Here is a 144,179-nt window from a genome sequence, read left to right on the forward strand (position 1 = left end):
CCAGACTTAGCAGGCCTTCGCGTAGCGGCAAATACAGTATTAATGGCAGCAACGTCACCAGTAGCTGTAATAGCAACATCCCTTCTACCAACAACACCTTAAGTAACAACAGCAAAAATCATGATAACAACGGCATCAGAAGGAACAAAACATTAAGCACCATCTCCAGCAGCAACAGCATTGGCAGCATCCGCAGCTTCTATTGTAATGACAGCACACCGGTGGAGGTTTCCTCCTTCACCTCCTCCACCTCATCCCAGAGTTTCGTCTCCTACTCCTCGGGCTACCTAAGCGCCCCCTCCAGCCCCGCCACAGCCCCACGGCAGATGACCTCGCCGATGAACTCCCGCCGAGCCCTGGGCAACACCGATTTGGCTAAGCGCGTCACCTTTCATGATATCTTCATTGAGGAGCCTCAACTTGCTGAAAAGTTTGTACGTATACCTGCACCGTCTGTCTATTGTCTTGCACATGTCATAGATGAGTGTGTCTTTCAGCCAAGTATAGAATTGGGTTTGACGAACCATACGGTGATGATGAGAGAGAGAGGGGAGGGGGGGGGGGCAGTTGTAGGTCACCACTCCCTCCCATTGCCATGGATTCATTCTGCCTGGCTTGACGCGGCGCCGAGGCCGGTGGAGGGCCTCACAAAGCCACAGTCACATCAGGTGTCACCAACACTGTCCATCCCATTGCTGCATTGACGTAATACAAAATCTAACATTTTCCATCGCAATCGACCGGTTTTGTAAATAGAGCATCCAAGGAGGCTCCTAAACGTTACCTGGAGCCTGTAATAACCGGTAACAGGTTGGTGTTCCCTCTCTTCACCTGTTCTCCGCCTGACAAACATAGGCACCAGTGAGGGCGTATGAAGTTCCAGTCAGGAGTGTCGTGTCTCAGTTCCTGGAAACACAAGGTTGAACGTCAGGGTTGGCGGGTAGGAGGAGGCCACGGGGAAACAAGGCTGCCTCCCTACCTCCCTACACTTCCCTTTCCCTTTCCTCTTCTTCCTGCTACTTCCTTCCGTCCTCCCAAACAGCCTTCATATGGTTGAGCAATGCCGTCTCCGCCAGTGTCGAGAACCCTTGCAACCCTTAAAAAAATATATATATATATATATATATATATATATATATATATATATATATATATATATATATATATATATATATATATATATATATATGATGATGATGAAATGATAATGATAATAATAATAATAATAATAATAATAATAATAATAATAATAATAATAATGTAATAGCTAAGTTTTCACTAGCTCCAATTAGTGCAATAAAGCGAGCGGTTGAAAGCGAATCTGATTAGGTTACCGCGACCAGCGCACGGTAATGTATTCTGGAGAAAACACGGAGGAGTGGCGTAAGCGAGCGGGAGGTCAGGAAGAAGGCCCCTCATTACAATACCTCCCCCACTCACCAACACACACACACACACACACACACACACACACACACACACACACACACACACACTTTACGTTATGCCTTCACTCGCCTTTTCCTGACAAGCGCAGTTTATCTCGTTATTTTTCTCTAATCAAAAACTCACTGGGGGATTGCGTGTCGGCTCTCGGTACAAGGTAAGCTAGCATCGCCGAGGTTTTTTTACCCTGTCTGATTAAACTTTCGCGTAGTAGTAGTTGCAGTTGTTCCTGTTTCTTGAGGCACCGTCTATGAAGAAGGAAGAAGCCCCTGCATTGTGTGGAGGATTTGTTGGGTAATCAAGTCTTGACACTTCCTCATTTTCCCTATCGAAACAAAATGCCAAGGCCTGCAAGGTTGTAATAGCTCGCAAAACGTGTTGCCATATGCTGCTAGGGTCTTAAATGTCACTTTTTTCAGATATTTCGCCGTACCATTTCGTCAGTGTAAATAATTAGTGACAAAGAGATTGATTGATTGATAGTTTATTGTTGCAAGCAAACAACAGAGGAGAAGGGAGGAGCATGCCATCCCAACCCCCAGGCAGTACAGAGTGTGATTATACAACTAGGGATACATGTGGAAGATAGCACCAGGAAACTAAAAAGATACAATGTAAGAGAATCATATTGGCGCAGCAGTAAGTTTCCGTCAGTTCTGATTTTTCTTAAGGTTTACAAATGATGCCAAGGAGAGAATGGGCCGGCTCACTGTAGCACTTAATTAAAATGTTCCACGATGGTGTTCAGTGTAAAGTGGTAGGAGAGAGAGGCAGGGACGGATCGAGTTAAGGAGTGTTGCAACGCCAGGCCGTCCCGCGAATTATATATGTTGGTGGTGGGTCCAGGTGCCACTTCTGTCTGCCTGTTTGACTGCAGAGTGGCAATGGGGCAGTCTCATCATCTTTTTTTTTTATATAATATCTCTCTCTCTCTCTCTCTCTCTCTCTCTCTCTCTCTCTCTCTCTCTCTCTCTCTCTCTCTCTCTCTCTCTCTCTCTCTCAGTTTCATCATCCTTTTTTTATATAATTCTCTCTCTCTCTCTCTCTCTCTCTCTCTCTCTCTCTCTCTCTCTCTCTCTCTCTCTCTCTCTCTCTCTCTCTCTCTCTCTCTCTCTCTCTCTCTCTCTCTCTCTCTCAGTTTCATCATCCTTTTTTTATATAATTCTCTCTCTCTCTCTCTCTCTCTCTCTCTCTCTCTCTCTCTCTCTCTCTCTCTCTCTCTCTCTCTCTCTCTCTCTCTCTCTCTCTCTCTCTCTCTCTCTCTCTCTCTCTCTCTCTCTCTCTCTCTCTCTCACACACACACACACACACACACACACTTCAATATTAACCTACCTTTTTTTACGTTATCGTGTCCTCTCCTCACCTGTCCATTTTCTCACCATGGCTTCTCTTTCTTCCACAGGCAATCATGTTCCCGACGGAGCCGCGTCCTGAGTGGCATCGTCACCTGCGTCAGGTGCTCAACAAAGCGGGACAAAAGATATTCAAGAAAAGCGAATCCCACGACACCACCATCCCAGAAAACTTGCGCCATCAACTGAAACACATCTACGTCTATTAGCGATACATAGTCGTTCTAGCTCCGTTGTTCTCCCGTTACTCCCCCCCCCCCTCCCCATCGTCGTTTTACTAGCCGTCCATTCCATTGTATTAACTCCCATTGCAGTTTACTAGCCCCATTCTAATTTACTAGCAACACCTTGTCTAATTACCAGTTAGTAAGTCTTACTCACATTTTATTTAATCCGTTTCGTTCAAGTTTATTTCTAATCAGTTCCTCTTTGTATACTCATTCGGCCTTATTTCCTTTCCACCTGATCAGTCTTTCCGGCCGTTCTTGCCTGCCTTACCAGCCAGACCCGCCCAATTTGTTTCCTCCCCTCCATGCAGTCTCAGTCAGCCCCACCTAGTCTTTCATGAGCTGTGGCGAAAGAAAGAGTTCGGCTAAATCGGTTGGTTCAAGTTTCAGTGCTTGAGACCAACCCACCTCTCTAAACGCATGCATTCATCAAACCTCATAGTTTTCCCCTCTCTCTTGTTCTTTTTTCTATTTCTTTTCATCCTTCCTGCAGTGGCTGTCTTGGCGTTGTTTCCGAAGCGCAAAGAGCCAACCTGAGCCGGTACAGTGAGGTCACATTTAACACACTTATTCCCCCGCGGCTGTTCAAGCGGTCGGGTTAGCCAAAGTATTTCCTGTGCATAGGCTGTCTCGGGCATCCTCGCAGTCATTGTACAATCTCCATGTGCAGATTCTACCCCGTCCCTGCATGTGCTTTTATCATCCCCCTTCACTAACTGTTGGCTCTGTTCCATTTCCATACTTAAAGCATGTAACTTTATGTGTCTATCCTGTAGTTTGATAATAACCTGTCGCCTTATGTTTAGCATTTAGTTTCATTGTCTGTATATATATTTTTTTCTACCTGACGGCAACAGACACCAGTAGCTACAGGTTACTGGCAAGTGCTGTTTAAATATCATTAGAAATGTGAGGAAACGGCAGGCCACTGCCTTTGCTTATTGGCAGAGCATTTTTTTGCCTTTAGTTGCATCAGTATTCCTCATATGCTCGACGGTTTAATTGTTCAACCTGCATGTGATAGACATAGCTCGAGGCAACTCGCCTTCCCAATCACGTCCTGTGGCACCATCCTTCACGAAGCCGAGATTCTCCGGCAGATGAAAGCAACCCAATAACTGTTTCGAAACCAGTGAGTGGGCAAAACGGGCACGAGGCGCAACGAACCTCACCATCCCATAAGCGCGGGTTCACGAGCCACGAGTTACCCGTTGATCGCCCATCGAGTCACCTGGCCCGTCGCATGTGTCCCTCAGGACAATGAAAAGGCTAATATAACCACTATAACGACATGTTCTCCTTCCGTCAATTTCGATCATGAGAATTAGTTGTCTTACACCCTTGGAACGTAGTGAAACATATTACTTCTTTTAAATAATTAACAGGAGTCAGACTGCCAGGAATTCTGTTTTTAAGCATGTTACAAGGCCAGATAGGTAGTGTGAAATATTTCGGAGTGAGTACAATGCGCCTGAGGCTGTGCGGTGTGCTGGTGCCAGCGACTTGTCCTGTCGGCACAGCCGCTAGTAGGCACAGCCGCTGTCCGTCCTCTATATTCACCGGTTGCATTTCCTTCTCAGAGACTTTATGCTGTGATAGTGTATGGCGACGCTTTGTTATTCAGTGGGACTTAGTGGTGCCGTGGCGCTGGCTGGCACCCCGCTTCTGAAAGGGTGGTGCCGGAGTCACTGCATCTGACACTATTCTGCTGCCCCTACTCCTCTCTCCTTCCTCATGCATCATTCATTTTATTGTTCATACTCAAGACATCACAGATGCACCGTGTGTAGGCTACATCTGAGAAATTGTAATGTGTGTGTGTGTGTGTGTGTGTGTGTGTGTGTGTGTGTGTGTGTAGGACGTGCTATCCCCTTGTTAGTCTCGCTGTGATGGCGCCATGCCAGCACGAGCCGATTGTTAGGTCGATGGGTGAGGGGCCGCGTCCACTTCCCCTTCCATACTCATGTTATTGTATTTTATTCCTATTTTATTTTATTCAATATGTGTTGTTGAGGTATGTGCTTAGTACGTCTGAGGATGGTGTTGACACAAGGTTAACCGTGTGGTTAAGAGTGTTCGTGGGCGTTTTTTTGTCTTCTTTGTAAATCTTTTTGAGTCCGTTTTGGAGAGAGGTATGCACCGCAGACTGGACTGAGACACCGCAGGCCGATGTCACGGCAGCCAGTGGAATGTGTTGTGTTGAGGGACATTTTGTTTTACCCAAACAGTCATACATAAAAATAACTGCAAGTTTTGACTGTCCAAAAGTCACAAAGTGTCGTGGGCCGATTTTAGGCATAGCTCAGTCTGTGGTGCATATGACGCCTGACGGCAGATCTCAGGGAACTTTATGATAATAATATATAAAGTGAATTATATGATTGATGTATTTGATTTACCTTCATCTAGTGTAAGGAACTTTAGACCTACTACTAACTGCAGGAATTTGAAGTGGAGGGTATTTTCAAGGAGAGAGTGAGACCGATCGAGTGGAAAAAAGAAAATTATAATAATAATAATAATAATAATAATAATAATAATAATAATAATAATAATAATAATAATAATAATAATAATAATAATAATGTGAAGGAGGAGGAAGGAAACACGGGTGTGTTTGAGATGAGTTTATTCCCGACGAATTTCGCTTCTTCAGGGGCTTCTTCCTCCTCCTTCACTCAACTTGTGATGATGACAACAACAACAACAACAACAACAATAATAATAATAATAATAATAATAACAAAAATAATAATGATAAAGATAACAATAATAATAATGATAATGATAACAATAGTCTAAAAATGATAATAATAATAATAAATTATGAATAATAACGGTAACATGTTGCATTGATTTTCTCTTACGTTGGAATAAGAAAACCCCCTTAAATGTTCTCAATTCAAAAATATCCAAAGCGTGATATATATATATAGATATATATATATATATATATATATATATATATATATATATATATATATATATATATATATATATATATATATATATATATATATATATATGGCACGGCACTGAGATGTGTGTGTGGACGTTGAAGAATATCATTGAGTACTACACTTCCGGGGGCTCACCTGTCTACCTTTGCTTCCTTGACGCCAGCAAGACCTTTGACAGGGTGAACTACTGGAAGCTGTTTAATAAACTGCTTGTAAGGGGAGCTCTTGGGTACATTGTCAAACTCTTAATGTACTGGTACACTACCCAGAAAGTTGTTGTAAAATGGGGGGATTCCACTTCGCTGCCCTTTAAGACAGCCAATGGTATTCGCCGGGGAGGGATCCTGTCTCCCTACCTGTACAACGTCTACACAGATGACCTCACTGCCGCTCTGCGTGACACAGGCACAGGCTGCCACTTACATGATAGGTGCATCAACTCCCTGAGTTATGCTGATGACATGGTACTGATGGAGCCCACAGTAGAGGCTCTGCAGGACCTTATTAGAGTGTGTCATGCGTATGCTGCCACGCACGATATTTTCTACAACACCACCAAGACAGAGTGCATGGTAGTTTTTTTTTTTTTTTTTTTACAACAAAGGAGACAGACCTCAAGGGCACACACAAAAAAGGAGCCAATAATAATAAAAAAAAAAAAGCCCGCTACTCGCTGTTCCTAACAAGAATCCAAAGAGAGGAGGAGAGGTGTCCTGATACCCTCCTCTTGAAAGAGTTCAAGTCGTAGGCAGGAGGAAATACAGATGAAGGAAGATTGTTCCAGAGTTTACCAGCGTGAGGGATGAAAGAGTGAAGATGCTGGTTAACTCGTGCGTAAGGGATTTGGACAGTAAAGGGATGAGCTTTAGTAGAAAGTCGTGTGCAGCGTGGCCGCGGGAGGGGGGGAGGCATGCAGTTAGCAAGTTCAGAAGAGCAGTCAGCGTGAAAATAACGATAGAAGATAGAAAGAGAGGCAACATGGCGGCGGAATTTAAGAGGTAGAAGACTATCAGTAAGAGGAGGAGAGCTGATGAGACGAAGAGCCTTAGACTCCACTCTGTCCAAGAGAGCTGTGTGAGTGGAGCCCCCCACACGTGAGAGGCATACTCCATACGAGGGCGGACAAGGCCCCTGTATATGGATAGCAACTGTGCGGGGGAGAAGAACTGGCGGAGACGATACAGAACGCCCAACCTCGAGGAAGCTGATTTAGTGAGAGGAGATGTGAAGTTTCCAGTTAAGATTTTGAGTTAAGGATAGACCGAGGAGGTTTAGTGTTGAAGATGGTGACAGCTGAGTGTTGTCGAAGAATAGGGGATAGGAGTTTGGAAGATTGTATCGAGTTAATAGGTGGAGAAATTGGATTTTTAAGGCATTGAAGGACACAAGGTTCCTTTTACCTTAATCGGAAATGATAGTAAGGTCTGAGGTTAAGCGTTCTGCAGCCTCCAGCCTGGAGTCATGTAATTCCTGTTGAGAGGGTCTTCTGTTGAAATAAGTTGAATAATGCAGAGTGGAATCATCAGCATATGAGTGGATAGGACAGTTTGTTATGGAAAGAAGATCATTGCTGAATAATAAAAAGAGAGTGGGTGATAGAACAGAGCCCTGTGGAACACCACTGTTGATAGGTTTTGGGTAAGAGCAGTGACCGTCTTCCACGGCAGAGATAGAACGGCTAGAAAGGAAACTGGAGATAAAGGAACAGAGAGAGGGATAGAATCCGAAAGAGGGCAGTTTAGAAAGCAAAGACTTGTGCCAAACTCTCTCGAAGGCTTTCGATATGTCTAGCGCAACTGAGAAAGTTTCACCGAAACTGCTAAGAGAAGATGACCAAGAATCAGTTAAGAAAGCAAGAAGATCGCCAGTAGAACGCCCCTTACGGAACCCATAGAGGTTTTGCAGCTGACGTCATTGGTGGGGGTGCGGGGGTAGCGCGGGCCTGCATGGCCATCTTGGTGGTCAGTGGTGGTGGTCACTTATCAAAGCAAACCTTAGTGGCGGATGCACAAGTGCTCTGTGTGTTCGTCATGGGATACGTATGTTGTGCGGTTGGACGTTCTAACCGACACGGGAGAGATGCTGTGTCATTTTATAGATTTCCAGCGAATCCAGAAGAGCGGGGGAAGTGGATAGCAGCTGTGAGGAGGGAAAACTGGCGGCCGGCTGCTTCATCTCGACTCTGCAGTGCTCATTTTGTCAGAGGTAAATATTACAGGCAAGAATGATCAGATTATTACATGAGGTAACACTCATTTAGGTTATTGCCCCGGGTCCCCTAGCTTACTGTGTGGCGGGGGATTACTCTGGAGCGGGATTTACATGAGCTGGCGGAGGTAAACACGCATGGCGGCGCTCAAGCAGGGGAATAAAATAGGAATAGGAAAGGAAAGTCAGTGGAGGCAAAGTGCACAGAGGGACGGAGCTCAGTGCTGGGTGGAGTATATAAGTGTACGCAGGGAAGTGACCAAGAGTGCGTAGTGTAAGGTGACTTGCCGTCACCTGCCCTCACGTACCTGTCGTCACTTGCCCTCACCTGTTTGCCTGCCTGTGCTGCCTACCTAGGCATCACTGATCAGCAACAGGAGATCGGCCAGGCAGAGGGACAGCCAGTCAACCGACCAGCCAGACAGTCAGCCAACCAACCAGTCAGCCAGTCAACCAGCCAGCCAGCCAACCAATCAGCCAGTCAGTCAACCACCCAGTCAGTCATCCAATCAACCAGTCAGTTTGACAGACAGTCAGTTTACCAATCAGCCAGCCAATCAACCCACCAGGCAACCAGTCAACCAGACAGCCAGTCTACCAGTCTCCTCCTCCAAAAGCACTGATTTTTTTCTATGTATCTTAGCTTCGCAGCATTCTCAAGCGATCTCGCGTAATCACTTAACACAAATGATGCTGAAGGTCCTGCCATTTGCCCGCGGGTAGTGACTTGGGGATGGGCACACGTGGTCCGTCTGCTCACTCTGCTAGGGAGGTGACCACCAGCGGGTTTGCAGACGACGCACAAGGTACAGACGACGCTATTTCGTGACGTCACTGCAAAACCTCTATACTGGCGATCAGATAGAAGGTTAGAAGTGGAAAGGTGTTTTGAGTCCTCCGGTTAAGGATTGATTCAAAAGCTTTAGCCAGACAGGAAAGTAAAGCTATAGGGCGGTAGTTTGAGGGATTGGAACGGTCACCCTTCTAAGGCACAGGCTGTACGAAGGCGTACTTCCAGCAGGAAGGAAAGGTAGATGTTGATAGGCAGAGGCGAAAGAGTTTGACCAGGCAGAGTGTCAACACGGAAGCACAGTTTTTAAGGACAATAGGATGCACTCCATCAGCAGGTCCATAAGCCTTCGGAGAGTTGAGGCCAGAGAGGGCATATAGAAAACATCACTCCAGGGTGGACTACCAGACATCAGCATGGTTAGTGGGAGTGCACTTACATTTGTGGATAGATTCACATACCTGGGCCATGTCATCAACAGGGAACGGTCCGATGATGATGACATCAAGAAGCAGACCACCAAGCTCACAGTCATCGGCAATACGCTGCTGAGGAAGTTCTCCTTCTGCAGCACGGAGGTGAAGTTGGAGTTATTCAGGAGCCACTGCTACTCTCTCTACTGCAACTCGCTGTGGTCGCGGTATAGGGCTGCCTCCATGAACCGTCTTAGGGTCTGTCATAACGACATCCTCAAGCGGCTTCTGGGGCTTCCTAGATGGACTAGCTCATCCCTGGCCTTCACCGGGCACGGGATGAACTGTCTGGCTGTGCTGCGTCGCCACGCCGCGTACAGTATGAGGAGTATAGAATGGAACAATCTGGAAACTCTATCACCTTCGTCAAATAGAGCTCGCCTCAGCTCGGCCTGTGTATGTGGATCTATGCGGCGGGAGTGGTTGGGCCTTCTGTTCGTGTAGATTGTGCATAGGTGTGCCGTGCACACGCATTTATAATTATAAGCTGTCAATTATTTAAGTGTACATGTATCTCGGTTGATCTCGTTCTTTAATACACATCCTAAGCCCCCCCACCTCCCCCCAATGATCAGAGGCAGGCATCGACCGCAGTGAGCGTAAAGGCGGCTTTACACCTGGCAATTCCTGGTCGGCAATACAGCCGCGACGATCTAGCTACTAGACCAGCTGGGTGCTCTCGGGAGCAAGTACGGTCACACGTGGGAGGAGAAGCCGCCGGGAGCATCAAGACGTAAACTGCTAGTAAATGCAAGGGCATGAATTCATCCCAGACACCCCAAAAGGCTACTACCATATCTTAAAACCACAGTGAGTTTGGTCCATTAGCCTAATATTGTAGAAATACTTTAAGTAAACGAGTTTTATCATAAGTAGTATTGATTGATTGATTGATTGTTCATTGTTGCATTTAACAACAAAGGAGAAGGGAGGAACATGCCATCGCAACCTCCAGGCATTACATAGTGTGATTATATAATACACGAAAATAATCGTTCCTTACCTCCTTCGATATCTCGCAAATAGATAAACATTTCTCGTAATGTTGCTGCCACTCTCTCAAACGTCGTTTTCCGTAGACTCAGCTTCTTATACAGCTTATCTTGTGGATCCCACAAGTATCTATGCTGCCTCACTTCTTCTAATAATGCCACTTCGGCATCCCAGCTCCAAATCTTGTCTGTATCTGCCATTTCTTGTTTTATTATTGGCGCCGACATGTTGTACTCAGCCGCCAGTCGGCAATACAGGACGGACGCGCTCAGCTGCAGAAAATTTGCCGCGAAAAGGGCTCCCAGACCCAGACCCAGACCAAATATGCAGCCGCGCCTGTATTGCCGACTAGGAATTGCCAGGTGAAAAAGCCGCCTTAAAGGAAGGAAGCAAGCACCTCACACACCCCAGTAATACGTCCAGGGCCTCCACCGTGGGTATACCAGCAGCGCCATGTCATACATCAGTGAGTAACTGTGAGTTCCTACACTTTTCATGTTAGTGGCAGTCAGTAACTACCTGTGTCATGATGGGCGCCACGTAATATGATCATGTGTGTAGACATTACACAGGTGTGGAAGCAATCCCACACTGGTGATTACCTCAGGTTGACTTCAATGGCGGCGAACAGCGCCTCTGTGGTGTAGGTACAATATGGTTAGCACGCCTAGCTACTCATCCACGGGTCTGGACATAGGCATAGGCCTACGAGCCAGGGGGGGCTGGGGGGGGGGCTGCAGCCCCTCCAGATTTGGGCAGACAAAGATTTTTCGAGCAGAGTAGCCATCGTAGCAGCCTAATACAGTACCACTGAACTGGTGACTCGTGGGCCAAATCCGGCCTAATTTTCCTTCTCCTTATAAGAATCGATAAGCCCAAACTGTCTTTTTCTGCTTTTTCTAATAATCCTTAGTTCTTTCTGTTTCTAAATTAACTCTCAGCCAGTGCTGACAGGTTGAGGTGAACATCCCACACGTAATTTTGTACAGGGTCATTAACCGTACGTGTCTTATTATAGTACCGTACCGGTAAACTATAGGCCTATGCGTCGGCAGCATCGCAGAATGGGTCAAATTTAGAAATTAACCTTCATATATATAAAGTACACATGTGATTGCTTTAATTTATAGGCAAAACATTTTTTCGGGCAAACAAAGTTCAGCCCCCTCAGATGAGAAGGGTTATCGTACGCCTATGGGCTCGAATCCGGCTCGGACAGTTGGCGCGCAGCCCAAGCAGCTGTTCATCCTCCTTTTCGGGCTGGGGTACTGGGGTGACCTGAGGTAACCCGGATGTCACAGTGGCCCGCCCTGTGTCCTTGGGTATAATGGCTACTTAATTCCCACCACGTACAGGATCAAGGGCCAGAGATGAGCACCGAGGCCACGCGCAGCTTTAGCATATTCCCCCAGTTTTACCTTCGATCGAAGCGGCAAATGCAACCCCTCCCCCTCCTTCTCTGGGGGTTGTCTGCAGCGGCGATAGTTTATTTTTGTTTTCTTTTGACAAGGTAAAGGTAGCTGTAAATTATTAAGTTGGCCTCGATCAATGACGTTCATTGATTGATTGATAATTTATTGTTGCAGGTAAACAACAAGGGAGAAGGGAGGAACATGCCATCCCAACCCCCAGGCAGGACAGTGTATAGATAACCATCTAGCTGTTATATGTTAAGTTAACCGAGTAAACAACCTCGCAATATTGACTTATTTGCCGAGCTGCTGCTCAGTAAATAACTACATAATATTTTATTTACATGTCAATTTGCTGAGAAGAGCTAGAAGGGGCCGTTACAAAGGCAAACAGTCTAACACTAAAAGAGAAACAAGAAGTGTAACGGCAGAAATGAAACAAAAATAAGTAAATGCAAATAGAAAAGACCAAAGTAAGCGAAAGTGAAGAAACCAAAATAAAATAAAATTTGAGCAGCAGAAGTCAGTGGAAGCAAAGTGTTCAGAAAAACAGAGCTCAGGGCAGGGTAAAGTATTTAAGTGTTCGCAGTGAAGTATTAAGAGTGCGTAGTGAAGTAAGTGTGAAGAAGAACCAAGGAGGACCTTTTAAGCGATACAAAGCGGAACAGCTCAAAGAAGAAGAAGAAGAAGAGCAACAATAATAACAACGTCCCCGAGGAGTGCTCAACAGGTTGCTGTGCCCGCCCCGCCCCCACGACACCGACACCTCAAAGAAAATTCAAGAGGCATCACCTCTCGGCCTGCTGGCTAAGGGCAAGGTAACGTAACACATATTTTAGTGTTTGTTGAGCACGATTAACACTGTCATCACGGTAATACACCTGCCTCAAACTGGTGGTAGGCACTATTTTTCTTCAGTCAAGTTTCATTTTAGTTTTTGATAGGACATTCCTGTCAAGCTACTGGGGTGTCTTGCCACAAGATTTTGCGTTAGAGACCATAAGTTTGTGTATAAAAAACGTATGACTTGACAGGTATGGAGCTTCTGACATCTTACCTAGACATCTTACATAGACGGGTTCCACGAGAAGGGAACGCCACAAGTGCCAACACTCCAGCAGAATGCATATTTGCGTAATTACTCTTAACACTAATACTATTAAGCCGCTGCTGGAATGTGTGTTGATTGCACTAAGTAAAGACTAGTTATAAAACATAATGACATATGTATATAAGTGAAATAAGTATTTATATTTATATTGCTGTAAGTAAAATAAAGTAATTTAGAGTTGATATGTTCTTTGACCAGAGTGTTCAGGAACAATAGTTAAAAATGAGATCATATGAAATTATATATGAGAATACATTGGTATTAGTATGTAGGGGTTAAAATTCGTATAGTCTTTGACCAAGGTACTCTGCTAGTTTTCTCTTAAATACAGTTAAGGATGTTGACAGGATAACTGTGTCTGGCAGGCTATTCCACAAAGCAATCACTCGGACTGAGAAGTATCGCCTATCTACGTATTTCTGTGTTGCTGTGGGGTAGAAATATTGGTTAAGATTCGTTTTAGGTCCGTGCCAGTATCTCATTACCTACCTTATGAAACATCAGTATCTCTTCATATATCTTTTCTACAAACCTTCAACAGTCATGGAAACGCTTTGGAAATCCAATTCAAGGACTTTTTTTTATGAAAGCGCATCGCCTCCTCTGCTGGCCGCGACGGCGCTGCATGGGGTGTTGCGAGAAATACCTCCTCGCTGAAATAAGTCACATATACATGAGGGGGGGGTCCAGGGGGGGGCCCCAGGTTAGAAGGGGGGGTCGAGGGGGGCGCAGCCCCCCGTTAGTAGGTCGTAAAGTTCGGTTGGAGTAGTTTAAATATGCTCCCCGACCCTAAGCCCTCTGCGAGCTATTTTGCGGCTGCGGCGGCTGCAGTGTCACCGCGGCCAGCAGAGGAGGCGACGCGCTTTCGTAAACATTATCCCCTATTTTCAAGAGTAAAAAAAAAGTCCTTGAATTGGATTTTCAAAGCATTTCTATGACTGTTGAAGGTTTGTAGAAAAGATATATGAAGAGATACTGATGTTTCATAAAGTAGATTATGAGATACTGACACGGACCTAATACGAATCTTTACCGAAATATTCTGTGTGAATTTCCATGGGTTCTAGATGATGTCTGGAGGGAAAATAACTCAGAGGGTTGCACAGGAGAGAGGCCATTGAGAATTTTCCAGACCTTGACCATATCAGCCCTAAGCAGTCTGCCATGCACAGAAAAGAGACCCAAGGCATCCAGTCGGGAGGCACAGTCAAGATGTGAAAGTCCAACAATCTCCTTGGTCCATCGTCGTTGGACTCTATCAAGCATGTCAGTATCGCCTACATACCCTGTGTGCCATACAACTGAACAAAATTCCAGCACAGGACGGATATGAGAGGTGAGAAGAGATTTCATAAACTCAGGCTCACGGTTATCTGTGCTCTTAAGTAAATTCGACAAAATTCCTGCAGCTTTATTTGCAAGAGAGCGTATGTGGAGATGAAACTTCAATGAAGTATCAACTTGAACCCCTAAATCTGATGCAGACTGCACAAACTGTAAAGGATTTCCTCTAATATAGTAGTCAGAGTACAGGCCAAGATTTGGAGCAGATCCTCGGCAGAACCTAAGAACACAGGTCTTGTCCGAGTTGAGCCTGATCCCCCATGATTCCGCACGTGACACCAGTAGGTCTACATCTCTCTGCACAGAAGCAATATCTAACAATGTAAGAGAAGGCGTAGTCTTATTTATCTTTTGGTATATTTTCAGATCATCAGCGAAAATTTTGTATTTACAGGTCAGACTGTGAGCCACAAAGTTAATATAAATGAGAAAAAGGGACCCTTGGGGAACTCCACTAGTTACATGTGTAGAATCACTCTCAGAACCCCCAACCACAACCCTCATTACTCTACCATTCAGAAATCTGTGTATCCAAGAGAGTAAAGGATCCCCTTTACCGATGTGGGAGAGCTTACTGATCATAATGTTATGATTAACAAGGTCAAACACTTTACTAAAGTCAAATAGTATAAGGCCGACCATATGCCCCTGATCAAGCCAGCAGGTGGCGTCATCATATGTTAGAAGGAGCTGATCATCAACTGAGTGAGCCTTACGGAAGCCAAACTGATTAGAATTTAATAAGTTATTATTCACGAGAAAAGATGTCAGATTGTTCACAATAATACGCTCGAGACACTTGCAGGATACTGAAGTAAGACTTATTGGTCTGTAATTAAGAGGGGAAGAACGCACACCTTTCTTAAAGATGGGGACTACTTGGGAAGACTTCCAAACTGATGGGAGTTCACCAGTTTGGACTGACTGATGGAAGACCCAGAGAAGGGGGTATGAAAGGGATGAGAAGCAGTGTTTGAGCAAACAAGGGTTGATACCATCAGGCCCCATACTGCTGGAAGGATTTAGTTCACGCAGAGTATTGGCGACATCATGACGGACTCAAGCAGGGTGCATGAGGTTGGAAAGTTTCGTTTAGTTGGTGCAACATCTGTGGTCACATGCCGGAGAGAGACAGAAGGGGAAGGAATTATAGGAGAAGGGAACAGACCCCACAACGCAAACAGTCAGTGTACTCGTAACACACACATCCATAAATACCAAACATGTCACACTAACACTGACGCATACAAGCACTCATACTTTCCACGCACCATACGTGACTGGAACAGCCTCCCTCAACAGATTTTAGACTGCGGTACAATAGATTCACTCAAAAAACAAATACACACTCACTTGGCACCACAACACACCAACACTAACAATTACACTTGATTCACTTCCCTCCCCTGCACACTCAGCTCCCCCATCCCCCCAGCAACCAACAAATATGCGTGTTATGCACCTGTACGGGTGCCCTGCGCATCATGTATCCAGATCCAGATCTAGGAGACGGGACACAACCCCCGATTAATACCTGGTACCCATTCACTGCTGGGTGGACAGGGGCGTAGGGTATCGGAAAAGCCGCCCAAATTTTTCCACTCCGCCTGGGAATCGAATCCGGGCTCTCTTGGTTGTGAGCCGAGTGTGCTAACCACTGCACCACGAAGCCCCCTGGTGCATGAGGTACCTCCTCCTCCCCCCCCCCCCCCCACACACACACACACACTAACCGTAACAGTAACCGTTACTCAGCATGCTCACACGAATTTAAATATGGCGCGTACGATATATTTCAAATTGTTTAAAACAAACATATTAAAAAAAAAACATCGCAAGCGGAGAAAAAAATGTAAGATTTTCAACTTACGCCATAAGACTTGAAAATCACCAACATTACGTAAGACTTACGCAAAAAATGTAAGACTTGACAGGTATGACAGGAGACAATTTCTCTTTATTTTTCAAGCACACGTTAGGGTAATTGTGGAGAATCACTCCACGCCTCCAAAATAAGATATTATGCCTCTATATTATGGTTAAGTGACTAAATACATGTCCCTTAACCATAATATGAAGGTGGAAGTACTTAAAAGTAAAGAAAATGCCGAATTAATCCCCTTCCCCCAACGATCTTGGGAGACCCGTGGGAAGTTGTGGTTTTTGGGTGGGGGAGCATATTTAAACTACTCCACCCAAACTTTATGACCTGCTAATGGGGAGGCTTCGCCCCCTTCGACCCCCCTGCTAACCAAGGGGGGCTATGCCCCCTCTCTGGACCCCCCACCCCCCTTACCTTTACTGGATGGAATGTTGCCACGTCCATCCGCCATTTCTCCTCTCCGAACACTGGCTAGTGGCGACCCGGGCAGGGGCAAGCCAAGAAACAGCTGACCACGACACCTATTAAACTCGTTGCACATATGAAACCAACATAAAAGCCTCTCAAACCAACTACTTGGACTCCGGAATCTCTTACATATAATACTTGATTTTCCTTTAACACTTGATCCCTTACAGCAAGAGATGAGTTACCTGCATCTATAGGACATGCGTAGTCGCCATGAAAATGGCGCTGCCCCACAGGGCGACCATCATGGTGGCTTTATTTACAAAATATATATTTTCCCCATAAGTAGAGCACAGAAACGCTTCATTTCAGGTAGACAACATCATTGCAACAGCTGCTTTTACCCCACAATTTCCCTGGTCTTCATAGCCCTCCCCACTAACAGGTGTTTTGATTTTGTTGAAGGGGACAGGAATATTATCTGTTATTCCTTATCATCACATGTAGACACAGTATATGTTTGATGCGCCGGTAAAACTAGAGTAACACAACAGTATGTGATAGTTTGGAAAGGCTAGTAATGCCGTGGGAGCAATATTGGAAGCGCGTAGTGATTCTCCATATTTACCGATCAAATGATAATGATATAAAAGTTTCAAATTGATCAAGTGAAAACAATGCAGTATTTTTTTCTTGATTTAATAAAAAACTTGATTTGTGTCTGCTCAGTTAGATATGAACCTGCTTCTCTCTTACATGCACATAAGATACTTTATTACTATCCAAACAAATGTTTTTTGTTTTTTTTTCAACTTCATTGACATTCCACTTTTTTTTTTAAACTGAATAGTTATTTTCTTTTTGCATTAAATCTTAAAAATATGACCTTAAAAGCAATAGACATGCACCCCAGTTTTTATCATTACCATTCAAAAACTGAGAATAGATGCATTTTATGTAAGTTACAGTGTGGCAAACCTGATTTTATATGGATGCTACAACTTCAGTAGTCACATACCAATGCATGTACATAATGATCTGGCTCCTGGTTCCCCCTTAGAAAAGATATTAGTTGCTCAATGGCAAGGATGTCAGGACACACCACGCCACTCATTGTAGCCAGGTTCCAGCAGAACTTACCTGGTGCATAATCATCGGTGGTATTGGCACTGTTTTTGGTATTACTTTAGTAGGTATACAATCCACCCGGCCGTTTCTACTTTTGCGTGTGGTCTACCACCATACTATACTTACAATTCATTGTGCAGTCTACCTCACTACAGGAACCTTATACTGCAGGATAATGAAAAACAAGCTGAATAGTGCTAATTAAAGGTTTTATTATCATATGACACCAATAAAAATCATCAAAGCATGACTATAAAAAATGCTAAATAGCATATCAGAGTTAAAAATACATAATCATAAAACAATGTAGGGTAGGTGGTGGCTGAGTGGTTAGCGTGCGGGCAACGCATTCACCATGCCTTGGACAACGTTGGTTTGAATCCCCATGCTACCACCTGGGATTTTTCAGTCACCGCCAAGTGGTCTAAGACTACCCACACGCTGTCCAAAAGACCACCCACCAACCCGGACTCTACAAGAAACGTTCCAGTGAATCAAGAATGAGTTCCGGGGGACAACATGAGCCATGCATAACTGGCGCAGTGGCGCCAGTTATGGCATAACTTGCCTGTGCCATAACAGGCTTGGGCTGACCACCTGGCCCCTGAAGAAAGCCTACCAGCGCTACAGGCAGAGATGTAAAAAAAAAAAAAAAAAAAAAAAAAAAGCTATAAGCAGTACGTACATCAATATAAAAAACATATTTAGACCCTCTAATGGTACTCACTCTGTATATCATTTAGGAATATCACAAACATATCAGCTGCATCTTTCCTGAGTAGTTTCCAACAGATATGATCAATTAAGGTGTAACTGAGAAAGCTCATTACTGACTCCTCTCATTGTCTTTAAAATCTTTGTTTTGGAATACAACTGTGATCGTTCAGTAGCTTTTGTGTGTGCTCCTGTCGCTGGATCTTCATAATGTTGGTGGTTCACTATAATATGGCGGTAACCCATGGCATTTAGATGAGCCTACTATACGCTGGCCATTCATCCGAATGAATTACGGAATTTTTTTCACATTCCCACTCAATGATTGGCAATAGAGTGTTTCTGTCATGCCGTTCCACGTAAAAGTAGCAACAGTCAGAGCCTTGCTTGAGATCGAAGACCCAAGAACCATTAATTTTACGACCATGGTTCCTGTTGTTTTATATAGTTGCGTCACTCTCTTCTGAGAGAGGAGCACTGTTGCCGTTTGACATTCTCCAACAGTTTAATTTCTTTTGACCAGCAAATCTTGCCTCGTCAATCTGAATGGAGTTATCGTTTGTTCCAATTATCGTGCCTCTTTCATGATGAGAAACGATGGCTCCATACACCTCTCGGCACGTGTTATACAAGTCATTTACGGTATACTGGAAGACTTTCCTGTTAGAGTCACTGCAGTATTCATGGGTTTTTCCAGTACAAATAAGAACACCAGTTATAAAATTTCACACAAATTCAGTTGGCAATTGAATTTGTTGTTGATGTCTGTATAATGGAAAAATGGGTTTCCTTGATGAACAGACTGCAAAGTTTGGCACCCCTTTTGAGGACAGGAAAGTACAGGCCGGAATTCCCCACCTCTGTCTCGGTTTTGTTTTTCTTGCATAAAACTACCACATGGATGGCAAGGGTCTGCTGCTTGTGGTGTGTCCAGAAGATGGTTTTCTCATAGTAGTGAAACTGCTGTTTCCTCTGTGAAAATGACACGTCTGTAGAAGTCTTTTAACAGCATCGCAGTAACTGTTAGCTGAAAGAATTGCACTGATACTATCAGCCTCAATGCAAGGAGGCTAATGATGTGGGTGTTCGTTGATTGTCCTTTTATATAGACCTGGTAACATGAAGTAATGACCTGACTGTGGTCAGGTCATTACTCTGGTCAAGCTAAGGTCTCCAGAGATAGGTCACGTCACTCAGGTGGCAGGTGAGGAGCACTCAGGTAACAATACATCAGATGAGGTCTCGGGAGACAGGTCAGACCAGTAGATCGCATGCTAAAGTAGCACCACACTTGGTGCACACTGGGGTAGACTACAAATACTGCAGTAGGCCGCATACTAAATTAGCACCCTGTTTTTCCTCCTCTTCTTTTTCTTGGTGCTGTTTTGTGTTATTCTTTATTTTTCTCAGTTCAAATCCTTTAAATATGTACATACACACAGTAATACCTCGGTTTGCGAGTGTTTTGACTTACAAGCACAAGAAAATCACAAAAAAATGCCCTGGTCTACGAGGGGTGACTTGGTGTACGAGCATCCTGTTTGAACAAATTGGAGATGTGAGTGTGGGTTCCCTTTGTTCGCCGCAAGACGAGAGTGCTCAGAGTGAAAAACAATGGGAATGAGGTCTTGAGCTGGTGTCACACTAGGCCTTTTTCCTTCAGCTGCAATGGCGGTAGGTGCAACTGGTAACTCCAACTTTTCCGGGGGTTCGTCACACATGACCAAGGTCAGTTTCCCATATCCACAACGTAAACAAACCATTTGCCCTGTATCCACATGGCATTAGCTGCAAAAGTAAGGGCTGATGTGGCTTGTGGTGCTGTTTCTCAAATTATGGACTTGTTGCTGCAGTTACATAGTAGGAAGAGGCGGTTGTGGGTACGATCATGGCTTCAAAGAAGGAAGGACAGGAGTGTTTACTCAAACCAACAAATTTCTCCCAGTTGGGCGTATAGGCAACTATGGTTGCTCCTAGCTCCAACGGTTGGAGGTAAACACCCAGTGTGACACCGCCTTCAGTCAGCGTTGACGCTCACAGAGGTAGCACCTGCACACTCGTGTCTGCTTACGTGTGCTGTAGTGTGCAATCTTGTGTTTTCAGCACTATATTATTACTACATTGTTTATATATATATATATATATATATATATATATATATATATATATATATATATATATATATATATATATATATATATATATATATATATATATATATATATATATATATATATATATATATATATATATATATATATATATATATATATATATATATATATATATATATATATATATATATTATTTATATTTATATTATTATTATTACCTGTGTTCTATATTATTCATATATATATATATATATATATATATATATATATATATATATATATATATATATATATATATATATATATTTTTTTATATATATACTATCTAATATATATTACCTATCATAGCTATTTGTAAGTAAAATTACATTAAAATGTAAATTTTTTTTTTTTTAATAGTTTTGGGGGATATATATGGGATTCACATTAATTGAAATAGGGAAATTCATTTTGATTTGCGAGCAAAATTCCAGAACGAATTAAACTCATAAACCGAGGTATGACTGTATTTGTCCCAAACATTGGTGCTACTTTAGCATTCAGTCTACCACAGTATTTGTAGTCTACCTCATGTTTAGTTTAAGGTACATAATGACCAGACCTGTCTCCTGAGACCTCATCTGATGTTGTATTGTTACCTGAGTGCTCATGACCTGAGTAATGACCCGACCACAGTCACCGTTGTGGCTTATTAAGTAACGTAATGACCTGACCTGTCTGCGGAGACCTCAGCTTATGCTGTCTTGTCACCTGAGTGCTCCTGGCCGGTCTATATAAAAGGACAAACAACGAACATCCACATCACTGTCCTTGTATTGAAGCCGATAACATCAGTATAACTCATTTTGTTATAAAACCGGAATGCTGTTAAAAGATTTCTACAGATGTGTCATTTTGACGGAGGAAACATCAGTTGATTTTTTTTACGAGAAAATAGTCTTCTGTATAATAATAAATCAATATTCGGCACTATTCAACGTGTTTTTCATCATTCTGCAGTGTACCGTTCCTGTAGCTGAGGTAGACTGCACCCTGAATTGTAAATATGGTAGTAGACCGCACGCTAAAGTGTAAATGGCCTGGTAAACCACAAGCTAAGGCAGCACCCAAACATCTTTGTTAGCAGGTGGCACTTTCCATATCCAAAATTATGTTTGTAGGTGAGGTTGTGGGATGAGGTGAGCCAGCTGGTGATGTGGGAAGTGGATGACCTAGGATGCACATTGAAGGCAAGGAAGTGTGTGGATGGGATCATTCCCACCATATAACACTGCACACTGCAGTCAAATGCTGGTGAAGCAGCGTAACACACTTTTTGCCTTAGGCATGTTAGGAATAATTAACATGGCGTACTGCAGTTGGAAGCAAGAAAATGGATGAAATAAAGCACAGCAAAGTGTGTACTCCTCCCTCCTAATTCATCACCGCACTGATGCCGTAAAGCCATGATGTTCGGTTCTTTACACCTAGACGTGCCAGTCGGGTTGCGAGATTCACTAAAATGCATTGATAAGTGACTATTTTACATTATTCATTGAAAGAAATGCACAGTATTGACTCCCAGCAAATGCACCGCAGCCACGCCTACGTGGTGGGTATTTAAAACCCTTTGCAAAGGACATTTAAAGTTTATGTAAGATAAAAAAATATTCACTATTCAGTGCCTTAAAGCCAGGGTGAGTAGCCAGAATGTGTCACTCAGTTTATTTTTTTCATTATTTAATGGTGGATTTCCCCCTTAAAACCTAAAAAGGTTTAATCTAGAAATCCAGTCAGCGTACTCGAGGTAGGAGAGGTCATAAATTTGTTTAGTCTATCATCTTTGTTTCCCCAAAACCTGATATTTTAAACTGTTGGTGTAGATTGGAACAAATTTTGGCTAAGGATGAGATCATAAACTGGGAAGATCAGCAGATTGGTATGTTTCAGAATGTTCAAAGCAACACTTCCAACATTGATAACATTTCTAATATCATCATCATCATCATCATTTCGTTTAATGTCCATTTTCACTCTTCCTGAGCGGATGGACGCTTTATGGCTCTCCTCCATTCTACTCTGTCTTCTGCCCAATGCTCATCCAATCCCATCAATGCCAAGTCTTCCTGTATACACCTCCACGTTTTCCTAGGTCTACCAACTGGTCTCCTTCCTTCTACCTCCAATCTCTCCAAAACTCCCAGCACTGTATCCTCCCCTGCTCTCTTCACATGTCTAAACCATCGGAGTCTTTCCCTTCTGAGCACTGTTTCCAGGTCCTACCCTGTCTTGCCACCTGATCCCCGCCATATACCTCAGCATTCTGCGATCACTTGCTCTCAATACCTCCATCAATTTTCTAGTTAGAGCCCATGTTTCTGCTCCATACAACATCACTGATCTAATATACGCTTGGTACACCTTTGCTCTGCTCTTTAGAGGGATGCTACAATTCACGAGCAGACTAGCCACCTCCCTCCACTTTAACCACGCTGCCGCCACTCTCGCTCTCACTGTCCTCTCCACTCCCGCCTCACAGTCCAGAACATCTCCCAAATAACAGAAATGTTCTACCTCATCCAGCTTTCCTCCATTCACCTCTAGTTCATCCCTCTCAGTTTCTTGTCCTTGCTGTCTCCTTATGCAAGCTGGGCAGGTAAAATTCTGCACTCTTACATTTCTGACGCCTGAGCATCTAAGGTGGCACCACTGCCTGCAACATGTGCACAAGACTGTATTTACACCTACTCCCTTCCCACAGCATCCACATGGATATTTTCCTGATTTAATCTTTTCTCTTGCTTCTTTTTCCAGTCACCATGTACTTTGTTTTTTTTCCATATTGATTTTCAAACCTCTCCCCTCCATTCCTTCCTTCCATTTATTAAACTTTTCTTTCACTTCTTCTGCTGTCTCTGCATTTACTACCAAGTCATCTACATACAGCAGCTCCCATGGTGCCTCTCCTCTTGCTTCCTTTGTTGCCTCCTCCATTACTGTTATGAACAAGAGTGGGCTAAGGGCAGATCCCTGGTGAACCCACACTCCAATTTCAAATTCATCTGATGTTCCCACCACTGTTTTCATTCTCGATTTTGTACCTTCATATAGTCCCACCACCAATTCAGCCAATCTTTCTGGTACTCTTTGCCTTCTCAATGCCTATCTTATAATTTTCCTTGGTACGGTACTCTGTCAAATGCCTTCTCTAGATCTACAAAAACATGATGCAATCATTTTCTAATATGTGTTTGGAATCTTGATTTTTTGTGAGTTATCACCAAGATCTCTGTATGAGAATGTACTTGGTTTATGGGATTTCCAAGTGATATAGATAATTTATAGTTACCGTATTGTGTTGAGTATACATTTTTGGCTAATGCACAGAAAGGGCATGTCATATTGTGTACTGCATGGTAAACTTGTGACAGTAAAAATGTTAAATGGGAGAAACTGTGGTGCGGCGACTATGCCTGATGAACGAGCCTCTCATAACCCACTTAGCCAGTGGGGTACCTCTTTGGGCGACTTGGTAAAGAGTGGCTCTCCCGTCACGCTGGTCGTGGGTTCAATCCCAGGCAGCTGGCGAATACCATCTGGTCTTGATTAATTTCTCGTGTGTTTCGATACACTCAGAGGTCGTGTTGGAAAATAGACAAAATAGAAAAAGAAAATCCCGGGGCATGACACGGACTCAGAGGCCCCAAAATGGCTCACTTGAATATGAGACAGCGGCCCGACAACATCCTGCTCCCCAAGTTAATTATACCATCTGCCTTTTCACAACCTTCATGGTTAACTTTTTTATTGTACATATGTATATAGATACAATGCTCAATGTAGCATAAATATACATTGTCTATGGCCCACAAGCATCTGCAGGGAACTCAACCAACCGACTCATCCATCTTCACTACGCTTCACCTCACTCCATAATCTACCAGAGCTAAGTAAATTGTATAGATTTCCTGTGTGGTGTTTGGGCTATTGATATATCACCAAAATCCCTGTATGGACGTAGCTATTACGGATCCGTCATATAGGGAATTGATCTTTGTAACGCTCTGTGCTGGTTCTACAACTAGACCAAGTGAGTATAGTTATATAGTGGTTGTTGGAGTTAGGGAGTGTTTATCTAACTTGGAGCGTGTCATTATTTACGTATCCAAGCAATTCTTAATCCGTTCTTTGAAATCCCATTAAATTTTTCACAGTGCAGGACTACTTGCTCTTATTAATATTTCTTTGCAGTATGGGAACTTGCATTTGACTCAAGATGGACCATGAAAGACAGAGGGTGTGTGAAGCTATTAACAGAAATGTCAAGAGCCTGACCACACACACAGATCCTCCTACTGAGAACTTTCATGAAGAGCTGCATTACGGGAACAAACACACTTTAGAAACAAAACAAGAGGACAGTTTAACAGTGCCACTAGTTTACTCTTCAAATTCAACCCCCCAAAATTTTACCAACTTCATACAAGCAGTGCCCTCATCAGGCACTGTAGGAGTTTATACAAGTAGTGCTTCTTTTCAGCAGGTGAGCAAATAGCCAATTAAATCTTACACTTTCATATAGTTGATACCATTATAGGTGTTAATGACTGGACTAACTGATTGACTCTCATCCCCTTGCACCCAAAACATATGTTTATCCAGGGTTACGAGAGACTATCCCAGGTCATATTGTGAGTGTCCTGGGTTCTGAGGAGAATATCTCAGGGTGAAATAACTCTTAGGTACTTAAAAATATCTATAGTACCAGTTTCAGTTTGACTTGCATTGCAGTCGTCTTGGATAGAGCCTTTGTTGGTGGTAGCGAGTGTTCTAATGCTAATTGGTTCACGGATAGAGAAACTCATATCCACCAGGGTTACTTTATTCATAAAAACATACACAGGTCATCGAGACAAACACAACACATAGAAAAGGTGTTTGTGTGTGTATGCGTGTGTGTGAATGTTGTACTGTGTAGGTTAACATTCAAGTGTTGGTGTATGTGTGGAACAATGTGTAGAAGTGGACAACAAGAGGACATGGACGAACAGTCAGAGATAGACGAGTAACAATAGATAAACAATTGAGGACACGACGCGGACTATGGAGCGCGACAAGAGACAAGGACAGCGACAATGAAATACACAGACGGCACAGGAGACAAGGACAAGGGTAGACATAAACATTTCGTATGAAAACACTTATTAAGTTGGTGCATGCAGCGTAACATTTTCTGTCTCACCGGAGGAGAGTATGCGACCGTTTGAGCGGTGGCTTGCTACACCTTCATGCACTAATGGCAATGTGAGGCAGAAGGAATTCATATATGGTACCGTACCATAAAACTGTAGTCCTAATGTGCCAATGAGTCACTGGGCAGCATTGGTGGGTATCCCTAACGTAATGACCTTTTCATCTGCTTGTGTTACTAAGTGGATATGATGTTTGTCAAATGTTGACTTATTCACATATTACTCAGATAACTCTTCATTTAATTTAGATATGGTAGCTATATCATCTTCACAGTAAAATATTTAGACACTTTTTGCTATTCCATTTAGACTTGGGATATAAAATCAGATTTCAGTTGAGGCTTCATGTATGGAAAATGGAACCCACATCCATCTTGTTTTGTCAACATGGAGATGATAATGCCAGACAAAGATTGGTTTTTGGTGGAAGAGATGAAGGCGTTCTCATACATTTTTCTTTCAGGTTCTCAGTGTCAGTCCACCCATAGCCACCTACCATGGTGGTCAAGGATCAGCCGCAGCATACTCAGCAGGGCATGCATGTCACCTCCCTCCAGGTCTTGTGATGGAATTTAAATTCAGTATCTTTCAATTGGATATATTTTAACCTGAATGACAATGCTTAATGCAATCTATTATTTATTGTGTTCTCTCCAGGCCTACCACAGCTGCCTCAAACCCCAGGGTTCCTCACTGGGGCTGGCTACCACCTGGGCCCCTCAGAGGCATCTCTCCTTGGGAGTCAGAGATTTACAGGGTGCCCTCTGCTGCCTCCTGGCCAAGCAGGAACAGCACTTCATTTTGCTGCCATTATTGGAGACAAGAAAAAGTTAGCTGTTGCCCTACAAGGTCAGTAGCTATGCATGTTTGCTTGGAAAAGTAGTGCATAAACTATAAATTCATCCTTTAGTGTCCTTGAGTCGGTATATTGGAATTTATTGTTATGTATAATATGGTCTAATCAGAGCTGGGCACTTCCGATCTTCCAATCTGATTGGAACAGCAATTGGCGATCAGAATTTTTTTTTGTTTTTTTTTTTTTTTTTTACATCTTGCCCTGTAGCGTCGGTAGGCTTTCTTCTGGGGCCTGGTGGTCGGCCCAAGCCCGTCATGGCACAGGCAATTTGTTTATAGTGGCGCCAGTTATGCTTGGAATGCAAAGATTTGATCATCTTTGTAAAAGGTAATCGGACTGTGGAGATCAGAACTTCACAAACTAACTTCGGATCACATAAAAAAATGTGGTCAACGTTGTCATGGCAACAATTGATTGCGGACATTTTGAAAACCTCACGACTCACTTCTTACAATTATTTCTATACACGTTGCAAATTAGTTACTTCAATAAGCGTCTTTATTTATAATATTCAGCGAAAATTATTGATCGTTAATTTATTTAATTCTGGTAAGGTATCATGAACAAAACACACAGGTGCAAAGTCGTTTTATTTGCTTGGCGGGACTTGTCACTCGACGCCGTGACTGTGGTGTGGGCTGCAGTTGAGGACTTTTCGCTCACTCCGGTAACTGAGTTAAACCAACTTACCGCTGTACCTGCTGAGTGACAAACACATTTTTATGTAATCGAAGACTTTACATTCTAACTAGAGTAATTCATGTATGTGAATACAGTCAAACCTCGGTTTACGAGTTTAATTTATTCCGGAATATTGTTCGCACACCAAAACACTCATAAACCAAAACGAATTTTCACATTGAAATTAATGTAAATCCTGTTACTGTGTCCCATGTCTCAAAAATATATATATATATATATATATATATATATATATATATATATATATATATATATATATATATATATATATATATATATATATATATATATATATATAATAAAATTTACATGATATTTTTTTATAGAATTAAAGTAATTTTATGCTGCAGACCATATTGAAGTGATGAGAGTCAAGGCAGTGCAGGTTTATGGTGGGAGTGTCAAAGGACTGTTTAAATGAAACACACAGTGCGAACCCTAGCTTTAGCCTTTATGACTGCCTAAATCCAGACTGGACTAGGTGAGTAGGGGCTCCGTCCCCGTGGAGAAGGTGTGCGGGTACGCTAGCACTCCTGCAGGAGTGAGGGTGGAATAAGAAATGCAGATAAGTACCACCCTCGGTCCGACATGTGAAAGAAGGATTTTACCATGCTTACGGTAAGGCGAATAAAGGGGTTCGGGAGCCCCGTGGGCCAGCCCGATCTGGAGGTACAGGCTGGCCGAAAATCGTGGTTGCTTCTTGTGACTGGCCTCCCCATGGTCCCGCTGGATGCACAGTGCAGGGGGTACCTGCCCCCCCTGGCTTGCAGGGGAAACAGTGTAACTAAACAGCCACAGATCACCACACAAGCGGATGCGCCACTCATGTCAACTCGACACAATCTTCCAAACATCTATCCCCTATTCTTCTATAATACAGCTGTCCCCTTCCTCTACAATGACCATTCTCAATCTGACCTTAATTCTTAATCTGAACTGGAAGCTGCGTATCTCCTCTCTTGCTAAATCAGCTTCCTTGAGGCAAGGCGTTCTGTATCATCTCCGCCAGTTCTTCTCCCCCTCTCAGATGCTGTGCTTATACAGGGGGGCCCCTGTCTGCCCCCATATGGAATATGCATCTCATGTGTGCTGGGGGGGCTCTTAACAGCACTGCTAGACAGAATTAAGTCAAAGGCTCTTCATAACATCAACTCCCCTCCTTTTACTCACAGTCTTCTACCTCTTAAACTCTGCCACAATGTTGCATCTCTTTCCAGCATCTATCAATATTTTCATGCTGACTGCTCTTCTGAACTTGCTGACTACATCACTCCTCCCCTCCCATGGCCCTGCTGTACACAACTTTCAACTCTTGCTCATCCCTATTCTATATTAATCCTTTACGCAAGAGTTAAGGGAAGGCACCGCCTAAAATGGGTATTTTTTCACCATTTCATCCAAATTTTAAAAGTTACTCAAAAAAATAGCGTAACATTTCACACATTTCCTGTGAAAGTTTGGCAGCTGTACGATAATTCTTTCCTTTCAAATAAATTGATTTGTATTACTTTGGGTAGGCGGTGGCTGAACAGATAGCAAGACGGCACTGCGTTCAGGAGGACGCGAGTTCAATCCCCGACCGGTGCCACCAAGCTGGGATTTCTCAGCCACCGCCGAGTGGCTTAAAACTACCCACATGCTGTCCAGAAGACCACCTATCAACCCGGACTCTAGATTCTAGGATTAAAGATGAGCTCCGGGAGGGCAGCATGAGCCAATGCAAGATGGTGCCACTATAAACACTCGCCTGCGCCAGAACGGGCTGGGCCGACCATCAGGACCCACCAGGAAGAAGCCTTGGACCAACCATCAGGATCCACCGGGAAGAAGCCTACTGGCACAATAGGCCAAGACGTAGAAAAAAAAAAAAATTTAAACTAATTTCGTGGTCCCCTCCTTGGGGAAACCTCCGTTTTCTGTAGAATACTCATTTATGTTTCATTTTACTTTCTTTTGTCCGATTTTTTCCACTTTTTTTTTTTCTTTTTTCGAAAAGCTTGTCATCATACATTTGGCAAAATTCTAGTGGCAGCCAGCAAGCCTCGGAGAGTGTGGGTGAGTGAATCAGCCAATCAGTCACTTGGTGCGTCGCTAGCGCTCCTCAGAGGTACACTTGTACTTTGGAATGTTTGGACACCCAGGAAAAGAAAAGGAGAAGCTCAAAAGAAAAGAAAGTGATGAAAATGAACAAACAGGAGGCATCCACACAACACTACAGCCCAGAAGATTTCTAGTGTGCGCACACACACACACACACACACACACACACACACACACACACACACAGGTGCCAATTATGATTATTATTTTTTATATCATTCATTGTCATTCATAAATATAACTACATAGGTATATAGGTAAGTTGTATTTTATCCCTGTAAAATCCTCTAAAAATCATAACTTTGTACTGAAAGACGAGTGGATGGTAAACAAATTGTCCGTCTGATTTTTTTATAAACAAAAAACACTGCTGATATGAAGGTAAAAAAAAAGTGGTAGAATTATGAGACACATTAAATGGTGATTTTTGTAATTTTTTTGCACAGGAATGGTGAGACATTAAAAAATTGGACGGACAATTTTTAACTAGTGGTGTCATAAGTAAAACTACCCAATATCGTAAATATTGAGTGAGCATGCTGGCCCCCATTTACATTTTTAGCTCTGCTCCTATTACAAGTAATAAATTTTGTTTGTAATTTTTTTCCTACAGAAGCATGAAAGCTATTATGCTGATACATGCAGATCTTATTGCATTCACCTAAGTCTTCAAAGAAAAAAATACCTTAGAACAATTAAAATAAAATGAATGTACCCTCCACTTATGCTGGGTGGCGCCTCTCCTCAACCAACATCTTCATTCTATATTTATCCCTTCTGCTGGTAAACTCTGGAACAACCTTCCTTTGTCTATTTCCTCCTGCCTATGACTTGATCTCTTTCAAGAGGTGGGTACTAGTGTGGCAGTGTTCTTCATAACTTGTTTTGTGAAAACTATACACCTCAATCCTTTCTTGAATTTATGGTCACACTTTACACTAGAAATACAAATTAGATAATGATAGCTACCATTTCCTCTCCTGAAATGACAAAAAAACAAGACTAAGAAAGACCCATTTTAACAATTTTCAGATAAGAATGTTAACCTTGAAGCCCGGGATCGCTGGGGACGCGTTGCTTTGGTGTTTGCGGTGCTGGGGAACCACCAGGAATGTGTTGAGTTGCTGCTGCATGCTGGGGCCAAGCCTGATGCTGTAGATTCTCACAGACGCACTCCTTTACATTTTGCAACGTATAAAGTAAATTGCAGGATCTCATTTATTAACCCAACAGTATCTATTGTATCTAATAACTTATTTATCATTTATGTACAGTTATTTTTCATGCACTAGTCAGAGCAATTATTTGAGTCTTTTAAGTAATTATTCATTTATCTTTTATAATTTGGATGCTGCCTTGCATGTCTGGGGATAATTTTTTTTTTTTCTAAGGTTAGTAATTTATATTTCCATCTTCAGGTAAGCATTATAGAGTCCAACTTTAGCTTTTGATTATTTTTATCTAACTCAGCTTTTATTTTATTTATCAATCCACATTAACATGGCCACCATCATCACCATACTTTTCTACTGTATTTTTGTAAAATTGGACTCACTGCCTTTCACAAAGATGGAAATGGGATAATGATAGTAGTGATAGCTAGGCAGTGATGGTGAATGAGTCAGTAGTAGTGGTAACAACTAGTTGGTGATGGTGTGGTGGTGGTTGTAGTGATAACTAGTTGGGAATGGTGATGTTACTTGTGATGATGATAATGATAGTGGTATTTTAAGAGAAAAGGAGTACTAAATATCAAAAACTTTTGATATGGTCTGGCACAAATCTTTGCTTTCCAAACTACCCTCCTACGGTTTCTATCCTTCTCTCTGTACCTTTATCTCCAGTTTCCTTTCTGACCATTCTATTTCTGCTGTGGTAGACGGTCACTGTTCTTCCCTTCCCCTAAACCAATTAAGGGAGGCGACTACGGGGTATTTTTTGACGAATATATTTAAAATCGGACGAGTACATGTTTTTCGCTCAGCGTGGCCGGGAAACCCTAAATTACCATGTGGTGAGGTTTGTTTTTGTAAAATTAAAACCCCTCCCCCCTGGGGGACTTTTGCGTCATAGTCGGACATGCGCGTCATAAGACGCTCATGTCAACATATGCGGTATTATTCGTATATACGTAAAAATTGCATTAGAATATTTTATTTCTTCGTAAATTTTGTCATCTGTCATCCTCTCTTCTTCGCGCGGAGAGGCAAGGGAGGAAGAGAGGTGCCACCACGCCAGTGCCAAACGAGGCACAGACGGGAAGAGTATGTCGTACTTTTCTCTCCTCTCCAGCCAAAAAAATGTCCTTACAAATGATGTACAAGCGCAAGGCAACCAGAAAAAGAGTCACCAACATCAAGAGGACTTATGGAATGGCCAAACCTCAGAAAACAAGCAAGAGAGTAGCATAGAAGCAAGGCACTCCCGCGAGGCACTCCCGTGGCACTCGCGCTACGCGGGAGTGCCGTGGGCCCAGATGCCTGGTCATTCTCCAGTAAGTTAACAAGATATACACAATAATATGTGAAAATTTCATGCCAATCAAATAAATGCAAATGGCAAGACAAGAATGAAATGTAAAAAAAAATTAGGAGCCAATATCTCGAAAATTAGTTTTCTAAACTTAAAATAATTTCACAAAATCGGTAAAAAGTCTGATCGACTTTTGTTAGGTATCAGTTGAAACTGCAACTAAAGGGCAATTTTTTGTTGGAAATAGATTTTCAATAATGTCAAAAGAAAACGGGACACAGAGAGGAGAAAATAATAATTGACAAAAGATTGTAATTTTTTTCTTCGAAGACAAAACAAAAAATCAAAAAGTTACTTCCAATAAAGTGTAGATAGGTAAACAAAGTTTCTATGGTATTTTTTTCAAACTGATTAACTGAAAAATAAAGCCTGTGAAACAAAAAAACGAAAAATACACTTTGTTTGAGTTTCTCCTAAACTTCACCCGAATTTGATGAAATTCACCGAATAACATACCTTTACAGTAACAAACAACATACTAAGATTTCAAAGCTATTGGACGTACCATATGCGCAGGAGGACCCCCCGTATTCGCCCCCTTAACAGTGGTGTCCCACAGGGTTCTGTCCTATCTCCCACTCTCTCTGTTGTTCATTGATGATCTTCTTTCCAAAACGAACTGTCCTATCCATTTTTATGCCAATGACTCCACTCTGCATTACTCAACTTCTTTCAATAGAAGACCCACCCTACAGGAACTTAACGATTCAAGGCTGGAGGCAACAAAACGCCTAGCCTCAGACCTTACTATTATTTCCGATTGGGGCAAGAGGAACCTGGTGTCCTTCAACGCCTCAAAAACACAGTTTCTCCACTTATCCACTCGACACAATCTTCCAAACAACTATCCCCTATTCTTTGACAACACTCCGCTATCACCTTCTTCAACACTAAACATCCTCGGTCTATCCTTAACTCAAAATCTCAACTGGAAACTTCATATCTCATCTCTTACTAAATCAGCTTCCTCGAGGCTGGGCGTTCTGTACCGTCTCCGCCAGTTCTTCTCCCCCACACAGTTGCTATCCATTTTTTTTTTTTTTTTTTTTTTTTTTTTTTTACGTTGTTGCCTATTGCGCCGGTAGGCATCTTCCCGGTGGGGCCTGATGGTCGGCCCAAGGCTTCTTCCAGGTGGGGCCTGATGGTCGGCCCAGCCCGTTCTGGCGCAGGCGAGTGTTTATAGTGGCGCCATCTTGCATTGGCTCATGCTGCCCCCTGGAACTCGTTCTTGATTCACTTGGACGGCTTCCTCTAGAGTCCAGGTTGATGGGTTGTCTTCAGGACAGCATGTGGGTAGTTTTAAGCCACTCGGCGGTGACTGAAAAATCCGAGTGGTAGCGTGAGGATTCGAACCCGCGTCGTCCATCACGCGGCGAATGTTGGTCCAGTACGCTACCAGTTCGGCCACCGCCTACAGGGGCCTTGTCCACCCTTGTATGGAGTATGCATCTCATGTGTGGGGGGAGCTCCACTCACACAGCTCTCCTTGACAGAGTGGAGTCAAAGGCTCTTCATCTCATCAGCTCTCCTCCTCATACTGATAGTCTTCTACCCCTCAAATTCCGCCGCCATGTTGCCTCTCTATCTTCTATCGATATTTTCATGCTGACTGCTCTTCTGAACTTGCTAACTGCATGCCTCCCCCACTCCCGCAACCCCGCTGCACACGACTTTCTACTCATGCTCATCCCTATACTGTCCAAACCCCTTATGCAAGAGTCAACCAGCATCTTCACTCTTTCATCCCTCACGCTGTTAAACTCTGGAACAATTTTCCTTCATCTGTATTTCCTACTGCCTACAACTTGAACTCTTTCAAGAGGAGGGTATCAGGACACCTCTCCTCCCGAAATTGACCTCTCTTTTTGGACACTCCTTTGACCTCTATTCATAAGCAATAAGGAGCGGGCTTTTTTTTTTTTTTTAATATTTTTCTTTACACCCTTGAACTGTCTCCCTAGCTGTAGAAAAAAAATAATAATTATGCCTTTTGTCAGTATATCTTGTCATCTTTGTTTCTTCAGCCCATTTTAAGAAGAATGTGGAACTGACACTTAATAATAGGTAAAGGTAAAGTTGGGGGCATATGCTGTAGCAGTGCGTGGCCTCAGTGCTCATCTCCGTAACATTGGCCCTTGAACCTGTGGTGGGAGGGAGCCCATTACCATGGGATACAGGGCCAGTGTGACATCCGGGTTACACTTAATAATGGTACCCAAAATACAGTAAAACCCTTATAACTTGCCATCCTATAACTTGAAATTTGATACAGTTCACCAGGGGAAAGAAATATTCATTCAAAAAATTAATTTTAAATGCCAACCTATCTATCTATCTATATCTCCAACGCCTTGCTCCCTTACAGGAACTTCTCTCCAGGGGGTGGCCGCAGCAGAAGTGTCTCCATCTCTCCCTGTTCTGGCACTCCCTCTCAGCACACTCAATCCTGCTACTTCCAACTCTCTCGCTCCAATACTCACCCTATTGATCCACTTCACAGGTGGTCTTCCCCTGACACCCCCTCCCTCAATCCTTTCCTCATACACTCTCTTCACGAATTCATTCTCCCCCATTCTCATCACGTGTCTAAACCATCTCAGCACACCACAGTTCACCCACTCCACCACTCCACAATCCACTCTTTTCGCTGTCACACCCATACCAAACCGCTCATACACACTTTCATTACTTTCTCCATCCCATCCTGGAACATCACATGCACTTCTTATATAACTCATTTCCAGAGGTGGGCGCAGTACTGAAAAATCAGTAGTGTGGTTGCGATAGTGCGGTACTTTTTCTGGAGTAGTGTGGTTGAAGTAGTGCGATCCCATTTTTTTCTTTCCCAGCACAGTACGCGGTTTGCGGTGCTGTGGTAGCGGTAGTCACTAGTCAATATTAAAACAATACTTCAGTGCCTATCCTGGCTATCCATTGACTAACTAATAACTTGAGATACAAAAAAAAAAAAGAAGGACTGGGGGAGGGAGAGAGGGAGGTAAGGGAGGAGGAAGGGAGGGACAGGCCGGGGAGTAGAGGACGGGAAGGGGAGGAGGGGAAGGGAAGTGAATGCACCTTTCCGAGGAGGAGGGAGGGACAGGGACGGGAGTGGGGCGATCAGCGTTATGTGAGAGAGGAGGAAGTGCGGGATGGGAAGGAAGGAGAGAAAGAAGGAAGGAAGGAAGCTGCAATAGCCAGGGAGGAATGGTAGGGAGGATATGGGGGAGTGAAGGGGAAGGGTAGGAAGGGAAGGAACTCTCCAGCGTTTGAGCGAAAACGAAAGATTACTAATATAGGAAAGTCATGACGGGAACAGTGAAACATTATTCAAACTGTCCAACATATTAAGACAAAACAAATCAACTGCAACTGGTGATAGTGAGACCTCCACCGTGGGAAAGCTCTAAGCACAGGCGTCTCAAGCCTCAGCGAAGAAACCACGTAGAAATTTCAACGAGGAGATAATTATAATAATAATAATAATAATGATAAATTATTATAATTATTTTATTATTATTATTATTATTATTATTGTAATCAAACAATAGTGATCTTGGCTTCATTGAAAAGAGAGAGAGAGAGAGAGAGAGAGAGAGAGAGAGAGAGAGAGAGAGAGAGAGAGAGAGAGAGAGAGAGAGAGAGAATGATAAAATAGAGAAGTTACAATGAAGTAAAAAAACAGATATAGTATGTACTATGGTCTATATTATGCATCAAAGAAAAAATTGTACAGGACATGAGATTGAGCGGCGATCATGTTAGTGTTTGCTTGTACTGTTGTACACTGCCATGTACAGTCATCGTCAGAGGCAGTCATGGCGCATATGGGTTGAGTGACGAACAGATTTACTCTGAGTTATTCATTTAGTATTTAATTTTGAACAATAACTGAAAGTTCAGAATGATTGAATCACTGATTCTGATGACTGATACCGATTCACTGATTGAGTCCGATTCACTGTAAAAAAAAAAAAAAAAAAAAAAAAAAAAAAAAATTCTGTGAGCATGCCACACTGCAAATGTCTTAGATAGTTTTCTAAGTACCACAAAAAGTACTGCAGGATTTTTTAGTGCGGTCCATAGTAGTGCGGTATTTTCAGAAAGTTTGCGGTAGTGTGGTACTTTTTTTGTGATGTGGCACTACCACACTACCGCACTAAGTACCACACTTGCCCACTGCTGCTCATTTCCACTGCACGTATTCTCGATTGCTTTGCTGCATTCCATGTCCACGTCTTTGATGCATGTGACAGAATTGGCAGGATAATACTGTGCCTTATTCCCCTCTTTACCTCCATGCTCACACTTCTTTTCATAACTCTCCCCAGTGCACCTACTACCTGTCTGCCCTTCACTGCTCTTTCCCTCACCTCACCTTCCATACTTCCATGTTCCCTCACCTCACCTTCCATACTTCCATGTTTCTTCACCTCACCTTCCATACTTCCATGCTTACATAAAACGGACAATTTACAGTTTCACCCAATCAACGATTTTCTTACGTGGTTCATGTTTTTCTGGTGATAGATGTAGTGAATTGCTCTAACTCTGTACGCCTTTGCAATATCAATGACCTGTTTTCTCGCCCTCTCAAATACCATAACCTTACTCTTTCCAGCATTTACTCTCAGCTTTTTCCTCTTAAACACCCTGTCAAACTCATCCACTATCCTCATCCACTATCCTCTGCAGCGTCCCCTCATTCTCTGCCAACAATTAAAAAGCAAAATAGAGAATAAATTATGCATCTTGGTATTTTGCCAAGTTGTAACCAAATGCAGTGACCTCTTCACCATGGTGAGCCTGCACTAGCTTTGTTTCAACATATACACACTTCAGGCACATAACCCGAATCGCTCTCCCACGCTCTCTAATTCAAATCGGCATGATGCCAAGTTGTAGTCACACCTGGGTTCAGTAGGTGACTACAGCGGACTACATGCACTCCAAAGTCTGCATAAATGCCGGTGTATACCTATTAGCCTCAGAACTCCAAGTAAATAAAGAGTGAAGATGGCTGATAAGGACCCTCTTAACTCTTCTTTTAATGTTGGAGGTTCAGTTAGTACTTGGAGACTGTCTATGATGCCAACCTTCACCAACAGCAATGCTGTAAGTAGCAATATTACTGTAGAATAAACAACTCAAGTAGTTAAATGAAAATAGCTGAATATAATGATGAAAACTAGTCGGGCACTATCACAACATAATCCCACACCCTCACAGGGCTGTCCCCTTCTGCATTCTTCTTCTGTCTGCTATTAAGGTCTTGTTCTACTATGATTGCATCTGCTTTTCATAAGGGGTTGCCTGCAACCCCTTACGGCCTACCTGGATGTTATGGTTTGCTGAAACTACAGTCATGTGACAGTGGTCAGCAGGGAGGAAGCACAACTGAAAATATTGAATACCTCAGCAACACTAGAGCCCTCATTTTTTAACCAAGTTATGAAGGTTTTGCTGTACAGTACCCTCCCGAGTTTCGTGGTTGCGTCATTTTGAAGGTATAGTGCTAAACTTGAGGATCGCGAAACTTAGGGGTATTGAAAACACAGACAAAGCGCTTATTTGTTCAGACCCGTGGAGAAGCTGACTTTTTTTTCCGCTTTACTCCCTTGTTATCTCAAATACGTACCTTGGTAAAAGGAGAAAGTTGGAAGAGAGAACGGGTCGTTTTGAAGACGCAGTTGAAGGCGGCTGCCTTACAATTGGCTGATAGTTCTGAATACACGCCTGTGATTCGCTGAGTCTGATGACGTCATCGATGGCATTTATCCAATCAGCGGCCTCACTGCCTTAAGATGGTGTCACACTGGCCGTTTACCTCCAACCGTTGTGGTACGGGCAACGCCCGTAGCCCCAACCGGGGAGCGAGTTGTCAGTTGTCCATAAGCTGGTGTCACACTGGGCCTTTTTCCTTCCACCGTGTTGGCGGTAGGGGCAACCGGCATCTCCAACTTTTCCAAGTGTGCGTCACACACGACCAAGGTCGGTTGCCCATATCCACATCCACAACGTAAACAAAACACTCACCCTGTATCAACACGATGTCGTCTGCTAAAGTAAGGGCTGTCACGGCTTGTGCTGCTATTACCCAAGTTATGGACTTGTTGCTGCAGTTAAATGGAAGGAAGAAGCGGTGGTGGGTGTGGCGTGCCTGTGGTTCATCCGTGCCCGAAGTTCTCATTGTCTCCACTGCACATGCTCGGCCAACTCACCCACATAAACACATGGACTGAATAACAACAAACATACATACACACACGCATGCACACACCAGACTCATCACGAACCATGGCAGATGTTTCTGACAAACATAAATGGCTTTGCCATTTCCTAGAGTGTGTTAGAACTTATTTGGTGAGTGGTTCATACAAACCAAACATACCCAATGGCAAGAAGAGAGCAGTGTTAAAGACGACTGCTCTCTTCTTGCCAAGAGTTATGTTTTGTTCGTGTGAGCCACTCACCAAATACGTTCTAGCACACTCAAAAAAATGGTATAGTCATTTCGGTTTGTCAGAAACATCTGCCACAGTTCCTGATGAGTCTGGTGTGTGTGTGTGTGTGTGTGTGTGTGTGTGTGTATTTACCTAGTTGTAGTTTTACAGGGCCTGGGGTTTAAGTTTGTGTGGTCCCGTCTCCGTATCTGCATTTATCCAACTCTTCCTTAAGGCTTTGCACACACTTCACCGATACTACATCCTCACTTAGTCCATTCCAAACCTCTATATTTCTTTACGTGAAGCTATATTTATGTCTCAAGCGTCTTCCCTTCCTCAATTTTTTACTATGTCCTCTTGTGTTCCTGGTGGTAATTCCTTCTTTTAGCAGTATCATCATCATCATCATCATTTCATCGACGCCTGCTCCTAGGAGCTCCCACCAGGGGATGGCCACGGCAGAAGAGCTTCCAACTTTCTCTATCCAGACACTCCCTCCTTGCCTGCTCAAATTTCTCAAAGATCTTTCCCCCCTCTCCCTAACGTACTCTTTCACCCTACCCCTCCATTTCACTGGAGGTCGTCCTCTAGCATTCCCTCCCTCTATCTCACATACACCCTTCTGGTCATCTTACTCTTCTCCATTCGCTCCATGTTGCCAAACCACTTAAAGGTCTGTCGCTTCACTTCTCCCACCACTCCACACTTCTTCCCTTCACCCCTGTGACTCATTCCAAAATGCTCGTACACACTTTCATTACTCATTCCATCCATTCTACTCACACCACATGCACTCCTCAAATAACTCATTTCCACTGCCTGCACTCTAGACCTCTGACTTTCATTCCAGGCCCACGTTTCACTTGCATATGTGAGGGTTGGTACTATTATTGTATTTCTGAAATACCTCTTTACCTCCAATCTCACACTTCTGCCATTCATGATTCGTCCCAAAGACCCTACCACCCTTCTTCCTTGCAATACCCTTTCTCTTATCTCTCCCTCCATACCACCATGCTTACACATAACTGATCCAAGGTACTTAAACTCATTGACTTCCTCCATTTCTTCACCATTCAAAATTATTTTGCATTCTTTTTCACATTCAGTTCCCACTCTATATGGGCATACAAAATCTACAACCTCACTTCTACTTCACTTACAAACCATCACTTTACTTTTGTTGACATTTACTTTCAGCTTTCTCCTGTTACAGACACTATAAAAAATACTGACCAAATTTTGTAGGTCACTTTCATTTTCTGCAATGATCACCGTGTCATCAGCAAACAGTATCGAATTCAGTACCCACTTCCTTCCCTCATCGAACAGTCTTACTCCAACTTCTCCAACTTTGAACTTCATTTCTCTAATGACACCATCCATATAAATATTGAACAACCATGGTGACATGACGCACCCTTGTCTTAAGCCCACTTTTATCTCAAAATGTTCACTTGTTTCTCCAGTAATTTTGACACATGCAGATGCATCCTCATAGAAAGACTTCATTGCACTAAGCAGTTTTCCTCCCACACCATAAATCTTTAAAACATCCCACAATGCAATCCAATCAACTCTGTCATAAGCTTTTTCCAAATCCATGAAGGCAGCGTATAGTTTCTTTCCTTTTGCTATTTTTTTCTACTACCATCCTGAAGGCAAATATCTGATCCACACATCCCCTTCCCTTCCTGAACCCTCCTTGTTCTTCACTGATTTTCTCTTCTGTAAGTCTTTGCACCCTCTCTGTTATGACTTTTCCATATACCTTTCCAGGTATACTCAGGAGACTTATACCTCTATAGCTCCCACATTCCCCTCTCCTGCCCTTCCCCTTGTAAACTGGGACAATGATAGCTTTCGTCCAGTCTGCTGGCACCCCCCCCCCCCCCCTCCCATGCTACTTCACATATCTTGACCATCCAATTAAAACTACATCTCCTCCACACTTCAACATTTCTGCTGTGATTCCATCAGTTCCTGTTGCCTTTCCATTTTTTAATCTTTTTATTGCCTGATTTACTTCTTCATATGTTATACTTCTTTCTTTCTATACTCCTCCTCTACCTCTACTCAAAACTGCTGCTGTTACAGCTGCTGGACGTCCATCCTCAAAATTCATTAAGTTTTTGAAATATTCTCTCCATCTCTCTTTCACAGCTTCCCCGTCTTTCAACATCTTTCCATTCTCATCCATCGTTTTTTACTTCTTTCCAATATGATTTCCTGTTCCCTTTTTTTTTCACTTAGTCTTTTTCCAAAGTCTTCATCAACTCTTCTTACTTTCTTTTATTGCTTGTTTTAATTTCATTTTGCATTCTCTATACACTACCCTCTCGAGTTTCGCGCTATCCGAGTTTCTCAATCCACGAGTTTTGTGGTTAGTCCTAAATTCTTACCATCCCGACTTTCGCGCATTATCAGGGGCAGATACAGGGGGGGGCCCAGGGGGCCCAGGCCCCCCAAAAAATCTCCGCCCTCCCCAGAAAATCTCGAGTGTATGCGGATAGTGGGTACAGAACTGACTCGCTTATAATGTGCTGCAACTATAAGATGGAATGTGTCGTCGGCTGTAGCCATGTGCAGGCGCAGATATGGGGATAGGGAGCCAGATGGCCCGGGCCCCCCCAAAAAAATATTAGGATAACTTAAATATTTGAATTATCCATGAATTGAGCAAACATGGAATATATTTAAGATACCCCTAAAAAGCTAGAGAGCTGGGGAGCGAGGTCGGCCGCCGCTAGATGGCTCTGGACGCTGTCCTCCAAACTTTAAAAAAAATCCTCCTCTATAGGTTCCTTGGGCTCTACTATGCGGAGGTGGACGGGATGCTCAGGCATTTTTTTTTTTTTTTTTTTTTTTTTTTTTTTTTTTTTTCCAGTGTCTGATGTAATTTTTTACTCCTGCAGGGCCAGGGCACAACGGGCACGTGCCCAGGGCCCCGCGCTCGTATGGGCCCCGCACTCATCTAACAATCTATATACTTGTGCAGGGCCGTAGTACGCCGTACCCAGGGGGGGGGAGGGGCCGGGGGTGTCAGACGACCCCCCCCCCCTCCCCCCCATCTGCTTAAATGTCCACTTCCAGAGAATCAAAATGAAAACTGGTACCTTTCTGTTGCATTTCTGGAGAACTCAGGATTTTCTTTATTCATTTTCAGTATTTAAGTTACGGAATCGTATACTGAATATTATAGAACAAGATTTAAAGGCCTAGGAAAAAAATCATTGTGACCTCATTCCTCACATGCAAGCAGAAAGTGAATTTTAGTGCAGGCCACTATCATCATTCGGCACTTCGAAGAGGAAATAAGGGAAGACTTCCTTGCCTTTGTGCACACCCAAGACCTCATTGGTAAAGGGTTAGCCTGGCTCCTTTTGCACACCGTTGAAGACCTCGGATTGGACATGGCCAAGTGCAGGGGATTTGGTTTCGATGGAGCAAGTGCCATGATGGGAAAATTCAAAGGGTGTGCTGCAGTACTCATGAAGAAGTACACCCTGGCCAAGCCAATCCACTGCTTTAACCACCGGCAGAATCTAATACTGACGAAGGCGTGTGACGTCAAGGAAGTGAAGATCGCTCTTCAAACACGGACCGAGGTGTACAACTTCGTTCATTCTTCGAATGTGCACTCTCTCTCCTTCACAGAGGTTGTCAAGCTTACCTCGGCCAAGCGCGAAAAGCTTGTTCCCCTGTGCCCCACCAGGTGGATTGAGAGGCATGATGCAGTGCTGGTTTTTGTTGAATTTCTGCCTGTCATCGCTGGTTTTCTCGAGGAAGAACTTGACGCCACCGCTGGGCTCCTTCTCATCGCCATACATGTTCCCCGCTTTCTCGTTGTACTGGTTGTAGTGGAGTGTATATTGGCGCATACTCTCGAGCCGAGCCGAACTCTTCAGAGAAAAGATGGCGACCTACTGTCAGCTTATGCCACGATTCGTGGCATCGAGACCATTTTTGCCAAGTTCAGAGCAGATGCGGAGAATCATTTCCACGACGTGTTCATGAAAGCGGAAGAGCTTTTGGTCGAGGTTGGGTCATCGCATGACACCATCCCTGTGCCACGACTCTTTGGACGACAGACCCAGCGATCATTTGTTCCGTGCGAGAATGCTGAGGAGTACTACTGCCGGGCGGTGTACATTCCGTTCGTGGACCACGTCTTGGCTGAGTTGAAGAGTCGGTTCGGCGATGACACAGTGCCTGTCGCACTTCAGCTCAAGCATTCCTCAAAGACCCCGAAACGAATGTTGTGGCTGTGTTTCAAGCGGCGAAGCTCTACAAGCTCGACATCGAATCCCTGACACTCGTGAAGGCGGAAGCGGAGCGCTGGGCATCATCTCTTACGGTCTTCCAAACTATCAAAGAAGCCCAGGCACACGCCAGCACCAGCATGTTCCCCAATCTCGCCATTCTCTTGAAAACCGCCATCACTATCCATTGGTCTTCACTGTTTTGAGGCTGTCGCTAACTTATGAAATTTTACCATCGGGCCCCCCCAAATTGATTTTCTGGATCCGCCCCTGCGCATTATCACCCCGAGTTTCGCGCTGCTTTGACACCTATGGGTCACGTCTACTTACCATCGGCGTCACGCATGCTACCTTTAAAGATAGTATCACACTGAACGTTTTCCTCCAAACAATGTGGCTATGGCAAGAGAGAGAGAGAGAGAGAGAGAGAGAGAGAGAGAGAGAGAGAGAGAGAGAGAGAGAGAACGGGTCGTTTTGAGGTCGCAGTTGAAGGCAGCTGCCTTACGATTGGCTGACAGTTCTGAAAACACGCTTGTGATTCGCTGGGAGTCTGATGACGTCATCGCCGACGCTCACCCTATCAGCGGCTTCACTGCCGCGCGTGGTGTCACAATGGCCGTTTTCGTCCAACCGTTGGGGCTACGGGCAACGCCCATACGCCCAACCGGTAGCAAGTTCATGGTTATCCGTAAGCTTGTGTCACAGGGCTTTTTTCTTCCCACCGAGTTGGCGCCAGCTTGGGCAACCGGCAACTCCAACTTTTCCGGGTGTGCGTCACACACGGCCAAGGTCGGTTGCCCGTATCCACATCCACAATGTAAACAAAGCACTTGCCCTGTATCAACATAGCGTCGTCTGCTAAAGTAAGGGCTGTCGCGGCTTGAGCTACTATTACCCAAGTTGTGGACTTGTTGCTGAAGTTAATTGGAAGTAAGAAACAGTTGTGGGTGTGGCATGCCTGTGGTTCCTCCATGCCAGTTTTCATTGTCACCACTGCGCGTGCACGGCCAACCCACCCATGCTGACTCAACCACGCAAACACATGGATCGAATAACAACAAACACACACACACACACACACTAGCTGCCGGCCCGTGTGGACGCGGTGCACGGAGCTCCGGGAGATTTTAACTTTTTAGCTTTTAGCTTTTTAGTTTTCTTTTAACTTTTAGACTTTTAATGTTTTTATCTATTTTACTCTGCTGGCGCTGGGAGGACGCAGGAGGACGGAGCCCTCAAGGATTATTTTAATTATTTTAACTTTTTGATTTCTTGACATCTTGACTTTTAACGTTTTAGCTTTTAATTGTTTGCCTATTTTACCTTTAACCTGTGACATACGGGGGAGGGCATTACTGGCGCTGTCCCCGGAAAGAGGTTGGGAGGAGGAGAAAATGATATAATAGTGGATACGGGATTATAAACATTGAGAACTGTACCGAGCCCGAGATGGATTTGTTTATGCCGCCATCACTTAAACAACAACTGGCGGCTGATTTCTCCGGATTCAAGGAAAACAGTGAGTTGCAAAATAGACTATTGCAGAGAAGGGTGAAAGGGTTGGAGAGTGATTTTGAAGTGGTGATGAAGATGGTGAGTGAGTTGAGAAGGGAGAGAGAGGACGACAAGAGAAAGATAAGTGATTTAGAAGCAGAAGTGAAGGAACTCAACATTCAGCTGATAAAATGCTCCGAGGGGATAAAGGAAAATGTGGATTCGGTGGAAAAGATGAATGAGGAGCGGAATAAGTGGGAGGAGAAGCGAAAGGGATGAAGAAGTGGAAGTGAAGCAAAGAGTTAAGAATTTGGAACAGAAAGTTGATAATGGTGGAGAGATGGTGCAGAGTGGGAATGTACAGAGCTTTAAGGAGATTGTGGAGGAGCAGTTGGAGGAGAGGATGGCTGAGAAGGTGGTGAAAGTTATCAAAGAAAACGAGGCACTGGTAAGAGGCACGGTGGAGAAAAAGAAGAGTGTCATTGTGTTCGGGGTCAAGGAGGAGAAGACCCCAAACAAATCTGTGAGGGAAAACAACTTGAAAGATATAGCGAGGAAGATCGTACAGAGGGTACAAGAAGAGGGAAGAGACCTGGTGAAAGAAATAGATGACTGTCATAGGATTGGGAAATATAATGGAGAAAAAGATTCACCAATTAGGACTCGATTCAAGGCACAGAGCGAAGCAGAAGAGGCCCTGGCAGGAGCTTGGAAGCTAGCGGGAGAAGAAGACACCAAAATGATGTGGCTGAGGAAAGATCTGAATGAACAAGAGAGAGACAAGTTGAATGAACTTAGAGGTGAGGTTCGTGAATTAAATGAGAAGAGATCGGAAGAAGAGGAGTTTTTTTGGAGAGTAATGGATATGAAAGTGAGGAAGTGGTTCGTGGTGACGAGAGAAAGGAGATAAAAAATCTAACAGGAAAGGAGGAAGGATGAAAAGTGTCATATACGAATATCAATGGAATAGTGTCATCGTGGATAGAGTTAAACGACTATTTGAGAGACAAAGAACCTGATATTGTGGGGCTGACGGAAACCAAGTTGTGTGACCCAATTGAGGTGGTGGGGATTGGAGAAGGTGCATACAACATATAGAGGAGAGACAGAAAGAGAAAACAGGGAGGAGGTGTGATATTGATGGTATGGAAAGGTATTAAGGTGGAGAAGGTGATTGAGGGTGAAGGCTTGGCAGAGGTACTGAAAGTGGAAACTGTGGGTGATGAAGGAAGAAGGTGGCAGTATGTAGTAGGGTATGTGCCACCAAGAATCAATGCATGGAAGGCCCGAGAATATAAAGTAATGATAAAAGACACAGTGAGTTGCTTGGATAGAATGTTAAGAGAGAGTGAGGTAATAATTTTGATGGGTGATTTTAATTGCAAAGAGGTAGAATGGGAGGATTGGCAAACGCAGGGAACAGAAGAGTCGTGGAGAGGAAGACTCCTGCAACTGGCAATGGAACATGTGCTGACGCAATGGATTAAGGAACATACTAGATTCGGGAAAGGAGAGGCATCAAGATTAGACCTGTTTTTTAGCAAGGAACCGGAAGTAATAGAAAATATTAAAATAGACTGCCCAATAGCTAAGAGTGACCATGCGATTGTGGAATCTGAAGTAAAAGAAAAGAGAAGGATTGACCGAAAAGAGGATCATAAAATGGGGAGAAGAAACTGCTCTAAGGCAGACTTTGTTAATATGAGAACTTTTTTTGAGAATGCAAATTGGAGTGGGCTGTACAAAGCCAGGAGTACACAAGACAAGTGGGAGGAGTTTTTACAGCTGTACAAAGAAGCCAAGAATAGATATGTCCCAAAGGTAACCAAAAAGGATGTTGGTAAAAAGGAGTGGTTTAACAAAAGATGCGAGGTGGCTAGAAAAAGAAAGGAGGAAGCCTGGAAGGGATGGAGGAGACGAGGAAGAATCAACGCGTGGAACAATTTCAAACAAGCAAGGAATGAATATACAAAGATTAGAAGAGAAGAAAAACAGAAATATGAAAAAGATATAATTGACAAATGCAAAGACCAACCTAAATTATTTTATAGACATGTGAACGGCAAATTAAAGAATAGAGAAACAATCGATAAACTGAAAATAGATGGAACTACATATGAAGACCCAGCAGAGATGGCAGAAGTGATGAACAACAGCTTTCAAAAAGTTTTCACAAAGGAAGACGAATTCGTACAACCACCGGGCCAGGAAAGAGGAAGGGTTATGCAGGAGATACAGTTAACGGTGCAGGAGGTCAAGGAAAGCTTGAACAAGCTGGATGTAAGAAAGGCGACGGGGCCGGATGAAGTATCAGGGTGGATCCTGAAAGAATGGAGTGATCAACTTGCAGAGAAACTGCACTCCATAATGAGTGCCTCCCTGAGTGAAGGAAGGGTACCACAAGATTGGAAGAGAGCAAACATAGTACCAATACATAAAGGAGGAAAGAGAGAGGACCCATTAAATTACAGACTGGTATCACTCACTAGTGTGGTTGCGAAGATATGTGAGAGGCTAGTTAAAAACAGGTGGTCGGATTTTTTAGAAAGGGAGAGAATTATCTCGGATTGTCAGTTTGGATTCAGGAGAGGGAGATAGTGTGTCACCAACTTGTGATGTTATTACTCAAGGGTGACATATTTAATACAAAAGAGAGAAGGCTGGGGGGATGGAGTGTACCTAGATTTGAAAAAGGCATTTGACAAAGTACCGCACAGAAGACTAATTTGGAAAATTAAAAATAGGGGTGGAGTGGGTGATGGACTGATTAAGTGGCTGGAGGACTTCCTAACTAACAGGGAAATGAGGACAATAATCAGGGACAGGGTTTCCAACTGGGTCCCAGTGAGGAGTGGGGTCCCACAAGGTTCAGTGCTGGCACCAATAATGTTTGCTGTTTATATAAATGATATGGTGGACGGAGTGACCAGCTATGTGAGTTTGTTTGCAGATGATGCAAAGCTATTGAGACGAGTCAATGATGTGAAAGACTGTGAGGCATTGCAGAGGGACCTGGACAAAATATGGGAGTGGAGTGGTACATGGCAGATGGGGTTCAACCTTGGGAAATGTAAAAAAATAGAGTTTGGTAGGAGTGGTAGAAGATGTGAATATGATTATAAGATGGGAAGTGAGATAATATGCAGAGGAGTGGAAGAAAAAGATTTGGGAGTGACTGTCTCAGAGAACATGTCACCGGACAAACACATCAACAGGATAACAGGACAAACTATGAATTTGCTGAGGAACATAAGGACGGCATTTGTGTATTTGGACGAAGAGATGATGAAGAAAATAATAGTCACAATGATAAGGCCAAGGTTGGAGTATGCAACAGTGGTCTGGTCTCCTCACGAAAAGAAGACCATAAAAAAGCTGGAAAGAGTACAGAGAGCGGCAACTAAGATGGTACCGGAACTTAGGGATCGGACTTACGAGGGAAGACTCAATAGCATGGGGCTCACAACCCTGGAGAGAAGAGAAAGAGACCAGATAGTGGTGTACAGGGTGGCGAGCAGGATGGAGAATCTGGGCAGAGAGGACCTGTGTATGGAGCGAGAGAGAAACGAGAGGACATGGAAAGAAGTTGAGGGCGACCACGTGTAGGCGAGATGTGAAAAAGTTTAGCTTCCCAAACAGAAGCATTGAGCTATGGAATGGACTGGAGGAGGAGGTGGTTTGTGCAAGAAACATTCATGATTTTAAGGAAAAGTTGGATAAGAGAGGATATGGAGACAGGACAGTGCAAGCGTAGCTTTTTCCCGTATGTCACAACTAGGTAAATACAACTAGGTAAATACACACACACACACACACACACACACACACACACACACACCAGACTCTTTAGGAACCATTGCAGATGTTTCTGACAAGCAGAAACGACTTCACCATTTCTTGAGTGTGTTAGAATGTATTTGGTGAGTGGCTCACATGAACCAAACCTAGCTCTTGGCAAGAAGAGAGCAGTCGTCTTTAACACTGCTCTCTTCTTGCCATTGGTTATGTTTGGTTTGTATAAACCACTCAAAAAATAAGTTCTAACACACTCTAGAAAATGGCGAAGCCATTTTTGTTTGTGAGAAACATCTGCCATGGTGCATGATGAGTCTGGTGTGTGTGTGTGTGTGTGTGTGTGTGTGTGTATTGTTATTCGATCCACGTGTTTATGTGGTCGGAGTCTAGATGGGTGGGTTGGCCACACACGCGCAGTGGTGACAATGAGTACTGGCATGGAGGAACCTCAGACACGCCGCAGCCACAACTGTTTCTTCCTTCCATTTAACTGCAGTAACAAGTCCATAACTTGGGTAATGGCAGCACAAGCCGCGAGGGCCCTTACTTTAGCAGACGATGCCATGTTGATACAGGGCAAGTGCTTTGTTTACGTTGTGGATGTGGATACGGGCAACTGACCTTGGCCATGTGTGACCCACACCAGGAAAAGTTGGATTTTCCAGTTGCTGAAGCTGCCACCAACGCGGTGGGAAGAAAAGGGCTCAGTGTGACACCAGGTTACGGACAACCAACAACTCGCTCCCGGATGGGCGCACGGGCGTTGCCAGTAGCCACAACGGATAGAAGAAATCGGCCAGTGTGATACTGCCTTAAGGCAGCGAGGCCCCTGACCGGAGCTCAGCCAATCGTAAGGTTTCATCTGTGGCTTTAAAACGACCCGTTCTGTCTTCCTGTTTTCTTCCTTTTTACAAGGTACATTTTTGAGATGATGAAGGAGTATAGGAGGAAAAAAATTGAGCTCCGGGGCGGGCAGCATGAGCCAATTATAATGGCACCACTATAAAAAGTTGCCTGCGCCATGACGGGCTCGAGGCCAACCATCAGGCACAGATGGATAGTCTACCAACGCATGTAAAAACACATGTTAAAAAAAAAAAAAAAAAACTCCACGGGTCAGAACAGATAAGCGCTTTTTCAGTGTTTTCAATACCTCGAGTTTCGCAATCCTCGAGCTTAGCGCTATACCTTCGGAACAAAGCGAACCTTCGAGAGGGTGTATTTCTTTTTCCTTTCCCTTTTTACTTGCTCAGCCACATTTCTTTCTTGAGTTTTCTTAACAAGTTCCCTTTTCTCTTTTACTATCCACCTTATCTCTTCTGTCCACCATGAATTTCTTTTTCTTTTTCCATTTCTCACCACTTTGATCCCTAACACTTTTTTTGTTGTACTTACCATTATTTCTTTAAATGTTCCCAAAACTTTTTCAATATTTGTATTATCTTTTACACTTTCCCATTTTTCACTTAAGGCCTCTGCCATTTCACGGTTATATTCATCTTTTATTTTTTTTCCTGTAACTTTTCTATCTCCAGTATTTCCTTTTTTACTTTACCTTTCTTTTCAAACACCCACTTCTCTTTCAGCTTTAACTTTGCCAGCACTGCAAGATGGTCAGATCCATCGAACATTCCTCTTACTACCTTCACGTCACAAATTTCTTTTCTAAGCCTCTCATCTACTGCCACATAATCAGTCAATCCTTTTTGCTCATTATCTTTAGTAGTAACTCCTCGTTATCTACTCCTTCCATTTTGCTCAGTAATTTATGGATTTGTATTAGGTCTCCCCTTTCTCTTCTTTGTTCTAGTGTTAGTAAGTCCATTTCCTTTAGTCTTTCCTCGTATGTCAATCCCTCCAGCTCTGGAACCATTTTTGTTGCCATCCTTTGTATTCTTTCTAGTTTCTTTATGTGTTTCTTCTTATGGGGAGACCACACTGCCTCCGCATATTCCAACTTTGGTCTGATCATAGTGGTAATTAATTTTTCCATCATATCCTTATCCATGTAGTGGAATGCTATTCCTATATTTCTCACCATGTTATACGTATCACCGAATATCCGAGACAAGCTGGTGCGGTAAATATGGGTAATAAAACATTTTTTCTGACCCAATTTATCTATGTACATATATGATAGTATACCATTAAAAAGGCCGTGCTTTCTATATTTCTACGGAATTTTTTGCAGAAAACAATTTTTTTGAGGTAAACCCTTGAAACAGACACCTTAACAGTCCTCCTCCACCACTCCTCATATTCCCTCTGCGTCATCAGCAAACAGACTGTAGTCCCAGCGCCCACGTCTGAGGTGTACATTATCATGCTCTGGCAACCAGCTATCACACTGTATGTTCAATTTCTTGACCCATAGGATTAGTTTTCATTATCAATAATATGTAGGCAGGAATGACGAATGTGTCAATTATAGTGGATTTTTAGTCTCAAATTATTAATATATAATGTCACACTGTTGTTTTGCTATACTTTTCTCTGCAGAGGGCAGCACCATGACTTTAATTAATAATTATAATAAGCCAACTTTATAAATTAGTAAAACAGCTGTCTGTGACATTATTAACAATTCAGAACTCAAAACCAACTATAGGTTGAGAATCCTTTATCCGAAATCTCTGGGACTGAACGTGTTGCAGATTTCGGATTTTTTCAGATTTCGGAATATGCAGGCCTTTTTGACATTTTCAACAATATCTTTACACCGCAGAGCACACAACACTGGGTAATCACAATGAGTAACGAGCGAAGGTATCACTGTGATGAATGCTGACAACAAACTAACGCATAGCAGCACCAGAGTTGCCAGGTAGTGGATTGTGTTCCCGCCCAATCCCATCCCAAAAGCCACCTAAAACCTGCAGTGGTGGCGGGCGGATGTTTTTACACCCAAGGGTAAACCGCAGACCTGGCAACCCTGGTTGCCAGGTGTAACCTTCCCATCACTTTGTGGAATTAATCCATTTGCTCTTTAAAACACATACAAAAAACACAGCTCAATAGCTACAACCATCTACTGCTAATCTAAGAAACAAAAACAGTAAGCAAAGCCTGCCACAGTTGATTGGCACCAGCAAATATAATGAAATTCTTTTGCTACAGTTTCTTCATATCAATTATATCATTGCAATTGTAGGATATAAAAAAGAAAACATGAGGGTGTGACCTTGAATAAACTTCCCAGGCCTTTTAACCCTCTCGCGCACGATGACGCGTTTTGCATCATCAAGGGTAAAAGGTCCTGGCACATGATGACGCGAAACGTATCATAAAAGTTTAAAAAATTGATTAAAAATAAGTTTTCGGTGAAAGTGCGTCAAGTTTGGGAGCATCATTTGTTGGAATAAGTTTTTTAATGGTAACATATGGCAACCTTTCTAAGGAGTGTAGATAAAGAGCTTTGAGCGATTTTTATTTGTTAGCCTACTCTGGCGGGAGAGGAAAAAAATAGTTTTCTCGGTGTAACTCGGGAACTAATTGGCGTATGAGGATTTTGAGGATACCATAAGAATCCTCACTAAATTCCGCTTCGAAACATATATTCGGCTAAAAAAGTTGGCCCACAAAATTTCGAGCTAGCGAGTGGGGAAGAGTTGGTACTTCGGATTTATTGTCTACAATACTCTATACGGAGACTTGAAACAAGTTTGTATTGTTTATATATATATATATATATATATATATATATATATATATATATATATATATATATATATATATATATATATATATATATATATATATATATATATATTCCTCTATTTTTATTGTGCATGTTCTAGTACAAGTCTTTATAAAGCCATTGATACCAAATTTATTGGGGTACGATATATCTGTGAGGGTAAAATACGTCAGGGAATGTAGAGTATCGCGGTGGCAAAAAAAGGCCAGTCGGGCCTAAGAAATGTATGACGAGTAGAACAGAAAGTTATTGGAAACTTATGGTGTGCGAGAGGGTTAACTTAGCATTTAACTGAGTTTCCAGGTCCATATTATCGAAAACACATGCAGATATAGTTCCAGTGTTATTTTTTTTACATAATGATTGTCATATTGTATAAATAGGATAGATTTTTACTTTCCTCAGTGAGCAATTTTTTTTACAAAAATAGTACAAGTAACTCGTTTTACGCGAGTATTGTGTCCTTGAAGAGGTCGTGTAAATCAAAAACAATGTAAATCAAACAAGAGGTAGGTTTGTACCTTTATTGCCTACTGTATCACTCTGACTCCTCTCCCTCTCATGGTTCCTCCTCTGGCTGCCCTTCCCCTCGTTGTAGCACAGCAGCAAGGGTGTTATTGTTGTTGAGTAGCGTGGCAGCGTGGGTACTGTATTGTTGTTCAAGTGGCGCGCGGGAAGAACTGAGCTCAACTGTGTGAGTCCAGTTGTGTGAGACATCTAGTGGCCACTCCACAGCAGCGAGGGTGTTGTTGTTGAGTAGCGTGGCAGCGTGGGTACTATATTGTTGTTCATGTGGCGCGCAGGAAGAACTGAGCTCGGCTGTGTGGCCGCGGCACCGTGTGAGTCCAGTTGCTCTTGCATCTGGTGGCCACTACATAAGATATTGCGTATAAGTTTTATAAACTTGTAAATTAAACATTTATTTGGATTTTGGACCCCATGTTATTTCAAAAACGCATAAACCAAACTCACATAAATTGAGCTACCTGTGCCTACATTTCATTAAGGTAATAAAAAAGTTTTTACAGTAGAACCTCATTTATCTGACATTCAAAACAACAGCACCCTTAACCCTTTCACGCACCATGACATGATTCTCGTCAAAACAGAATCGTCTACATCTGAGCTTTTGACTCAAATCGCGTCAAAAACTTTTAAAAATTCACCAAAAATAAAATATCTCAAAATCACATAAAAAAATTTATGTCGAAAATCCAAGCTAGACCTATAATATGAACTAATTGTCAACTCTCTCATGGTGTTGGATTTGAAGTGATAATTGCCCGTGGTTTAGTTGCCTCTCAGTAGGTAGGCTGTGAGAGCGACTGTCGTCCCTTTAAATTGTTTTTTTCAGAGTTGGTAAACTTCACTATTTATTTGCATTTCTTGATATTTTTTCTTTCATAAGGCAGAATAATCTCTTCCAAAACCAACAATATATAATAATGCCAGGAAAAAGAATACTCGTGGGTGAAATTGATAACATGATAAAAAAGAATTGCCGCATGGGCCCCCTAGGGAGCCCCAGACTGATGTCGCAGTGGAAAGAGAAACTTATTAAACTTTTGGTGCGTGAAAGGGTTAATACAACAGCATTGAGCTGATCTTGTCTTGAACCTGATCTTGATGTCACGGGTGGCTTGAGATTTCTCTCAAGACAGGCCTTTGTATCGGCAGCTCCTGTGAAAAGAAAACAAAATGTACAGAAAGATGGTGTTCTACTGGGGCAAGATATCATTGCCTACATCTTGCACGCCTCATACTCCCCAAGAACTCTTTCAATAGAAAGGGGGTTCGCCCCCATTAGGGGGGTCAAGGGGGGCAAAGCCTCCCTTTAGGGGGGTTGAGTGCTTCATTTAGAATGGGACATGAAGTTGTGCATCAATTCTCCGGATCATAGGTAGTCAGGCATTCTCTTCACAGTTAACAAAACAATTTCAGCTGTTCTGTGAGTGTGAACATTTTTAATGGCATAATGCTTAACTTGAGTCACTTTTCCTCCATGATAGATAAATATCATATTTGTGGGCAGCACCAGTGTCAGTTTCATTTCTTTACAGAGCAAGAGTGTATGACACTAAATTTCCAGATAATTGAAGTTGCAAGTTTAATATTTCAGAGTTAATGTAATTTATTTTCCAGGGTCACTTGTTTTGCATCAAAGCCATTCTTCATGCAATAGAGAGCAAGAACACTTCACACACTGAGCATTGCAATGGCATGTGGCTGGCTCAGGATGTGCGAGGCGTGACACCGCTACACCACGCAGCCGTCCATAGCAACCATAAATGCCTCCAGGCTCTCCTCAAATATGCAGTTCCAGGAACACTGGATACAGAAGACCACAAAAAGGTGGTTAGAAGGATGTAGACTGGTGTTTGCTGTGGATTTATTAACCATTATTCAATGTATGAGATGTCCAATAGTACTCTTAGAGTTTAATACCAGCATAGTGGGTAGTATTTCACTGTAAGCACATGTTTGAATAAGATGAAATCTTTGGTATTTTGCTTTGTTGGTCCATTGTCAGTATATTTTCTCATTCTGTCTACTTATGGTGTGATTGTGTGCCATTCCCTCAGTGATGAGTTTTCTTCACAGAGGACTCCCCTTCACTGGGCTGCAGCATATGGATCCCAGGAGAATGTACGACTCCTCATAAAGTATGGGGCCAACAACCTTATGCCTGACCAGGAAGGCAAAACCCCTCTACACTGGGCAGCCATGAGCGAAGTGGAGGGAGCAAAGGATTGTGTGCGTACATTGATAGGTGCAGCACCTTCCAGTGTCAATTGGCAGGACTATGATGGCATAACAGCCCTACACTTAGCTGTGGCAGAAGCAAGGAAAGACACAGTGGATGTGATACTGTCAGTCCCAAACTGCAATGTTGCTTTAACAGATAACCAGTTCAGAACTGCTTTGCATTGGGCCTGTAGCAGGTGAGACGTACAGTAATAATTGAATTAAAAAAATACTGTTCCTACCGTATGTGTTCTAATTGAAGTAATTTTTACTGAAAGTCTAGTAAATATAAAAATCTTGTTCTTTCTTTCAGGGGGCTGAGTGCCATTGCTGCCCTCTTGATGAAGCGCATTTCCCAAGTGGATGCTGTTGACATTTATGGGGCCACACCACTCCACTATGCAGCCCAGCACAACCATGCAGAGTGTGTGGAACTGGTGAGTGGCTGAAGAAGTACAGCAGTCAGATTTATTCTTTCGTTGACTTATTCCATTTGTCAGAATACCAATGAATCCTAGAGTTACAAAATATCTTGCCTTTTAACTAATATTTTTGTGCATTTTAGCTGATGAGACGTCAGCGAACGAGGGACATTTCCTCTTCAGATGGTCATACATCTCTCATGTGGGCTGCTGCACAAGGAGCTGACTCAGCCCTCACAGCAATGGTGCGCCAAGGGGCCTCTCTAACCCAGGCTGACCCCAGGGGCTGCACTGCATTGCATATTGCTGCAGGTACAGGACACAGCTCTACTGTCAGGCTTTTGTTATGCCTTCAAGCACCCCCAGATGTGTGTGCTAATGATGGAAGAACACCTGTGCACTTTGCTGCCCGAGCAGGACACACACAGATAGTGAAAGAGCTGGCTAAGGCTGGAGCATCATTGCAGCGAAGAGATGAAGAGGGACAGTGTGCCCTCCACCATGCAGTGCTTGGTGGTCACCTCTTCTTGGCTCAGATCCTCATAAGGGCTGGTGAGTCATGATGCCGATCATAAATATCTTATTTAGCTTGGGATGGAAATTCACCTCCATAATCTTAAACATCCACCGTGTTAAGTTTGTTGAATTTATTTTATTAATAGTCGAGTAACTTTTAATTGAACTACTACAAAAAAATTTTATACTCATGAGTTCTTAGGAACCCATCCCATTTGAAAATTATTGCCTTTGCTGTCATAAAAAGTGATTTGATGGAAGCAGTCCCTCTCATCCAAAACTGTCCTGGGTTTGACATCATCATGATGTCTTGCACCATCAGTCTCTTGACCCACATATCTTATAATTAGAAAACCTGCATACCTCCAATTGGTATTTGTAAACATTCAGGGGATGTCTTAACTCATTAATAACATCTAGAAGGATTTGAGTGACTGAATGTATATCCATAGAGATTGTGTATTGACAGAAGGAAGATCATCTTTAATGGAGTTTTTAAAAAGAATCTGAACACTTTAGGGGAATCAATATATATTCTATACTCAGGTACATCTGTCAATGTGCAAGACTACTATGGCCGCACCCCACTCCATATGGCAGCATACAGAGGCCTTAGTGACATCATGTTCCTCTTGCTGGAGAACCGTGGTGATGTTAATGCCCGAGACTTTGAGGTATGTACCTACAAACAACTTGTTACTTAAATCTTTCAATATATTAGTTTTAATAAGCCAATTAAAGAGACAACCCTGTTATCTGCTGTATGTAATGCAGTCAATCTTGGCTCTTGTGACACCAGAGCCTCAGCAGGACCTTGACATAGTTTAAGAAATATCATACAGGCTTAATACTGACACAGTAAATGTTTCTTGGACTTGAAGGGACTGAGTGCACTCCACTGGGCTGCTGAGCAAGGTCATTTGGGTGCTGTCAACACACTGCTGGACTTCCATGCTTACCCTAACTATACTCAGTCAACTCCCAACAGGTAGTGACACCTGGCCTTAGAGACCTTCTGTGTTGTATTTGTTAAAAAGAATAATTGGTGCTTGCATGACTGTATGATGTCTAGATTACTTTGTAGGCTGTTTGTCATGTATTGTGTAGAGGATCTGTTCTTCCTTACATGACAATGGTTTTTCAACTTAAAGGAATTCAAAGCATGATTTTTTTTTTTTTTTTTTTTTTTTTTTTTTTTTTGCTATAAAGCAACATATGTATAGTCATTTCTAACCCTGGCAACTGGCCTAGATCTACCACCTGGATCACCTCCTGCACAGATCATATCACCCGAATAGAAAATTCTCCATACTCAAGATTCCCCATCAAGGTCACCGCCCTTACATCTTACCGTTATATCTCTACAGTTTGCATATTTAAATCTTGCAGCATTCTGGAGACTACTTCTACTACCACCATACCTCTTATGTACCCATATGTCACAACTACTGCACATTGAGTTATTTATTACACCATTTCTGCAAACTGCTCATGGCCACACACTTTCAGTTAACATGGTTCCACTTTCTGGCCACAAAGTCATCACTTTTGTCTTATTTGCATTCAACCTCAAATCCTAGAATTTCATTCCTTCTTTCCTTCTCTTGTGCATTTCTCTGTTTCTTTCTCACTTTCTACAACTAACACTAAATCATCTGCATACATAACCTCTCTTGGGGATCCTGCCCTAAAGTCACGAGAGAGTCTAAAGAATCACAGCAAACAGAAGAAGTCTCAAGACAGATCCTTGATGCACACCCACATTTACAGAACACTTTTCGCTTAAATTACCATTCACCCTCACCTGAATGGAAGCACCCTCATTCTCTGCCATAACTAATCATTCTTTGGCTTCTCCTGATTGCCAATTTGATTATAATCTCTGGACATCTCATCAGATGCCTTCTCTAGATCTAGGTAAATAAAGTTTGATATTTTCTAGCTATATATTTCTCCAGAAACTATCTAATAATGAATATAGCATCATTGGTGCTTTGCCTGGCCTAGAGCCACATGCCATGTCATGTATGCACACTCTATTCCTAATGAAGCTGAATATTCTTTCCATTACCGTCATGACTTAAGAGCTTTATACTCCTTAAGTTTCCTTTTTCCAAAGTATTTCCCTTACAACTTGTGTAATTGGCAGAGGCCACGTGGGTGGCAGAAGCAATGTAGGTGGCAAAAGCTACGTGGGTAGCAGACAACACCATGTCGTCATGGTGTGCTGCCAGGTAGCAGAAACAGTGGTCGTTGCAGACTTGCAGAGATTGTTCACAATATGTGGCAGTATGACAAGGTCTGCTACACAACCATACCCAAAAGCTGTCATCTTAGGGCTCGTGGGGTCTGACCCCTCCTGCAACCACACACACTTGCCACTCATATCTCTCACAAAGAAGGTATTTTGCTTCCACTTCTCAATATTACACTCTTTATATATTTTAGCAAGTTATCCTTTTCTTATGTTGAGCATCTGTTACCAAAGGCTTTCTCCTCGGGCGCACCTTCTGAAAACCGAGGTCCTTGCTCAAACGTTTCTGTGCAGTGTGAACACTGGTCTCTCCTAACAGCACGTGATTTAGTTCCTTAAATCTCCTTGCTGTTAGGCTGTGGCCACACTGGGAGCGAGAAAGAGAACGAGAGCAAGGAACTTTGATCCATTATAAGCAATGGAGGTGGTCGCACTGGCCGCGAGCAGATAATGGCGAGAAAGCGATTTGGCAGGCAAGAAAGTGAGGAGAGTTGACGGCCAACTTTTCTCGCATTAGATCACTTGGTCAGAAGGAGTGACATCACAGACATCCTTCTATATTATTTGGCATAACTCACCTCATACACTAGATAGGGCATTTTGGTTAACATTGTTAGATGCAGCAGTGATTAAAAAACTCAAATAAGTTTGTGAAAACTCAGTAAAACAAAAACTAAATAAATGGTGACAAGTTGAAGTTAAGGCGTCACTCCATAATGTTTATAACACATTTTACAGCGCCTATGAAATGATTTACCTCAATGTTACCAAAAAAATCTATAAATGACCCTCGGCTGAAAATTCCAATCCATCGGGATTTCCAAACTATTGGGCGCTGGATTATTGAATTTTTACTGTAATTTCTTTAGAACTTTTTTCCAGGAAAAGTCAACAAATGCATAAATTATTTACAATAAAAGCAAAGCTACTAACGTTAATAGGAGCCCTTTTTTTTATTTATTTATTTTTTTTTTTTTTTACAGTACAGTAAAGCAGGGAGCTCAAAGGCAGAAACAAAAAACAACAATAAAAAATGCCAAGCACTGCTCCTATAAAAGAGAACAGAATGAGTGGCTGGAAAAGAGGGTTAGTTTTGAATGAACAGGTGTCTTGATACTCTCCGTCTGAAAGTCATAGGCAGGAGGAAATATAGACAGAGGAAGTTTGTCCCAGAGTTTATCAGTGAAAGTGATGAAAGGATGAAAATGCTGGTTAATTCTTGCATAAGGGATTTGGATAGAATAGGGATAAGCAAGACTAGAAAGTCATGTGCAGTGAGGTTGCAGAAGGGATGGAGGCATTCAGTTAGCAAGTTCAGAAGAGGAGTCAGCATAAAAATATCAATAGAAGATAGAAGGAGAAGCAACACTGGCAGAATTTAATAGGTAAAAGACTGTCAGTAGAGGAGGATGGTTGATGAGATGAAGAGCCTTTGACTCCACTCTGTCCAAAGGGCTGTGTGTGTAGAGCCCCACCATGCATGAGATGCATGCTCCATATGGATAGCATCTGGGAGGGGAGAAAAATCAGTGGAGACAATACAGAATGCCTAACCTTGAAGAAGCTGATTTGGCAAGAGATGAGATGTGAAGCTTCCAGTTCAGATTTTGAGTTCAGGATAGGGGATAGGAATTTGGAAGATTGTGTTGGGTTGACAGGTAGAGAAATTTAATTTTTGAGGCATTGAAAGACATTAAGTTCCTTCTACCCATTTAGAAATTATAGCAATGTAAAGGCGGCTTTACACGTGGCAATTCCTGGCTGGCAATACAGCTGCGACGATCTAGCGGTTAGACCGGCTGGGTGCTCTCGGGAGCAAGTACCTTCACACGTGGAAGGAGCCACTGGGAGCATCAAGACGTAAACTGCTCGTAAATGCAAGGGCACATATTCATCCCAGACACCCCAAAAGGCTACTACCATATCTTAAAACCACAATGAGTTTGGTCCATTAGCCTAATATTGTAGAAATACTTTAAGTAAATGAGTTTTATCATAAGTAGTATTGATTGATTGATTGATTTTTTTTTTTTTTTTTTTTTTACGTTGTTGCCTATTGCGCCGGTAGGCATCTTCCCGGTGGGGCCTGATGGTCGGCCCAAGGCTTCTTCCAGGTGGGGCCTGATGGTCGGCCCAGCCCGTTCTGGCGCAGGCGAGTGTTTATAGTGGCGCCATCTTGCATTGGCTCATGCTGCCCCCCGGAACTCGTTCTTGATTCGCTTGGACGGCTTCCTCTAGTGTCCGGGTTGATGGGTGGTCTTCAGGACAGCATGTGGGTAGTTTTAAGCCACTCGGCGGTGACTGAAAAATCCGAGTGGTAGCGTGAGGATTCGAACCCGCGTCGTCCATCACGCGGCGAATGTGGGTCCAGTACACTATCACTTCGGCCACCGCCTACCGCCTGTTTATTGTTGCATTTAACAACAAAGGAGAAGGGAGGAACATGCCATCCCAACCCTCAGGCATTACATAGTGTGATTATATAATACACGAAAATAATCATTCCTTACCTCCTTCGATAAAGAGATAAACATTTCCCGCAATGTTGCTGCCACTCTCTCAAAAGTAGTTTTGCACAGACTCTGCCTCTTGTAGAGCTTATCTTGTTGGTCCCACAAGTGTCGATACTGCCTCACTTCCTCTAGCAATGCCACCTCGGCCTCCCGGCTCCAAATCTTGTTATCTGCCTCTGTCATTTCTTGTTTTATTGGCGCCGACATGTGGTTACCCAGTCGCCAGTCGGCAATACAAGACGGACACGCTCAGCTGCAGAGAACTTGCCACAAGAAGAGCTCCCAGACCCAGACCAAAAATGCTTCTGCACTTGTATTGCCAGCCGCAAATTGCCAGGTGTAAAGCCGCCTTAAGAATTAATTGTTGCTGCTTCATCCTTGCATATGTCTTCAAGAATTTTACTATAAATTTTCTCTACATTCTGTGGTAGAATCATACATAAAAAGTGAAAAATTGTTTAAATAGGAGTGGTATTGCATCACCTCACAATTATTTTCAGGACTGTAAATTTCAGATATACTCCATATGATTGTGCATGTGTGGCTGAACACCTGGAAGTGGCACAGGTTTTGGCAGAAGCAGGAGGAATCTCAGTAACTGAAATAATGGAAGTTGCTGCAACCAGAATTCAAGCTGCTGTGCGAGGCCATTTAGCACGCAGCAAGTTGAAAATGCAGCACGGACTTCAAGGGAATCTAGAGGGTAAGAAAATAACTTTAGAGAAACCACTCAAATAGCCATGATGTGAGCTGGTTGTTGGTGAAATCACTACTGTTTATTTCTCTACATCTCTGCCACCCTGTTCTTTGATGGGGAAAACATCAAGGGGTTATCTACATTAGAAGGATTTCCAATTCTCCCTGTTCTAGTGCTCCCCTTTTGGCACATTCAATCCCTTGTCTACCAACTCTCCAATATGTGTCCACTCTTTTGATCCATTTAACTGCTGGTCTCCTTTTAATACTGTCTCCCTTAATCTTGCCCTCATACACTCTCTTCACATAGTCATTTTAATTCATTCTTATCACATGTCCAAATCATCTCAGAGTACCACATTTCATCTATTCAACCACTCCACAATTTACTTCCTTTGTTGTTACATCTTTCTCTACCCTTATACACACCCTGTCAAATTTTTTATTAACTCTTTCATTTTCTGCCAACAACATTGTAGCATCATCTGAAAACAGTCCTGCCACTATGGACTGTTCCATGCCTCTCACATTTCCATTTCTCTCATACAGCCATCCATGTAAATACTAAACAACCATGGTGGCATCCCTCTCTTGATGAGATTAGAGAGGCTATGGCAAGACTGAGAGGTAAAAAGGCAGCTGGAATTTGTAACATCAGTGCAGAGCTGCTCAAAGCTGGTGGTGAGACAGTGATCTGTGGGTTGCATGCGGTCTTGACTACTATATGACAATCTGGTACTATTCCTCCTCACAGGAAGAGGGGGCTGGTTATCTCTATCTGGAATGGGGAAGAGGACCATCAGGACTGCAACAACTTCCATGGTATTACACTACTCAGTGTGCCCTTCCTTGCACTTTTCCCGGCGCACTAAGTTAGCTGATTTCCCTACGGCTTTTACCATCATCTCTGTTGCCTTTTCCTTTGTAAAGCAGCATATTTGACACCTCGTCTGGCTTCCATGCTAGATTATGTTTTCACAGCATCCACTCCATAATAGCATTACCTCCATATTTCAGCTGTTATGCCATCAATGCAAGGAGCTTCTCCTACTTTTGATTTCCTTATTGCCTCCTCTATTTTATTCCTTTCCTCCTCCTTGTGTAGATATGGCTGCCCTGCATTAATTTTTACTACCATACTGGCCACTTCTCTTACCCACTTTGAAACCTGCTCTTCAGAACACACACAAAGGTGACAGCCTTGGCAGAGGAGAACCCTTGCTCTTATTCACACACCCTGCCCCTGCATATTTCACTTCTTTCATTTAAAGTACCAAGGGTCAAACACAAATGGAAAAAAAATCATTCATTACCATTATGTAGACCTCATTTTATTCTGCATCAAGGGTTTGGACATGGACCCCTAGTGCCTCACCATGAAAGTAATAACCAATGAGATAAAAAGGTTAATAATCCAGTCACTCATCAGTCAACCCAACAAAATCCACTTCTTTTCCATGATGCAGTAAGTTCCTTTATATATTCGTGGTTTAGGGTTTTCACTATCTTTCATAAAAACCATAAAAATATGTTGGGCCTCAACCTCACTGCTTAATCTCAACCATGACCTCAGTCTAGGCCTCCAGACTAGCAGAAAATTATTCTGTGGCCTTAAGACATTTATTAAACCAGATCAGGGCATGAAAAGTAAAGTGGAAGGGATATGGGTGCAACCACTGTAAAGACATTATCTGGCAAGCAAGAACAACCCTGAAATGCTTGAGACTGTCTTGCACCTCCCTTCTGTGACCTGCCAGAATACTCCTTCTTGCTCTTATGACTAGATGAACTAACACTTTCTCATTTTTTCAATCATGAAGGACAGCAAGCATTAATTTAGTTACAATTACAAGATCTACTGTTCATAAGGAACATTTCCCTACCTACTCAGCAACATTACATTTGAAGGAAAATTTTATTACATCCTTTTTCTCCACAAATTATTGACAAATGGCAATGGCAATGGTGTGTTTTCATACTGGAAAGTTCTTAGTTATCCTACAAGGATGCTTTAAATTGTCTGTGATGCAGCAGTAACACAACAGGAACCTTGTGAACTTTTATCTCCCCCCACTTGGCAAGATTAACCATAGGACGTCGATGAAATGGTTATTGCTATAAGGAGGTGCTGTCTGTAAGTCACACGATCAAGAATTGGGGGTAAAGGTAAGGGTAAAGTTGGGAGCTTACGCTGTAGCTGCATGTGGCAGTGGTGCTCATCTCTGTCCATCTGGCCCTTTGAGCTTGCAGTGGGAGAGAACCTTCCTTACCTGACACAGCTGTGGCCAGTGTAACATCTGGGTTACCACAGTTTACCTTCCCCAGGTTTCCCCAGGTAACCATTTATCAAACTTCCCAAAAGGATGGATGAACAGCTGGGTGGGCTGCATGCTGACCTCCCAGGCTGGGATTTAAACCCAGATCCACAGATTTGTAGTCAGGGATGCTAACCACTGCACTGTGGAGGCGGTGACATCTTGAAAATCTGACACGCCAGAACAAAAAATGGCATGACTTGTGAGAATTTTGGCTCCTTCTTGCTTACTAAATGATACCTTACTTACCATCAAGTCAAGTCGGGTCTGCCTACCCCTACTCAGGTCACCTTTCCCTCCCCCACACCTGCCACTCCTTTCATTTGGCTGCTTCTTCCCCTTATTTGATACTTTCTCTTTCATCTCCCCACTCCATCCCTCCCTCTACCATCTCCCTCTCTCTTTCCCCACTATATTTTGGGGTAAGCACTTGCAGTTCAGGTCTTCATTGAAAGAGACAAAAAGAGGTACAATATTACAGCATAGTTTAAGAGAAGACTGTCAGTAAGAGGAGGGGCACTGATGAGATGAAAAGGCATTGTCTTCTACTCCTGAAAGGGCTGTGTACAAGGAACCCCCTCACACATGAGATGCATACTCTATACAGGTGTGGACAAGATTCTTGTATGTAAGCAGCTTCTGTGAGGAGAAAAAGGATTGCTGGATTAGCAATTACCTAGAGCAACTGGACACTTCATATATGAAATGTCCAGTTGCTCTATGTAGATCATATATTTATTGTAATTTGTAGAAAGTAAGAGTTGTCCTTAGAGAACATGCTGAGCTACTCTGGTGTTAATGGAGAGGCGGTGGCTGAGGGCAAATTTTCAGTCATCGCCAAGTGGCCTAAGACTACCTACATTCTGTCTTTAACAACATCCATCAACTCAAACTCTAGATTTTCTAAAAGAAGTATCAAAGATGAGCTCCGGGGGGGCAGCATGAGCCAAGCAAGATGGTGCCATTATAAAACCTTGCCTGTGCCATAACAGGCTGGGGCCAACTACCAGGCCCCACCAAGAAAGTCTATTGGCACTGTCATACACCTTCTCCAGGTTCATAAATGCCATGTACAGTCTCACACACAAAAAAAGATCCATGTAACCTCTGCCACTGCAGAATCATTCCCTTTTCAGCCTCACCAACCTAATCATTCTTACTCTCACCCAATCAGTTGTTATCTGACCATATACGAGGAGTAGGTAGGAAGACACCTACCGAACGGACGCAAGCCACTCCCGGAGTCCCGGTGAGGTATATATGGGAGGTGAGAAGGGAGCTGAAGCCCTCCAAAGACCCTTCCCATGTCCTCACTAACTGTTTCCCTATTGTCTCACCAACACCGGAAAGTAGTTCAGCATGCTCTCTAAAGACAGATCCTCTCTCTATCCACACCACACTACATTCACACAACATATACACCTTTTCCCAAAATTCAAATTTCAAAATGGCTCACCTTGTCTTGGAGTCCCCGCCTGGGGGGGACCACAAATTCCCCCAGGGAGGACTCCCCTTTTGGCTGTCGACCCGAGAGGTGTCTTGATAACTCCTCGAACCTTTTTCTTCTCAATTTCTGCAACATTCGCGGTCTTCGTTCTAATTTTCATTCTGTGGAACACCATCTCTCTTCCTCTAAACCTCACCTTCTCTTCCTCACCGAAACACAGGTTTCTGAGGCTACTGACAGCAATCTCTACTCTGTTCCTTCCTACTATCTCTATCCTAAATTTCAATCCAAAGCTGGATGTTGCGCCTACGTGCGCAACAATATCACTTGCTCTCGTGCCCACAACCTTGATTCTTCAGAATTTTCCACCATCTGGCTAAGACTTCGTTGTCATTCTATTACTAAATACATCTGTGCTGTTTATCTCTCACCTAACTCTACTAACTATGTAAAATTCTTTGACTACCTGAACTCTAAAGTGGAGCACATCTTGACCCACTCTCCCTTTGCTGAAATCTCCATCCTAGGAGATTTCAATGTTCACTACCAGCTTAGGCTTTCATTCTCTTTCACTGACCAGCCTGGTGAACAAGCCTACAACTTTGCTGTCCTCAACGATCTAGAGCAGTTGGTCCAGCACCCTACACGTATTCCCGACCGTCTTGGAGACAGGCCCAATATTCTAGACCTCTTCCTTACCTCAAACTCTTCTGCTTACTCTGTCAAACTGTTCTCTCTGTTGGGCTCCTCCGATCACAACCTTATTTCTGTATCCTGTCCTATTGCTCCTGTACACCCTATGGACCCACCAAAGAGGCGATGCTTCAGGCACTTTGCTTCAGTTCGGTGAGACGACCTGAGGACGTACTTTTCCGATTTTCCCTGGAATGATTACTGCTTCCAGGAGCGAGACCCCTCTGTGTGTGCCCAGCGCATTACAGAGGTGGTTGTTTCTGGAATGGAGGCATACATTCCACGTACTTTCTCTACTCCTCACGCTAAAAAGCCTTGGTTTAATCATGCTTGTTCTCGTGCTGTTAAAGATAGAGAGGCAGCTCACAAAAGGTACCGGAGCCTTCAAACTAATGCTAACCATGAACTTTATATTTCTGCCCGGAATCATGCCAAATCTATTCTTCAACTAACCAAAAACTCTTTCATCAACAGAAAATGCCAAAACCTTGCTTTCTGTAACTCTTCCCGTGACTTCTGGCATCTAGCCAAAAACATCTCCTCCAACGTCACTTCTTCATCTATCCCTCTACTCCTCAGTCCTGACGGCAATACTGCCGTCTCATCTATCTCTAAGGCTGAACTCTTCGATCAAACATTTTCTAAAAACTCCACTCTGGACGATTCTGGGCATATTCCTCCTACTCAACCCCCCTCTGACTCCTTTATGCCTGTTATAAAGATTCTTCAAAATGATGTTTTCTATGCCCTCTCTGGCCTCAATCCTCAGAAGGCTTATGGACCTGATGGAGTGCCTCCTATTGTCCTTAAGAACTGTGCCTCCATGCTGTCACTCTGCCTGGTCAAACTCTTTAGCCTCTGCCTGTCAACATCTACCTTTCCTTCCTGCTGGAAGTATGCCTTCATACAGCCTGTGCCTAAGAAGGGTGACCGTTCCAATCCCTCAAACTACCGTCCTATAGCTTTACTTTCTTGTCTATCTACAGCTTTTGAATCAATCCTTAACCGGAAGATTCAAAAGCATCTTTCCACTTCTGACCTTCTATCTGATCGCCAGTATGAGTTCCGCAAGGGGCGTTCTACTGGTGATCTCCTTGCCTTCCGAACTGACTCTTGGTCATCCTCTCCTAGCCGTTTCGGTGAAACCTTTGCTATTGCGCTGGACATATCAAAAGCTTTTGATAGGGTCTGGCACAAATCTTTGCTCTCCAAACTACCCTCCTACAGTTTCTATCCTTCTCTCTGTACCTTTATCTCCATTTTCCTTTCTGACCGTTCTATTTCTGCTGTGGTAGACGGTCACTGTTCTTCCCCTAAACCTATTAACAGTGGTGTCCCACAGGGTTCTGTCCTATCTCCCACTCTCTTTCTTTTGTTCATTGATGATCTTCTTTCCAAAATTAACTGTCCTATCCATTCTTACGCCGATGATTCCACTCTGCATTACTCAATTTCTTTTAACCCTTTCCTTGCATGCAGTCTGGACACGACTATCCCCTCAGGCGCAGTCGGGGAGCCCAATGGGGGGGTTCTTTTAACCTATGTATCTCAGAAACTATTCATCACAGCTAAAAACCAAAACCACCATTGGAAAGAGGAGGTCCAGATCTATAGGAGTTGGTTATGTATGCCTCTCTTGCTAACGTACATGCACGTTCAGGGAGTGTTGAATGTCAACACTTACGTCAGTGCGTACGGGATGATCAGCCATATTGAGGTAACTGTGGACATCTCTTTTTCAGACTCTGGCAAGGGAGTATTGCCAACTGCAATATTTACAACTATTTGGTCAAAGAATCAGTCAGGTGATAGGTGAAGCTATCCAAAAATGCCGCTATATTGGGCAAGAACATCCACCAGTTACTCGTCTGTAGATTTGCCGTGCTGGGCTGATATGATTTTCCACCAAATCTAGTGAAGAACCCACTCAATTGGCAATCCTGTGTTGTGAGAATTAATGTTGGAACACTCTCATACACGGGAGATTTGAGTGCGGCTGGAGCTCGCAGCGAGCGTTTAGTGCCACCAGCAAATGCGCCTAACGCCCGCTACAAGCGTTTAGCAATGAAAAGGTTAATAGAAGACCCACCCTACAGGAACTTAACAATTCAAAGCTGGAGGCAACAGAACGCTTAGCCTCAGACCTTACTATTATTTCCGATTGGGGCAAGAGGAACTTGGTGTCCTTCAATGCCTCAAAAACACAGTTTCTCCACCTATCCACTCGACACAATCTTCCAAACAACTATCCCCTATTCTTTGACAACACCCAGCTTTCACCTTCAACACTAAACATCCTCGGTCTATCCTTAACTCAAAATCTCAACTGGAAACTTCATATCACATCTCTTACTAAATCAGCTTCCTCGAGGCTGGGCGTTCTGTACCGTCTCCGCCAGTTCTTCTCCCCCGCACAGTTGCTATCCATTTACAGGGGCCTTGTCCGCCCTTGTATGGAGTATGCATCTCGTGTGGGGGGGGCTCCACTCACACAGCTCTCCTTGGCCGAGTAGAGTCAAAGGCTCTTCGTCTCATCAGCTCTCCTCATCATACTGATAGTCTTCTACCTCTTAACCCTTAAACTGCGGAGGACTAAATGCCGGATATTTTTCCTTCGCGAGTTAATATTAACATTATAATAAAAAGTGAAAATATAAATCTAATAGTGTCATCAGTGAGAAAAATGTAATTTGATGTATTACAGCAGTTCAGAGTGGTACATGAATAATTAGAGCAAATAATGGGCCCTAAAAATTCGCGTGCTTTCCAAAGTGCGGGAAAAATGTGACATGTTGGGTAGAATGAGGTGGAGCGGGTGGAAGTGGTGGACATCTGCCAACACGGCTTCTCTCTCTCTCTCTCTCTCTCTCTCTCTCTCTCTCTCTCTCTCTCTCTCTCTCTCTCTCTGCATTTGTTTGTTTATTTTTCCTCTCAATGTCTTCTCTCTCTCTCTCTCTCTCTCTCTCTCTCTCTCTCTCTCTCTCTCTCTCTCTCTCTCTCTCTCTCTCTCTCTCTCCGAGCTGGGCCACAGATAATAATTCTTACTGCCACACTGCGATAAAGATAAACATTCAACAAAATATAGATGTTTTTACATAAAAACACACACACACACACACACACACACACACACACACACACACACACTCTCTCTCTCTCTCTCTCTCTCTCTCTCTCTCTCTCTCTCTCTCTCTCTCTCTCTCTCTCTCTCTCTCTCTCTCTCTCTCTCTCAAAATGCGTGTATACACACGCATTGAGAGAGAGAGAGAAAAAAAATGCAGAGAGAGAAAGAGGCCTAACTTATCACCCCCCCCTCCTCCCTATGTGTGTGTGTGTGTGTGTGTGTGTTGTATGGTGTGTGTGTGTGTGTGTGTACACACACACACACACACACACACACACACACACACACGGAGTGTTTGGATGAGTGAAGGAAGGGAGGGAATGAGGGTGAGATGTAGTGTGTGTGTGTGTGTGTGTGTGTGTGTGTGTGTGTGTGTTGAATGGTGTGTGTGTGTGCGTTGCATGATAATAACCACAGACATCTCGATCTTGTCCATTTCGCGCGTGATCGTGCCCAACTCCAGTCATTGTCCTGGTCTTACACGTATAGGACACACACACACACACACACACACACACACACACACACACACACACACACACACACACACACACACACATACACCTGTGTGCAAAGAAGCGTACTGTTACGTATTATATTCAAGTTATAATTCAAAATATGTAATCTAGTCTGCCTTGACAACCTCCATTTTCTCTTTCACTACCACATTTTCTATTATGTTATGGTAGATGACTACCCAGCGGGTCAGGAGAGTTTCCAGGCGCCTCCTACATTTCCACAAACTCGAATGAGGGCCTTATCGTAGAATTTCAGGCTCTGGAGAAGGTATGACTAAGTTGCCAGCGATCACAAGATCACATTTGAAAGGAAGCGCGCCAGGAAAATTCAAAACATGCGGCGTGAAAATTCATGATTATATAAGCGATCACAGCGTCACGGGATCAGAGAGGCTTGATTAAATAAGCAATTGCAGCGGTTTAAGGGTTAAATTCCGCCGCCATGTTGCCTCTCTTTCTATCTTCTATTGATATTTTCACGCTGACTGCTCTTCTGAACTTGCTAACTGCATGCCTCCCCCCCTCCCGCGGCCCCGATGCACACGACTTTCTGCTCATGCTCATCCCTATACTGTCCAAACCCCTTATGCAAGAGTCAACCAGCATCTTCACTCTTCCATCCCTCACGCTGGTAAACTCTGGAACAATCTTCCGTCATCTGTATTTCCTCCTGCCTACGACTTGAACTCTTTCAAGAGGAGGGTATCAGGACACCTCTCCTCCCGAAATTGACCTCTCTTTTTGGGCATTCAATTGACCTCTATTCAGGAGCAGTAAGTAGCAGGCTTTTTTTTTTTTTTTTTTTTTATTTATTTATTTATTTATTTTTTACGCCCTTGAACTGTCTCCTTAGCTGTAAAAAAAAAAAAAAAAAACTTTACCAGCCACACTCAAAAGAATAATATCTCTGTAGTGTTTACACTCCTTCCAGTCTCCTTCGTTTTTTTCTATATTGGAACAACCACTGCCTTTGTCCAGTCCTACAGTGTTACTTAACTATCCCAAATAAGCTGTCTTATGCTCAGCAAAAGTTTGAATGCTCTCTTTCCATTCCATTTAATAATTTTTGCATACACTTCATACATTCTAGCTGATTAGCTATTCCCCAATTTATCTACAGCTCTATTCACCTCTTCCAGTGCGATATCTTCCTGCCCTCATGTCCCCACTCTCACAACTCCACTAAATCCAGTCATATTAGCATGTCATTCTGGTCACACCATGTCCATTCATAAGTCAAAATATTCCTTTCATCGCACTCTTCTATCCTTTTCACTTGTAATTAGGCTGCTATTCTCGTCTTAACACTGTCAACACAGTTACTACATACATTCATTTCTGCACTTCTTTACCTCATTCCAAAACAATTTCCTATTTTCACCAAAGTTGTCCTTTATCTTTCTTCCAAGCTCTTCATTCACTTTTCCTTTTATATATTTCATTCATCTCATTTTTGCCTCCTTACATTCCAAATGTTTTCCTCATTTTCACTGCTTTCTTTTTCTGCACCCATTGTATCCAATCAATATGAGAAAAATAGTGCTTCTAATAAAGACCAGTATATGAATTAGAGATACAGTATATCCTATTTCCCTAGTTGTCAGTGTTCTGAACTTATGAGATGTTTTCTAAGTAATCATTCCATTGCAGGAAAAACATACAAGGATGAGAATGCCAGAGTTTCAAGAAAGCCATTCAGTGATCTCAGCATAGATACCTCTTCCAATAAGCTGTCTTGTAGTGAGACAGTATTTGAAGGGATCCACACCAGCAAGCAGACAAAGAACTCAGCTCCACCAGTCATAACTGCTGTTGATGCAGGGAACAGAGAGGTTTGCTTTACATTTTTATGGTAAAGGGAAATAAGGCAATAAAGAATAATTACTAAAAGTCTGCTTCAAAAGGGATTAGAAAAATTGTTTTACTGAATGCACAGTCTGCTCTCCACCAACTGAGCTGTTCTGTATTGACTTGGACCTGTGGTGGTTAAATCCTCAGCTGTGAAACAATATTAATTTTTTAGCCTGTAAAATGCCTAGCTGGTACCAAAATTGCTGGTAATCTTTATTTTTTTCTCTTGAAAATACTATTTTTAAATGGTTCCTAATTAACAATCATGCACATATATAATAGATGACACCTTTCCTCTCCTATCCCTAACAACAAATGGTAAGTCCTGGTGGTTGTGGTGCCTCCCCTCTCCATATGAACTTCCACCCTACAGTCAGGATGCATTGTTGACTCAATGTTCAAGTTACCTTCAGAGTTCCACACCAAAAATTGCCCAACAACCTGAAAAACATATGATATACTATGGGACATCATTTGTAAAGATACAGAAAATAGTGCTCAATACAAAAGCAAGCAACTTACAACTTCCAAATAATTCCTATGAAACTTCATAAAATTTAATTATTAGGCAAGGGAGCCATGATGGTCTAGTGGGTTGAGGTTTGGACAACAGGGATGGGATCCAGAAACAAATCACAAGTTTGCAAGCCAGCTTACATATTGTTATAAGTTACATTAGGATCCAGAAAGGCTACTAACCCTTGTAACGACTTTGTGAGGCTATTATAAGTTATGTGTACCTCGGGAGGTCATGTTAGATTTACAATGTCAGATTTTCATGTAATGCATTATATTTATTGCTTCCCAACAAGAAAGTAGGAAGAATATGCGTCCGATAAAGAAACTGTGCAGTTGCATATTGTACAAGTCACTGCTCATGTGCCCAGCTCTGTTATTGAGGAATAGGGTATAGATGTTTGGAAGATTGTGATGAGTTGACAGGTTGAGGAATTGAGTTTTTTTGGCATTAAAGGATGCCAAGTCTCTTTTGCATCCTTCGGAAATTATATCAAGGCCTGTAGCATCCACCCATGAAATATGTAATTTCCTGATGGGTGGGTCTCTTTTTAAAAACTGTTTAGTAATGCAGAGTAAAGTCATCAGCATGAGTGGTTAAAAGTTTGTTTTGGAAAGATCATTAATGAACAGTAGAGAGTGGAAGATAAAACAGAGCCTGGCATAACACCACTGTTGATAGGTTTAAGGGTAGAACATAAGCTGTGCCATAACAGGCTGGGACTGACCACCAGGCCCCACCAAGAAAGCCTTCTGGCACCATAGGCAAAATGTTAAAAAAAAGCCTCTTTCACAGTGGAGGTAGATCGGCCTGAAAAGGATCCATAGAAGGGTGGTTTAGAAAGCTTCTGATACAGCTGCTTTGTAACTAACTGCTGGGGAGCATATATCGGGAGCAGATCACTTCACTCATTTACCACCTCCACTCCTGACGGTGCCCCCGAGCAAACTCCCACGCAACCACCCTATTTCAAGTCCCTGCTGGCAAGATCAATTGACGTGCTTCATCCATGGGCTATGTGGGTGTCCCCTTGATCTTCTCCACTCAGGGTTGCCTCGTACAGAAACATCCCCATGAGCAGTATCAACATCCAGGAGGCACGCCACGTTCCCATATTGCCGGAGTTGCCGTTCACGGACTAGATGGCAACAGGGCTCGATTTACCTAGTTTCATCATGTAGTCGCTGGTTTGACACAAAATGCTCCAGCATTAACCTCATGACCCTTTAAAGGCACTTAGTATCAAAGGCATCAACATTCCTCTCCAAGTCACTATTCGGTGTTCATGTCTCACAGCCATACAGGAAGACAGGGAGCATAAGCGACTTAAGGATTTGAATCTTTGTCCGCCTGCAAAGATATCAACAATATCATATTCATAACATTGTGGGCCAGGTCAATCCATCAAGAGATTTCCTGGTAAGACCCACCATTGTCATGCACTACACTACCAAGGTATGTGAAATTATTACTGACCTCGACATCCTCACCACATGCATGAACAGACTGAAATGTGTCATCCAGAAAGCCTCCAAATGACTGGATCTTGGTTTTGGCCCAGGAGACCTTCAGTCCCAGAGGCTTCCCTTCCTCATGTAGCACTTTGAGAGGCAGCACCAGTGCCTCCAGTGATTCTGTGAGAAGTACAGCATCATTAGAAAGTGTTGAAAAGTGATGGATCAAGGACGTACCCCTGCCTCACTCCTGAATTAACAAGGAAGAAGCCAGAAATGACTCCCTTACACTTCACAGCACTCTCAGTTCCAGAATAAAGGCCACTCATCCAGTCAATAACCCTTGCAGGAATCCCTTGGATTCACAGAATGTCCCAGAGTGCCTCACAATGCACTGAGTCAAAAGTCTTCTTGAGGTTGACATAGGTGATTAACCCCTGTCAAAACTCACATTGGTGTTCCACAAGGATGCGAAGTCCTAGGATCCGGTCAGTTTTTTTATTCAACGGGTGTGAATCTGGTTTGCTCAGACCTCTGAAACTTTCGCAGATGAGATTAAATTCACGTCAGCAGCAGATGAGCAAGCATCTTGTCCAGCACACTGAGCAGTGTAATATACCATAGTAATTGTTGCAGTCGTTTCCCTTTCCAGATAGGGATGACTAACCCCCTTTTCCCCGCTTTGCCGGGGAAGGGCCGGAGGTGGGTATAACCGGCGCGCTCACCCCAAAAGTCTCTCCTAATCAACTTGCTGTTTCTCCACAGCACGGCACATAGAGACTTATGGATGGCGTCATTAGAAAGAGGAAGACTTGATGGTTAGGACAAAATCTATTTTATTCACTCGTGCAATGTAGGTTAAGCATAGAGACTGTGTGAATACAGGCAATTTTTGGCGGCTTAGCGCAGGAGGCCGGTCCTAGCGGTACTGAAAATACAGCTACCCTCAATCCTTTAGGGGTTAAACGTCATCAGGAATATTAGCGAACACCATTTTATTGCCAGAGCAGCTAGTAAACGTCAGGAGGCCCTGCTCGCAGCTGAGTCTAACTTTGCATCCGAGGTCTCTGATTGGCCCGTGAGCCAGCGCGTCTGTGATTGGTCCGTCACTTCAACCCCCTCTTGAACTTGAACTTGAAGTCCGGAGTCAGCTGCGAACAGGGCCTCCCGTAAACGTCGTTAGGAAGATCAGCGGATGACATTTTGCTGCTAGTGAGTGACAACGTTTCCTAGCTGTTCTGGCAGCAAAATGGCGTCCACTGATATTCCTGACGACGTTTAAACATGCATCACAAGCAGTTCTGGGCGACGAGCTCCTTGCAACAGAGAATGAAAAGGAAGCTGCAGTGGTTATCGTGGCACAGAGATGAAATGCAATGGAAGCACTTATATGTGTTTGTTTGGGCCGCCATATTTGCTGATGACGTCATCACAGCACGGAGGCGCTCCACATCTCCAAACCGAGCTGCAGCGGGCAGTTCGGTTGGCAACTCGAGCTGCGGCGTCACGTGTTTGAAAGGCCCTGAGCGGTCCGGGCAAGGGGGACCACGAACCGCGTCATAGATGGTTTGACCCGCGTGATCGGAAAATGTGGTTCTGAAACCATACTGCGTCATAGGAAACCGCGCCTTACGAATTCACGTCATACGCGACTCGACTGTATATATATATATATATATATATATATATATATATATATATATATATATATATATATATATATATATATATATATATATATATATATATATATATATATATATATATATATATATATATATATATATATATATATATATATATATATATATATATATATATATATATATATATATATATATATATATATATATATATATATATATATATATATATATATATATATATATATATATATATATATATATATATATATATATATATATATATATATATATATATATATATATATATATATATATAGTCATCCCATTTTGGCGATGAAAATCTGAACGGCGGGACTATAACCCTATGGGAAAATATGCATTTGGGAAGTCACCTCTGACACGTCATATAAAACATGTTTTTTCGTTCTTTTTAATGTTTTAACTGAAATGAGACAAGACCTTGTTAGACAACAATATGTAATCAACACTCACCCTGGGGTCAAAATTTAGTAGCACAGAAGACCCAAAAAGTAGCCCAATTTGCGATAAGTAGCCCAATCTGGCAACACTGCAGTGTGGCGGTGGCGTGAATTTTTTCTTACGATAATGTTGCTATGAGAAAAATCGACCAATAGCAGTCGTCCCTGAGTGAGCTGCTGGCCAAGGGAAAGCATGACGTCACAGTCTAACCGTGGCGTCACTCAGGGCAACCTAACGTCCATTGCCCCGCCTCCTCCTCTCTCCCTTCCCCTCCTCTCTGCCTCCTCCTCCCTCCTCTCTCCCTTCCCCTCCTCTCTCTCTGCCTCCCTCCCTCCTCTCTGCCTCCCTCCTCCCTCCTCTCTGCCTTCCTCCTCCTCTCTCCCTTCCCCTCCTCTCTGCCTCCCTCCCTCCTCCCTCCTCTCTGCCTTCCTCCTCCTCTCTCTCCCTTCCCCCTCCTCTCTGCCTCCTCCCTCCCTCCTTTCTGCCTTCCTCCTCTCTCCCTTCCCCTCCTCTCTGCCTCCCTCCCTCCTCCTCTCTGCCTTCCACCCTCCTCTCCCTTCCCCCCTCCTCTCTGCCTCCCTCCTCCCTCCTCTCTGCCTTCCTCCTCCTCTCTCCTTCCCCCCTCCTCTCTGCCTCCCTATTTAGCGTCAATGCATCCACAGATACTGAAACTGGGGCAGCGATATAAGCGGGGTTACAATTAGTTGACCATGAATCGCGAAACCGCGATGGGTGAGACCCATGAGCAGGGTGACTGTATATATATATATATATATATATATATATATATATATATATATATATATATATATATATATATATATATATATATATATATATATATGTCAGCAGGGTGTACAAGCGTTAATTACCCCGTTAGGAGCGAATCTTAACAGAACACCCACATCCTTGGGGCCGTGGCAGGTGCTGACCATGGGTGGAATCCAGGGCAGCCCCGCAACGCCCTGACAATTTTTCTTAGGTCGTCACTAATTATCGTTTGCAAGAGACGCCACAACGCCCACGCATTCACTGTGGATGGGGAAAGACTTGCCTACACTGGCGTTAGCGTAAATAATGTAATATTGCAGAAAACAAGGTAAAACATTCTCGGGGCGGCGGGGCAAGGCGGGCAGTTTGACGTGACCCATAATATTTTTTCGTTTTTACGGCTATAATACATCTTTCCTGCATTCGTTTCATATATCCACTTGTGCGCAGGCGTAAAGGGGTGATGTGGGCGTACGGACGTGAGCTTAAGTAGCTCCATTTGTGAGATAATAAGGATATATATTCTCATGGCGAGCGGGGCGGGGTGGCGGCGCTGCGGCTGAAATGTAGCCTAACCCATAACATAATTTTCTTTTTTTATGACTATAACGTATTGTTCCTGCACTCATTTCATATATATATATGCATGTGCTGGCGTGGAAGGCTGTCGTGGGCTTACGGGCGTGATCTTAAGTAGCTTCGTTTGTGCCGATGATGTATTATTTGCGGTAGGCGAAAGCTGGGTTTTTGGATCTGTAAACTTAACCTACACCATATCCGGGTGCCCCCGTGGCTCTATTAACCTGGATACCAGAGGGTTTACTGTAGTGTTAAGATTGTTTCGTTTTTAAGATAATAACAAAGATTTTGTATAAATACCACGACACTTGACAACGTTGTATTCCAACGTTTCCAGGTGTCGTGGTATTTATACAAAATCTTTGTTATTATCACAAAAACAAAATAATCTTATCACTATGTGACCTTATTGGATTATCCAATTATTTAATTACATTCATTTAAAAGTTGTAAATAGCTGACATATGAGAGGAAGCGAGAGGTGTCCAGGATGTGTGGCAAGGTGCGGAGCGGGGCTGACCCCGCAGCAGCCAACACCTCACCGGCCAGTATCAAATGGAAGTACTATAGCTGCCGCCAACGCGGTGGGAAGAAAGAGGCCCAGTGTGACACCAGTTTACGGCCAACCATCAACTTGCTCCCAGTTGGGTGTATGGGCATTGCCTGTAGCCCCAATGGTTAGAGGAAAATGGCCGGTGTGACACTGCCTTATGGCAGTGAGGCCGCTGATTGGGTGAGCGCCAGCAGTGACGTCATTTGACTCCCAGCGAATCACAAGCGTGTTTTCAAAAATGTCAGCCAATTGTAAAGCAGCTGCCTTCACTTGCAGCTTCAAAACTGCTCGTTCTCTCTTCCCGTTTTCTTCCTTTTCTTAGGTACGTATTTTGAGACTACTTGGACAGGAATTCCTCACATTCCCTCCTCCCACTCTCCCCAACTCCGGCTTCATCATTTAATAAGTCTCTCTCTCTCTCTCTCTCTCTCTCTCTCTCTCTCTTTTGCCGTAGTCCCAATTTTTGGAGGAAAACGGCCAGTGTGACACTACCTTTTAAGGCAGCGCGCATGACGCCGATGGTAAGTAGATGTGACCCGTACATGTCAAAGCAGCGCGAAACTTGGGGTGATAATGCGTGAAAGTCAGGATGGTAAGAATTTAGGACTAAGCGCGAAACTCGAGGATCGCAAAACTCGGATAGCACGAAACTCAGGAGGGTACTGTAAGCTGTGTTCTGTCTTCACAGTGGTTTTGAAGTAACATAATTTTAATCTTTTTAGGAAAGGGGACTAGCTTCCAAACCTAACCTGGCCATGTGGTCTGCTGCCTCTGCCCCTGACCATGGCCCATACAACTCTGTGTCTGGCCAGCGACGCTCCAAGGCCCTGCCTGCCAGCATCATGAGAGGAGCTGGCAAGAAGACTCTCCGCAACTTAGAACTGCCAGGACTCATTGAATTAGGGATCAAGCAGCCTAGACTTCACAGATCATCAGGTTGTGCTTGTTTTCTTTTCTTTTCTTTTCTTTTCTTTTTTTTCTTTTCTTTTTTCAGCTCTGAAACTCCTTCTTAGGGGTGAGTGTTTTAGGGAGTTCCCTCCTCTAAGAGTGAAATTGTAGTGGAACAGAAACGGCAGTCTTAATTCATTTCACTACACTCCCATTACACCATCCCCGAATCCTTTTGTTGTCTAGCTTTTAACAAAATTTATTTTCTAGCCTCTGGCAGATTGAGATCAAACAAAATCTTCCCAACAGTTGAGCCTGTACATCAGCATTATATGTTATGGATGCCAGAGTAATTAACAGTGTACTGAATGTAACTTGTTGATGTAAGCTCTCTTTTGATCAAACTTTGGTTAGGTAATTTTGGCTAGATAATTACCAAATATTATCTCACTCTGAATCCAGACTTTATATGCATGAATGTTTAACATTGTTTCATTACATCCAAAGTTTCAATATGATATCCATTCATGGTACTACCATTAGTGATTCAAATATTTTCATTTTTGCAAATCATAATTTTTTTTTTTTTTTTTTACAACAAAGGAGGCAGCTCAAGGGCACACAAAAAAAGAAAACAATAATAAAAAAAGCCCGCTACTCGCTGCTCCTAAAAAAGAAACAAAAGAGGTGGCCGAAAAGAAGATCAAATACGGGAGGAGAGGTGTCCTGATACCCTCCTCTTGAAAGAGTTCAAGTCGTAGGCAGGAGGAAATACAGATGAAGGAAGATTGTTCCAGAGTTTACCAGCGTGAGGGATGAAAGAGTGAAGATGCTAGTTAACTCTTGCATAAGGGGTTTGGACAGTATAGGGATGAGCATGAGTAGAAAGTCGAGTGCAGCGGGGCCGCGGGAGGGGGGGAGGCATGCAGTTAGCAAGTTCAGAAGAGCAGTCAGGGTGGAAATATCGATAGAAGATAGAAAGAGAGGCAACATTGCGGCGGAATTTAAGAGGTAGAAGACTATCAGTATGAGGAGGAGAGCTGATGAGACGAAGAGCCTTAGCCTCCACTCTGTCCAGAAGAGCTGTGTGAGTGGAGCCCCCCCACACATGAGATGCATACTCCGTACGAGGGCAGACAAGGCCCCTGTATATGGACAGCAACTGTGCAGGGGAGAAGAACTGGCGGAGACGGTACAGAACGCCCAGCCTCGAGGAAGCTGATTTAGTAAGAGATGAGATATGAAGTTTCCAGTTGAGATTTTGAATTAAGAATAGACCGAGGATGTTTAGTGTTGAGGAAGGTGATAGCTGGGTGTTGTCAAAGAATAGGGGATAGTTGTTTGGAAGATTGTGTCGAGTGGATAGGTGGAGAAACTGTGTTTTGAGGTGTTGAAGGACACCAGGTTCTAAACTGAAACTGAATGTATTAAGGTGACAGTCTGCCGTGGCTTTAAATCGTGTCTGTGGTCATGATTAGGTTATAGGTTTTGTATAGCAGAACCATAAGCATCACATCAAAATCTCAAGATGATCCTCAGTCTTTTATGTACCCACTTCTCTTTTACATGCACACAAGATACTTTATTACTATTCTAACAATTATACAGTACCTGTATATTTATTTGATAACTTCATTTACACGCCAAAAAATTTGGAAGATTTGAGTAGTTATTTTTTCATTTTGCATGATATGCAAAAATTATGACATTTAAAAAAAAATGGATACATTTTTTTTGTCATAGTGGAACTCAACCCCTGATTTTTATCAATATCATGCAAAAACTAAATGAGTAGAAGCATATTAAGTGTATTTTATACTAGTTTTGAGAAAAAACACTATTAAAGCTTTGTTCCCATTCCCAAACCCCAGTGAAGTTACAATGACACAAACCTGCTTTAATGTGAATACTACATGTTCTGCAATCACACCGGCCTACAACAAATTTATCGTCTAATTTTTTTAGCTGATTTAGGACAATTTTGATGTGCTGAATCTTAAAATCGCATTCGTTTTGCTCAATCAGGTCAACTTTTTTATCTATCACCACATTTTTTTTTTTTTTTTTACACAAATGGGTATTTTCTATTTATATGAGGCAAAATTCTTTCTTATTTCTTTAAATAAATGAATTCTGAAGAGTATACATGTGCCAATTTTTGACTAACTGGTATTTTTTGTATTTTGCTGGGACAACAGTCCGGGTTCACCAAGTACCAGTGCTTTCTGTGCATGTGGGATAGTAGGGACAAAGCTCAACATTACACAAAGAAGGACTGGCCTGTACGGGAAGAATTGGTGCCTTGCAGAGCAAGGAACGTCATAAACAACCCTCTGGTGGGCAGAGACGGGATACTCTTCCCACCGCCGTACATCAAGCTCGGCTTGGTCAAACAGTTCACCAAAGTTCTGGACAAGGATGGTGGCTGCTTCACTTACTTGTGCCACACTTTTCCAGGATTGACCATGGAGAAGTCGAAAGCTGGCATCTTTGACGGTCCTCAACTCCGCCAGCTCATCAGAGATCCAGAGTTTGAAAACTCAATGAACGAAGTGGAACTGGAAGCGTGTAAGGCTTTTGTTCTTGTCGTGAAAAACCTTATTGGCAACAAGAAGGCCAGGAACTACACAGAACTTGTCACCAATATGGTGACTGCTTTCAGAAACCTCGGATGCAACATGAGCGTCAAAATGCATTACTTATTCTCACATATGGATCGGTTTCCTGAGAATTTGTGATTTGTCCGCAGGGGGAGAGATTCCATCAGGACATGAAAGAGATGGAGACCAGGTATTAGTGATGCTGGGATGCAGTCATGATGGCTGATTACTGCTGGACTCTGAAGAGAGACATCCCTACCGCTGAGCATTCTAGGAGTTTGAAGAAACGGAAGTTCGTGCCCTGAATTTTGAACAGTGATGACCTAATATCCAATTTACTTGTACTTACCTTTATCAATGTCTACTATTCTATTTCGGATGAGAAATATTAACAAAAATCAACCGAAAATATCACAAATTTAGTTATAAGATAGGATTTAAAAAAAAAGACAGTACAAAAACCTGACCTGATCAAGAGAAACGGGTGTCATTTTCGTATTCAGCGGTGCAGATTTGTCCTGAATCAGTTGAAAAAACTTTGACAACTTACCCCCCCCCCCCCCCTTTTTTTTGTGTGTGTGTGTGTGTGTGTGTATTTACCTAGTTGTGACATACGGGAAAAAAGCTACGCTTGCACTGTCCTGTCTCCATATCCTCTCTTATCCAACTTTTCCTTAAAATCATGAATGTTTCTTGCACAAACCACCTCCTCCTCCAGTCCATTCCATAGCTCAATGCTTCTGTTTGGGAAGCTAAACTTTTTCACATCTCGCCTACACGTGGTCGCCCTCAACTTCTTTCCATGTCCTCTCGTTTCTCTCTCGCTCCACACACACAGGTCCTCTCGTTTCTCTCTCGCTCCACACACACAGGTCCTCTCTGTCCAGATTCTCCACCCCGCTCGCCACCCTGTACACCACTATCTGGTCTCTTTCTCTTCTTGTCTCCAGGGTTGTGAGCCCCATGCTATTGAGTCTCCCCTCGGAAGTCCGATCCCTAAGTTCCGTTACCATCTTAGTTGCCACTCTCTGTACTCTTTCTAGCTTTCTTATGTTCTTTTTGTGAGGAGACCAGACCACTGTTGCATACTCCAACCTTGGCCTTATCATTGTAACTATTATTTTCTTCATCATCTCTTCGTCCAAATACACAAATGCCGTCCTTATGTTCCTCAGCAAATTCATAGTTTGTCCCGTTATCCTGTTGATGTGTTTGTCCGGTGACATGTTCTCTGAGATAGTCACTCCCAAATCTTTTTCTTCCACTCCTCTGCATGTTATCTCACTTCCCATCTTATAATCATATTCACATCTTCTACCACTCCTACCAAACTCTATTTTTTTACATTTCCCAAGGTTGAATTCCATCTGCCATTTACCTCTCGACTCCCATATTTTGTCCAGGTCCCTCTGCAATGCCTCACAGTCTTTCACATCATTGACTCGTTTCAATAGCTTTGCATCATCTGCAAACAAACTCACATAGCTGGTCACTCCGTCCACCATATCATTTATATAAACAGCAAACATTATTGGTGCCAGCACTGAACCTTGTGGGACCCCACTCCTCACTGGGCACCAGTTGAAAACCTTGTCCTTGAATAAGTGTGTGTGTGTGTGTGTGTGTGTGTGTGTGTGTGTGTAACCCAGTGTAATGATTTGGCACCTGGTCAGCCCTTAGAAAAGGTATTATTCACTCAATGGCAACGGTATCAGGAGTCACCGTGCCAGTTGTAGCTAGGTTCGATCTGAACTTACCTGGTGCACAATCTTTGGGAGTACATAAGAACATAGGGAGTCTGCAAGAGGCTGGTAGGCCTGTGCAAGGCAGCTCCAGTGTCTTTCTTCCTCTTTTTTTTCTTTTGCTTGGTGTTCTTTTTTCTCAAAATTCCAATCCTTTTTCTATGTTGGTTGAGGTGAGGCAGCTGAGGTTGTTGGTTGTTGTGAGGTAGCTGAGGTTATGGTGTGAGGTGAGCTGAAGATGAAGCTTGAGGCAAGGCAGATGGTGATGTGGCTTAAGATGAGGCAGCTGGTGATGTGGCTTGTGATGAGGCAGCTGGTGATGTTGTCGGTGGGTAAGCTGGGATATACATGTGGTTGATGAGGCAGGGTGTTTAGGATCTTTCACTCCACCTAGTGCTTCTCAGTTCAGCCAAATGCTGGTGGAGCTGCGTAACATGCCTTCCTACTTTAGGCATGGTATGAAGTATTAGGCAGGAGGAGGTAGGAAGACACCCACCGAACAGGCGTGAGCTACTCCCGGTGAGGATATATGGGAAGCGAGGAGGGTGCTGAAGCCCTTCAAAGACCCTTCCCATGTCCTCACTATTCCCTTTCGTCTCATCAACACCAGAGAGCAGTTCAGCATGCTCTCTAAAGACAGTTCCTCTCTCTTTCTACACCACACTACATTCACACAACACACACACCTTTTCCCAAAAATTCAAAATTCAAAATGGCGAAAAACAACACTGCCTCGGAGTCCCCACCTGGGAGGGGACCATAAATTCCCCCAGGGAGGACTCCCCTTCTGGCTGCTGACTTGAGAGGTGTCCTGATAACTCCTCGAGCCTCCTCCTTATCAATTTCTGCAACATTCGTGGTCTTCGTCCTAATTTTCATTCTGTGGAACACCATCTCTCCTCCTCTAAACCTCATCTTCTCTTCCTCACCGAAACTCAGGTTTCTGAGGCTTCTGACAGCAACCTCTACTCTGTTCCCTCCTACTATCTCTATCCTAAATTTCAATCCAAAGCTGGATGTTGCGCCTACGTGCGCAACGACATCATTTGCTCTCGTGCCTGCGACCTTGACTCTTCTGAATTTTCCACCATCTGGCTAAGACTTCATTGTCATTCTATTACTAAATACATCTGTGCTGTTTATCTCTCACCTAACTCTACTAACTATGTAAAATTCTTTGACTATTTGAATTCTAAAGTGGAGCACATCTTGACTCTCTCTCCCTTTGCTGAAATTTCCATCTTGGGAGATTTCAATGTTCACCACCAGCTTTGGCTTTCATCCTCTTTCACTGACCAGCCTGGTGAACATGCTACAACTTTACTCTCCTCAACGACCTAGAGCAGTTGGTTCAGCACCCTACACGTATTCCCGACCGTCTTGGAGACAGGCCCAACATTCTAGACCTCTTCCTTACCTCTAATCCTTCTGATTACTCTGTCAAACTGTTCTCTCCGCTGGGCTCCTCCGATCATAACCTTATTTCTGTTTCCTGTCCTATCACTCCTGTACATCCTCTGGACCCACCGAAGAGGCGATGCTTCTGGCATTTTGCTTCAGCTCGGTGGGACGACCTGAGGATGTACTTTTCCGATTTCCCGTGGAATGATTACTGCTTCCAGGAGAGAGACCCCTCTGTGTGTGCTCAGCGCATCACAGAGGTGATTGTCTCTGGAATGGAGGCATACATTCCACGTTCTTTCTCTACTCCTCATGCTAAAAAGCCTTTGTTTAATCACGCTTGTTCTCGTGCTATAAGATAGAAAGGCAGCTCACAAAAGGTTCCAGAGCCTTCGAACTCCCGCTAACTTTGACCTTTACATTTCAGCCCGGAATCGTGCCAAATCTATTCTCCGACTCACCAAACCTTCTTTTATCAATAGAAAATGTCAACACCTTGCTTCTTCTAATTCTTCCCGTGACTTCTGGCATCTAGCCAAAAATATCTCTTCCAATTTCACTTCTTCCTCTTTCCCTCCTCTCCTTAACCCTGACGGCAGCACTGCCATCTCATCTGTCTCTAAGGCTGAACTCTTTGCTCAAACTTTCTGTAAGAACTCCACCCTGGACGATTCTGGGCATATTCCTCCTACTCATCCCCCCCTCTGACTCCTTTATGCCTGTTATTAAGATTCTTCCAAATGATGTTTTCTATGCCCCCTCTGGCCTCAACTCTCAGAAGGCTTACGGACCTCATGGAGTGCCTCCTATTGTCCTTAAAAACTGTGCTTCCGTGTTGACTAACTACCTGGTCAAACTCTTTCGTCTCTGCCTGTCAACATCTACCTTTCCTTCCTGCTGGAAGTATGCCTTTGTACAGCCTGTGCCTAAGAAGGATGACTGTTCCAATCCCTCAAACTACCGCCCTATAGCTTTACTTTCCTGTCTATCTAAAGCTTTTGAATCAATCCTTAACCGGAAGATTCAAAAGCACCTTTCCACTTCAGACCTTCTATCTGATCGCCAGTATGGGTTCCGCAAGGGGCGTTCTACTGGCGATCTTCTTGCTCTCTTAACTGACTCTTGGTCATCCTCTCTTAGCCGTTTCGGTGAAACTTTCTCTGTTGCGCTTGACATATCGAAAGCCTTTGATAGTCTGGCACAAGTCTTTGCTTTCTAAACTGCCCTCATTCGGATTCTATCCCTCTCTCTGTTCCTTTATCTCCAGTTTCCTTTCTGGCCGTTCTATCTCTGCGGTGGTAGATGGTCACTGCTCTTCCCTTAAACCTATCAACAGTGGCGTTCCACAGGGCTCTGTCCTATCACCCACTCTCTTCCTGTTATTCATCAATGATCTTCTTTCCATAACAAACTGTCCTGTCCACTCATACGCTGACGACTCCACTCTACATTATTCAACTTCTTTCAATAGAAGACCATCACAATAGGAAGTACACGACTCCAGACTGGAGGCTGCAGAACGCTTAACCTCAGACCTTGCTATCATTTCCGATTGGGGCAGAAGGAACCTTGTGTCCTTCAATGCCTCAAAAACTCAATTTCTCCACCTATCAACTCGACACAATCTTCCAAACACCTATCCCCTATTCTTCGACAACACTCAGCTATCACCATCTTCAACACTAAACATCCTCGGTCTATCCTTAACTCAAAATCTCAACTTGAAACTTCACATCTCCTCTCTCGCTAAATCAGCTTCCTCAAGGTTGGGCGTTCTGTATCGTCTCCGCCAGTTCTTCTCCCCCGCGCAGTTGCTATCCATATACAGGGGCCTTGTCTGCCCTCGTATGGAGTATGTATCTCACGTGTGGGGGGGCTCCACTCACACAGCTCTCCTGGACAGAGTGGAGTCTAAGGCTCTTCGTCTCATCAGCTCTCCTCCTCCTACTGATAGTCTTCTACCTCTTAAATTCCGTTGCGATGTTGCCTCTCTTTCTATCTTCTATCGACATTTCCACACTGACTACTCTTCTGAACTTGCTAACTGCATGCCTCCCCCCCTCCCGCAGCCCCGCTGCACACGACTTTCTACTCATGCTCATCCCTATACTGTCCAAACCCCTTATGCAAGAGTTAACCAGCATCTTCACTCTTTCATCCCTCACGCTGGTAAACTCTGGAACAATCTTCCTTCATCTGTATTTCCTCCTGCCTACGACTTGAACTCTTTCAAGAGAAGGGTATCAGGACACCTCTCCTCCCGAAATTGACCTCTCTTTCGGCCACCTCTTTTGATTCTTTTTTAGGAGCAGCGGGCTTTTTTTATTATTGTTTCTTTTTTTGTGTGCCCTTGAGCTGTCTCCTTTGTTGTAAAAAAAAAATAATAATAATAATAATAATAAACACGGTGCATTGCTGTTTGGAAGATATTCCTCCCTCTGAATGTGATGCCACGCTGATGCCGTGACATTCAGTTCAATGACATGCTATTCGAGCTACAAGATTCACGAGATTACATTGGTATGAGACTATTTTACTTTATCCATAGAAAGAAACATGCAGTATTGACTCCCACCAAATATACCACAGCCAGCATACCATGCCCAAGCAGTGGATATTTAAGTCCCTTCGCTCCGGGCATTTAAATTTACAGAAGACTGAAAAAAATTCCACTCCGATACCTTAAGACCAGAGTGTGTGGCCAGAACGTGTAACTCAGTTTTGTATATTTTTAATCTTTTCATAATAATTCACGGTGCATTGTCTCCTTAAAATACTTACTTGATATTACATTGCCCCTGCAAAAGAGACTAGCTGTTGTGTTTGTTTTAAAGAATGTAGTAGATAATAATATAAAAAAATAAACCCCCTTTTTCTTTTTTTCTTTTTTTTCAGAATACTCTGAAGATTCTGATTCAGGGACAGATACTATTGAAGAACCAAGGCCTTTGGTGGCAGATATCTTGCAGCAGTCCAGCAGCATTGCTACAGCTGTTGTTACAGCAGGAGGGAATTTTCACCACACTCATGAAGAGGACAAGCCTAATGTGATTTGTGGAAAGCAAAGTTATTTTAATTTATCAGTGAAAACAAACACTGAAATTGAGGTTCAGCAAGAAAAAAACTCAGAATCAATTTCAGATGCAGAAAAAATAATGAGAAATTACTGTAAAGCAGATGGCTATGAAGATGAAGAGAATAGCTCTCTGAGTTCATTTTTGTCCAAAAGCCATTTGATTTCTTTCACCGAAAACCAAATTAAGCAAGAAAATAATTATCAAGAGAAACTCAAAGATAGTCTCAAAGATAGTAGCAGTGGAATGAAAGATAATAAAAATAAGAGAGTGAAAATTAAAAAAGGAAAGCAAACACTTGAAGAAAAAAATTCATCTCAGTGTACGAATGATGAGTAAGTTAAAATTTTATGCATTTCAGAGCATTGTTCTTTGAAATCTCTGTAAAACATTTTTGCAAGATTCATATCTTCCATATTGGAAGAACAATGTTGTTGAGCCTAGTACATGAACAAAGTATCAATACAATTTTTCTTCAGCAATATATTTGCATGTTTCAGGATCATGGGTCCCAAAAACATTGGCAGACTGGTGGGTGAAAGAAGAGTGTTGAGTGAAGAGGCCGTGAAGCAAGCTGAGCGGAAATGGAAGAACAAACTTGCAACAGTGACCTTGCAGAGTATGATATGTTCTCAGTATCTTTTAGGGAATTGATAAATATTTGTCACATGCTCATACACTTCAGTACATAGAAAGAGCATAAGCACAGTATCACTGTGAAAAAAATATTGGGAATTATAGTGAAAGCAAGAGCAATAAATCTGTAAGTCTTAAGTGATACAGGTCAAGTATAAAAAGGTCATAGTAGATAAGACCCAAAAACATTGACATGGTGTGGGCTAGGATGTTTAGTTCATAAATATCAATGGATTTATTATAATTGTTTATTACTAGTTACCTTCCTTGAAGTTGTTAGCTAGTGTTACATAATTGTTTTTCCTTTCAAGAAAAGGATTTTGTTGTTGATGGACTCCTTTTTAACTGAGTTGCCTAGGGGAGATCTTAGAGGCAGTGGCTCATGAGTCTAAGACATGGTCATATATAAGGAATTCGTGGGTATCTTTTATATTTTTCACTTACATTCATAAACACTAAAAAATAGGGTAGAGAGCCATGGCCAAGTGACTCCCCTTCCTTGTGTATATGCTATGTGCAGAGGTATGGCTTCAGAAAAATTAAGGAAAAGTGATATAAGGAGGTGATAGATGAATGTCACCATTAAAGACTGTTTGTAACCAGTTGTTGTCATTCCAGGAATGCAGGGGGCTGATGGAAGTAAGTCTGAGGTGACAGTCCCGTACAGCCTTATGAAGCCACACAACCCTGCACCACCAGCCTCAGATTGCAAGGTTGATGCCAGCAGTATCACCACCAGCTGAAAGGATGCAACTGGCCACTAACAGTATTGCTTCAGTTGCCTCTCTTTGTTGCTCATAAGTCACATGCAGCTGTGTTATCTTGGTGCTATTTCCTAACACACACACACACACACACACACACACACACACACCACCACCACCACCACCGCCGACGGAAGAGAACGGATGTGGACAGACGAGGTGGAGATCAACAATCTATTTGCCAGTCAAGTAGGGCCCAAGCAACAGCTAAGTAGATTAGTCCTGCCTCCTAGGAGTCTAGAAATTGTGAGGAAAATGAGAGAGTGAGAAGTGATAAGTTTAACGGGGAGGAGAAGGAGAAGGAAGTGGGAAGGAAGGTAAACAAAAATCCAAGATGGCATCTCCAAATTGGCAGGACTGTGATAAAATAGTGATAGAAATGAGAAAGTTAAGAGCAGAGTTTGGGGAAGTGATTCAGGCACTGACCAAAGTGAAAAAGAGAGATGATGAGGCAAGGAGAAGAGACGAGGAGACAGAGAAAATGGTAGAAAACTTGAGAGAAGAAATAATAAAATTGACTAAGGATCAGTTAGAAAGCCAAAAAGAAATAGCACAACTAAAGATGTAAAAATCAAAAAAAGACCATGAGATACAAATTTTGAAAATGGAAAGAGAGAGGAGTGTGATAGGGACAAACGAAGACATGGAGAAGATGGAAGAAATGATAAAGAGGGAGGTAGCAAAGAATATAGGAAATGATCAGCAGAGTGTGGGTGTTAAGGTAGAGGAAAACATTAAAGATGTGATTAATGATGAATTGAAGGAGTGGGGAAATGAAAAAGACAAGGAAAAAACGAGCTTTAGGGAAATCCTAGAACAACAGGAACAGAGGCAAGACATAGTAAAAGAAGTTGTGAATGTACTAAAAAATAGAGAAACAATGGTGAGGGACATGGCAGAAAAGAAAAAGTGTATTATTGTGTTTGGTGTCAAGGAAGAAAAAAACCCAGTGAGGGCTCAGAGAGAGAGTTATGAGAGGAGTAAGGTGGAAAATATATTGAGAAGTATGAATACTGAAGAGAAGGAAAAGATAGAGGAAGTAAATGAAATAACTATATTGGGAAGATACGAGGAAGGAAAAAACAGACCACTAAAGATAAAGCTAAGGTCCCAAATGGCAACAGAAACAATACTAAATAAGTCATGGAAATTAAACAACTCTGAAGAATATAAGCAAATATATGTGAGGAGAAATATGTCCGAGGATGAAAGAATGAAAGTAAAGGAAATGATAAATGAAGCAAAAAAGAGAAAATTTAATGGTTAAAGATCAGAAGAAAAGAAGAATTTTTTGGGGGGGGGAATACGGAACGAAAAACTGATGAAGTGGTGGATCGGAGGCGAAAAGAGGGAGTAATGGTGTTCATAGAAAGGGGAAATAAAGGGAGAAGGGAAGAAAGGTTTATAGATTGCGTACACAAACATAGATGGTCTTGTATCAAAGAAAATTTAACTAACTGATTATTTAACCCCTTCAAAAACCGAGAACACGTATACGCGTCCTTGCATGCCCCATACCATATCTGAGGACGCGCATACTGCATCCTGGCTTGCTTTAGCTAGCATATGAGTTATTTCTTCCCGGATATTGTACGATTTTTTTAGGAGGTTGGTTGTATATGATACAGTGTCTCATTTGACTTTCAATGTTATTATTGTGTAAGAACGCAAGTGTGTCTTGCACACATTTGTACTTCACAGTAACAATCAATTCTAACAGAAAATAAAAAAATAATGAGAAAGAAATAATATATGTGTATGTGTGTGGAGTTCCTCTTCCCTTGCATTGCCAAGTGGCTGGCTAGTGCATTGTCTCACCACCAACGTGGCTTTGTGATGCGGGCTCGTGCGGGAGCTGCGGCCTCCCCTCCCTGCCTCCCCCTCACATTTATCCCGCTATCTCTGTTCTCTTTCTTTCTTCCTTCCCTTCCTTATGCCTCCTCCCTGCAGTGTGTGTGTGTGAGAGAGAGAGAGAGAGAGAGAGAGAACTCTCGATTTACGCGAGTTTGGTTTACGCGTTTTTTAAATAATGCGGGATCCAAAATCCAAATAAATGTTTAATTTACACGTTTTTTTCACTTTAGGGAAGGCGGTGGCTGAATAGATAGCGTGACGGCCCTGCGTTCGGGAAGACCCGAGTTCAATCCCCGCCAGGTGCCACCAAGCTGGGATTTTTCAGCCGCCGCCGAGTGGCTTAAAACTACCCACATGCTGTTCAGAAGACCACCTATCAAAGCGGACTCTAGATTCTAGGATTAAAGATGAGCTCCGGGAGGGCAGCATGAGCCAGTGCAAGATGGCGCCACTATAAACGCTCACCTGCGCCAAATCAGGCTGAGCCGACCATCAGGCCCCACCGGGATGAAGCCTTGGACCGACCATCAGGAACTCAGGATCCACCGGGAAGAAGCTTACCGGCGCAATAGGCCATGACGTAAAAAAAAAAAAAAAGTAAATAAAATACGCGATATTTTATGCAGTGGCTACCAGATGTCTCACACAGCTGGACTCACACGGCGCCGCGGCCACACAGCTGAGCTCAGTTCTTCCCGCGCGCCACTTGAACAACAATACAGTACCCACGCTGCCATGCTACTCAACAATAGGGGTGGGCAGGTACCGGTACCAGTACCGGTACTAATGGTACCAGCTATATGGTACGGTACCGGTACCAGACTGCTCGGTACCGGTACCAATACTAGCCAGTCGCTCATGGTGTCCCTCATTTCTTCCTCACACGAGTGAGGCTGAGACTGAGTGCCTGAGTGGATATCTCGATGATATGGATATTCTCTCTCTCTCTCTCTCTCTCTCTCTCTCTCTCTCTCTCTCTCTCTCTCTCTCTCTCTCTCTCTCTCTCTCCACTGAATGAAGTGAATATTTATTTTTCGATAGAAACTTACCTCTTGTTTGATTTACATTGTTTTTGATTTACGCGACCTCTTCAAGGACACAATACTCGCGTAAATCGAGAGTTACCTGGAGAGAGAGAGAGAGATCAACAACTTACAGCTTGATTCTGCTTACACCATGACCAAAGTGCTTATCCAAGGCCTACGAGAGGGGGAAGGCTTAGGCGATGGGGGGCTGACCTGAGCCAGTCATCAAGGTGAGGGCAAGGGTAGTGCGCATTCCTCAGTTTCTACTCAGGTCAGGTCAGGGTCACTACGCGCTTCTCTCCAGCCATTCCTTCCCACAAAACAGTGTCTATTAGTGGTTTATTTTTTATATCTGTTATTTAGTGATGCCTAACACTTGTGCAGTTCCAAATTGCAAAGGAAACTACAGGTCCAGTCAAAAAGTGCATGTGTTTTCCTTCCCCAAAGATGAAGAACTCCTGGAAATGGCTGCGCTCTATCAAGAGGGACAACTACACACCGAACAATCACTGCAGGATATATATATATAGAGAGAGAGAGAGAGAGAGATTTTTTTTTTTTTTTTTACAGCAGAGGAGTCAGCTCAAGGGCACAAAAAAGGGTAACACCTGTGTCTGACCTGGGGATTAGCAAGGGAGGAAGGAGGAAAACGAGGAGGAACAGGTAGGAGAGAGGGAGATGAGATAAAGGAGGAAGAGGAATGGGTGAAAGAGAGAAAAGATATATATATAGAGAGAGAGAGAGAGAGAGAGAGAGAGAGAGGGAGGGATGGAGGAGAGTGAGGAAGAAAGGGATGGAGAGGATGGAAAGAGATGAAAAAAAGGAGGAAGAGGAATGGATGAAAGGAGAGAGAGAGAGAGTTTTATGCACACGAATGAATTTAGGTATGAAGCTGTATATGAGGTAATTATAAATATATGAAAATGCAAAGAAGTGTTTGCTCGTCGATGTGCCGCAGGTCTGCCGCCGGTAGACCGCCGGTCTGCCGTCGGTTGGCCGCCAGTCTACCGCTGACTGACCTGCTGCAGTCGCCGGTCGGAGAAATCAAAAATCGTATATGGTTGCCGGTCTACCGCCAGTAAACCGCTGGCTTACCGGTGGTAAGCCGCCGGTCTACCGCAGGCAGACCGGCGGTAAGCTGCCGGTCCCGGGATTATTGCCTATTTTGTCGGCAGTCAGGCCCCGATCGGCTTAAGGGGCTCTCACACATTCCCGGTCCCGGTCGCCACTGTCCCCAATGACTCCCGATAAGCCGGTCGCTGGTTGACCGACTGTAAGATCGGGGATTGTCGGTGGCAGACCGCCGGTCTACCACTGGTCGACCCTGAGGACCGTAGACGCAGCTGACCACCGCCGGTCAACTTTAAAATTTTCAAAGATATCGGCGATGCGCCCGGTCGACCAGCGGTGTCAAAAAATTTCGCCGGTCAACCGCCGACACCCACGGCAGACCGGCAGCAGACCGGCAGTAGACCACGAGTGAACACCTGTGTCTGACCTGGGGATTAGCAAGGGAGGAAGGAGGAAGACGAGCAGGAACAGGCAGGAGCGAGGGATGAAGAGAGAGGGAGATGAGAGAAAGGAGGAAGAGGAATGGGTGAAAGAGAGAAAAAATAGAAAGATATATATAAATAAATATATATATATATATATATATATATATATATATATATATATATATATATATATATATATATAGAGAGAGAGAGAGAGAGAGAGAGAGAGAGAGAGATTTATGCACACAAATGAATTTAGGTATGAAGCTGTTTATTATAATTATAATAATTATAATTTCAGGAGTTCAATTTCGTTTTCACGAGAGCTGAGGAAAGCCATTGTGATGTCAGACTCACAAATGATCAAAACACATGGACGGGCGTTTATATACCCTTCCAACTGGGTGTGGCAACGAAAGTGTTTGCTCGTCGATGTGCCGCAGGTCTGCCGCTGGTAGACCGGCGGTCTACTGCCGGTAGGCAGGCAGTCGACCGCCGACTGACCTGCTGCAGTCGCCGGTCGGAGAAATCGAAAATCGTATATGGTCGCTGGTCTACCGCCAATAAACCGCTGGCTTACCGGTGGTAAGCCGCCGGTCCAGGGATTATTGCCTATTTTGTCGGCGGTCAGGCCCCAATCAGCTTATCAGGAGTCATCTGGGATGGTCGAGACCGGGACCGGGAATGTGTGAGAGCCCCTTTATCGGGAGTCATCGGGGACAATCGGGACCGAGACCGGGAATGTGTGAGAGCCCCTTTAGTCCGGGCTGAGCGGGCTCAGCTTCACTACTGGCAGGTCGGTGAAAATCTTGCTCCTTGGAAATAATCTATTAAATAATTACCTGTACCTATATATTATTGTTATCTACAACATTATTATGTTACTTATTCCGGGCACATTTTTCCTACTGGATAGTTTCCACCTAATCTCATGTACACTACATGTGTATTACCTAGTAAATAAAAACAAATTTATGATTATAATAAGGGAAGAAATACAGGCAATATACCCGTCCCTCTGGCTCGTCTCGTCTCCAGCTCCACTAATCGACGCTCTCCCATCAGCTGATTTGCGTCTCTCTCTCTCTCTCTCTCTCTCTCTCTCTCTCTCTCTCTCTCTCTCTCGTTAAGAAGAGGTCCATGCAGCTGATTTACGTGCACCCCCCCCCACACCCACTCTCTCTCTCTCTCTATTAAAATGTGATTTTTGGCGTTTAATTTTTTTTTTACATATAGTGTTTTTGGTAATTGGTGTCGCAGAGCTATTTTTTTTCTCTTTTTAAGTGAAGCTTTAGAAACCAGGTACTGCGTACCGCAGTACCGCGGAACGCACCAGGGGGGGCGGGAAAAGTACCGGAATACCACGGAACGCACTGGGCATGTAGCAGTCACCGCTCGAAACTTCGTGCTTCTTCCCCTCAGTGACACCAAGAAAACAGGTGCGGAAGCACAAGCTTTGTATTTTGTTATTGTATTCCGTTGTCTTGTATCGCGTCTTCATTGTCAACTTCTTGTTCTCGTTTATCTTCTACTGTCCGTCCTCGTCCTGCTATACATTCCTTTTACACATTGTTCCACACACACACATCAACACTTATATCATCCACACAGTACAACATCCACACAACGCATACACAAACAAACACCTATTCTATGTGTTGTCCTTGTCGTAATGAGCTGTGTATGTTTTGTCCAATAAAGTAACCCTGGCGGATGTGACTTTCTCTATCCGTGAACCGATTAGCACTTAGAACACTTGCTACCACCAACAATTGGTGACCCTGCAGTGTTGCTATGGTTCAAGGTGGCTTATAGCCGGTGCCGTACCAAGGGCACTCTCTCCCAGAGTGGAGGACCTGGGCAGGGTAACTTGTCCATTCGTCCGCCCTCTCCTGGGGCAAAAATCCTCACCTCCGCTCGGGGCTCGTGAGGCTGAGCACTCAGGTCGGGAGAAGCATTACGCCGTAGGCGTAGTTGCCACCTTCAGGGCTCTCCCCCGCCCTCCCCCAGGCGCCTTCTGCACCTTCTCCAGGCACCCTCTGTGCCTACCCCAGGCACCCTCTGTGCCTCCCCCAGGCACCAAGGTCACTCTCTACGCTGACGTCTTCACGGCCACCATCCGTCCCTACCTGCCACAGCGACACCGCTACCAGGCCTTCCGTCAGCATCACGACCTCTCTCATCCTGGCATTCGAGCCTCGCAGCGCCTGATGACGTACGTCCCGCTTCATTTGGGAGGGAATTAACAAAGACGCCAAACTGTGGACCAAAACCTACACCGACTGCCAAACCTCCAAGGTGACGCGACACACTCACTCTCCACCAGGCACCTTCACGCCCGTCACGGAGAGGTTCGACCATGTCCACATCGACCTTGTTGGTCCCCTGCCGCCTTCCGCAGGCCACCGCTACATCCTCACCTGCGTGGATCGTTTCACACGCTGGCCTGAGGCCACCCCCATTGCTGACATCACTACGGACGCCGTCGCCCACGCCTTCATCGCTACTTGGGTCTCCAGGTTTGGCGTCCCTCTCAGCCTCACCTCAGACCGCGGCGGCCAGTTCAAGGCTAACGTATGGAACAAAGTCATGGCCCTCCTCAGCATCCGCCGCTTCAGAACGTCAAGTTATCACCCGCAGGCTAACAGCATGGTTGAGCGCTTCCATCGACAGCTGAAATCCTCCTTCATGGCCTCCACCCAACGCAACAACTGGTCCCTGGCTCTTCCCCTGGTCCTCCTCGGCATCAGGTCCTCCCTGAAAGAAGACCTGCACCACTCCTCGGCTGAACTAGTGTACAGCACCAACCTCCAGCTCCCAGGCGAACTTCTGGCGCCCACACCTGACACCGCCCCCTGCGGCGTCCAGGACTTCGCCGCCCGCCTCAAAGGTGCCATGAGGAGCCTTCAGCCGGTGCAGTCTCGCTCTTCCCCGAAGAAGACCTTTCTTCAACCAGGACCTCGACACTTGCACCCACGTCTTCGTGCGCATGGATGCCATCCGGCGGCCCCTGCAGCAGCCCTACCAAGGACCCTACCGCATCCTGAGATGGACCAGAAAGACTGTCACGATCGACAAACATGGTTCTCAGGACGCGGTCTCCATAGACAGGGTCAAGCCGGCGTACCTGCTGGCCCCAGACCAGGTACCCCATCTCTCCGATGCCGAAACAACACCGTCTGCGTCTCAAAATCCCCGCACCAGGAAGATATCGTTCATTCTTTGATGTCACTGGGGGGAATATTTGTAGCAGTCACCGCTCGAAACTTCGTGCTTCTTCCCCGTAGTGACACCAAGAAAATGGATGCGGAAGCACAAGCTATGTATTTTGTTATTGTATTCCGTTGTTTTGTATCGCGTCTTCATTGTTAACTTCTTGTTCTCGTTTATCTTCTACTGTCCGTCCTCGTCCTGCTATACATTCCTTTTACACATTGTTCCATACACACACATCAACACTTATATCATCCACGCAGTACAACATCCACACAAACGCATACACAAACAAACACCTATTCTATGTGTTGTCCTTGTAATGAGCTGTATATGTTTTGTCTGGTGGATATGACTTTCTCTATCCGTGAACCGATTAGCACTTAGAACACTTGCTACCACCAACAGGCATGCTGAGGTACAGCAGTACTGCGTAACGCAACCCCAAACTTTTGGTACCGCGCCCACCACTGATTTTTTATATATATATATATATATATATATATATATATATATATATATATATATATATATATATATATATATATATATATATATATATATATATATAATATATATATATATATATATATATATATATATATATATATATATATATATATATATATATATATATATATATATATATATATATATTTGTGTGTAAGACACCTACCGAACGGGCGTGAGCTACTCCCGGTTGTCGGGACTCTCAAGTTTCTCTCTCTGACTGTGATTCGTACTCTCTCCTCAACAGGGCACCCGTGACCCGACAGAATAAGTTAAAAAAAGTCGACCAAGGTTAACCACAGTGAGCGCGAGTTTCAAAACACCTTAATTTTTGTGCCAAACGGCATAGGGGAGATCTCGAGCAGTGATGATTCAGACAGTGGGATGGTCTGGCCATAACACTTATTGTGAAGCGTATGGGAGTGAGTGCCGCGAGATTTTGTGTGAATGTGCAAAACTTTGTTGCTTTGGCCCACAAAGGGACAACCACGCCCTCAGAGGCTGAATTGGTAGCGTGCTGGGCCCACATTCACCGCGTGATGGACGACGCGGGTTCGAATCCCTACGCTACCACCTGGGATTTTTCAGTCACCACCGAGTGGCTTAAGACTACCCACATGCTGTCCTGAAGACCACCCAACAACCCGGACTCTAGAGGAAGCCGTCCAAGTGAATCAAGGAGTTCCGTGGGGTGGCATGAGCCAAGAGAAGATGGCACCACTATAAACACTTGCCTGCGCCATGATGGGCTGGGGCCGACTCCCATCCAGGCCCCTGAAGAGAGCATACCGGCGCTACAGACGGACAAAAAAAAAAACTGTTTTTTTGCGTCTCGTATGTAATATTTTCAGGGTGTATCGTAAGCTCTCACTTCAGAAACATGGTAATTACCGGGATGTAAATTATTTCGGTGACGCAGCGATGCACAGCGAAGGCATTGCCGTATAACACGATCACCCAGCTCTTGTGCTGGAAAAGGAGTGTGACCACACATATTTGCTCCTTATAGAGTCGTGATGATTCGGACAGTTGATTTTTTCATTATTTTTATTAAATTTATATCAATTTAAACACTATAGGTGTTGCAACGGTTATAAAAAGGATAATTTGGTTGATTTATATTCAGACATTATTCTTGTGAGAAGAGAAGGAAGCCATAATACCAATTTTTTTTAACATATTTCTTGTAGTTCTCCTTTTATTTTTTCCCCTATAAATATTGAGAGGATACCTTTGTCCTTATACAAATGTTTTGTAGTAGATATAATCTTGTTTATTAGCCAATCAAAGTTAAGTTGTATTAATATTATGGCGAGTATTATGAGTGTCCGTACCATCCCACCTCCCTGGCCGAGCCATCACCACGGGTGGGGATGGTTCGGACGATTTAGAAACTTGTATTTCATCACCTACATCTGAAAACTGAAAATAGCTACGGGTGTCATATTAGCAGCCTAAAGAGCCAAATGATGGAGGAACATTTTGAGATCAACAAAATTACACTACTTAAACTTTTTTTTCTAAAAATATTTTTCTAAAAAGTGGCCGGATCATCACCGCTCTCCCCTACGGTTTCCATTCTAGGGTTAAGAGCACAGTTATATACCTAGAGCGCGCGAGCCAGACACTCGGGTGCGGCAACCGGAAGTACTTCGGCCGCCATCTTTGGGAGCCCAGTCCAGCCAACTCTGTGCTCCAGCCGGCAACTTCAGAGTGGAGGTAAGTAGTAGGTAGTGATGGTGGTGGTGGTGGTGGTAATGATGATGGTGGTGGTGATGATGGTGGTGGTGGTAGTGCTATAGTGGTGGTAGTGGTGCTATAGTGGTGGTGCTGGTGGTGGTGGGTGGAGGAGGTTGAGAGAGAGAGAGAGAGAGAGACTGTCGTGACATAAGACATATCTCTGTTTTTACTCTCTCTCTCTCTCTCTCTCTCTCTCTCTCTCTCTCTCTCTCTCTCTCTCTCTCTCTCTCTCTCTCTCTCTCTCTCTTTATGAAAACCACCACCACCTCCACCACCAACACCAACACCAACACCACCATCATCATCATCACCACCACCACCACCACCATCACCACTACCACCACCACCACCATCACCAGCATCATCACTACCATCACCACCATCATCACCATCATCACCACCATCACCACCACCACTACCACCATCAAAACCACAACCACAGAGTGAGGGAAAGTGGGCTCCCCAAGATGGCTGCCGCGCCAGGGTAGCTTGCCTCACCCGCCGCCAACCCCACAACACGGGAGCGCGCGCTCTAGGTATATAACTCTATGGTTAAGAGTAGGTAGGCCTATATGTTATATTGGCCATTTCCAATTAAAAGGTTAAAATAATAAAATAAAAAGTAAAAACTAAATTAAAACTATTAAAAACCTAGAAACAAATGAAAACAGTATATAAAAAAGTGTTATCTGGCTATGTGTGAATTCACTTAACTGTACGGGTGAGGGAGGGAGGTAAGATTGATTGATTGATAGCTTATTGTTGCAGGTAAACAACAAGGGAGAAGGGAGGAACATGCCATCCCAACCCCCAGGCAGGACAGAGTGGAGGTAAAGCACGTACGTCCACACCCGGCGAGAACCAACAGCCAACCAATTAACGAAATTACATAGAAAGGCTGCTGTTATCTGCTATACCTTTTAACTGGAGAGCACACATATCGGGGTTCTGGCTTTTTGTGGCATAATGAGATGTTTCCTAAATCTGCACCTTGGAAAAAAAATCCTCGCAGCGACCAGCGGCTTCAAGGAATGGTCCCTCAGCCGTCCTCCTGGGGAAGTGCTCCGATTTGTCCTGAGAAATCAATAATCTGTAATAACTGATGTGTTGCTCGTGAATCAGGTGGTTACGGGCAACACATAAAATATTACAGGCATTTGATTTCTCAGTTTTCCCCGCATTACAGATAGACATGTATTGCTGGGAAGACCGTATCGTAAACTGGAAAGCCACAAGTTTCTCCTTCATTTTTGCAGGTTTTCTATGTTTATTTGGTCAAAGAAGACGTTAGGGTCTGGCTGTCGTCTGCTAGTGAACCGTAATACATCCCGGCAGTGACCAATGAACATCTGCCTTGCATGTCACCTGGGCGAGCGTCGACCAATCCGGGACGACCACGCGCCAGGCAGTCTAGAAGCCTCAGTTGTGTTTTGGCGTCAAGGGTTGGGAGACGCGTGTCAGTCAGCGCAGGACATCACTTACTCGGGGTGCCGGGCGCGTCCCTCGTAGGTGAGTGGAGGGGCGTGTTGGCTGCGGGTGGCGGGGGGCTGGGCGGGGCACGGGGCGGCACGTCGTCCGCTGGGGCACGGCTGGCGGCGGCGGGGCAGGACTCACGCCGCCACACACACCCGGCACACCCAGGCGTGTCTCGGCCTTTAGTACGCCTTCTTTGCATAGATTAACCCCACCCCCTGTACATCTGTGCCACTCTCAGGCAGTCTTGTACTATAGGGCAGAGTCGAAGTCGGCAGGTATGAGTGGTAAAATTTTAGTGTTTGCTCATACTCCCCTCTCCCCTAAACAAGCTTGGTGACCTGTGGGAATGCGGGGCTTCAGGTGGGGTCCCTGAATGCGTCGCACTCACATATATTTTAATTGCGTGGAGGGGGGAGGAAAAATATCCTAGTTATAGGAAAATTCCTTACAATTAGGGATTCTTCCCCTCACACACACACACACACACACACACTAAAATATGATTGCAACAAATTTAATGTTCCCCATACGGAAACCATGTATTTCCCCAGGTCCCCAAGCTTTTTTTGGGAGGGAAGCAAAGTGGACCCACCCCCGCTGCTACCACTTCCCAACCCGCGCTGCACATTTCTGTCGGGCCACACTTACATATATTTAAACCATCCTAACCTAGCTTACCCTAACGTAATCTATCTAATGAGGGGACTTCACCCCCCTAGACCCCCCACCTAATGGGGGGGCTTCACCCCCATTGACCCCTCCTAACAGGGTGGCTACACCCTCCTTGACTGCCCTCATGGGAGGGCTATGTCCCCATTGACCCCCTGATTATTTTCTGGAAGTCATTCTTTACTACACTGCACTCAGTGAGCAAGAAACAATCAATAGTGTATTAACTGTGCAAGAGGTGCCTACTTTCCTTTCTTCACCATTAGCCATTACTTACATTACTGACAACGCCAAGAAGGTCTGGAGGCTTCAGACCTGTATTCATCCAAAATTTTTTTTTCTAATTAAAGCGTACTCAGTAATGAAACAGCCAGCACACAGAATCCATGCGGTAATACTTTATAAGAAGTCCGCCTCCCCCTTCGCCACTCCAGCCCCCCCTACCCCCCAAGACAAGCCTGGGGAACTGGGGTTTGGGGGGGAAGCCAAAATCACTGAAAAATGGGCTTCCAAAATTTCCCTAGAAATATCCCTAAATGAAGGAAAATTCCCAAGTCTCAAAAGTAAGGAAAGTACTAATTTTATAACCTAACAGCCCCCCTCGCCCCCCTGCTAACCAAGGGGGTCTGCGCCCCCCTACATGTATGATGCGCTGGAAAAACTTTTTTTTTTGTGGGGAGCATATTTAAACTACTCCAACCAAACTTTACAACCTGCTAACGAGGGTGCTTTGCCCCCCTCGACCCCCCTCCTTACCTAAGGGGGCTGTGCCCCTGCTGGACCCCCCCATGTAGGGAATTTTCCTTAATTTAGGGAAATTTTGGAAGCGGCCTTGGTTAACAGGGGGGCGAGGGGGGCTGTTAGGTTATGAAGTTGGGACTTTCAAGACGGGAATTTTCCTTCATTTAGGGATTTTTCTAGGGAAATTTTGGAAGCCCATTTTTCAGTGATTTTGGCTCCCCCCCCCCAAACCCCAGTTCCCCAGGCTTGTCTTGGGGGGTAGGGGGGGCTGGAATGGCGAAGGGGGAGGCGGACTTCTTATAAAGTATTACCATCCATGCTTACACTAAGCAAACACAGACACTCCACATGTGTACAGCTGTGTACACTACACATTACTATTGGCTGAATACAACTTTGATGTGTCCTCACAACAAAGATCATTGGCTACTTGAGAGTAACACACATGAACAAACATTAGAGAATTATAACCTGGATTTCAATGGAATAAAGTTTGAACAGTGGCCTGTGTTTGAACCTGATTCATGCAAGAGGTGGCTACCCCTTCTTGAACAAAAGCCAAGAATCTCATAAACTACCTGAGAACCCCACCTAAACCTAATTGAGCTTAGTTATCTATTTCCTTCCAGTCTGCTTGAATAATAGTAACAGTTACAGAAGTACTCAATATTCACCTAAATTGTGCTCAGTTAGCAGCCACTCCATAATTAAAAATGCACTAAAGGGTAGTGGAGTAACTGCAATGATTCTTAAAGTCTTTGGATGACTTAATTGATTGAAATGTTTGGTAAATATAAGTTCACTTGTCTCAATAAGACAAAACTATTTCTGATAAGTTTTGATATTTTTAATTAATCTCTTAACTATTTCCTGCAGATATCATTAGTTCCATGAATTTCACCCCCCCCACCCCCCTCACTTTTTATTTTTTATTTTTTATTTATTTATTTTTTTTTTACATATTCGCCTATGCCATATGTGCCATGAAATAAACAACTAATAACCACATCAAAACTCACCAGAACTACAACAGTTCAGTCTTCACAATATGCAGGAACAAAAATAAAGATCTCACATGACCAAATTGAAGGTGGATTCAGCCGCTGCTGAAGTGAGACTGCCATTTTGGAAACAGCACAATGTGCAACATATCACAAGTATTTATTGAAAATATTAAATTTCACATCGAACAACCTAGTATCACCAGTAATTTTTAATTAGTAATACAAATTATATATATATATATTTTACTATATTTTCAATATTGCTTGCCTTACATTCAAGATATGTGAAGAGGAAAAATGAAAGCAGAAGAGCATAAGTTTATAGTAATCATTTTTAGATGATCATATTTCAAAATAATTATATAATTATTTCAGAAACAATTACCGTATATTGTATGTTAGGTTAATCGTGGCTCATAACCTCCAAAAAAAGAAAGGGCTGGCAAGCTTATACGTTAATATCATTTGTTTTGTCCTCAGGCTTCATGATGTCGTGGAGGTGGTCGAAAAAGATCCTGCTCACATTCTTCTTGTTGGGTGTGTTACTCGCAGGTAGAGGAGGAGCCTCAGAGGATGACGAGGAGGTCACCATCACAGAGGAAGTTGTTGTGAGTAACTGAGTGTCTGATGTCTTGTTAGGATGCACTGTCATGAAAGTGAGGAATGTGGGCTAGACAGGAGGGTCTCCACTTGCTTATGCCCATACACCTCTAAACAGGTACCATTGGGAGGATAAGCTAAAAGAATCACACACACACACACACACACACACACACACTGTGCTGTGCAGATACTGACAAACAGTGGAGAAAAGACTAACATAATAACAGCCTATGCCCCCTCTAAAACCAAAAAATGGAATGAAGTAAGATATAACGCTATGCTAGAAGAAACAGTACGGGCACTGACAGACGAAATAAAGAATAGTAGGAAGGTAATATTAGCGGGAGATTTCAATTGCGAAGAGGTGAATTGGGAAGACTATGCAACGGAGTGTGGAGAAAATACCTGGGGAAGTAAACTATTGAAGCTGGCAACAGATAACCTGTTGACGCAGTGGGTCAAAGGAAAAACAAGGCTGAGAGGGGATGACCAACCATCGAGACTAGACCTAATTTTCACAAAAAATGTCGAGCTAGATGAAGAAGTCAGTCATGAGTGCCCCTGGGAAAGAGTGACCATGAGCTATTATTAGAGATGAAAACTAAGGAAGGATATGAACATCGTGATGAAGCACATAAGGAAAAACTATGCAAAGGCAGATTACGTTGGACTCGAGACTTTCTTCGCTGGGGTAGACTGGAGTGATATGAAGAGGAGTACTAACATTCAAAAGAAATATGACCTTTTTATGAATATCTACAACAGAGGAATAGAGATATATGTTCCATACTATACAGTAAAAGCTAAAGGAGAGAAAACATGGTTTGGATGGAGGTGTGAAACAGCAAAACAAAACAGAAATAAGGCATGGAGGAATTTAAAGAAAAGACCAAATAAGAATAACAGACAAATATAAAAAAGAAAGAAATGAATATGTTAGAATAAGGAGAGAAGAGGAAGCTAATTAAAAAAAAAAAAAAGTTTCTAGTTGTAAAGAAGAACCAAAAATGTTTTATAAATTCATAAATGGGAAGCTAAAAAGAAATGAAGCAGTGGAAAGACTAAAAGAAAAAAATGTATTCTACGAGAAGGACAAAGAAATTGCAGAAATATTAAAAAAAAAAATTTCATAAAGTATTTATGAAAGAGACCGACTTTGACAGGGGTCTCGAAAATTATAATGAAGAGAAGCTAAATTATGTAAAGGTTGAGAAAGGGGAACTGTTGAAGCTGATGGAGACTTTAGATGGAAGGAAAGCTTTGGGACTGGATGAAATCTCCGGTCAAGTGCTAAAAGAGTGTAAAAATTAATTATTGGAACCAATTTATGACATAATAACATGCTCTGTAAATACAGGAAAAGTGCCCTTAGAGTGGAAGAGAGCGAACATTGTACCAATTTATAAAAGTGGAAATAAAACTGATCCATTAAATTATAGGCCAGTCTCTTTAACAAGTGTAATGTGCAAGATCTGTGAAAGTATAATAAAAAACAATGGGTTGAAGATTTAGAAAAGGGAAACATGATAAATGAAGGACAGTTTGGATTTAGAAAAGGGAAATTGTGTGTCACCAACTTACTGTGTTTCTACTCAAGAGCAATAGACTTGGTGCAAGAAAGAGAAGGATGGGCTGATTGTGTATATCTCGATCTGAAAAAAGCTCAGGTCAGGGCTACTCAGCTTTTATGAGCAAAAGTCCGGTTAGACAAGTTACAACACACAGAATTTTGGAATTCAGACCGCGGGCCACCAGTTGAATAGCCCTGCTATAGGTCATACTAAAATTATTCTAGTGTAAGGGAAAAAAAGCCTGTAACTGTCTTCAGTGATTTAACATTGTGCATAGCTAATCTATTTATGCTGAAGCCTGTATATTATAGTCAGGAGGAAGATGGGAGGCGAGTGATGTGTGGCTGTAATCATGACAGGGTGCAAGGGAAGGTAAGACTATCTATCTATAAATATGTCCATCTAGATGGAAGTAGAGGGATACATGGACTGACAGAGATGGGGAGAGGAAGGCTTATCACTCGTGTAAACTTAATCCTGAGTCAAAGGTAAAGTTAAGTACTGGAAATAGACTTGACCAGGTCATATCATGTGAAGCATTCAAAAATAATGCTGGATAATCCAAGTGACAGTGGCATTGTAAATTGTAGAGTCAGGGCAGACAGATAACTAGGTGGAGAGATATAATTAAAAACTTTGCTAGTGCAGGTGGAAAAGGAAACATGAGAGAACCAGGTGGAGAGGGGAAATTAAAACTGGAGCAAGATGAAAACTAGGTGGAGATATGACTGGGGCAGGGCAGGATGGAATATATCAACATCAAGCACAGAACCTGATGTTGAGTTAGAAGTGAACCTTTTCTGGAGCAGGATCAAGTACACTGGCATCAGACAGAAAGGATGATAACACTGAAAAATCTTTGTCCTGCAATGAGGTAATAATAATTACATGATGAACTATATGAGATACAATGTGAAGAAAATAAGTAGATAAAAGAAAAACATCCAAGTAGGCTGCTCCCTATTTTTTTTTCCAAGACCCAGTCACATCCATTTTTCCTGCCTTCTGCCATCTTTTCTTACTTATTTAATCTTGTTATTAGTAGGGAAAAAAACATGAAAAATATATTTTTTAATATTTCCAAGAAAGAGTTGCAGCAAGTAGAGAAACAAGGCATGGTTGCTGTGTTGTGTTCATAAATGCTGTACCTTAAGTGAGGTATTGAATTCCCATCTTTCTTTGTTGGCTTTGTACCTAATACTGGGGATAATTGCTTTATTCATGATACATTAAGTTCCATTAAATTTGAATGGTCTAGTGTAGGGAGCTCTTGCATATTGATTTATTGGTGGTGTGAGGTATTGGCAGACTAGAATGACTGAATTTTAGTAGTCCTACTGCATGGGAAAAGCAAAAGTTGATATATGACTAAATAAGGAATATAGGAAGGCTTACTATCAGATAAACTTACAACATATTTGGGTAAAATACCCCTTTCAAGTAATATTTTCTGTAGTCAAACCATAATCGAACGGACTATAACCCTATGGGAAAATATGCATTTGGGGAAATCACCTCTGACACGTCATATAAAACATGTTTTTTTGTTCCCAAAAGTAGCCCAATTTGCGATAAGTAGCCCAATCTGGCAACACTGCAGTGTGGCGGCGCGTGAATTTTTTTTTGCTATGAGAAAATCTCGACCAATAGCAGTCGTCCCTGAGTGAGCTGCTGGCCAATAGGAAAGCATGACGTCACAGTCTAACCGTGGCGTCACTCAGGAGCAGCAACCTAAAGGCGGTGTCACACTAGCACTTTTCCGTCAACTTTTTTCGTTTTTCTGAAAATCGCCGATATCTTGGCTCGCCCTGTCACCTAAGCGGTGTTTTAGTCTGAAACTTTCGTCGGCACAGACCATGGGAATGTAAACAAACATGGAGTCCACGCTGCGGCAAAGATACGCTGCTCTGAACCTAACACTGTGTATTGTGAGACTTAGGCAGGCTAAACAAGCCAAAAGCATGCATGGATGCGCTCATGGTTGGCTCGTCGGAAAGAGAAAGTGTGTACCACAGGCTGTTAAAAGAGCTGAGTTTAGAGGATCATGAGATTCTGAAGAATTGGATCAGGTTGGACAAGAGCCAGTACCACAGACTTCTGGAGTTAGTGACACCTCTTATTGCCAGAAGTGACACCAGGATGAGGAAGGCTGTCACTGCAGGAGAGCGTTGAGACAGGTTGAAGCCACGCGGAAAGTCTCGGTCTTGGTCTTGGAAATGTAAACAAAGTCGGAAATTTGCAGGCGCAAACGATCCTGAACGTCTGACAAATTCATGCCGTAAGATCATGCTGAACGATGAACAATAGACGTCAATGGCATTCATCGACGGAAAAAGTGCTAGTGTGACACCGCCTTAATGCGTCCATTGCCCCGCCTCCCTCTCTCTCCCTTCCCCCTCCTCTCTGCCTCCCTCCCTCCCTCTCTCTGCCTTCCTCCTCCTCTCTCCTTCTCCCTCCTCTCTGCCTCCCTCCTCCTCTCTGCCTTCCTATTTAGCGTCAATGCATCCAGCGTGTCACACGAAACTGGGGCCGTATAAGCGGGGGTCACAATTAGTTGACATGAATCTGCGAAACCGCGATGGGTGAGACCCTTGAGCATGGGGGTGACTGTATAGGAAGGCTTACTATCAGATAAACTTACAACATATTTGGGTAAAATACCCCTTTCAAGTAATATTTTCTGTAGTCAAACCGTAATCAAACCTAGCTTTTTTCTGGTATATTTATATGTTTAACCCTTTCGATGCTAAATACTTGCAGCAAGGACTAGCGTAACTTGCTGGTTGTGCTAAATCCTCGCTGCGAGCGCCAGTCGCGCTCAAATTTCCCGCGTATGAGAGTGTTCCAACACTATTTCTCACCCCACAGCATTGCCAATTCTGTGGGTTTTCCACTAAGTTTGGTGGAAAATCATATCAGCCTAGAGCGGAAAAGCTCGGAAAATCTACAGACGAGTAACTGGTGGATGTTGTTGTCCAATATTGCTCATTTTTGCATAGCTTCACCTATCACCTGACTGATTTTTTGACCAAATAGTTGTAAATTTTGCAGTTGGCAATACTACCCTGCCAACACCCCATCAAGAGATCTACTCCAGACTCCAGTAGTTGCCTCAATATGGCTGAGCATCACGCACACACGAATGTACGTCTTCACAGGCAACACCCCACGAACGTGCCTGTATGTTCGCAGGAGAGGCTAACATAACCGAATCTTATAGATCTTGGCCTCCTCTTTCCAGTGGTGTCTTGTTTTTTAGCTGTGATGAATAGTTTTTGAGATATAGAGGTTAAAAGAGTGAGCACTAGCTTGGTGGAGCTAAAAGCTCGCTGCGAGCGCCAGTCACACTCACAGCCAACACCCCCTCAACGTCATTGTGGAGTATCCATTGGCAATACCAGGGTCACCGACCTTTTCTTGCTGATGATGCAGTAATCCTGGTGGAGTTGTTGTAGATTTTGGTGATGGCTCTCAAGGCACTTCACGAGGAGGCAGGTGTTTGGAGGCTTGCTAGATGAAACGGTACAGTCTGTTCATGTGTATGGCGAGGACAGCGAGATCTCGGAAAATTCTACGTATATACCTTGGTATCATAGTTCATAACAATGGTGAGTCTCGCCAGGAAGTCTTATGGTGGATTGGCTTGGCCCACAGTGTTATAAGCATGATTATATGGCATTTTTGATACCTGTGCAGAAGGACAAAGATCTGGATCTTCAAGTCCTTTGTGCTCCCTGTCTTACTTTTTGACTGTGAGACACTGAATGGGGACTTGGAGATGCAGATTGATGCCTTTGGTAATAAATGTCTATGCAGAATCATGGGATATCGCTGGATTGACTTTGTCAAACCAGCGACTACTCCGTGAGATTGATTTGACATATATTACCTGCGTAGTCTGTCAACGCCAACTCACGCCAAACGGGCGCATGGCACGCTACCCAGAAGCTGATCCTGCCCATCAGGTTGTCTCTGTGAGAGGCAATCCTGAGTGGAGGAGGCTTAGGGGACGCCCGCGGAGTTCGTGGCTTGAGAAAGTCGATATATCCTGCTGGGAGGTACGCAGGATGGGAAAGGGGCCTGCATGGAGACTCACCAGGAGGGACCCCTGGATTTGGCGTCGTAGGGTGGGGGAGATGACGCGCCCCCTGGCGTATGCCCCCATTGATTGATTGATTGATATCCTAAGTGATATCAGGCACAATCAATTAGTGCAAACCCAACCATCGAAAAGCAGAAAGGGAATAGGAATGGGATGGAGTACATTTGGTTAACACTCACGAATAGCATCCTGCCAATATCTGCTTGCCTCACTCCAGCTGTGTTCGGTTAACCTTTTAACTATGCAGTGTTGTGGAACGTCACATAACAGAGTTAACAAGTTTTGCCAATAATGTGGTGTTAGTCAAATGCCCTGCTGAGTTGTATGAGGATTGTATGGACAGGGGGGTGGAGTGTTTGTGAACAAAGGATATGTTGAAGTGGCCAGTGTCATTCTGCTGCATCTTCTTACCTTCTATGAATGTTCCATTCAACTGTAAATCAACTGTGGTAAATGGTAACCTATAAGAGCTGCTGTAGAAATATTTTTAGGGAACTGTTGTTGTGGAACGCCGTTTTTATTGTGCTCAGCTGATCCACTGTCCTGTTTTGTTCACACACACACACACACACACACACCTGCAGGAGGGAGAAGCTTAGGTTTACCTGTTAGCCACACAACTGCTTTTTCATCCCCGCCTATAGCGCCGGTAGGCTTTCTTCAGGGGCCAGATGGTCGGCCCAGGCCTGTCGTGGCGCAGGCAAATTTTTTTTATAGTGGCGCCAGTTATGCTTGGCTCATGCTGTCCCCCGGAATTCATTCTTGATTCACTGGACGGTTTCTTCTAGAGTCCGGGTTGATAGGTGGTCTTCTGGACAGCATGTGGGTAGTCTTAGGCCACTCGGCGGTGACTGAAAATTCCAAGGTGGGGATTCGAACCAACGTTGTCCATGGCGTGGTGAATGTGATCCCAGCACGCTAACCACTCAGCCACCGCCTACCCACCGCTGATGGAGAGATGAGCCAAACTAGACAGTGGATCAGCTGAGTGCAACAAAAATGGTATTCCACAACAACATGTCCATTAGAATATTCCTGCAGCAGCTCATAGGCATCCATTTACCAGAAGCAGCAGAGGTGACACCTGCCACACTCATATAACTATGATGTATCCTTTTTTTACAAACACTACTGTTCGTGCCTGCACAACTCCCCACACAACAACTCGATGGGGCATTTGGTGAATGCCGCCATCTCGGCAAAACTCATTCACTATTGCATAATGTTGTACAGCATTTCGTGGCTAATTGGTCAAGTAAATGCAGGGCCGAGGTGAAGTGAGCGCTTTAGGACAGCAGCTGGGTAAGAGGCATGGAAATGCTGCATAAACAAACAGTTGCTGTATTCATGGCAGGGTATTATTAAAAAGGTCAGCTCATTATTTAATGGAATGTTATTGGCCTGGTCGTAAGTGCGAGTGGTTGTGAGTTGTTTACGTAGTAACTCGAGGACTACCTGTATACGTACATATAAGAAAAGCAAATACAATCTTTTCATTCTCATTCAGCAACACTACACCTCTAGGCTAAGTTTACTTCAGCTGCAAAGATGGAAGACAAAAAATACTGTGAAGTCTGATTATCAGTTCTTATTCTTTTATTATTTTGGAGTCATATCCACTTTTGTATGCTCTGCTGATTTTATTTTCAAATAGTTCAACTACATATAATAGAGGAATTAAACATCTGCAAATATACTATCTTTCTACCAACAGTTGGCAAAAAAAATCTATACTTCTATCTATACAGTTGACAAAAAAAAATATCAAACACCCATTGGTCTATTGAACAGAATTTGAGTGAAATCTCTAGACATGAAGTTTTGTTGGTTTAGTGGGCACCGGTGACTAAAGTCTGCCCAATGGTACCTACCTCTCTTGCTCTTGCTCTTGCTGTACAGGTGACCCGTTGGAGAGTCAGGCCTTCGTATCGGCACACCCTGTAAAAATAAAACAACACAAGCAGTATCCATTACAAATCTTCCAATTCCCTATTTCTTGCACACCACATCTTTTCCAGAAAACTCTTCATGGCTTCTATAATTCTATCATTTGCTTCATCACTCAGTCCCAGCAGCAGCAGCATCCATTCCCTCTCTGTCCTTGCAATCCTCCCATTCACATCCCAGCCCATCTCACTCAGTGCCACCCTCATCATCTCCGTCCTTTCTAACCAGCACAACACCATGTCCATAGATATCACTCATATCTTATTCAGTTGACCCATGGGCATTTGCTGATAGTACACACTAACACTTCATAGGTTGATTTCATTGGAACTTTTTAATGTTTACAATGAAGCTATACTTCAACATCATGAAAAATGAGTTAACTGTGTTATTGTTGTAATTCCAAATTCCATTCAAATGTGGGAAGATTTAGTTGCCAGAGTTATATTGGTAAATTTAAGTGAATCAAATGTTATGTGGTATATTTTGTTATTCCTTTCCATTTGTTGATTTACAGGAGGAAGCAGAGGAAACTGAAGATGTTGTTTACAGTACACCAAGGCAGATTGAAAATGCTTATGTCATGGAAACATTTGATGATTTAATAGCTTTTGAGAAGAAGTGGATCAAGTCACAGGCAAAGAAGGAAGGAGTGGATGAAGACATTGCAAAGTACAATGGTAAGTAATTCTTTAGTCACTAATAAAAAAATATATATGTATTACTATGTACAGCAGGAATGCCTATTATGCGTCTTTCACTACTTGAAACGCCTACTACACGAGGACCCGAAAGTATAACTCACAAACTGAAAGAGCGTGAGTTGAACCCATAGTACAGAAGGTGGAGGCAGGGAATGAAGGAACTATCAAATTCCACACCGATGGTGAAACTCCCGTCAGTCAAACAAAATGCAACAAAAACAGAAACAAACGATGTAAAATATAGAACAAACACAATAGCATATGGAAGGGCACTGTAGAATGCACATGGCAGACCTCATACTTTTGTTTGTTTATAAATGGTGCTGCCCACGCTGCCTCACTGCCACCACCACGCCACACCGACACTTCAGTCAATCAGACAAAACAGAAACAACCAATAAAAATGTTGAATAAACATAATAACATGTGGAAGGACACAGGAATGAGCATGGCGCACCTCATTCCAGGCTGCATATAAAAAATTCTTGCGATGCCTGGGTAAAATCCAGTGAGTGAGCATCATGTTGCTACATCATCTATCTATCACACCATAATCCATCATGAGATCTATTGGCCTGTAGCAGTCATGACATGGTGTCCTTGGTTGCTGACAATATAGGAAAGCAAACTTGTCACTTATGGAATTTTTACTCTTCATTGCTATTATTCTTATAAAAATGACACATTCATAGCATTATATAGCTTTATTTCATGTATACAGAATATTTGATACACAAGCCTACCGGCACCACAGGCGAAGATGTAAAAAAAAAAAAAAAAGTAAGTGGCTGACATGTGAGTGATGTATTGTTGGTGATCTGGCAGCACTGTAGAGAGGCTTATGGCCATATCTTACATCTCCCCCACCACCTTCCTTTTCCTCTTCCCTTACACAGTATCCCCTTTCTGCTGGGCACTATAACTTGACCTCAACTCCTTCCCTTGCTAGAGGTTTTTCGAGTTGGGTTGGTAGCCTCTGTAAATACCTCTACATGGAAATCTTGATAATTGAAGCATTTTACATACATTGGTGTGATTATACTATATAGTGTGATTATACTTTGGTGATTATACCAAATAAAATGGTTGATTGAATGGTAAATATATAGGTATAATTGCATACATAGCGTGATTGATAGGGTTGGCATCCCTGCGCGGCCTGAGTTTCCACCGTTCCACGCAGTCAGCCCAGGAGTCCACATGTGCCCGCCGCTACCACTTCTCTGCCCCTCGCTACCATCCCGTCAAGCAAAGAGCTGTTAGAAAAGTGATCGAGCCCTATTGGAGCTATAGCAAAAGACTACCTGCTTGAGTTAATCAAGCCGGTGTGTTGACATGGCAAGGGTTAAAAATCATGATGCAACCCTAAAGTCTTTAACAACATTTTAAATAATTTATTTAAGAAACTTTTGCCGATTCATATTAGGTCAAATAAGTTTTATTTTAATTCCTGGATCGTTCACTACCATATTAATGAAAGAAATGCAGGATTGATGCATAAAATATGTGAAGGGGCAGACGAAGATGTGCCTATCTCGACCCCTTGCCAGATTCCAACAATTTCACCCTCCAACACCTTCCCTTCTCCTCCAGAAAAACCCCTTTGAGTATTATGATAGGAGAAAATGGCCAAAGAGGTTCTACAGTCGAAGAGGTTGCCTTATGGTACGGCCGTTAGGCCCCACCCAGATGGACTCCATATTTGTGTCTGACTTTTGTCATCCCTATCTGGAAAGAGAAAAAAGACTGCCAGGACTGCAACAACTACCATGGTATTATGCTGCTCAATGTTCTGGCAAGGTGCATGCCCATCTCTTGCTCATATGGATTCACAACCATCTGCTGAAGCTGCAGAGATCTGTGATGACCCGAGTTTTGATGGGATGCTTGCAACCAATATCGATCTCAAGAAGGCGTTTTATTCAGTCCACTCTGGAATCCACGACTGATGGATTCCTGCAAGGATTCTTGGTCTGTTGGTTTGCCTGTACTCTAGGACTGAGAATGCTGTGAAGTGAGGGAATTAGGGGCATATTCAATTTCTTTCTTGTAAACACAGGAGTAAGGCAGGACTGTGTTCCTTCCTGCCCCATCACTTTTCAACACATGTATGGATGGACTGGGTTTCAAGCAGAGTTGTGAACCAGCCATTGTGGAGCATCTCCTGCAAGAATTATAGACTACAAGAATAGCCCACTGAAACGTCATTGATGGTGTCATGACTGCGTAATGGTCATCTGGTTTGCTCTCTCCATATAAAATGTATTAGAAAACCATTTTATATTAATCTTGTCACTCATTCATTGTCAGATTTTGCACTTTTTTTATTGCTTAGGATATGTAATTAAATTGGCAGCTGTTGAGTTGGCAAATAGTATACAGTAATAGAAATATTTGAGAAATATGTTAAAAAAAGGTACTGAGAAATATTGCTGTCTACCATATATCGATGCTTACGTTTTCTCAAACCCCCATAATAACCCCTGTGTCTACCAGCTAGCTATATGGGGAGGTGACATGCATCCTAGAAGTCAACCCTGCACACAAAATTGTATGTGATAGAGACAATCATGAGTAGAGGCCAAGGGTGTTTCTGTAAATTTTGTGGTTTATGAGGACTGCTGGGAGGCACTTGGTATGGGAAAGGTGAACTGCTTGGAGGAAACCCCAGTGATGGCATCTTAGGGTGGGTGAGGCAATGGGCCTCCCAGCATATGCCCACATTAATTGCCAGATTAAAACTTGTTGGACTGTGTACTTGTGTTTCGTCAGTTAATGGTTCATCATATCACAGCTAATAATCAGTTGTTCATCTAAATATAAATACAGATTTTACCTATGACATTTGAATTGTCAGTCACTATGTCTGAAAATCAGTCACTGGAAATCTTCCTCAGGTGTGTGGGTACTCGAGGAGGCCGAGAAGATGCCCCTGACAGGTGACCGGGGACTAGTGTTAAAGTCCAAGGCCAAGCACGCAGCCATCTCTGTCCCTTTGAGGAAGCCTTTCGCCTTCTTGGACAAGCCTCTGGTGGTGCAGTATGAGGTCAACCTTCAAAATGGCCAGGAGTGTGGTGGAGCATACATCAAGGTAAGGCTATGCTGGGAAAATACATTGCCTTCAAAATGGCATTTCTTAGTTTCCACAGGGAACCTGCTACTGTAAACCTTGATACTGATTGAAGAAACAGTGAAGGAGTGAGGGTAACATCTGTATCCAGTTTTGACAGAACTGGATTTCCTTTAATAAATGAAAACAAGTTAAAAGTAGGAAAGGCCCTGGAGCTGATGGCATAATAGCAGAAATGTTGAAGTATTGAGGAGGTGTAGTTGTGGAATGGATATTATGGATATGTAACCTAGCATGGGGACAGGCTGAGGTACCAGAGGATTTAAGAAAGGCTATTGTTGTGCCGCAGCACGAAGGGAAAGGGAGCAGAGGTGATTGTAATAGTTGCAGGGGAAGAAGTCTACTCGGTTTGGCAGGAAAAGTGTATGGAAAGGTTTTTAAATGAGGATGAAGAAAATAACTGAGAAAAGTGTAGGCGATGAACAAGGGAGTTTTAGGAAAGGGAAGGGTTGTGGAGACCAAATATTTGCACTCAAAATGTTAGTTGAAAAATTCATAGAGAAGGATAGGAAGCTGTTTGCTGCATTCATGGACCTGGAGAAGGCATATGACAGGATTGACAGGAAGGGGTTGTGGGATGTTCTAAGGATATATGGTGTGGAAGGGCATTTGCTAAAGGGTATCCGATCCTTCTATAAGGATGCGAGTGCCTCTGTACGAGTGAATGGTGAGTTGAGTGAGAGTTTTGGTGTGGGTGTGAGACGGGTGTGTGATGTCACCATGGCTTTTTAATTTGTACATGGATGGTTGTATGAGAGAAATGAAAGCCAGAGTGGGGGAGCTTGGTCCAAGGCTGAAAGTGAGAGGTACGGAGGAGTCATTGGTTGCGGGCCTGTTTGCAGATGATACAGCATTGGCAGAGACCAAAGGGACGCTGCAGAGGATAGTGGATGAGTCTGACAGGTTGTGTAAGAGGAGAAAGCTGAGAGTGAATGCTGGAAAGAGTAAAGGTATGGTGTTTGAGAGGGCAAGAGTACAGGTCATTGATTTTACAAAGCCGTACAGAGTTAGAGGAGAGGGTACAGCGAAGTGTAGGATAAGGTTGGGGGGAGGAGAGAATGGAGGAGGTGACTGAGATTAAATATTTAGGTACTGTTTTATGTAAACATGGCAGCATGGAAGGTGAGGTGAGGGAGAGCAGTGAAGGGCAGACAGGTGGTGGGTGCATTGGAGAGAGTTATGAAAGGAAGAAGTGTGATCATGGAGGAAAAGAGGGGAATAAGGAACAGTATTATCCTGCCAGCTCTGTCATATGCGTCAGAGGCGTGGACATGGGATGCAGCAAAGCAATCAAGAATACGTGCAGTGGAAATAAGTCATATAAGAGGTGCATGTGGTGTGTCGGGATGGGATGGCGAAAATAATGAAAGCGTGTATGAGTGGACTGGAATGTGTGCGACAGTGAAAGGAGTGGAGTGTGGAGTGGTGGAGTGGGTGAAGCATGGTGCATTGAGATGGTTTGGACATGTGATGAGAATGGGGGAGAATGAATTTGTGAAGAGAGAGTGTGAAGGAAGGATTGAGGAAGGGGGTGTCAGGGGAAGAGCACATGTGAAGTGGATCAATAAGGTGTGTGAGTATTGGAGTGAGAGAGTTGGAAGTAGCAGGATTGAGTGTGCTGAGAGGGAGTGCCAGAACAGGGAGAGATGGAGACACTTCTTTTGCGGCCACCACCTGGAGGGAAGTTCCCGCGAGGGAGCAAGGCGTCACAGATATAGATAGGTAGATAGAATGAGAACAAGAAGGTATTATGGCATTAAGAGTCTAGTTTTATGGAGGGCTATAGGTAAGGCTAAGCCCTCTATTGTCTTCATTACTACTATTGATTTTAACCCGGTAGCAGCGGGGGTCATGTTTCTTAATGGTCCCTCCAAACGAGAAAAATTAGAAAAAATCACCCCTCACACAAACCATTTCATAATACATATTAAAGCATTTGTGATCAGATTATGTATCATCTATTTTGGGGATTTTATATCATGGCACAAATTTCGCCCGTTGCTGCTACATGGTAAAGCCACAAATTTGGCCTGTCGCTGCTACCGGGTTAATTAGCACAAAAATGGAAGTCCTAATCTTACCCAAAATACATCCCTTAGAGTGCACTTTCCAAAACAAGAGATTCAAATGGTGGCAAAAATGGCTCACAAATTGCAGATTTACTTCTTAGTAGGGAATGTTTTTACTCCTGAAGGTGCACTGTGGCAAATTACAAGTTAAAATGATTTATTTAACCCTTTCAATACGTGACACAGACGTCGGCATCACAGTCTGGAAAGAGTTGAGAGGAAATGGAACAGGATTAATCCTCTTCTAAACCTCTTAGTCCTCTTCCATTTCCTCTTAAACCTCTTAAGAGGAAATGGAAGAGGTTTAGATGAGGATTACTCCTTCCATTTCCTCCCAACCCTTTCCATACTGTGACGCCGACGTCTGCGTCACCGTATTGAAAGGGTTAATTTTGTTTGTTTAGGTGTTATTTTTATGGATTTTGTCACCTTATGGTTTGATTTATTGTCAACTCATTTGCTGTCTTGTCAGTTTAGTTGTTAGCCAGCCAGTGTCAGGCACATAGGCACTATTACTTGCCTTTCAAGCAGGCTGCCCAACACAACACATGATTTTAACATTTATTTTTGAGTGAAATAGTTTATTAGAGGTCTGACCAGGGCTATGGAGTCAGTAAATGACATTGTACAGAGGCCCTTGGACAGTGGAGAGGTACCAGAAATCTTAAATTGGGCAAACATAGTACCTATCTGAAAAAAGAAGTGATAAAGAAGAACAGCTTAACAACAGGCTAACAAGTGGGATATGTGAGCTATGTGAAAGGATCATAAAGAATAGATTGGCTTGGCCCCTGGAAGTAAGTTTGCTAATGTCAGATTGACAGTTTTGATTCACAGGGATGAATGTGTGTTTCAAAGGGATTGAGTTATTATATAAGGGCGATGGAGAGAAGGAAGTGTTGATTGCATCTACAGTACCCTCTCGAGTTTCACGATCCACGAGTTTCACGGTTGGTCCTAAATTTTTACCATCCCGACTTTTGCGCATTATTACCCTGAGTTTTGCGCTGCTTTGACACGTATGGGTCACGTCTACTTATCATCGGCGTCACGCACGCTACCTTTAACCCTTTCAATACGATGACGCCTACGTAGGTGTCATGAAGCCCCAGTAGCATATACGATGACGCCTACGTAGGCGTCATATTTCTATTCTGTTTCTTCTTCTATTGAGTTGTCCCGTACTTTGTGTTGGTTACTAAGTAAAGACGCCGTATGCTGTCCTTGAAATCCTATTGCTCCTCCCACCATCCTTGTTCCCATCAATCACAAAAAATGAGCTACAGTATGCACCACCTTCTTCACGCCTTGTGTCTAAAATTAGGAAGTCTCATTGGCTCTCTCTCTCTCTCTCTCTCTCTCTCTCTCTCTCTCTGTCTCTCTCTCTCTCTGTCTCTCTCTCTCTCTCTCTCTGTCTCTCTATCTCTCTCTATCTCTCTCTCTCTCTCTCTCTCTCTCTCAGACACCGAGGCGCCGACCAACGTTGCCAGATTGTCGTGCTCGGCCTCCTGTCTGACAATTTCCGACCCAAAAATCTGCCTCCTCGACCCCAATAATTGCCTTCATATACAGTTATCATTAGAATGGTTAATTATTGGTGTGTTTTGGCAATAGTTATGGCTCAGAAACCGGTAAATACGAGGCTACGAGTATGATAATCTGGTAACGGTGGCGCCGACACCATCACGTCGCACCCCCCTCTCTCTCTCGCTCGCTCGCCTCTCTCTCCTCTCTCTCTCTCTCTCTCTCTCTCTCTCTCTCTCTCTCTCTATCTCTCTCTAAGCTGATAATTTCTACATTCTTCCTCCTCTACACAATCATCTGCTTTCTATTTCTTTCCCCTTGCCCTTTCTCCCTTTCTTTATTTCGCTTTTTTTTTTTTTAGCGCAATTTATATTATGCATAGCAGGTATATGTTGACTCGTCGTGTATGTTGCTTTGCAACACGGGATACATGTAATGAGGGCTTTCAGCAGCATAATATATGGAGGCGACAAGCAGATACATGCGGCTCAGGTTTCCAGCGCGGCCGAAACCGCCATATATCAGCCAGGCGGGCTTTTTGAACATCCGGCGCGAAGGGGTTAAAGGTAGTATCACACTGGACGTTTTCCTCCAAACATTGTGGCTATGGCAAGAGAGAGAGAGAGAGAGAGAGAGAGAGAGAGAGAGAGAGAGAGAGAGAGAGAGAGAACGGGTCGTCTTGAAGCTGCAGTTGAAGGCAGCTGCCTTACAATTGGCTGACAGTTCTGAAAACACGCTTGTGATTCGCTGGGAGTCCGATGACATCATCGCCGATACTCATCCCAAGAATTATAGACTACAAGAATAGCTCACTGAAAGGTCATCGATGATGTCATGACTGCGTGATGGTCATCTGGTTCACTCTCTCCATATAAAATTTATAGAAGACCATTACATATTAATCTTGTCACTCATTCATAGTCAGATTTTGCGCTTTTTTATTGCTAAGGATATGTAATTAAATTAGGCAGCTTTTGAGTTGGCAAATAGTATACAGTTAAAGAAATATTAGAGAAATATGTTATTGAAAAGGTACTAAGAAATATTGCTGTCTACCATATGCTTACGTTTCTTCAAATTTCATTAACATTCATTTTCTACAGGAGAACATCTCCTGCAATGATATCTGACTTACTACCCTGGCTTATTTTTCTGGACCAGGTTACTTAACACTGATACAGTAAAGCACTTGTTCAGTAGGTGTGATATTTTTATATCTGGATATCCCTTCTATAAAAGCATTAAGTACAATTAAATTATTTTATTCATTTCAGCTCCTGACTGCAAAAGATGGAGGAACAGACCTCAAGAACTTCAATGACAAGACTCCATACACTATAATGTTTGGGCCTGACAAGTGTGGCAATGATTTCAAGTTGCACTTCATCTTTAGGCATGTCAATCCTCTCAATGGGGAGATTGAGGAAAAGCACGCCAAAGCCAGTGTATGCAGGTTTTATGAACCATTCCTGTTTCTCTTATAATTGTATTTTTAATGGTTTCTGGAATATAATTCTTAAAATTAAATGACACTTCCTTAACTCAGATTCTATGGTGAACTATACCAAATATTTTGCATTGCAATGAGACTTAGTTTTGGCCCTTTTGCAGCGTCCCCGTGAGAAGGTTGAGGAGCCATTCAAGGATAAGAAACCGCATCTCTACACACTGGTTATTCGACCTGACAACACTTACGACATATCCATTGATCAGGAGGTGAGGGGTTAAGCTTAGCAGGAGTGTTCTTTGATACTTCATGGGGCCAGTGTTTGGTTATATTATATCTTGGACAAACTGTCAACATACAGCCCAGTTACAATATGGAACCCAGAGAAGATACTGTGAATGTGTTACTGTTTTGGCAATGGTGCCAGATTGAATGGGAGTTCAATTTCTAGGTGATCAACACAGGAAGTCTCTTGGAAGATTTCACCCCCCCAGTCAATCCACCCAAGGAAATTGATGATCCTGATGACTTCATGCCCAAAGACTGGGATGAGAGGGAGAAGATACCTGACCCTGATGCCACAAAGCCTGATGACTGGGATGAGGATGCTCCCATGCAGATCCAAGACCCTGACGCAGTAAAGCCAGCAGGCTGGCTGGACGATGAGCCAGAGATGGTGCCAGATCCAACAGCGAGAAACCTGAAGACTGGTGAGTTAGAATTTTTCATAACCATTACAATCAATAATACATTTTCTACTTGAGCAAAACAAATGCTATGAAGAGCATTACATCTTGATATTCTAGTACTTAGTTTCAATCTTTAATAAGATTTGGTGCCAAGTTACCTAATTACCTTCAAATAATTTGTCATTGCCATCAGTTGCTGAAATTTTCCTCTCAGGGGTCCTTAGGGGTTTTGGAGATGTGTGAAACTGAAGAGAAGGAGGTGTTCTATGCCAAACTCAACTCTGTATCAGGCCAGTGCCCCCTAATGACATATCCATTGTCTTGGACTTTTAGCTCTTGAAGGGCGGGCACTTTTGACCACAAGACACTCGCTCAGGACGGGTGGTTTGCATCACAAAAACTGTTCTTCAAGTACTTTTAATCCATGAAGTATTCATTTTTTAGATATAAAAATGGTACTGTGATGTGCAGCATATATTAAACTTGGTAATTATTCATCACTTCTGCTATTTCACTTATACTATCAAAAGTTTCACCATTAACTTTAACTTCATGGATCTCATCTCTCTTTTTCAGTTTTCCATTTATGAACTTATAAAACAGTTTTGGCTGGTCTTTGCACTTATCTACAATATTTTTCTCAAAATTCCTTTTTTCTTCTCTTCTTATTTTGACATAAGCATTCCTCTTCCTTTTGTACTCATTCCATAGATCTATACTCTTATTTTTTCTCCATTTATTCCATGCCTTCTTATCCTGCTTGGCTTTTTCACACTTTCTATTATACCACTCTTCTCTTGATTTCTGGCCAGTTTTCATCCTTGGTACCCACGTTTCCACTTCTTCGTTGTAAATCCGTAGAAAGATAGCCCATTTTACTTCCACATTGTCCCCCTCAAAAAAAGTATCCCATTGTGCTGCCTCAAAATGCTTCCTAAGTTGTTCAAAATTTGCCTTATTAAAGTTGAACCATTCTTTCCTGTAGTCCTCATTCCTGATTTTTCTACCTTCTTCTTGTAATATGCATTTGATAAGGACATGATTGCTCTTCCCTTTAGGGGTCTTATAGTTCATCTCCTCTATGATATCTGGCTCCCTGGTGATTATCAAGTCCAATCTAGATGGCTTGTCATTTCCTCTGAATCTCATATTTTCCTCCACCCACTGTGTGAGGACGTTATCTATAACCAATTCCAAAATCCCATGAAGCTTCACTTCCTTCCGTTGACCAGTTTCCTAATGACACTTCCTTACAATTAAAATCTCCCATTATCAGAATTTTTTCTTTCACCTCCAGCAATCTTCTTAGGCAGTCTATTGTATCTTCCAGCTTCTTCTTGTACAATTCTTCTGTCCATGAGCTGTTTTTTTTGGGGGGGGACATACACCACTACAATATTTCTGCATCCTCCCCTTTGCATTCTTACTCCCACATTTAAGACCTCTGCTTCCCTTTCTCCTTAGGTGACACCCTCCACAGACAATTCTTTTTTCATCAATAGCATCACTCCTCCTCCTTGTTTATTTTTTCTGTTTCTCATCCATACATTATATTTACCATCCCCTAAGTTAAATGCATCTATACTACCAGTCAATTTGGTTTCTGTAATCCCCATAACATCTGTTTTTTCCTTACTCAGGTAATCTCATATTTCTAACATTGATGATATTAACCTGTTCACATTAGTGTATGCCACCTTCAAGCTGTCTCCTCTTCCCTTCTGTACCATTTCCTTAGGTCCATGTCTATCACTGTCCAGAAAAAACTTATTTTTTTCCTCTTCTGACCTTGCTTCATTCTTTTCATTAGCTTGATTCTTCAAGTCTCTTATCGCGTTCCTTTCCTCCATACTTCTGTCCTTCCTTACCCAGACATTTTTGTAGGCCTCTGTTCTTGCTAACTTCCATGCCTTTCCCACCACTTCTTCCGCAGCAGCTTGAGACCTAAATCTAAATTTTATTGGTCTTTGGGATAGAATGGGCAAAGGCGGAGGAGGAGTGGTGATAATGATAAAGAAAGAGTTATTAGTAAAAGCAATAGAATATGGAGAGGGAAAAGCAGAGATAGTGAGTGTAAGCTTGGAAAACAAGAACAGAGAAAGGATGACGATTGCAGTAACATATGTACCACCAAAAGCTACATCATGGAGTAAAGAAGATTATGAAAACATGATTGATGACACCATACAGAGTTTGAGGAGATTACTTAAGGCAAACAAAGGAGTAATACTAGTTGGCGATTTCAATTGTAAAGAGGTTGACTGGGAGAGGTTTGAGAGCAATGGTAGTGATGTGGCATGGGGGAATAGATTCTTGAATTTAATGATGGAAAATTTGATGATACAAAGGGTGAAGGAAAGAACTAGATATAGAAGAGACGATGAACCGGCAAGACTGGAATTGGTGTTGACAAGAGAAATTCACGTGAAGGATGAATTGAGGTATGATTGCCCCCTGGGAAAAAGTGATCACGTGCTCATAGAGATGGAGATGGAGGAGGAAGGAAGGGAACAAGACGAGACTTATAGAAGCAATAGATCAAACTATAGGAAAGCAGGGGTGGAAAACCTCAAGAAGTTTTTTGGTGAAATGGATTGGAATGAGTTAATGAGTACAAGCGAAGTTCAAGGAAAATATGATATTTTCATGAGGGCGTACAACACAGGTGTTATGAAGTTCGTACCAAAATACAGACCGAGGGAGAGGGCTAAAAAGGACTGGTTTAATGCAAGATGTGCAAAGGCAAAAGTAAAGAGAGACAAAGCGTGGTCAAGATTAAAAAGAAACAAAAATCAAAGAAACAGAGAAGACTTTAAGGCAACGAGAAATGAGTACGTGAAAGTGAGAAAGGAAGAAGAGAAACGATACGAAAAGGATATAGTGGAAAAGTGTAAAGAACAACCTAAACTATTTTATAGATTTATAAATGGAAAAATTAAATCAAGAGAAACAATGGAAAGACTGACTGAAGAGAATGTAGAGATTGAGGATCCCAAAGCCATGGCGGAATTATTTAACAAAAAATTCCAGCAAGTGTTTACCAAAGAATCAGTATTTAATGAACCACAAGAAAACAACTTAGATGTATATATGGAAGAGGTCAGAATAGATAAAGAGGAGATAAAAAAACTATTGGGGAAATTGGAAGAAGGGAAGGCCGTGGGCCCGGATGGAGTTTCAGGTTTTATACTTAAAGAATGCAGAAATGAGCTAGTTGGCCTGATATATGACATCATTAGGTGCTCAATTAAAACGGGCACAGTGCCTAGGGAATGGAAGAGGGCAGAAGTGGTACCTATATACAAAAGTGGAAAAAAGGAAGAACCCCTAAATTACAGACCAGTGTCTCTGACCAGTGTAGTATGCAAAATATGTGAGAAATTAATAAAAGAACAATGGATGAGAATTCTAGAACATAATTTAATCACAAACAATCAATATGGGTTTAGGAAAGGCCGCTCATGTGTGACAAACTTGCTGAGCTTTTACTCAAGAGTGACGGACAAATTACAGGAAAGAGACGGATGGGTGGATTGCATTTACTTAGACTTAATGAAAGCATTTGACAAAGTTCCACATTCAAGACTGCTATGGAAACTAGAAAATAAAGGAGGAGTGAGAGGGAAAATGAAGTGCTGGATGGAAAGCTACTTAAGAGGAAGAGAGATGAGAACCGTGGTTAAGGACACTAGATCGGAATGGAGAGCGGTGGAAAGTGGAGTGCCCCAGGGGTCGGTTTTGGCACAAGTACTCTTCCTAGTCTATATTAATGATATGCCAGAGGGAATAAACAGCTACATGAGCCTGTTCATGGATGATGCTAAACTGCTAAGACAGATAAGAAACAGTGAAGACTGCAAGGAGCTGCAAGAGGACCTAGACAAGATTTGGAAATGGAGTCAGAAATGGGAGATGAAATTCAACACGAGGAAATGTCATGTTATGGAAATGGGAAAAAGTGTAGAAAGACCAAAATGGACATATAAAATGGGAGATGGGGAAATATTAAAGAAAGTAAATGAAGAGAGAGACTTGGGAGTAATAATGCAAGATTATATGCAACCAGGAAGTCATATAAATCGGATCTTCGGTGATACATATAACATGGTGAGAAATATAGGCATAGCATTCCACTACATGGACAAAGAAATGATGAAAAAATTAATAACTACTATGATCAGACCTAAAGTAGAATACGCGGAAACAGTGTGGTCTCCACATATGAAGAAACACATAGTAAAACTAGAAAGAATACAGAGGATGGCAACAAAAATGGTTCCAGAACTGGAGGGACTGACATATGAAGAGAGACTGAAGGAAATGGACTTGCCAACACTGGAACAAAGAGGAGAAAGAGGAGACCTAATACAAATATATAGGCTATTGAGTAAAATGGAAGAAGTAGATAACGAGAAATTGCTACTAAGAGAGGAACCTTCCAGCAGGAATACTAGAGGACATAGTAAAAAGTTGAGGAAGGGAAGATGCTCAAGAGACATAAAGAAATATAGCTTCCCACAAAGAAATATAGAGGTTTGGAACAGATTAAGTGAAGAAATAGTATCGGCGAAGTGTGCAAAGTTTCAAGGAAAAGTTGGATAATTATAGATACAGAGACGGGACCACACGAGCGTAAGCCCAGGCCCTGTAAAACTACAACTAGGTAAATACACACACTAGACCCACCTCCAGGAGGACGACCTTTCAACCTTTTACTCCGTCAAATCTGTGCGGTTTATTGCCGGTGACTCAGTGGGATATTTTCACTGATCTTACTTCTGTCCTTCCCTTCCCTCTCCTCCACTTTCCTTCATAAATCTATTTCTTTATCACAACTAATACACTCAACCCTCGATTTGCCGGACCTCCATTTGCCGGATTTCGGATTTGCCGGACAAGAGTCCGTGGGGTAAAAAAAAAAAAATCGGGATGTCGATTTTCAAACTACTACCAGACAAAGTTCGCAAATCGGGCACTAGATGGCAGCGCGGGCGGTACCGTCCTAGTACTGGACTGTACAAGTCTGCTGGCGTCACACACGAAGTGTTGTGCTTGCTTGTTGTGGATACACCTTCTTTGATGCCAAAAAACCCACCAAAGAAAGCCAGCTAAACCTGTGCACCTTTGTGAAAAACTGGAACTTTACGTAAAATAGATGGAGAATGAGTTGCCCCAAGTCTGCGAGCTGTATGGGGTGAAAAAACAGACAGTTTCGGACATAAAAAAGCTAGAGAAAGAAAATTATGCAGTTAAATTTGCTGTGTGGGTGATGCAACTAGAAAGCATATGAAAGACCGAAATGTGTTGAACTTGATTTGGCAGTGTACAAGTGGTATACCCAGGAGGCGTGCATGTGGGGTGGAAGTGAGGGAGTGGAGTTGGCTAGTGCTAGTGCTAGTGTATAGGACAGCTATAGAGGTGTAGTCCGGGGGTGGGTTGTGTTTCCCGGACATATATAGGGTAAAGTCCGGCAAGGAGGTAGACCCCCGGACATTTTCCATTGCCGGACATTTGCCATTCCCGGACAAGCCTTCCCCCCTTTTAGTCCGGCAAATCGAGGGTTGAGTGTATAAGGAAATACAATTCAGCAGACACACGTCATCTATGCATAATGCAAAATTTTCTGTATGTATATTTATGCATACATCTTCATAATTATCAAATAATTTGTTTCTTTATGTGGACCATTTAATTTTGGATATTTTTATATATATAATGTATGATGATTATGTTGAGTTTGTCTTAAAGTTTGTTATATTCGGTTGTGACAGTCCAAATTTGGTGCGCGCGGCCTGCCCGGATACAGACGGGGCGGGGCACTGTTTTCGCCCGGCCTCAGTGAAAAGTTTAAATGTTTCATACACAGTTTGGTAAAAGTCTGGGGCAGGTACTGGACATTGGTGATTGCAAGATGGAATGTGGTAAACATCTGGGAATGGTGTGTTTTGAGCTTTTTGAGGTTTCCTACTGGTAATCCAGGTCTGTAACTCCCTTCATTCTGGATTAAAGGACTTTTACTGTAATTGGAAATGCTCTGACATAGCAAACATTTCGCCTCATATAACGAACAAAGTTTGTTACATGCACAAAGTTTGGAACCTTTGGATATACTGGATTATTCGTTATAACGTCACCTTCCCCCCCCAATTGGTTTGTTAAAGCAAGGGTTTACTGTACTTACATTTTAACACAACTTATTTTCTCTTCTGAAAACATGTATGTATCAAAGTATTGTAGTATCATAGTATGTATCATAATTTCATTTGGAGCATAACACACAACGCTGATTTTTTTTCTGCTTTTTATAAATATTTCCTGTTAGAAATTGTCTATTTGTTATTTCAGTATAATAATGCTGAATGTCAGTGGGCATTGCAAGTATTTTTTGTAATGTCCATGAGCCTCCATGGTGCAGTGTTTAGCATAACTAGCCATGAATATTCGGGCCCGGGTTTGAATCCTGTATGTGAATTCGGTAAATTTTTCCATCAGGGATGATGAAATGGATGGTGAATGGGAGGCAGCCTTGATCAACAACCCCAAGTGTGCTGATGCTCCAGGGTGTGGGGAGTGGAAGCCATCCATGATAGACAATCCCAACTATAAGGGGAAGTGGCGGCCACCCATGATTGACAACCCCAACTACCGGGGCAAGTGGAAACCTCGCACCATCCCCAACCCTGAATATTTTGAGGACCTGGAGCCCTTCAAAATGAGACCCATTGTAAGAAATTTAAATTACTTTTGCTTTATTAGTGAAATATGGATTTTGGTAGTAGGTGTGTAGGTAGGTAGGTAGGTAGGTGCAATTTTTACCAAGTGAAATAATAGTTTGTGGGTGACACAGACCATAGTGAGCCTGCATTCCTCATGTACATTTATCATTTACCAAACATCTACAGGGAGCTGTTGGCATCGAGCTGTGGTCCATGTCTGACAACATCCTTTTTGATAACCTTATTGTGACTGACAATACGGCTGAGGCTGACCAGCTGGCTGCAGACACTTATGACTTGAAGATAATGAAGTTGGAAAAGGGCCAGGTAAGGGGAAATGAACTTGAAATTCTCATTTAGTTTATTATTGATGCAAATGCATTGTTAATTTTGGTGTTATAAAAGACACTCAAATTTTTTACAGGAAATGGTAGTAATGAAGTAATACAAGTTGTTTACAGTGATGGTGGTGGCGGAAGGTGCCGATGATCCAAGACTCGGTTGTGAATGATTAATGAGGTTAGAAATGGTACGTTGTAGCTGTTTACCAAAATTAATAGCGTATAGGGTAGCCTCGGCTCTTCTTAACCATCTGAAAACACTTGGGAAGGGAATCAGTAAGGTTTTGTAGATATTCATGGTTAATGTTGCCCCAAATCACTTAAATGGCTTTTTGAAGGTGCATAAGGGAAGAAGTGTTCCGGTCCTGTAGCTGATGTTTGATGAACGCCCAGAGGGTCTCTATTGGATTTAAGATCCGGGGAATTTCCAGGCAAAGGTGTTAGCAGCTTCACCTTGCAAAATTCAAACCAGTTTATCACTAATTTTGCAGTGTGGCATGGTGACCCATCCTGCATGAAAACTTCACCTTGACACCGATCGATGCAGGGTTCAAATTCATCCAGGATAACCTCAAAGTAGCTGTTCTAGTTCATTCTAATGTTCTTTGGTAAGAACACTAGTTTGCCAGCACCATGGTATGAAAAGCAACCCCAGACCATGAGTGAATCAACGTGTTTCACCATGTGCTTTGTATAGTGGGGGTCACAGGGGTCACTGCTGCGGGTCGGTAAACCCTTCCTCTTTGGTTGTCAGTTACCGCAAAGCTTGCCACATCAGACCACAGCACCTTGTGCCACTCATCAAGGCCCCAATCTGTACTGAGTGGCAAAAGCTAGTCTTTTAACATGATGGGCACCTGTTACCCATGGTTTAGGCACAGGCCTGCATCTCCTGTAATCCAGATCCCTCTTCAAATAATCTCTCGCTGTTCACTCAGCCACTCCTGGCAACAAACACGGGTTCTTTTGCTTGATTTCCGATCTTCTAATGCCAGGTTGGGCCTTTACCCTCCTGCGAATGACATTCAAAGTCCTTTGAATAACTTTTCCCTTAGGTCCTGCTGGTTTATGTGGGGATGGTACAACACATGTCCCAGTGGCAAGATATTTTTTGGTCCAACGCTGCACTGTTCTTAGTGAGATACCCATGTTTGCAGCTATTTCTTTATCAGACTTTTTATCCCTAACCAGTTCATATATGGCTTCAATCTGAGGTTCTTTGAGAAGCTTTCTCAGCCCCATAGTGTGTGTGAAAAGGTCAGAAAGGTGAGGAATTAGACAGTCAAACACAATCCTAAATGGAGTAATCAGTGACAGACATCCACGCCTTGTGAAAGGCAGACAGCCACTGGTGCTGGCTAGCCGCATGGAGCTGAGAGAGGGCTCTCACATGAGTTGCCAGATGTAACTTATTTCACGATCCTCGGAGATCAGAGTGAGACAGGGGGTCAAGTGAGTTTGGCTGTGGCGGATGGCGCATGACGATCTGTGCCTTCCACCACCGCCAGCACTGTATCTTTTTTATATTTTCATTTTATAGTATTACTTTTCTTCTGGGGGCCAGGTGGCTCAGTAGGTTTGGTGCTTTCCTCGCAACCAACAAGTTGAGTTCAGTCCCAGTTCACAGTACCTCTCGGGGAGAGGTAGTGCTCTCTAGTAATCTCAGCCAAGCTCTATGGTCTTAGCCACTGGGCTCTGGGGATTATTTAGTCACCTTGTATTTATTCTTCGAGATATGTTGGCAAGATTTATTTTTTTCCATTACCTATTTTCATCTTGAGTGGAAATGAGCTACATAAGAGGAACATGTGATATTTCAAGATGTGATGGAAAAGGCATGAGGATGTCTGTTGAGAGTTTTGGTACGATCATGATAGCAAGGGAAGTGAGTTGTGAAGTGGTTGAATGAGGTGAAGATTACACAAGTGACAGGTTCTTCACTCATCAAATTTATCCAGCTGTAGTCAGTCGCCTGTCCTCTGTATTAATCATAAAGGGGAGGAAAGATATTCCTGAGTCAGAGAACTTCAGGGGAAACTAAAGGAAAAATGACTTGGCAATTATTACACTTGAGAATAATAATATTGTGTAGTGTGCATGTGTGTACACATAATGTATATGTATGTTTTTCAAGTCACCCTTGGATAGGATGGAGAACTCAAAACCATATGTCACCTGTGCCAAGGTTACAGTAAAGCTTTGGGGCAGCAGTATGAGAAATTTGGTTTTGGGATGAATGTTTTTAGTTTTATTGATTTTGTTTTCGTTGGTGTACGTGAATTACCTCAGAAATACATTTTTAGTAATAGGCAGTCCATTTGTAGGCATCTACTTTCAACATAGCATTAACCTTTATTGTCATTATTTTTCTCTGCAAGAGGAATATATGTTGGATCCCACTCTTGCTCTTTATTTGAATTTACTATATGAGGGACTTTGTCTTCGCCTGTGGCGCCGGTAGGCTTGTGTGGAGGGGCCTGATGGTATGGGCCAGCCCGTTGTGGCACAGACAAGTGTTTCTAGTGGCGCCATCTTGCATTGGCTCATGCTGCCCCCCGGAGCTCATCTTTAATCCTAGAATCTAGAGTCAGGGTTGATAGGTGGTCTTCTGGACAGCATGTGGGTAGTCTTAAGCCACTCAGCGGCAGCTGAAAAATCCTGGCTTGGTGGCACTGGGCGGGGCGTGAACCCGTGTTGTCCTGAACGTGGCGCCGTCACGCAATCCACTCAGCCACCGCCTCCCCAGTTTGTCATAATAGTCATTGTGTAAGGGCATTAGGGTTACCTCTAGAATCTGACTGGAATATGGGAAAGCTTGATTGGGAGTGAACTTGCTGGGAAAAATAATTCCGTGATTTAACCCGAGAATGGCGACAGACCTCAACATTATTGAGCCTTGCCCGAGAAGCGACAAACCTCAATTGAGTGCGATTTTTGAACGCGTACAGAAACCACGCCAGTAGGTCTAGATGGCTGAAAATTGGACTGGATCATGTAATATATGTCAACACTCAGTAGGCCTACCCACTATCTCCACGTCAATCGTCTTGCCTCGTCTCGTAGCATGTCTTATTTATAAATTATTGATAAATAAAAAAAATTAAAATATAGATGAGGTGTATATTAGTAGTTACAAATATGTGTACGTGTTACGTGTCATTTAGACTCACGTCCCTCGTCTTGCCTCGTCGCGCTTAGTCCCCCCTCGCACGTCCCAGGGGTTGCCAGCGCTCGGCTAAATCCCATTTATTGACCACTACCACAGCCATACAAATAGGTTTAAGACGTTTTGGTTATCACTCTCCTATGCGCTCCAATATTCCAAAGGCGCTGAGGTACTGTTTTTTACAATTCTGAGAGACTCGATTTTTTTGGTCAACCATTCGCCTGACAGTTGCTCTCTCCAACCCTGGGATCACTTTTCTTGGGTTAAGAGGTGAAATAACTGAGTGGCTGCTATTAGGATTGGTTTTCCATCTCTATAATGATCCATTATTTTACTAGCTGTTACTCTGGGAGCTTCTGTGAGTGATGATACTGCAGAAAATACAGTAAACATGCAGATGCTCATGATGACAACCTTAATTCTAAGTTGCCTGTCTAGTCTGAGTTTGTTTGATTATTGATTGTATATTCATGGCAGCACATAATTGCAGTAACCAGCCACTGAAGGTGAATTGTTCATGTGTTATGAAAATCTTACTAATTAGTCATCAAGATCTGATGTCCCTGCTCTGAAATGTCCAGATGTATATTGTACTCTTCATCTTCTTGAAACATTAAAAGCGGTTTTATTGAGTAGTTGTAAGATATTGTTCTGTATGGTTACTTATGGTTCTTAATCTGATTAATGATTAATTTATGTGGGCAGTGGGGATACACCTTCCGGACTTGGGGTAAATGGATGAACACCACTCCTTGGTTTTGGCCATCCTATGGAATGGCATGTATTTCCCCAGCCTTTTTCTTCCTGATTTACCTTCTCTGGTGGGTGCGTCAGCCTGACACTGATGAAGAGGTCAGCAAGAATTGTAGCTAGAAGTTTCCTGAAACTCCTTGCACAAACTTATTTACACCTCTGCACAACCATCAGCTGTTTGTTGCATTCTTAAAACTATAGGGTATTAGCTTTACAAGTATTTAAAGAGGCTTTCAGTATAAAATTTTACTTAATTTATTGAATATTTTCAGCATAGCAGTCCAAACTTATAGTTGCTTGGTCAGCTTTTCCTGATGAGGTTTGAATCTTTTCGGGGCTCTTGTAGCAGTTCAGATGCTTAATATCTTTTGATCACAGAACCATTTGAGGCCCCTTGTGCCAGAGGGGCATAACCCAAAAATCGGCGGTTTTGAGTTATTGCCAGCTCTGGCCACCAGAAGCATTCACAAACCACGTGGTGGTAGATTTCAGGCAAAAATCAGCTCTGTGTTCGTGGTACGAAGGCTTGAAACCACTTGTTTTCATCTGATCAAAACATCATGTTAAGTTTGTGGTGTGGAAGAGGGGCGAACTCGAGAGCCAATGGGAGAGCTGACTCGGAATACACACCCCGCTACAGCCAATAAGCACGCTCGCCTTCCCGCCAGCTGACTCAGTCATCCTTTTAACTCCTATGCGCTGGTGTCACTTCGGGTTCTTAGAGGGGAAACTCAAAGGAAAACAAGTCTACACAACTCCGCATTACATGGAGCTAATGACCTCGTGCCATGATAACAACCCCTTCAAGGTTGTGGCGATGAGTAGGCAGGACTTCTTTGATGTATTGCAGAACCATGTCACCAAAGCGGGCTTTACTGGAGCAGGTTTCAAGAATGGCAGGGTCTTCATTGTCAACAAGGAGTACATGACAGGGATAATGGTCAAGCCTGGTTATAGTGATATGCATGCACCCGCCCCCAACAAGTTCCAGAAAGGCCGAGAACAGACCTATGACCCTCACTTTAACCTCTCGACAGTTCACCTCCCATAAAAGTACCCTCATGGTGTTAAACTGAAGGCAGATAAGGTCAGACCTTAAGTACCACTCCAAGTTCGTTGAGCCTTCATATCAATCCTTCACGGATCTGTTTAGAGCTCAGGAGCAGATACCTACTCAGGTGGGGAGCAATGATCAGGGGGATGACCCTGATCCCAATGAGCCCGACACTTACTACCCCCCCACACACACACACACACACACACACACACACACACACACACACACACACCCCACCCCACCCCACCCCACCTTCAAGTCCATCAAGTTCATTGTCTTCTCTGGCAATGGTGAATACTCAAACTATATCACTATGAATTATTTAATCAAAATTATGTATTTCTACTGGTATTTTCAGGTCTCAAAACATAAATTATGCATATTTCCCAATTTCATAAATTTCTTAAAAATTCAAAATATATACCTAACAGGCTGAAATTTACACACAGTGCATATATTATTGTATATTTTGATCTTGTATATCTAACTTAGAGATATTGCAATATTTTAGGGTTGGCTACAGAATAGGGTAAGAAAAATACAAATTTTACTTAAATTTTATTCAAATAAAATTTACTCAAATTATGCATAAAATGGCAGATCTGGACTTGATGATTATTTTGATACAAGATAATAATGCATTTTTTACTATTACAAATAAAATTTTCATTACGTAACTTCAACGTGCAATTACTCAAAACGCGATTTTATGGGTTACGCCCCTCTGGCACACGGGGCCTCATTTCCATCAAGCATAAAGTAGATCTTAACCCTCTCGCGCACAATAACGCATTTCGCGTCATCAAAGGGTAAAAGGTCCTGGCGCACGATGACGCGAAACGCGTCATAAAAGCTAAAAAAAAAATATTAAAAATTAAGTTTTCGGTGAAAGTGCGTCAAATTTAGGAGCGTCATTTGTTGGGATAAGTTTCTTAATGGTAACATATGGCAGCCTTTCTAAGGAGCGTAGATGAGGAGCTTTGAGTGATTTTTATTTGTTAGCCTACTCTAACAGGAAACTAATAGGCCTATGAGGATTTTGAAGATGCCATAAGAATCCTCACTAAATTCTGCTTCGAAACAGATATTCAGCTAAAAAAGTTGGCCCAAAAAATTTTGAGCTAGCAAGTGGGGAAGAGTTGGTACTTTGGATTTATTGTCTTCAGTACTCTGTACGGAGACTTGAAACAACTTTGTATTGTTTACATATATATTTTCTTCTATTTTTATTTGTGCATGTTCTAATTCAAGTCTTTATGAAGCCATTGATACCAAATTTATTGGGGTACGATATATCTGTGAGGGTAAAATATGTCCGGGAATGTAGAGTATTGCGGCAGCAAAAAAAGGCCGGTCGGGCCTGATGGTGAGTGGAACAGAAACTTATTGGAAACTTATGGTGCGCGAGAGGGTTAATATTTCTCATCCAAAATAGGTTTTTAAGATAAGAAAAATAGTTTTCTAACACAATTTATTAATCAAATCTTTCAAAAAATGAAAAGTGTACATTGAATAGTAGACATTGATAAAGGTAAGTACATGTAAATTGGATACTAGGTCATCACTGTTTAAAATTCAGGGCACGAACTTCCGTTTCTTTGAACTAGAATGCTCAGCGGTAGGGATGTCTCTCTTCAGAGCCCAGCAGTAATCAGCCATCATGACTGCATCCCAGCATCCTTGATACATGGTCTCCATCTCTTTCTTGTCCTGATGGAATCTCTCCCCCTGCTCGTTGCTCATTGATCCCAGATTCTCAGGAAACCGATCCATATGTGAGAATAAGTAATGCATTTTGATGCTCATGTTGCATCTGAGGTTTCTGAAAGCAGTCAGCATATTGGTGACAAGTTCTGCGTAGTTCCTGGCCTTCTTGTTGCCAATAAAGTTCTTCACGACAAGAACAAAAGCCTTCCACGCTTCCAGTTCCACTTTGTTCACTGAGTTTTCAAACTCTGGATCTCTGATGAGCTGGCGGAGTTGAGGACCGTCAAAGATGCCGGCTTTCAACTTCTCCATGGTCAATCCTGGAAAAGTGTGGCACAAGTAAGTGAAGCAGCCACCATCCTTGTCCAGAGCTTTGGTGAACTGTTTGACCAAGCCAAGCTTGATGTACAGCGGTGGGAAGAGTATCCTGTCTCTGTCCACCAGAGGGTTGTTTATGATGTTCCTTGCTCTGCAAGGCACCAATTCCTCCCGTATAGGCCAGTCCTTCTTTGTGTAATGCTTTTTCCCTACTATCCCACATGCACAGAAAGCACTGGTACTTGGTGAACCTGGACTGTTGTCCCAACAAAATACGAAAGATATCAGTCAGTCAAAAATTGGCGCATGTAAACTCTTCAGAATTTGTTTATTTAAAGAAATAAGAAAGAATTTTGCCTCATATAAATAGAAAATAGAAAAGCCGAGTAAAAAAAAAAATCATGTGGCGATAGATAATAAAAAAATACTTAATTGAGCAAAACCAATGTGATTTTTGGATTCAGCACATCAAAATTGTCTTAAATCAGAAGAAAAAAAATTAGACGATAAATTTGTTGTTGGCCAGTGTTATCAATTAATGGACTTTAACTGCTTATTGAGACTTGTGTAGTATCACACCACCATTTCATGTAGTCTTTTACTAGAAAATTACTTACATAATGAAAAACATCTTCCAAGGAGTATGTATCACCTGCCATATTGGCCAGCTTTTATTGGATGTTATCAGAAAAAGGTCAAACCACCTAATGTGGGAAACGGGAAGTTAGGCATATATAGCCTAGCCTCTACCACCTCCCAGGCTAGTCTCCTCCAGTTATTCAAAGCATTCACCTCTAAACTACTATGAGTTCTTTTGGGAGGACTCTTACCTTCCCTCGAAGCACTGACTGGTTTTCCTATATGGTTGCCCAGAATCATTGAGTCAAAAATGACTATAATTTATTTTTCATCATTATTGCCTGGCTCTGCAAAACAAGGAGAGGGATTATTTTTGTTGTTTGTATTTGGCAGTTTGTCTGCCTGTTACCAAAACATCTCGGATGGATTTACATTTAGGTACCAAATACACATGAGAAATTCCTTGGGAAAATCTCAAAATAGGAAAGCGGTGATAAGAAACGACTAAAATATGTTGGGAACAGGCAGTCAGACACAGAGAAAGACAAAAACAGTATTGTGGTCCTTGTTACAGGCAACATGAACTGTTGCTTTGTTATGACACCATTAAACTGTCCAGCATTCCCCCTAGACAACCCTGTGGAGGAAGATCCTGAAGCTCACCAATATTAAGGTAGCATGGGTCATCTACTTGCTGTACATTCTTGTGCCAAATGCAATTCTCTTTTACAGTCTTGGAAAATGGGCAAACAAGGTATATACTAGAAAATTAAATTTGCATTATTTAGAGTTAAGTAGGGTATCTCCTATTTAGTGTGTTCTGGTTTTAATAATGTAGATACGAGATTAGTTTTATTGTTCCGTTTTCCTGGTATCTACAACATTTTCAGTTATAAAAAAAAAATAATGTCTCGAAGTGTGTTCACAGGAGGTAGTCTTGCTGTTTATTGAGTAGTCTTGCATTGGTAGTAGTACCCTGCTTCTTTACATTTTATACATATTTATATTGTGTATAGGTTGGTGTGTTCCGGCGCATCATCAAATACTCAAATAAGAATCCCTGGCTCTACGGTATCTACGTGCTGCTTGTGGCCATCCCTGTAGTGTTGATCTTTACCTTCTGCTGTGCTGAAGTAAAGGTAACAAAGGGGGGGGGGGGTTCTCTAGTTTGACTCATGCTGGTGCCATTTTTGTTTCATGTCATTTGAAAGTATAATTAAGGTACACTGAAAAATAATACTATCATTTATACTCAAGCTACTGGTGATAAATTATCCACTTGAAATGTAGGCATCTCCTTAACAAGGCCTACTTATATCAGGACTCCAAGGATGCTAAACGAAAGAAGACTGATGAGCCAACTGAAGATGATCCCCATGCTGAAGAAGAAGAAGAAGGAGATGCAGCGGCAGGCAAGGCAGAGGAGGAACCCATGGTGGATGCTGCTGCTGCAAGTGAAGAGTCACCAGACAATGCAGAGAGTGATTCAGCTAAAGATGGCAAAGATGAGGAGGAGAAAGATGAAGAAGACACAGAAACCAAGAGTGATAAAGAGGTATTGTGACACTTTATCAAGATCATTTCTTGTTTTAATGCTTTAAGGTTTTAATATTTTGAGTAATATTCCTAAAGTTTTATATTCTTGTAGGAAAAAAGACACTCTTGAGGACTATAGAAAAAAATATGGCCAATAGCATACTGTCCCTATAAAGGAAGTCATTAAAAAAAAAAAAAAAAAAAAAAAAAAAAACGATCATTAACTACTGCATTGTAATTTCTACAATCACTATTCCCAGGATGAAGTAGAGCTGTGATGCATGGTAGTTTTGTAAAGATGCATTCGTGTGCAAACTGTGTTTATATATGAATGTAGTATGGCCATGTGGCAGTCTATTGTCATTCCTCCTGACTGGAAAAGGTGTTGATTGTCCCTATCCAGAAAGAGAAAGACGACTGCACAAATTACCGTGGTATTACACTGCTTAGTGTGCCGGGCAAAGTGCTTGCTCATCTGCTGCTGATGTGAATATGACCCCATCTGCTTAAGTTTCAGAGACCTCAGCAATCTGGGTTCATGCCTAGTAAGTCAACATTTGACTAGATCCTAGCTCTTTGCATCCTTGTGGAACGCCAGTGTGAGTTTCGTCAAGGGCTACTTGCATCCTATGTTGATTTCAAGAAGGCATTTGACTCGGTGGTTTGCGAGGCACTCGCATTGTTGAGATTTATGCAGGCAGGAAAAGATTTGAATCTTGGTCACTTGTGCTCCTTGTCTTACTGTATGGTTGTGAGACATGGACACTGAATAGTGACTTGGTGAGGTGTGTCAGTGCCTCTGATACCAAGTGTCTTCACAGGGTTGTGGGATATCGTTGGAATGACCATGTCAGTCCAGCGACTACTTACTGAAACTGTATCAAGGGGCTGTAACCAGATTAGTCTACAAATAACAGCTTATGTCATATGGGTATGTGGTATACCTCCCAGATGTCTATCCTGCTCATGAGGTTGTTTCTGTACGAGACAACCTTAAGTGAAGGACCAAGGGGACACCCATGTTGCTCATGGATGGGGCAAGTTGATCCGTCTCTGAAGAGGGCTACAGTGGGAAGGGCAGCTGCATGGAGGCTTGCCAGGGTTGACCAGGCAATGTTAATGTTTAAATCCACCAATGTTGTCCATGGCAACAAAAAACAGAACCCAACTTACCCTTACCCATCACCAGTGATGAAGGTGAGGGATGGTCCCATAGTCAGTTCACCCAAGTCTGAATTGTGCATTATCGGGCTCTGTCAACCTGCTGTCACGCAGCGGTGCCTGATTACATGGATAATATATGATAGTTTACACATAGGGAACAGTCATTGGTATCAATAATAGCAGGCAACAATAACAAAGTGTTAATTATAGTCAGTTTTGACTTATTAATTATTAGTACTGTCACAAAGAGCTGTTTTGTTAATTTAAAGCCTTCTATTTTCATTGGTGGCTGACAGTGGCAAGGCTGCTTCATAATTATAATCTGCAATTTTGTAAATTAACATAACAGCTGTTTGTGACAGTATTAATAATTTTCTCCTCAAAATTGATTATAAATGATGGTAGTTATTACTGTTGCCTGCATATCATTGATTCTGATGACAGTTTCCTATGCATAAGTAAAGGTGAGTGCATACGCTATAGCTGCGCGTGGCTGTGGTGCTCATCTCCGTTCTGTTGGCCCTTTGAGCCTATGGTAGGTAAGAATCAAATACCCTGGGGCATGGGCTAATGTACAATCCGGGATTGCCACAGTTTACCCCAGGTACCCACTTAATGACCAGCCCGAAAGGGAGGATGAACAGCTGGGTGAGCTGCAGTGGTGGGCACCGCTAACTGAAAAGTTGGCTTCGCTAACTGGTAATCCACTAACTAAAAAAGCTAGCTTTGCTTACACTAAACTGCAAAACTGATAAAGAAATTAGTAGAAGCTAATGCTAACTGCTAATTTTTTACATGGATTTGGCTTCAGTTTAGTATTTTGGCTCTAAAACCCTTAAAAACAGACCTAGTGATCTGAAATTTTTTTTTTATTTTTTTTTTTTTTTTACAACAAAGGAAGCAGCTCAAGGGCACAAAAAAAAAGAAACCAATAATAAAGAAAAAGCCCGCTACTCGCTGCTCCCAAAAAAGAATTAAAAGAGGTGGCCGAAAGAAAGATCAATTTCAAGAGGAGAGGTGTCCTGATACCCTCCTCTTGAAAGAGCTCAAGTCGTAGGCAGGAGGAAAAACAGATGAAGGAAGATTGTTCCAGAGGTTACTAGTGTGAGGGATGAAAGAGTGAAGATGCTGGTTAACCCTTGCATAAGGGGTTTGGACAGTGTAGGGATGAGCATGAGTAGAAAGTCGTGTGCAGTGGGGCTGCGGGAGGGGGGGAGGCATGCAGTTAGCAAGTTCAGAAGAGCAGTCAGTGTGGAAATATCAATAGAAGATAGAAAGAGAGGCAACATTGCAGCAGAATTTAAGAGGTAGAAGGCTATCAGTAGGAGGAGGAGAGCTGATGAGACGAAGAGCCTTAGACTCCACTCTGTCCAGAAGAGCCGTGTGAGTGGAGCCCCCCCACACGTGAGATGCATACTCCATACGAGGGTGGACAAGGCCCCTGTATATGGATAGCAACTGCGCGGGGGAGAACTGGCGGAGACGATACAGAATGCCCAACCTCGAGGAAGCTGATTTAGCAAGAGAGGAGATATGAAGTTTCCAGTTGAGATTTTGAGTTAAGGATAGACCAAGGATGTTTAATGTTGAAGATGGTGACAGCTGAGTGTTGTTGAAGAATAGGGGATAGGTGTTTGGAAGATTGTGTCGAGTTGATAGGTGGAGAAATTGAGTTTTTGAGGTATTGAAGGACACAAGGTTCATTCTACCCCAATCAGAAATGATAGCAAGGTCTGAGGTTAAGCGTTCTGCAGCCTCCAGTCTGGAGTCATGTACTTCCTGTTGTGATGGTCTTCTATTGAAAGTAGTTGAATAATGCAGAGTGGAGTTGTCGGCGTACGAGTGGACAGGACAGTTTGTTATGGAAAGAAGATCATTGATGAATAACAGGAAGAGAGTGGGTGATAGGACAGAGCCCTGTGGAACGCCACTGTTGATAGGTTTAGGGGAAGAGCAGTGACCGTCTACCACCGCAGAGATAGAACGGCCGGAAAGGAAACTGGAGATAAAGGAACACAGAGAGGGATAGAATCCGAAAGAGGGCAGTTTAGAAAGCAAAGACTGGTGCCAGACTCTATCGAAGTCTTTCAATATGTCTAGCGCAACAGAGAAAGTTTCACCGAAACGGCTAAGAGAAGATGACCAAGAGTCAGTTAAGAGAGCAAGAAGATCGCCAGTAGAACGCCCTTTGCGGAATCCATACTGGTGATCAAATAGAAGGTTAGAAGTGGAAAGGTGCTTTTGAATCTTCCGGTTAAGGATTGATTCAAAAGCTTTAGATAGACAGGAAAGTAAAGCTATAGGGCAGTAGTTTGAGGGATTGGAACGGTCACCCTTCTTAGGCACAGGCTGTACAAAGGCATACTTCCAGCAGGAAGGAAAGATAGATGTTGATAGGCATAGACGAAAGAGTTTGACCAGGCAGGGTGTCAGCACAGAAGCACAGTTTTCACAGCCTTCTGAGAGTTGAGGCCAGAGAGGGCATAGAAAACATCATTTGGAAGAATCTTAATAACAGGCATAAAGGAGTCAGAGGGGGGATGAGTAGGAGGAATATGCCCAGAATTGTCCAGGGTGGAGTTCTTACAGAAAGTTTGAGTGAAGAGTTCAGCCTTAGAGACAGATGAGACGGCAGTGCTGCCGTCAGGGTTAAGGAGAGGAGGGAAAGAGGAAGAAGTGAAATTGGAGGAGATATTTTGGGTTAGATGCCAGAAGTCACGGGAAGAATTAGAAGAAGCAAGGTGTTGACATTTTCTATTGATAAAAGAAGTTTTGGTTAGTCGGAGAATAGATTTGGCACGATTCCGGGCTGAAATGTAAAGGTCAAAGTTAGTGGAAGTTTGAAGGCTCTGGAACCTTTTGTGAGCTGCCTCTCTATCTTTAATAGCACGAGAACAAGTGTGATTAAACCAAGGCTTTTTAGCATGAGGAGTAGAGAAAGTACGTGGAATGTATGCCTCCATTCCAGAGACAATCACCTCTGTGATGCGCTGAGCACACACAGAGGGGTCTCTCTCCTGGAAGCAGTAATCATTCCACGGGAAATTGGAAAAGTGTCCTCAGTCGTCCCATCAAGCTGAAGCAAAATGTCAGAAGCATCGCCTCTTCGGCGGGTCCAGAAGATGTACAGGAGTGATAGAACAGGATACAGAAATAAGGTTATGATCGGAGGAGCCCAACGGAGAGAACAGTTTGACAGAGTAAGCAGAAGGATTAGAGGTAAGGAAGAGGTCTAGAATGTTGGGCCTGTCTCCAAGACGGTCGGTAATACGAGTAGGGTGCTGAACCAACTGCTCTAGGTCGTTGAGGAGAGCAAAGTTGTAGGCCTGTTCTGTTCTGGTGAGTGAAGGAGGATGAAAGCCAAAGCTGGTGGTGAACATTGAAATCTCCCAAGATGGAGATTTCAGCAAAGGTAGAGTGAGTCAAGATGTGCTCCACTTTAGAGTTCAAATAGTCAAAGAATTTTACATAGTTAGTAGAGTTAGGTGAGAGATAAACAGCACATATGTATTTAGTAATAGAATGACAATGAAGTCTTAGCCATATGGTGGAAAATTCAGGAGAGTCAAGGTCGTGGGCATGAGAGCAAGTGATGTTGTTGGATTGAAATTTAGGATAGAGATAGTAGGAGGGAACAGAGTAGAGGTTGCTGTCATTAGCCTCAGAAACCTGTGTTTAGGTGAGGAAGAGAAGGTGGGGTTTAGAGGATGTAGCTTAGATATAGAGCTTTCCAGAAAGGTACAACATGCCAAAATCAGAAGAAAAGAGAAGGAAGCCTCCAATTTATCTTATGTTTTACCTTAGATTTCCTGCAAATTTACACATTTTTTACTTTTTTCCGTAACTCTTTTATTATTATTATTTTAAGTTTATTTCTGGTCAGGTGGAAAATATTAAATTCTTGTTATTAAATCCCGAGTTCAGAGAGTTGGAAATGGAAGATGCATTACCCTAAAATACTAAGTGGAACCCCTGGAATTTTGGTGCCATGTGGCTCAACTGGTGCTGTGCCTGCCCACAGCGGACAAGAACAAGCCTGTATGAATTTTTTAGTGGACTTAAAGTTAACAGAGGAGGAACTACATTTAGCGGAAGCTAATTGGTCCGCTAACTGTTTTCAAAGTTAGTGAAAATGCTATTGAGCTAACAAAAAAGTTAGCTTCGCTAATTAGCGGTTAACGGAACCATGCCCACCACTGGTGAGCTGCAAGCCGACTGCCCAGGCCAGTATTAGAACATGGGACTGTAGAGTAGTGGTCAGGCATGCTGACCGCTAGACCAGTGTCTATCATATATTATCCTCAAAATCAGACATGCCGTGGGACAACAGGTTGTCAGGGCATGATTGTGCACATCTCAAGAGTTGGTGAACCGACTATATATAGTAGCCTCCCTCCCAATACCAATGCAGTTACTCATCGACTCCAACAATTCAGTAAATAACTATCTTTTGTTTTATTAATCTTTCTTAAATGTATGGATGGAACACATTTATTTCACTGTTTAATTTTAGAAGTATTTGGGGTCTTTTTTAACTGAATGTTTTTTTGTGACCAGAGATATACTGCATGAACTGTTTATATTATTGAGTCTGTGGCAAAGTTGATTTTGATTAATGTTGTTTCACTAAGTTGCAGTTTCCAAGAATCTATTGACAACATTACGTGAGCACTAGCTGTTTCTTTCTATTAAACTTGGATAAAAAAATCTTGAGCAATACTATAAGCAATTGGTCAGCTGGCACAGTAAGAAATTTAGTTTGTTTTTACCCTCATTTTTATAACAAAATGTGCAAGTACCTGCTGTATACAGAGATAAACTACTACACCTTGCAGAACAGCTACATAATACTCAACATCAATGAAACTGTTGACACCTTTTTTTTTTTGCCACTTCAAGGGCGGGAACATGGGCTTTATAGAGCCTGTTAGGGTCAAGCAAAGTTGTCCCTCCATTGAGGGACAATGGGCCCTTGTAGGGTGATGGTCAATGAAAAGGAGGATCCCGACAGACCGACTATTGGCCGACGTCAGCTGAGCCGACCAAGTCGGTCTGTCGACGAGGACTGACGTGTCTCAAAAGTGGTGGTGATAATAATACTGATGCTGTCTTTTCCAGGAGAGTCAACAGCGCACTTCTCCAAGGCTTCGCAAGTCCCGAAGAGAGTAAATGAATCAATGAAACTGGATTTGTTGTCAAGGACTTCAAGATTTTGAACTGGTTTGAGTGTGATGAGTAAGGAGTATTTGATTGGATTTTTATATGAGGCCTTATGATGCTAAATAGTGCAGTATGTAAGGAATTTTATGCAAATACCTCACCAAATGACTTTGGGGTAATGGAACTACCAGACATTTTGTTCAAGTTTTTGCGTCCTCAGATGCAGTGGTATTATTATAAGATATAAAAGGCTTACTTTATGATACCGAATAATGATCTTGTAACACAAGGATTATTATAACCTAGTCAGTAGAAAATTTTTGAAATGCCTTTTCTATGTACACTAATGCTAACCATGCCAAGCTCTCCACTTCAGAGCAAGTGTATACTGTGATAGTCAAACACTTCTTTCTTTCTCAAAACATTCCTCTGTCCTTCATTGGCAAAGTAATGGTTATTTGACTAATTAAGTCACATTCTCGTGTAAGAATTTTAAAGCAAGAGAAGATTTTGTTTCTAGTACCTGCTTTATTCAGAAGACGATTGTTATTGTCTGTCTTATATTTCACCGTGTGTTATGGTTGGCGTCTGGTAATCTTTGCATATCATCTTTGAAGTTGGTAAGTACTATATAATATGTTAGGTGACTAGATTTATCTGTAAATGCTGTACTTTTTTTTCTAAGTTTGAAGTTTTATGATCTTTTTAAAGAATCTGCAACCTGGTCTGTCCTGTATTATGCTAGTAGCTTTACATTCCTTTCACTTGGCAAGAAAAAGTATAAATATATACATTGATAAGGAAGTAGACATTCATTTATCGATCAAACATTCAGATACAAAGGAAAAAACTAATCACGTGGATGTGTACTTCAATGTTTTAGGGGCTGCAGGCTTGTGTGCCTCGGTCCCCAGTCCAAAGCCTGGGTACACCAGTGTTGAAATAATTGTGTTAATAAGATTTACTTAGTTTTGCATTGTTATTTTGCCTAATCAACATTAATTAAGAAATGTAGAGCATTGTCATTGTTACAAGATGTATATGTTTGTCATGCTGAGGATGGCTGATTAAGTAGTGGACATGCATTTATTGTGTGATTCTTGTTGGTAACGTGGCTGATTGTTCCCAGCTGTTGTAATGTAACACCTCAACCACCCTTCCCGTGATGCAGTATGTCTCCAATATTTATTCCTGCCTGTATGTTGTACAGAGGCTTTTACAATAAATATTTTCACTGAAGTAACTTATTATTTGTCCTTGCATATTGAGGGTGGAAAGGCTACCAAGCCCCTCATATTGCTTTTGGTGATGCAGATGTTTGGAAAACACTACATGTGGGCTTCTGGAACATCCTGCTGACAGCCTTGCCTAGTGAATGTGTAGTGCGGCGACTATGCCTGATGAACGAGCCTCCCATAACCCACTTAGCCAGTGGGGTACCTCTTTGGCCAACTCGGTAAGGAGTGGCTCTCCCATCACGCTGGTCGTGGGTTCAATCCCAGGTCCGATACCCTCTCATTGTCTTGATTAATTTCTTGTGTGTTTCGATACACGCAGAGGTCGTGTTGGAGAATAGGAAAATAGAAAAGGGAAAATAAAAAACTCGGGGCATGACAATGGTGGCATAGCGGTGGGCATCCTTTCCTGCAATTCTGTTGGGTTTCCCCGAAGGGGTAAGAGGTAGGATGGCCCATGCTCTCTGAGGGTATAAGAAAATGGGAGAGTTGGAGGTATGTCTCAGAGGGACATTGTTAACACACACAAATTAATCTGAATAGGGGGAAAGTCGTGTAGTGCGGCGACTATGCTCCCATAACCCACTTAGCCAGTGAGGTACCTCTTTGGCCAACTCGGTAAGGAGTGGCTGTCCCGTCACACTGGTCGTGGGTTCAATCCCAGGCAGCCGGTAGCCTGTCCTTGTCTTGATTAATTTCTTGTGTGTTTCAATACACGCAGAGGTTGTGTTGGAGAATAGGAAAATAGAAAATGGGAAAATAAAAAACTCCCAGGGCATGACAAATGAGCTCAGAAGGCTTGAAGGTGGATATAGTGGGAGGCCTGGCAGTGGCAAGTTCAGTAGTGGGGGTGCACTTACTACTGATTAATCATGACCAATGGTATCAGTCTTTGAAAGTATTTTAGACTCAGTCACCTCTAATCAAGTGCTGCCATTTATGGTTGGGGTTAGTACGATTGGAAGGTGTATAATGCAACTGAGGCTGAAGAACACTGGGTTTTATGTCTCTGCAGGGATGTTTAATATTTGATTCCTACACTCCTACTGATGTGTGA

At 42.9% G+C, this 144,179-nt stretch overlaps 3 protein-coding genes across 3 annotated transcripts in view; all 3 read left to right on the forward strand.

Moving 5' to 3' along the window:
* Nucleotides 1-5,409, forward strand: part of LOC126982879 (uncharacterized) — a 19,008-nt gene extending 13,599 nt beyond the window's left edge. The window contains exon 3 of the mRNA XM_050835157.1: nt 2,852-5,409. Coding sequence (XP_050691114.1) covers nt 2,852-3,010 — 159 coding nt within the window. The 3' untranslated portion in view covers nt 3,011-5,409. The remainder of the gene's footprint in view (nt 1-2,851) is intronic.
* Nucleotides 5,410-12,580: 7,171 nt separating this feature from the next.
* On the forward strand, nt 12,581-89,875 carry LOC126982880 (inversin-like). The gene is made up of 16 exons (XM_050835158.1): nt 12,581-12,682; nt 26,260-26,353; nt 26,454-26,645; nt 30,487-30,653; nt 53,820-54,029; nt 54,279-54,619; nt 54,736-54,859; nt 54,988-55,396; nt 55,907-56,034; nt 56,242-56,348; nt 60,628-60,830; nt 70,571-70,752; nt 77,494-77,707; nt 86,298-86,811; nt 86,977-87,095; nt 87,731-89,875. Exons 5-16 carry the CDS (start codon nt 53,898-53,900, stop codon nt 87,853-87,855), a joined length of 2,598 nt encoding a protein of 865 aa, XP_050691115.1. The 5' UTR covers nt 12,581-12,682; nt 26,260-26,353; nt 26,454-26,645; nt 30,487-30,653; nt 53,820-53,897; the 3' UTR covers nt 87,856-89,875.
* A 9,436-nt stretch (nt 89,876-99,311) lies between these two features.
* LOC126982881 (calnexin-like) lies at nt 99,312-143,126 on the forward strand. The gene is given in 13 exon segments (XM_050835159.1): nt 99,312-99,465; nt 102,085-102,212; nt 110,345-110,507; nt 113,429-113,622; nt 118,529-118,699; nt 118,866-118,970; nt 119,153-119,387; nt 119,390-119,411; nt 125,883-126,114; nt 126,293-126,433; nt 135,044-135,166; nt 135,349-135,582; nt 141,846-143,126. Coding segments are annotated over 12 exon segments (1,794 nt in total). The 5' UTR covers nt 99,312-99,465; nt 102,085-102,089; the 3' UTR covers nt 141,897-143,126.
* The last annotated feature ends 1,053 nt before the right edge of the window (nt 143,127-144,179 follow it).

Source organism: Eriocheir sinensis, chromosome 52, assembly GCF_024679095.1.
Source record: "Eriocheir sinensis breed Jianghai 21 chromosome 52, ASM2467909v1, whole genome shotgun sequence".
Taxonomy (NCBI): domain Eukaryota; kingdom Metazoa; phylum Arthropoda; class Malacostraca; order Decapoda; family Varunidae; genus Eriocheir; species Eriocheir sinensis.

Bases quoted from the DNA above. Each gene is read 5' to 3' on its own strand.
- LOC126982880 (XM_050835158.1), top strand. From the start codon at position 53,898: ATGTGGCTGGCTCAGGATGTGCGAGGCGTGACACCGCTACACCACGCA. The intron at 56,349-60,627 runs GTAGTGACACCT...AATTATTTTCAG, and splicing joins ACTCAGTCAACTCCCAACAG to GACTGTAAATTTCAGATATA. The intron at 86,812-86,976 runs GTAAGTTAAAAT...TGCATGTTTCAG, and splicing joins TCTCAGTGTACGAATGATGA to GATCATGGGTCCCAAAAACA.